At 40.3% G+C, this 144179-nt stretch overlaps 1 protein-coding gene across 2 annotated transcripts; it reads left to right on the top strand.

The window, feature by feature from the left end:
• Positions 1-61686: 61686 nt before the first annotated feature.
• LOC126183482 (probable H/ACA ribonucleoprotein complex subunit 1) lies at positions 61687-133811 on the top strand. Of its 2 annotated transcripts, none has more exons than XM_049925502.1 (5): positions 61687-61851; positions 61967-62081; positions 86406-86485; positions 120135-120350; positions 133238-133811. In XM_049925502.1, the coding sequence occupies exons 2-5, from the start codon at positions 62006-62008 to the stop codon at positions 133562-133564; spliced, it is 699 nt and encodes a 232-aa protein (XP_049781459.1). In that variant the 5' UTR covers positions 61687-61851; positions 61967-62005; the 3' UTR covers positions 133565-133811. The 2 variants fall into 2 exon arrangements, with proteins under 2 accessions (XP_049781459.1, XP_049781458.1); XM_049925501.1 differs by having other exon boundaries at positions 61687-61880.
• Positions 133812-144179: the final 10368 nt, after the last annotated feature.

Below are 144179 nucleotides of genomic sequence, written 5' to 3'. Positions count from 1 at the left end.
TCAGTGATTTTGTAACACTGAAATAAAAAATATCGCAAACATACAAAACTGTTAGGCAAGATAATACTACACAGAAAACCTAAATATTTGGAGCCCATAATGATTAAAAATTATTATATATTTAATGTTTTTCGTGTAAACATGTTAAAGTCTGTGAGTTATGTAATCCACGAAGGAACATGTGCAAGACAGTTACACCCTAATTCCCTTTGCTCAGAACACAATAAAAAATTAAACCAATATTTTTCTTGTCCAATAGCCTTGACACAGTGGTAACACCAGTTCCCATCAGATCACCAATGTTAAGAGCTGCTGGGCTGGGCTTGCACTTGGGTGGGTCACCATCCGGGTCTGCAAAGTGCTGTTGGCAAGTGAGGTGCACTCCGCCCTTGTGAGGCCTATTGAGAAGCTCCTTGACTGAGAAGTTGCGAGACTGGTCACGAAAGTTGACATCAACTGGAAGAGTGGTGTGCTGACTACATCCCCCTCTGTATCTCCACCTGGTGATGCCTAAGGGCTGAGGGTGACATGGCAGCCAGTCAGTACCATTGGGCCTTCGAGGGCTGTGCGGATGGTGTTTTTCTTTCTTTTTTTATTTTTTATTATTTTTTTTTAATATACTTTCTTGACAGTGCTGGAACCATGTTATAAATGAGTCTACATCCACTAACTATTATAGAAAAAGCCGGCCGGAGTGGCCGAGCGGTTAAAGGCGCTACAGTCTGGAACCGCAAGACTGCTACGGTCGCAGGTTAGAATCCTGCCTCGGGAATGGATGTGTGTGATGTCCTTAGGTTAGTTACGTTTAAGTAGTTCTAAGTTCTAGGGGACTTACGACCACAGCAGTTGAGTCCCATAGTGCTCAGAGCCATTTGAACCATTTTATTATAGAAAATGTTTGTTGACAGTTAATATTGGAACTGAGAATAGTTAATAGAAAATAACAATGACACAGCTGTATATTTGATACCCTTTAGAAGCAATCCTGACAATTTGTACTGATGCACAAATCCATGATGATATCACACTTAAAAGCATTGACTGTAACTGTAATTAATTTACTCAGGAAACTTGGATACATTTTATTATAAGGCACAGTTTCCATTTCATTTTGTTATAAGGCACAACTTCGATCCATATGAACCTGCTTATAGTAGTCACACCTAGGTGCACCTCTGTAATTTTTACCCCACCTACTTCTCTCCAGTACCAAATTGCTTGACAATTCCTTGATGCCTCGATATGTTCCCTAACAGTCAGTCCCATTTTTTAGTTGTGTCATTAATTTATTTCCTTACCAAATTTATTCAATACCACATATTTAGTTATCTGGTATACCCATATAATCTTCACCATTCTTCTGTAACACTAAATTTCAGAGACTATATTCTTATGCAAATTAATTTTCAGGTTGTGTAAACACCTACTTTATCTCCCTAAGTGAACACTGATGTAACAAGATTGAATAGGCATTTTGTTGTGATGACTGATCTGTAGTGTAACCAGAGGATTAGGGAAGGGTGGCTAGGTTACAGTTTGGTTGTGTGTGACCAAGCTGAATGCGGAAGTAGAGTGTTAAGAATAAACTATTGTCCAATACCTGTGCATATAGTATTCTATGAGTGGGTACAGTGGAGGTGGTGGGGGTTTAGTTGTGTGCGAGCACTATCTGTTAAGGGGGATTCAGTTCAATAGATAAGACCTACTCAAAATCAGAACTCCTAAGCTACAGTTAGCGAGCCTGCGAAACATCATACGTACAGCTGATCCCAGTATGACTAATAATATAACTGACTGGAGTGCCTAATAAAAAAATCACCCTATTAACAATTAATGCAACTGCTGATAGTGGACCAAGCACACTGCTCAGCACATTACTGCAGACTAAGATGGACACTCCTACATGTGTGCCAAGCTATTTGGAGCCAGATGTAACATACTGATTTGTAGAGTAGTATGATGTCTGTGTTCATGCTATATTTAGTGCACTTTTTGTTATGAACATGAACTGCAAGGTAAATTCAGAAAGCACATACGGGATAATAAACAAGTTTCTCATGAGTGCATGACATATATTGTTCATAATCTGCAAAAAAAATGCAGTGGGGGAATATCATACTGTCTTTTAATCACACACAATAAATAGTTCTAGTTTATTTCATGATAAATAATTGAGAAGATCTAACTGGTATTATTACATGACTTCAGTATATCACTGTTTGCTTACATTCCATGCAATGACTGAAATTTAAGTATTACTTTATTTGGTCATCTTTTCACATTTACTTTTACTGCTACAAATGCATAGACAAATCCATAAAAAAAGAAGAAATAATTACATTTCTTTCATAGGACAGTATTACAGATGTTCAATTATATTAGTAGATCATTGCAAACAACAAATACACAAAATTTAGATGAAAACGAAGTAGTCATTGTATGAGAGTTTACCACAACAAGAAAGGAACAGCAACTTTTTAATGGGAAGTTCTGAGCAAATTACTTTGCTGGGAGCTAGCTGCTGTTGTATGTATGCAATCTCCTTATAACAGAAGACTATGTACAAAGCTAAGACAATGATGTGCTACTGTCTAAGAATCCACCTTTATCCCTTTGTGGTGATGACTCGTGATTATTTTATATATAAATGTCAGGTCATTAAAAAATAAAATTGGTAATCTTAGTATTCTGTTAGGTGTAAACAAGAAGACTACATTGCGTGTTAATAAACACTGGCTCAGTGAAGATAAACTACAATTGTACATATCACAGGGGATGGTCCTGACATATTGTGGCAGATCAAACTGGCATCTATCACCTGTTCTAATTACACCCGAACTACTACCAATAATTTCTCTCTCTCTTTTCAGTTTCTGGGCATCTTTTGGTTCTGATTTTCAGTAATATTTGTATGTGATGTAGGCATAAATCTGACCACAAGTTATTTAGGTCAGATTTCATTGTTAAAGTTGTTGTCACAGTATCTAAAGGCAAAAATACAATTAGTTTTGCTTAAAACCAAGTTAATTAAAAGTTATGTCTGAGTAAAAATTTTAGTACAGTAAGTAGCAGTGAAAATATCTTGAGCTAATAAATAGATTTGGTAAGGATGATACCACTCATTGTAAAGACTAGCCTCAACAAACTCATTGCATTAGTATGTAGACCACTCCGTAATTTCATTGTAAGATGTGCATATTAACCCTTTGTTTTGGTATCCAACCACCATTTGTAATTTTAGTTTTTCTAAATTTGCCTGATGGAATTATAATTGACTTAACAGTAACTCTTACAGGCATATCTTGTATATGAAGAATAGAAATCTTTACAAAATTGGCTCATTCCTCATGTGATTTGTTTACTTTATGAAATAGAAACAAACTCTTCAAGTGTCAATGTTGCACTGTACAGTATAGCATTTAGTATTGCACTTTTGGACAACCTGTTTTTCCAGTTGGAAAGGAAGTTTCTTATAAAATGCTTTTTTTAATGTGCACTCCTCTCATACTTAGTTGTATGGGTAGCCACATTGTATGTTTAGTGCATCATTATGCAGCTTTTCGTCATCATTATGGATTCTACAGTTGCCCAGTGAAAAGCTAAGCACACTATGTAACATTACTGACATGATTATATTGCTGGTATTCTTTCACAATTCTAAACTTTTGAAGTGTCATTCTCTGAAATTAGTTGAAGATGTAATATAATATTCCAGTGATGGACACCACATCATTGATTTTAACTTAGATTACTTCACATTTCTTAGCCCCAAAAACATAATGATGCTTCTGCTATAACTATTTTTATAGCTCAAATAAGCCAAGTCAGCTACTACACATGAACTCTAACCAGTGGCACGTTCTTTCCATGGTGAAGTCGTCATCCAAGTGTACAAAAAAGTAAATCCTCAGAAAATAGCATTTGAAAGACCTCATTCACTGAAGCTTTAGTAACGTTTTTACACAGAGAAGTTATGTGGACAACTACAGAAAGATTATCCAAACAAGTTCATTAAATAATCACACTGAGTGACTGTAACAGTAAGATATACTGATATTAATGACTTTGACATTGAAATGTGGAATGGATGAGTGGACTCTGTGAATTTTTACATTGAGGTATTAAGATGAAAATAGCTATTCATGACTCTGCCATGGAGAAGTTACTGTAATGATTACTAGGACCTAAATTCCTATTGCTATATAAAGAGAACAATTTCGAAATTAGTGGCAATGACATTATGTGGAAGCAAGTAGTAATTTGGTTTATCTGTGAGATATATGATTGGGAAATAAAAAAAGTTGTGGGATTATTTTATTGATACCACATGCACTGCTGTGGGAATTTACTGAGCCTCTTGTAAATTTAATAGGATAGTAGTTTTCTTTATTTCTTGATTGTCAAATTACTCTGATAACCAAAGCTATTTTCTAGTTCAGAAAAACTACAGCAAGAAAATTATAGCTACAGCTATGGCTTTATAAACATACTTAAAGGTCCAAAACATAATATTATTTTCTGGGTGTTTTAACTTTAACTATGAATAACATTTTAGTTAATGACTTTTCACAAATAATAAAATGTTTACTGATAGAGTGAAATGAGGGATTTTTTTGTAACTGATCATATACTGCATTCACATTGCAAGTGGTCAGCTGAAGATAGAGACGCTACAGATTTACCGACAGTCATTATGTTGGTGAATGTTCAAGGAATTAAGCATTCTAATGGCACCTTCACATCACATACAGGGTGTTTCAAAAATGACCGGTATATTTGAAACGGCAATAAAAACTAAACGAGCAGCGATAGAAATACACCGTTTGTTGGAATATTCTTGGGACAACAGTACATTTTCAGGCAGACAAACTTTCGAAATTACAGTAGTTACAATTTTCAACAACAGATGGTGCTGCAAGTGATGTGAAAGATATAGAAGACAACGCAGTCTGTGGGTGCGCCATTCTGTACGTTGTCTTTCTGCTGTAAGCGTGTGCTGTTCACAACGTGCAAGTGTGCTGTAGACAACATGGTTTATTCCTTAGAACAGAGGATTTTTCTGGTGTTGGAATTCCACCGCCTAGAACACAGTGTTGTTGCAACAAGACGAAGTTTTCAACGGAGGTTTAATGTAACCAAAGGACCGACAAGCGATACAATAAAGGATCTGTTTGAAAAATTTCAACGGACTGGGAACGTGACGGATGAACGTGCTGGAAAGGTAGGGCGACCGCGTATGGCAACCACAGAGGGCAACGCGCAGCTAGTGCAGCAGGTGATCCGACAGCGGCCTCGGGTTTCCGTTCGCCGTGTTGCAGCTGCGGTCCAAATGACGCCAACGTCCACGTATCGTCTCATGCGCCAGAGTTTACACCTCTATCCATACAAAATTCAAACGCGGCAACCCCTCAGCACCACTACCATTGCTGCACGAGAGACATTCGCTAACGATATAGTGCACAGGATTGATGACGGCGATATGCATGTGGGCAGCATTTGGTTTACTGACGAAGCTTATTTTTACCTGGACGGCTTCGTCAATAAACAGAACTGGCGCATATGGGGAACCGAAAAGCCCTATGTTGCAGTCCCATCATCCCTGCATCCTCAAAAAGTACTGGTCTGGGCCGCCATTTCTTCCAAAGGAATCATTGGCCCATTTTTCAGATCCGAAACGATTACTGCATCACGCTATCTGGACATTCTTCGTGAATTTGTGGCGGTACAAACTGCCTTAGACGACAATGCGAACACCTCGTGGTTTATGCAAGATGGTGCCCAGCCACATCGCACGGCCGACGTCTTTAATTTCCTGAATGAATATTTCGATGATCGTGTGATTGCTTTGGGCTATCCGAAACATACAGGAGGCGGCGTGGATTGGCCTCCCTATTCGCCAGACATGAACCCCTGTGACTTCTTTCTGTGGGGACATGTGAAAGACCAGGTGTACCGCCAGAATCCAGAAACAATTGAACAGCTGAAGCAGTACATCTCATCTGCATGTGATGCCATTCCGCCAGACACGTTGTCAAAGGTTTCGGGTAATTTCATTCAAAGACTACGCCATATTATTGCTGCGCATGGTGGATATGTGGAAAATATCGTACTATAGAGTTTCCCAGACCGCAGCGCCATATGTTGTTGAAAATTGTAACTACTGTAATTTCGAAAGTTTGTCTGCCTGAAAATGTACTGTTGTCCCAAGCATATTGCAACAAACGGTGTATTTCTATCGCTGCTCGTTTAGTTTTTATTGCCGTTTCAAATATACCGGTCATTTTTGAAACACCCTGTACATTTACTAATGTGGTGTGACATAAATAAACAATCACATTTTCAAAAGAATAGTGATTTCTGCTACTCATTCATCATATTCTGTACAACCCACCAAGAAGGTGAACCTACAGGGCTAAGGAACAACTGAAGGTACACATTAACAAAAGACTACCAAACAGTGATTAAGCTGTACACTATATTAACAAGAAACTATTACAATACTGCTTCATACTAGTTAGTGTTCAGTAATTTTTGGATTGTTATTAGTTGGTATCGTGGGTATTGGTGTACCATCGTTGGTTAGGATACGTTTCTGATATTAGTCATGTGAGCATGTTTGGTTTGTTGTACTGAGAACTTTGGTTTAGATACAGTAAGTGAAAGTGTGGTATCTAGGGCTTTGCTGGAGCTATGTGGCTGAAGTGAAATTTTCAACACCATGTTTTAGAGTGGTTGGTTCCTGGTATCGAAGGCTTTGTTGGAGCTATGTAGGTCAAGTGAAAATTGTGTTGAGTTTTTGAGTTTTGTGGGTTACTGGTATTGGGGTCTTTATTTGAGATGTATAGATCATATGAAATTTACAACACCAATAGTTTTCGTTTTTAGGATTTCGTGTGCTTGATTTTTGGGCGAATATTTGTTTTGCAGTGATATCATTATTCTTGTGGTCATTTATTTAATTTGGCCTGTTTCTATCAAAATGGTGCAGATTTCATTGTTTTTAGATTGTCTTTTTTGTGTTTATGGCTACATACAGCGCTGGCTATTTACAGATTACCAGCCAGTTTAATGGCTGAAAAGTAATAATAATGAACATATTGGTCTCTGTCACTACTCATGTTACTGTTACAGAATGTTTACATCTACTTCTAACTAGCACCAGCAGTCATTGTAGTCTTTTATACCACACAATGTTTGTTAAATATCCATCTTTAGAGCAGAAGTTGCCAGAAGAAGCAATCTCAGTTCAGATTTAAATTTTTGTAAAGGTTTACAGCAGCCTTTGGTTTTATTCTTCAGTTTCTATTTACCATGATTGGTTTTAAATTTACAAGCAATTTATCATCAGATGGCACATATTTATTGCATATTTGCAGCATCCTTTTGGCTCATGTAGTTATGGCAAGTGAACAAAACATGTATGCACCAAATGTGGTGAGAAGTATGTACAGTTCATGCCTGGTCACAGCTACACAACTCCAACAATGTTGCAAACATGCAATAAATTTGTACTATCTGATGATAATGAATCAGAACTGGTCTTCGTAACTGAAGATTGAAAAATAATACAGAAGGTGGCTGATAGCAGTAATTTCTGGAAAGTTTTAAAATTTTTTGGCACCTGTTAGATTATATTAGTGGAAAAATAATAGAAAACTTTTGTGGCTATTGAACACTTTTGTGAACCTTTGGCAGACTTGGTTATAAACAATTATTATGTTTTCTTCTATATTTTGGTTAAAATAACCTCTTGGTTGACAGATAGCTATGGTGGCACAGGGTTGTTCATTATGTACATCATTTCACATACTTAGAATGAGCAAGAGTTTCACAAGCAATGCAAATAGAGCAAAACATACATTCAGATTACTTTTATTGTTGCCGTTGTCAGCAGCAGTGGGAAGTACATCAGTGGGGATAGTGGATAGGGCAACAGTTCGCTCTCCCCTTCCTGTGCATTGTACTGTACCTGAGAAAGCTGTGAGGTGCCTAAAAAATGAGTCATTGTAGCGGGCACATAGGTGTCAAGAAAGAACTGCAGTTGGCTGACTCCTAGCCACTGCCCCAATCACAGAGCTATTTTAGTCAAGGTGTAGTGTGTTTGTGAAAAATCATTTCAAGCTGAACTGTGATCCACACTATCAATACAAAACAGAAATATAACTTTTGTGTAAACTTTGCATCCTTACCTAGGATTTAACAAAGTTATGTACTATGGTATGAAGATATTTGAGAAACTTCCATCTAACATACAACAAGTAATTAGTTATCTCAGCTAATCCAAAGGAAAATTTAAAACATACCTCATTAGTGACTCCTTCCACTGATTATCTTACTGCAAGGATTTGATTCCTTCTTTAGATGGATGACAAGTAGTGTGTTGTAAACTGTGCTTTGTAATTTAGGTTACTGTTTTCTTTGAAGAAATACTTGATTTATGAAGTAAATATTAAGTTTCTGATAAGACAGCATGCAGCTACCTGTTATTTCTGAAGTAGCAGCAGATTTCTTTCTAATTCTCTAGTACACATTAACTGTCACAAAGAGAACTAGTATGAAGCAGTATTGTGACAGGTTTCTTGTTAATATAGTGTACAGCTAGGCAATATTTGATTTTCTTTTGTTAATGTGTACCTTCATTTGTTCCTTAGCCCTGTAGGTTCACCTTGTTGGTGGAATGTACAGAATATATCATTGAAATTTGAATGAGTATGTCAAGCCACATTAGTAAATTTATATAATGCGAAGAATGCTTAATGCCTTGAACATGCACCTACATAATGACTGTCTGTAAATCCGTAGCATCACTATCTTCAGCTACCCACTTGCTATGTGAATGCAATATATGAACAGATTAGCTGATTATATGTTTCATCACTTGACAACTTAATATGTGCTCAACTGTAAGGGTTTTTAATACTAGGGACTTCATTTGAGGTTGATTTGCACTCATTGGTGACATAGTGGTGTATTCTACATACAAAATTCATATTACTGATCAGTACATACATAATTGTTTTCTAATTTGGCATGTAGTGATGTTATTCTAATCTGACATTTAGTGATGTTATTCTACTTATGTTCGTTCTTTCCATTACTGCCAGGTTCTACCAAAAAATATTCAATAATTCGTTCAATATACCTTTGATTTGTTTTCAGAAGCACATTGCAAATCCAGTACCACAACAGAATGACTACAGGATTGCACAACAAAATGTTCTCTGCCACCACCCTATATTTTCTGGGATGGTTACTAGGGAAAGGCCACAGCCAATACCCAAGATCATTATTTTTATTTTCCCGTGTGTGCCAAATTAATTTGTCTGGTAATATATTAATGTTATATCACTGTCTATAGTAGTATCATAGATACACTTTAAGAAAATGAAATGGTTTACATTCCACTGTGAAGACCCAATGTCATAAAACATTAATTGAATTGGATGACACTTGTATCTCTTGTTTTGGAATTACTGCTGCAAATGAATGTAATTTTTTAGTGTGACATGTTAGAAACAACTGCAATAAAATTAATTTGTTTATTGCAAAAGGAATTATGTCTCTTACATGTGTTATATTGTCCCATTTTATATGTGTGTTGTTCACAATACCTGCTCCCATCCCCGCCCAGAGAAACTAATTACAGAATCATTGTATAATGTTACATTGTGTGTGTGTGTGTGTGTGTGTGTGTGTGTGTGTGTGTGTGTGTGTGTGTGTGTGTGTGCTTACATTTCTTCAAAAGTAAAACTGTGGGAAGTATGATATTAAAATATTTTGTGATTGGTTCTGCATGGAATGTTGAGTCTTTTGTTATAATATATTCAATTATTCAAATTTTTTTCACTTACTGTGAACATCAGCTGTATTAGGTATAAATGTAATACCTATTAGTGACATGTGAAAATTTATGCTGGACTGCAACTTGAACCTACATTTCTCTTGTGTTGTGAGGAAACATTTCATGAAGTTCTGGGTTTGCAGTCAGATGTTACTGGACCAGTCTTTTGACTACATAACTTCCAGCAATCTGAATGTGAATGGGATGAAATACTGAATATTCATCTGTCCTAGCAACCTCACGATAGATTCACTGTGTATATTTTTAGATTAAGGTATAATGAGCCACTTCTAACACATTCAGCCAATGATACACAGCTTCTTATTTGTCATGTAATCAGTTCTTTTTCCTTGATTCTTTCCACACAACACCTGTCCTGTGCTTGTAACTTCAGACTGATCAGTCTGTGAGAGTATGTAATGGGCTGTGAAAATGAACACTTATTTACAACAGTTTCTTTTAGATATGTTCAGTTTGGTTTGACATTTTGGGTGTGACATGATCTTGAAGAAGTAAAACAAGTAGAAGTAGCAACAGTTATGACCAACGCTTGATTTATAAAAAAGAAGTTGTACCAGTACTCTGACTTACCAGAGGTATCGGTATGGCATACCATCACAAATCGAGCACTGGTCATAACAACAAAAGCAGTTGTTTGGTTTAAAATAGTGATGCCAGTAACTGTACCTGGACTGCTTTGTCGTCTCACAACAATAAAAAGGAAGATTTATGTTTGACAGTGTCATGAAAAGGATAGTTGCTACTCACCATATACTGGAGTCACTGATTCATATATAAGCACAACAAACAGACTATCAAACACAGCTTTCAGCTGAACAGGTCTTCATTAGTTCATTAGATTTAGACAGCACACAACACACATATGCAATGCACACAGATGTGGCACAGTCTCTCGCTGCCAGGACAAGACTTTGAGCATCTTGCACTGCTGCTCAAATTCCGGCCTCGGCAGCCAGAGACCATGCTCAGGTATGTGTGTTTGAGTTGTGTTTACACACACATCTTTGGTGTGTGTGTGTGTGTGTGTGTGTGAGAGAGAGAGAGAGAGAGAGAGAGAGAGAGAGAGAGAGAGAGAGAGATTCTGATGAAAGGCTGTTTGGCTGAAAGCTTTAGTCTTTTTGTTGTATCTGTCTGTGACTTAGTATCTCCATTATGGATTTGTTATAATGTCCAGTTTTATATGTCCCTTGTCTGTTATGTCCTTGTTCCCCACTGTCATCCAAAGAAACTGATAAACGAAATTGGTCTTATAAATTTTTGTGCAGTGCAGGTGGGGGGAGGGGGGGGTTATCACTGAGTCAACATAGCAGAATTAAAAAGTAATTTGAAAGTGATGAATGAAATCAAAGTATTTTGTGATTGGCTCTGTATGGGATCTGAACCCTGTCACATTCATCTTTTTTTGTTGTCATATATTTGGTTACACTGATGTAAAACTTCAGAAAGGGTACACGAGACGCGAGCTCCATGGATAAGGGGCAGTCAAATGAAAACAAGACTGATGGAAAAAAGTAAGTAACTGTTTAGAATTTCAAAAATAATCACCATAGGTGTGAATACATTTATGCCACTGTGAGACAGGATGGTCAATCGCTTCATGGAAAAATGTTTGTGGTTGTCTACACCTGCACCTCTTGGTGTGAACCAAATGAATGGTCAAGAATGTTTCTTTAGGGCTCCAAAAATATGGAAATCACATGAGGTAAGATGGGGACTGTATGGAGGTTGTGTGAAGGCTTCCCAGACAAAACTCTGCAGCGTAGTTTAAGCATCCTGACAATAAATCACCTGCCAAGGTTGTATAGAGTATGCTCTAGCAGTTTCTCTGGGAAACACTTACATGTTTTCTGTAGAGTGCCAATCTCTCCCCATGTGATTTCCATATTTTTAGAGCCCCGAAGAAAGATATTCATGGCTGTCCCTTTGCTTCAGATAAAGAGGTGCGTGCCTAGCAACTGCAAATATTTTTCCACAAAGGCATTGACTGTTTTAACGTAATTATAGTGGAATAAATGTGTTAACAACTGTGGTAAGTACTTCTGTATTAATGAATAGTTTACTTACTTTTTTTCCACCTTTTTGTATTAATTTGACTACCCATGTATGCCACTCTCTCTTCAGTTTGCTTTTGTAGATCTGTGTACTATGTACACAAGTGCTCTATTATTATTTTACAGTATTTTATTTTATTTTTTTTTTTTTTTTTAATGCCATGTTCCCCTCAGAAACTTGCAGCTGCGTGCAGGGTTAAAGATATACCAAATTTTGTAGGTTTTCATATTCCAGCTGGATTATCTGCAGTGCTACAGCAATCAACAGTTACTTCATAAACACTGATTGGCATGCACCATTTTTTATTTGAGAACTGTAGATTCACTTTTTTGAGGTGGGGGCTGCAGAATACATGCTTCTAGTGTACAGATGAGAAACTGGAAACTTAGCAAGTTGGATTAACTCCATTTGCTATAAATCTACTCCTTACATAACTTCCTTATTTCTTTTTTATATTATGCTGCTGGTAGAGGTACCACATTTACATAAAGCACAAAAATTTGTATTTAGGTGATGTTTCAGTAAAATTCATTATTCATCAGTTTATCTGAGTTCTGCTAATGCCAATGGTACAGTTAATTTTTCACTCTACATGTTCTTTTAAGAGAAATCTGTAATTTGCTTTATTCAGAAGCCATATGCTCAGGAACATATTGTGAGCTAACAATTGTTTATTTCCAGAATGACATAAATTATTTTAAAGCCCTCATTTTATTCTATCAGTAAACATTTTATTATTTGTGAAAAGTCATTAACTTAAAATATCCACATGCTGAAAATAATATTATTATTTGGACCTTTTAATTTTCTTGCTGTAATTTTTTTGAACTAGAAAATAGCTTTGGTTATCAGAGTAATTTGACAATTAAGAAATGAAGAACTACTATCCTGTTAAATTTACAAGGCTCAGTAAATCCCATGGCAGTGCGCTTGGTATGAATAAAATAATCCCACAACATTTTTTTTTTTTTAATTTCCCAATCATCTATCATGTAGATAAACGAAATTATTCCTTGCTTCCCCATAATGTCATTGTCACTAATTTCAAAATTGTTCTCTTTATATAGCAATAGGAATTTAGGTCCTAGTAATTGCTACAGTAACTTCTCCATAGCAGAGTCATGATTAGTTATTTTCATCTTAATATCTCTTCCACATTTCGATGTCAAAGTCACTAATATGAGCAGATCTTACTGTTACTCTCACTCAGTGTGATTATTTATGAGCTTGTTTGGAAAATCTGTCTGTAGCCATCCACATAACTTCTCTGTGTTAAAGTGTTAGTAAAACTTCAGTGATAAAGTTCATTCAAATGCTATTTTCTGAAGATTTACTTTTTTGTAGACTTGGATGACAACTTCCCCATGGAAAGAATGTGCCACTGTTTAGAGTTAATCAAGTGTGGTAGCTGACTTTGTTTATTTGAACTACAAAAATAGTTATAGCAGAAGTTAATCTTCGTCATTGTGTGTTTTGGCGCTAAGAAATGTGAAATATTCTCAAGTTTAAATCAACGATGTCATGTCCATCACTGAAATATTAGATTACATCTTCAAACAATTTCAGAGAATGACACTTCAAAAGTTTAGCATTGTGAAAGAATGTTGTTGTTGTTGTTGTTGTTGTTGTGGTCTTCAGTCAAGAGACTGGTTTGATGCAGCTCTCCATTCTACTCTATCCTGTGCAAGCTTCTTCATCTCCCAGTACTTACTGCAACCTAAATTCTTCTGAATCTGCTTAGTTTATTCATCTCTTGGTCTCCCTCTACCATATTTACCCTCCACACTGCCCTCCAATGCTAAATTTGTGATCCCTTGATGCCTCAGAACATGTCCTACCAACTGGACCCTCCTTCTTGTCAAGTCGTGCCACAAACTCCTCTTCTCCCCAATTCTATTCAATACCTCCTCATTAATTACGTGATCTAACCATCTAATCTTCAGCATTCTTCTGTAGCACCACATTTCAAAATATTCTTTTCTCTTCTTGTCCAAACTGTTTATTGTCCATGTTTGACTTCCATACATGGCTACACTCCATAAAAATACTTTCAGAAACGACTTCCTGACACCTAAATCTATACTCAATGTTAACAAATTTCTCTTCTTCAGAAACACTTCCCTTGCCATTGCCAGTCTACATTTTATATCTTCTCTACTTTGACCATCATCAGTTATTTTGCTCCCCAAATAGCAAAACTCCTTTACTACTTTAAGTGTCTCATTTCCTAATCTAATTCCCTCAGTATCACCCGACTTAATTCGACTACATTCCATTATTCTCGTTTTGCTTTTGTTGATGTTCATCTTATATCCTCCTTTCAAGACACTGTCCATTCCATTCAACTGCTCTTCCAAGTCCTTTTCTGTCCCTGACAGAATTACAATATCATCGGTGAACCTCAAAGTTTTTATTTCTTCTCCATGGATTTTAATACCAGCTCTGAATTTTTCTTTTCTTTCCTTTACTGCTTGTTCAATATACAGATTGAATAACACGACTCTTATAACTGCCATCTGGTTTCTGTTCAAATTGTAAATAGCCTTTTCATCCCTGTATTTTACCCCTGCCACCTTTAGAATTTGAAAGAGAGTATTCCAGTCAACATTGTCAAAAGCTTTCTCTAAGTCTACAAATGCTAGAAACATAGGTTTGCCTTTCCTTAATCTTTTTCTAAGATAAGTTGTAGAGTCAGTATTGCCTCACGTGTCCCAATATTTCTATGGGATCCAAACTGATCTTCCCCGAGGTCATCTTCTACCAGTTTTTCCATTCGTCTGTAAAAAATTCATGTTAGTATTTTGCAGCTGTGACTTATTAAACTGATAGTTCAGTAATTTTCACATCTGTCAACACCTGCTTTCTTTGGGATTGCAATTATTATATTCTTCTTGAAGTCTGAGGGTATTCCGCCTGTCCCATATATCTTTCTCACCAGATGGTAGAGTTTTGTCAGGAATGGCTCTCCCAAGGCCGTCAGTAGTTCTAATGGAATGTTGTCTATTCCCGGGGCCTTGTTTCGACTCAGGTCTTTCAGTGCTCTGTCAAACTCTTCACGCAGTATTGTATCTCCCATATCATCTTCATCTACATCTACATACTATTCCATTTCCATAATATTGTCCTCAAGTACATAGCCCTTGTATAGATCCTCTATATACTCCTTCCATCTTTCTGCTTTCCCTTCTTTGCTTAGAACTGGGTTTCCATCTGAGCTCTTGATATTCATACAAGTAGCTCTCTTCTCTCCAAAGGTCTCTTTAATTTTCCTGTAGGCAGTATCTATCTTACCCGTAGTGAGATAAGCCTCTACATCCTTACATTTGTCCGCTATCCATCCGTGCTTAGCCATTTTGCACTTCCTGTCGATCTCATTTTTGAGACGTTTTTATTCCTTTTTGCCTGCTTCATTTACTGCATTTTTATATTTTCTCCTTTCTTGAATTAAATGCAATATTTCTTCTGTTACCCAAGGATTTCTACTAGACCTCATCTTTTTACCTACTTGATCCTCTGCTGCCTTCACTACTTCATCCCTCAGAGCTACCCATTCTTCTTCTACTGTATTTCTTTCCCCCATTCATGACAATTGTGACCTTATGCTCCCCCTGAAACTCTGTACAACCTCTGGTTTAGTCAGTTTATCCAGGTACCATCTCCTTAAATTCGCATCTTTTTGCAGTTTCTTCAGTTTTAATCTACAGTTCATAACCAATAGATTGTGGTCAGAGTCCACATCTGCCCCTGGAAATGTCTTACAATTTAAAACCTGGTTCCTAAATCTCTGTCTTATCATTATATAATCTATCTGATACCTTCTATTATCTCCAGGATTCTTCCATGTATACAACCTTCTTTTATGATTCTTGAACCAAGTGTTAGCTATGATTAAGTTATGCTATGTGCAAAATTCTACCAGACGGCTTCCTCTTTCATTTCTTACCCCCAATCCATATTCACCTACTATGTTTCCTTCTCTCCCTTTTCCTACTCTTGAATTCCAGTCAACCATGACAATTAAATTTTCGTCTCCCTTCACTATCTAAATAATTTCTTTTATCTCATCATACATTCCATCAATTACTTCATCATCTGCAGAGCTAGTTGGCTTATAAACTTGTACTACTGTAGTAGGCATGGGCTTCGTGTCTATCTTGGCTACAATAATGCATTCACTATGCTGTTTGTAGTCGCTTACCCGCACTCCTATTTTTTTTTATTCATTATTAAACCCACTCCTGCATTACCCCTATTTGATTTTGTATTTATAATCCGATATTCACCTGACCAAAAGTCTTGTTCCTCCTGCCACCAAACTTCACTAATTCCCACGGTATCTAACTTTAACCTATCCATTTCCCTTTTTAAATTTTCTAACCTACCTGCCTGATTAAGGGATCTGACATTCCACTCTCCAATCTGTAGTACGCCAGTTTTTTTTCTCCTGATAACGACGTCCTCTTTAGTAGTCCCCGCCCGGAGATCCGAATGGGGGACTATTTTACATCCAGAATATTTTACCCAAAGGACGCCATCACCATTTAACCATACAGTAAAGCTGCATGCCCTCAGGAAAAATTACAGCTGTAGTTTCCCCTTGCTTTTGCAGTACCAGCACAGCATGGACATTTAGTGTTACAAGGCCAGATCAGTCAATTATCCACACTGTTGCCCCTGCAACTACTGAAAAGGCTGCTGCCCCCCTTCATGAACCACACATTTGTCTGGCCTCTCAACAGATACCCCTCTGTTGTGGTTGCACCTACAGTACAACCATCAGTATTGCTGAGACACGCAATCCCCCCCACCAATGTCAAGGTCCATGGTTCATGAGGGGAGGGAGGGGGGGGGGGGGGGGGGGGGAGAACGAGACTTCAAAAGTTTAGCATTACCAGCAGTATAACCATGTCATTAATGTTACATAGTGTGTTTAACTTTTCACTGGGCAACTGTAGAATCCCTAATGATGATGAAAAGCTTAGTAATGATAATAATCGTAAAATGTAGCTACCCATACAACTAAGTATGAGATGAGTTCACATTAAAAAAAAGCATTTTGTAACGAGCTTCCTTTCCAACTGGAAAAACATTTTGCCCAACACTGCAATACTAAATAACATACTGTACAGTGCACACATTGACACTTGAAGAGTTTGTTTCTATTTCATAAAGTAAACAAATCATATGAGGAATGGGCCAATTTTGTAAAGATTTCTATTCTTCATATACAACATATGCCTGTAAGAGTTACTGTTAAGTCAATTATAATTTCATCAGGCAAATTTAGGAAAACTAAAATTACAAATGGGGGCTAGATACCTACACAAAGTGTTAATATGCACATCTTACAATGAAATTATGGAGTAGTCTATGCACTAATGCAATGAGTTTGTTGAGGTGACAAATCCATAAACAATAAACACATTACAAGTACAGGAAACTTTGCTAAACAGAGTTATAATGCTCAAGGCCAACTAGAACAAATAAAAAATTACATGAAACCTTTCACTGCATTTGCTTAACTTTCTGAATTAAAATCATCTTTGACAGATGAATACTATTGAATTCAGTTTGTGTTAGTCACCAAACTTTTAATTAATTCAGGAATAAGCATTATAGCTCTTAGATCAAACATAATTCACTCCTCTTGACAGAATGGTAGCATGTTCTAATAATAGTATTTCTTTGGGTTAGTACACAGTAACAGAACACTGTTGTTGTAAAAGGGAGCAGTAACACTTGCACCAGATCTACATCCACAAAGGTGCTATCCAGCATAAATATTTTGTGATATGTACCTCAGACAAGGAGCTGTAAAACAGGACTCTGGGTTAAGTAGGTGTAGTCTTGTGTAGGAAGGACCTGATGTTCGGACATGATACAAGAAAACATAAAAAAAGATATTTACTTTCACAGTTACTTTTTATTTTCCATGCACAATTAAGATTAATCAAATATGTGTAATAAGATACCTGATCACAATACCATTACAGTATACAAACAAAAGTTTATGAATAGACACAAGTGGTACAACAGCCTGCCAAGATATTTTAAGAGCAGTAACTGAAATTTATGCAGGTAGTGAATAAGCAACATGGACTGTGAACTTCTGAGTACTGTATGGCATAGTCCAAAATAAAAGAACTGTGATTTTGCAGTTGACAGATAGCAGAATCCAAAAACTGAATCTTACAATTCTGCAAGTGGCAACAACTGTATACCTATTGCAGTAAACTATACATTAAATCATGATTTCAGTTTCAGACATCACTATGAGTGACTGACACTTACAATGAAAAACAAATTATGTGCATTTTATGTACTGATGTAGAACTGACAAAAATTGTTTGTGTAAACATTATGAAATCCCACTTGTGAAATGTGTACAACAATATTTTAGAGTCACTGGCAAATCTGGGAAATGGAAAAAGGAAACTGAACAAGCTAGAGAGAGAGAGAGACAGACAGACAGAGAGAGAAAGATAGAGTGGGAGCATGCTGGGACATAGTAGAGACAGGATAGTGACCTGCTAGTTGCAGCATCTGCAGGCTATGCTGGGGCTGTGGAGGGTGGAGGCAGTGGAGTAAAGTTGATAAGGGAAAAGGATTCTGCGAATGCACTGGTGGGGTAGAAGGTTGAGTAGGACTGGAGTGGGAGCAGGGAAGGTTGACATCAGGGAGGTGGTGTGGGTGGAAAGAATCAAGTCAGTGAAGCAGTCATTGAATTCAAGCATATCATGTTGGTGTTATGCTCAGCAAATGGGTGATCCAGCTGTCTCTTGACCAGTTTGGCACTTGCCGTTCATGTGGACACACAACTTGGCAGTGGTCACGACCATGTGAATGACAGAAAGTGGTTGCAGATAACTTGGTAGATCACATGACTGCTGTCACATTTTTCCCTGCCTTTGATGGGATGGGAGATGCCTGGGACCACACTAGAACATGTAGTATGGGACAGGTTTTGCATCTATTACAGGATAAGCCCCATGGGACAATTGGTTCAGATCAGGGGTGGAATAGGGGCAGACAAGGATATCGTGTGAGTTGGGTGGGCAGCAGAATAACTCTGTGTGTGTGGGAGGGGAGTGGGGGAAGGGGGGGAGGGGAAGGGGGGGGAGATATTTTGATTTCAGGGCATGATGAACGATGTGAGGTAGTCGATACCCTGCCATTCCCTGAAGTATCATTAATGAAACCTGATGATGACAGAAAAATTGTTATGAACTATCATTAATGCAACACAAGTCATCCAAACTTAGCATTTTAAGAAAACTAAATTGTGTGGTTGCCTTAGTCTTAAATCAATATTTATGTCTCCAACAATAGATATCCTTTCCTTAGACTATTTTGCAAAAAATAAATCAATTTTCTCCAAGGACTGCCCAAATGCTTCAATATTAGTGTCTGGCATACAGTACAAAAATATAGTTATGATTTTTTATGTAGGCTGTAACAGTGTAACTGCTTCCATTGCATTTTCTGTGCTTGTATCATCCACTCTAAGGACACTGTATTGCACAAGTACTGTAAGCCCACCAACCTGATTTATGTAGTCCCTTCTATGATGCCTCTTTAGTAGTACATCAGTCTTAAGTCATAAAACTGAAAATTTTAATTCAGGATGGTGTTTCCTCAGAAATGTACACACCACCACGATCTTGGTTCCACTTTCTCATATACTGTCTTCAAGGCCCTATTGTTGGATGACGACCAATTTTGTAACTTCATATGAAAAAAAATTACTACTCAGGATAGACTATAATTATTAATAATAATTTGGTTAGTAAAAAGTGTAGTGATCCAGGACTTTGGAAAAGTATATGCAATCATTTTACACACCTGCATTGGAACTAATATTTTTATGGGCACAAGCACAATACTGAACATCATGGGAGATTATGCAATATTCATAACTAATGGCTCAATCAGTTAATGAAGTAAGCTACCTTGTGCATAAAAATTGGAGTAACAGAAGTACAGCAGTCAAAGATGAAATCTAATAAGCACAGAGTCAAAATATGCAATTTAAAATGTGTCTACTTCTGAAATTTAATGATAATTATCTTGTAAGTTAATTTTTTCCACAAAATTTTAACTATGGTAATGACTAGTTGGAATGCTAGTCTTTACAATGAGTGGTATCAACCTTACCAAATCTATTTATTAGCTCAAAATATTTTCACTGCTATTTACTGAAGTAAAATTTTTAAAACTTGGTTTTAAGCAAAACTAACTGTATTTTGCCATCAGATACTGATGCTACATCTGTAACAATGAAATCTGACCTAAATAACAAATGGTCAGATTTATGCCTACATCACATACAAATATTACTGAAAATCAGAACTAAAATATGCCCAGAGACAGAAAAGTGAGAAAAAAATTATTGGCAGTAGTTGGGGTGTAATTAGAGCAGGTGGCGGATGCCAGTTCAATCTGCCACAGTATGCCAGCACCATCCCCCATGATATGTACAGTCGTAGCTTATCTTCACTGAGACAGTGTTTATTGACACATAATGTAGTCTTCTTGTTTACACCTAACAGAATACTAAGATTACCAATTTTATTTTATAATGACCTGATATTGATATATAAGAATAATCATGAGTCATCACCACAAAGGGATAAAGATAGATTCTTAGACAGCAGCACATCATTGTCTTCACTTTATACATACTCTTCTGTTGGAGATTGTGTACACACAACAGCAGCTAGCTCCTTGATTGCATTGAATCCAGATGCTCCCAGCAAAATAATTTGCTCAGAACCTCCCATTAAAAAGTTGCTGTTCCTTTCTTGTTGTGGCAAACTCTCATACAATGACTTCTTTGATTTCAACTAAACTTTGTGTATTTGCTTTTTTCAGTGTTCTACTAATATAATTGAACATCTGTAACACTGTCCTATGAAAGAAATGTAATTGTTTCCTTTTTATGGATTTGTCTATGCATTTGTAGCAGTAAAAGTAAACATGAAAAGATGATCAAATAAAGTAATACTTAAATTTCAGTCATTGCATTGAATGTAAACAAACAGTGATATACTGAAGTCACGTAAATACCAGTTAGATCTTCTCAATTATTTATCATGAAATAAAGTAGAACTATGTGTTGTATGTGGTTAAAAAACAGTATGACATTCCCCCACTGCATTTTTTTGTGGATTACGAACAATATATGCCATGCACTCATGAGATAGTTGTTTATTATCCCATATGTGCTTTCTGAATTTGCTTGCGGTTTGTGTTTATAACAAAAAGTATAGACATCATGCTACTCTACAAATCAATATGTTACATCTGGCTCTAAATAGCTTGGCACCCACACAGCCCCAGGTGTGTCTACCTTTTTGTTATGAAGGAGTGACCATCTTAGTCTGCAGTAATCTGCTGAGCAGTGTGCTTGGTCCACTATCAGCAGTTGCATTAATTGTTAATAGGGTGACTTTCTTATTAGGCACTCCAGTCAGTTATATTATTAGTCATACTGGGATGAGCTGCCCGTATGATCTTTTGCAGACTCGCTAACTGTAGCTTAGGAGTTCTGCTTTTGAGTAGGCCTCATCTGTTGAACTGAATCCCCCCCCCCCCCCCCCCTACCAAATAGTGCTCCCACACAACGAAAGCCCCACCACTTCCACTGTACCCACCCATACAATACTATCTGCACAAGTATTGGAAAATACTTTACTCTTAACACTCTGCTTCCACATTCAGCTTGGCCACATGCAACCAAACTGTCACCTAACCACCCTAACCTAATCCTCTGGTTACACTACAGATCAGTCATCACAACAAAACGCCTATTCAATCTTGTTACAGAAGAATGGTGAAGATTATATGGGTACACCAGATAACTAAATAGGTGGTACTGAATAAATTTGGTAAGAAGATAAATTAATGGCATAACTAAAAAATGGGACTGACTGTTAGGGAACATCCTGAGGCATCAAGGAATCATCAAGTCAGTTTGGTACTGGAGGGAAGTGGGTGGGGTAAAAATTACAGAGGCTCATCTAGGTTTGACTACTGTAAGCTGGTTCAAATGGATGGAAGTTGTGCCTTATCACAAAATGTAATGGAAAGTGTGCCTTATAACAAAATGTATCCAAGTTTCGTGAGAAAATTAATGTCAGTTACAGCCAATGTTTTTAAGTATGATATCCCCATGCATTTGTGCATCAGTACAAATTCTCAGCATTGTTTCTGAAGGGTACCAAATATACGTCTGTATCGTTATTATTTTCATTTAACTATTCTCTGTTCCAATATTTACTATCTACAAACATTTGACATAATGGTTAGTGGATGTAGATTCATTTATAACATGGTTCCAGAATGTTCAAGAAAGTATAAAAAAACACTATTTCAACCGCCCTTGAAGGCCCAATGGTACTGACTGGCTGCCATGTCATCCTCAGCCCCTAGGCATCACCGGGTGTGGATACAGAGGGGCATGTGGCCTGCACACCACTCTCCCTGTCATTGTCAGCTTTCATGATCAGTGTCGCTACTTCTCAATCAAGCAGCTTCTCAATAGGCCTCACAAGGGCTCAGTGCACCTCACTTGCCAATAGTACTTGGTAGCCCCGGATGGTGACACATCCAAGTGCAAGCTGATCCCAATAGCTCCTAACATCGATGATCTGACGGGAACTGGTGCTACCACTGTGTCAAGGCTATTGGCCAAGAAAAATATTAGCTTCATTTTTTATTTTGTTCTGACCAAAGGAAACTAGAGCACAATTGTCTTGCACATGTTCCTTGGTGTATTACATAACTCACAGACTTCAACATGTTTACACAAAAAGCATTAAATACAAAACAATTTTTAATTCTTATGGGCTCCAAATATTTAGGTTTTCTGTGTAATATTATTACTCCTAGCTGATTTGTGTGTTTGCATATTTTTTTATTTCAGTGTTACAAAATCACTGATTAAAAAATTGGCTATTTAGAAATTGTTTTCCCATGAATAAAGAGTATTAGACATGTATTTCAACAAAGGAAGCAAGCTGTAAAGGATACTCCCTCAAGGCAAATTTCACATCCTTTGGCAGTATTTTTGGCAGTGGTGTTAGCAATGCAATATACCTTATGCCCTTGGTCCCTGCAAACCAAGTTGAACCTGGAATATTAGACAATGAATGCCAGAGTACCGTAATTTTTAATACAATTGCAATTCCACATTTTGTTGATCTTTACACTCAGTGTATTTCCTTTGCCACAATTGAATAGTAAATCTGTAAAAATGTAATTGTAAAGATCACAGTACAGAGTGTAGATATACTATCAATACTGTACAAATTACGGTGAGTACCTCAGATATCAGGACTCTAAAATTTCGAGCGGATCTCCCACTTTCCATGGGTGTGCCGTATTTGCGTCCCGTTAGCCACAATGGCGGGAAATAGTCTCTCTCTGTCTTGCACGTACGCCATCTCTCTCTTCTTCTACCTGTGAGGTCTCAGGCTCCTCCAGTAGCCCCTGTGGTCACAAGTGCCACAAAGCAGCCTCTGTGTGAAGCACCGGCCAGCTGCCGGCCACCTCGCTTGTTCGACCCTTGATATGTTGATACTACTATTGTTCTGTCAAATCTCTATCCACATGATATTTGTCATATATTATTTTCTGAATAAGTATCATGTAAGGTGCTAAAATCTGCCACCTTACCTAGTGGAATATGATGAGCGAATCATACGCCACGAACACTTCTCGCATAAAGCTTGTGCTTCAACGACAGGTAATAAGAACAATGAAATTAGGATTGTCATCCAGCACCAAGACGCTTTAGCTCTTCCAGGCAAGAATTTCATAAATCTGGATGGATCATTTAAGAAAAAGGATGGTAGTCATACAGTGGGATCAAAGCTTACATGTAATGCTTTGGCTTTCCTGTTCCAGGAAATACGATATGAACTTAATGGGGCAGAGATTGATCATAAATGTAATGCTCACACAGCATCAACACTCAAAACATATCTCTCATCACCACCCTCGGATTTGAATGATTTGGAAAATGCAGGATGGTTCATAAACGGGCCTGTGGGCAGAACAGCAGAAGAGTACCGCCGATTTACTGCATGCATACCTCTAAAAATGATTATGGGGTACTTTGAGGACATGCAGCGAATTATTATGAATGCTAAACAGGAGCATATTCAGGTACAGAGAGCAATGGATAGTAGCTCATACATTCAAGGAGCTCAAGAGCAGAATCAGATCATCACCAATAAAATTAGATGGAAAATACCACACATTACTGTGGCAGACTAGAAGCCTTTGAAGCTTTTAAAAGTTCTGAATATCGTTACATATCCGCCATTAGCTTTCCGCACATGGATGGGAGGTTTTTGCGTACCCGGTGCTACTGACCGAGAGCAGACAAATGTGGGCTATTAAAACCTCACTGTAGCTGGAAACACCGAGATTCATCATACTTGCATTTCAGACTAATAGAAGGGAGAACGTAGCAAACGATTCTACCATATTTGACAACTATTACTTAACTAATGCCAGAGTCTGCTTGAATTCCGAATTCTATCCGTAAGACAATTTACTGCTACAGTGGGATCAGAATGTATACAGTCCAGCATTTGACATGTATGCAAGGTTCCGTGCCTCTTACTATGAAGATGTTGAAGAGGAAGGATTCCTACTCAGTCCATGGAAATTCGAGGAGCTGGCACCAATTAGAAGAATGAGATAATTAAATCAGGACCAACAGATGTATGAATCGAATTTGAATCTTCATCATACTTTCCTGAACATACTGCAGCCTATGCTCTTGTTCTACATGACCATGTGATTAACTATTGCCCACTTACTAGTGTTGTGCAGTGTTCTGTATAAATGTCCAAGTGCTGTGGCATACCCAGAGCATTTCACAATGACAACTTGCAGTGTGAATGTCGTTGACGACGTTCAAGGTTTCTATGATAATGAGTACAGACTATTCATATTTAAGGATGTTGCACTCATAGCATATACAGAAGACTCTATTATAATAGAGACATTCTCAGAAAGAATTGCATTATCAAGGCCTTTCAAGGATGTGAGCTGTGCTAAAACATGGAGAAGTGCAAAGTGGCTAACACATTTCTTTCATAGACTTCACAGTGATGATCCTGATATACCTTGTAAAGAAATGATGAAGTCACTTCGAATATTCGATCACCCTGAGGCCACCAGTAGTAGGACAAAGTTTGTTTCAGTGCATTTTGTTAGTGCAGGTTGCCTGCATCAAGGGCAGGTATGCACTCAGGGGCAAATCAAGTGCTCTCCTTTGAGTGACAGGTCATTGACCTGTTGTTCTGCTAAGTGGATTAAGACCCCCTGGGGATACCCTTCCATTTAATTGACAGGTCCTCAACCTATTGTACCCCACCCCTCCCACTCATTCCCCCCATCCCTAAGGAAACCACTGACCCTCCCATCCTCCCTCGCAGCGGTACAACCATACCTTTGACATAAATTAGATTGGCTACTTAATTAAATTGATTAATTAATTAACCCCTTTCCCTCTGCTAACCAACTTCCCCTCCCCCCCACTCGGAAATTGGGGGGAAAAGACTCAGTTGATTAGTCATTTGGAGGGAATTTGATTGCATTGTATGTAATGTTGTTTAAACACTTTAGAGACTGAATGGAACATTATTTAATTATTTATGGCAGTGTATAGAATATACTTTATTTATTTATTTAAAGAATTTATCGGGAAAGCGACTGCTGTGTGCGGAATATTGTATAAACAATTTAGATAATGTGTGGATTTAAGCAATTTATGGGATTCAAGGCAGTGTATGGAATATAGTTTATTTATTTAAAGAAATTTTTAGGAAATCGATCCCGAGCCCCCAACCGCTCCTTCTACTCTATGGTACAGGTGCAGGTACACGTCCAGGTCTGAGTTATTTGAGCAGCCCCTCTCACTCTTATCAGTTTGATTGAATACTTAATTAAATTGCTTGAACAGTCCATGGGTGTACTGCAGGTCCATAGTGTCCAACAGTCACAATATTTTGGCGATCAGACATGTCGCCATCGTCAGGTGCGCTGACAAACTAAGCTCTTGAGGGCAGGCGGCCATATTAAATCCCCTTCCCTCACGGGGCATTCCCCCACGGTCCGCAGCCATGTGTCAGTGGTCTGACCTCTGTGGTGGCGTCGGTGTAATTGCCTCGTCCGCCCTAGTCACCCGTTCATTTCCTATGCTGAGCATCCTTTTAATTAGACTCAATGCCGGTTTCCATGCCCTGCTGATATTGTAGCCGAAATATCGTTTGATGAGTCTGTCCCTGGTACGAATTTCGATAGCCTCTCTAATGACGCTGTCCCAGTATTTAGATGTCTGTGCTAAGACCCTGGTATGTTGCTAGTACATTTCATGATTTTCGGACAAACAGTGCTCTGCGACCACCATCTTGTTGGGGTACCCAAATCGAGTGTGCCTCTGATGTTCTCGGGAAAGATCTACGATGGTGCGCACTGTCTGTCCAATATAAGTCTTCTCACATTGACATGGAATCTGGTATATGCCGGCCTTCAGAAAACCGAGATAGTTTTTGACACTTCCCAATAATGCTCGTGTTTTATTTTGTGGGCAAAAGACAGTTCCTACTCTGTGTTTCATCAATATTCGTCCTATTTTCCCCAATAGTGCGCCAGTATACGGTACATACCAGTGACTATCTCTTTCTCTGTGACTTATGCCATCTCCACACATTCTGCTGTAGAGGTGGGATGGAGAGCGCGTCTGATCTACCATTCCGAGTACCCGTTTTTCTGGAATATAGTTTTGAGGTGTTTCAGCTCTTGGGGCAGACTCTCTGCGTCATAGATGGTGCGCGCCCTGTGCACCAATGTTTTTAGCACCAAATTCCTCTGTGCAGGGTGGTGGCAGCTATCCACATGCAGATACAGGTCGGTGTTCGTTTTCTTCCTGTATATCCCGTGGTCCAGGGTGCCATCCGCTCTTCTTTTGACTATGACGTCCAGGAATAGTAATCTTCATTCTGCTTTGGTCTCCATAGTGAATTTGATGTTTGTATGTATTGAGTTCAGATGTGTAAAGAAGTCTAGGATCTTGTCCCTTCCATGGGGCCAGATCACGAACGTGTCATCCACATAATGTAGAAAAGAAGTAGGTTTCCATTTGAATGACACTAAAGCTGCCTCCTCGAAGTACTCCATATAGAAATTCGCGATCACAGGTGAGAGTGGGCTCCCCATTGCGACTACTGTTTGTTCATAGTATTCTCCATTAAAGAGAAAATACATGGAGGTCCGAACGTGCTTGAAAAGGTCGGTCGTCTTCTCGCCAAATGTCTGTGCAATAAGCTCAACTAACTCTCGAAGAAGCACCCTGGAGAATAATGAAACAACGTCAAAACTCACCAGGATATCTGAGTCTTTCAGCTTGATGTTGTCGAGACGTCTTATGAAATCCACAGAATTACGAACGTGATGAGGGCATTTACAGACATAAGGGCTTAGTAATTCTTCATGGTATTTGGCCAGCAAATATGTAGGTGCCCTGATGTTTCTGACAATTGGGCGTAGTGGCACCCCTTCTTTGTGGACTTTAGGAAGTCCATAAAGTCTTAGCGGTACAGGTCCTCGAGGTGTCAATTTGCTGGCGACACCCTCTGCTAAATCTGCGTCCTTGAGAAGAGCTCTAGTCTTGTTCTAAACCTTCTTTGTGGGGTCAACGATGATCTTCCTGCAAGATTCGTCATTAGAAGGCTCTGCGTCTTCTCAATGTAGTCCTTATGGAAAAGAACAACCGTGGCATTGCCTTTGTCAGCCAGTAAGACAACAATCTCAGGGCTCTGTCTCAGGTCTCGAATGGCTGCCCTCTCCCTGCTGGTAATATTCGACTTGATCGGTTTAGTTCTCATCAGAGTACGGCAGGTTTCCTAGCATACTTCTTCAGCTGTTTCAGGTGGTTGTCGCGCAGCAATCTGTTAACTGCAGTGAAAATGTCCGCTACCGGCGTGAACCTAGGTGTGGCAGCAAAATTAAGTCCCTTCTCCAGAACAGAAACTGCATCCCCAGTCTGCTCAATGTTCGTCAAATTGATGAACGTCTTGCGTGTGGCCTCCAGCGATGGTTTGTCAGAGAGACGAGAGAATTTAGATATCTGACGTCCCAAGGTCTTCTTAGGTGCAGAATCGGCGGTCACCCAGGTAACACCATCAATCCAGTCCCAGGACCCAGAGTTAAAATAATTGGCTAATTGTAGATGTAGCTTAAGTAGTTCCTGGGAGTTGTACTCAAGGTTGCCTCTGGTCTACCCTCTCACGGAGCAAGGAGAGGCTAGCACGCTTCATTATTCTCTTAGCTGCTGCAGAATCAATGTGATGCGTGACCTTAGCAAAGTTTGGCACAACCTGATTCGCACATCTCTTCAGAATAGCAAGAGCACTCAGCAAACGGCTCCTTCGGTGGCGCAGCTTGTCGAATTTCTTCATGCTGTGATACATCTCCTCCCCACAGAGGTATATGATGTGATTCTTCAATTTCTCCCGGCGTATATCTTGCTCAAACAGTACACGGGTGTATTGCCGGTCCATAGTGTCCAACAGTCACAATATTTCGGCGATCAGACATGTCGCCATCGTCAGGTGCACTGAATAACTGAGCTCTTGAGGGCGGGTGGCCGTATTAAATCCCCTTCCCTCTACAGTACAGATGTCGTGCCGATCAGGTTGTGCCAAACTTTGCTAAGGTTATGCATCACATCAATTCTGCAGCAGCTAAGAGAATAATGAAGTGTGCTAGCCTCGCGATGATGATGATGATGATGATGTTTGGTTTGTGGGGCACTCAACTGCGTGGTTATCAGCGCCCGTACAATTATCCAATCTTTGCTCAGTCCAATTTCGCCACTTTCCTGGATGATGATGAAATGATGAGGACAACACAAACACCCAGTCATCTCGAGGCAGGTGAAAATCTCTGACCTCGCCGGGAATCGAACCCGGGACCCCGTGCTCGGGGCTACCGCGAGACCACGAGTGGCGGACGCTAGCCTCGCCTTGGTTCGTGAGAAGGTACACTTTACCAGATGCAGCCTTGAGTACAACTTCCAGGAACTACTTAAACTACATCTACAACCAGCCAATCATATCAACTCCGGGACCTGGGACTGGATTGATTCTGCACATAAGAAGACCTCGGGACGTCATATATCTAAATTCTCTAGTCTCTCTGACAAACCATTGCTGGAGGCCACACGCAAGATGGTCATCAATCTCACGGACAATGAGCAGACTGGGGATGCAGTTTCTGTTCTGGAGAAGGTATAACCTCCCCCTCACTTATCGACCTTAATGACAGTGAAAAATTAAACCGGGTGTACCTAATGGAAATTTGGGAAAAGCAATTGTCACCGAAGTTAATCTGTCGGTAAAGAGGGAGGAAAGGGTTACATCTAAATGAAAGGAAAAATGCTAATGAAATTGGTGGAAATTAATTTTGAGAAGAGGGTAAAATTAATAAAGGAAGTAAATTTGCGGTCGTCACGTTAACAACTAATTGGCGTTAATTAGATATTTGAGATTTGGGGAAAATTATGGTCGCCAGTCCTATGGACAACTACTATAATAACTGAAAAAGAAAGGTTATTGCACATATAATTAGCACTAAAAGCGTGGCAACTGAAGGTTGACACATGTTGTGTGAAAACTGGAAGTTTGTCAGAAGTAATAAATTTCGCTACACTCTGACTTAATTTAGCGAAAGAATTAATAAAACCGGAAAATTGAAAGTTAATTTAGTAACTGAAATTAATAGTGAGATTTGTTTCTGAAGCACTACGAAATTTAGTAAAATAAGGTTAGCCTTGGACTACCTCAACAATCATTTCAAAAGCTACTTGAATCTATGCAATTTAGAAATAAGAGATTTAACTTTGAACTTGAATTAAATGATTCTGAACAATTAACAATAGTAACATTTAGTATGTACCAAGCTGAGCTGCAGTCACAGGTGAGCTAAAATATGCTAACAAAACTCGCACTCTTAATTTGTGCTTGTGTAATCTAAATATTGTAGCCAGCTATGAATACCTTAACTGAACTTTGAAATTAAAGCAGTGAAATGGAATGATATTACTTTAATGCTGGCGTCTGAATTTCAACGACACTCGGGTTCATTTCAGAAAAGGAAGGGACCCTGCTTGGTAATGCAATTGGGACAATGAGCAACAAAGGTTCATGCTAAGTTGCTGTAATTTTGTGATGCAACAATTTTAAAAGCTGAGGTCTGCCATACAGTTCTAAAACTTAACGTGCTTCCAGTCTTCCTTGTTGGCTGATTGAAGGTTTGAAGTCGTCGGTCGAGGGAGTGGGGACAGTCACTCATTGTCGGCCGTCGCTGTTGCAGAAGCTGGATGTTGGCGCGCCTTCTTCTCGACACTGTCACCAGGCGCAACGGGCTCTTGATGTGCGCCAGCTAATGCTTCCCGTCCGCGACACCGTGTCAGAAACTATCATAGCAAGTCGAGCGCAATTACATGCTGCCAAACCCAGAAAGCGCGGCAACTCGTGGGAGCGTCACACAACACACCTGCACCACCGCACTACTCCAGCCAGACTCTGCTCTGCCCGCGCTCCACGCAGCCCAGTTCACACTACCAAAGATCCTAAACTCTTTGGTTCTCCACATGACCTATCGATGTAATCGTTCGATAGCATACTTTTCCCTAGGCCAGACTCAGCGTAAAATTATAATTAATATTTACAAAACAAACCAATTATACATCGACATAAATGCATAAATAAATATATATATATAAACAAATAGTAAAACAATTACAATATATAAAGACACACAAATGTCATATCTTCAGGTAACAAAATAAGGAAAAAAATTTATAGTACAATAGATGGAAATAGGAGGATATGCATTTCCAGCGTTACAAAGCGACTTAATTTTGCTCCCTCACCTAGATTCACCCCGGTAGTGGACATTTTCACTGCAGTTGAACAAATTACTGTGCGACAACCACCTGAAGCAGCTGAAGAAGTATGCTAGGAAACCTGCCGTACTCTGATGAGAACGAAACCGATCAAGTCGAATATTACCAGCAGGGAGAGGGCAGCCATTCGAGACCTGAGACAGAGCCCTGAGATTGTTGTCTTACTGGCTGACAAAGGCAATGCCACGGTTGTTCTTTTCCATAAGGACTACATTGAGAAGACGCAGAGCCTTCTAATGACGAATCTTGCAGGAAGATCATCGTTGACCCCACAAAGAAGGTTTAGAACAAGACTAGAGCTCTTCTCAAGGACGCAGATTTAGCAGAGGGTGTCGCCAGCAAATTGACACCTCGAGGACCTGTACCGCTAAGACTTTATGGACTTCCTAAAGTCCACAAAGAAGGGGTGCCACTACGCCCAATTGTCAGAAACATCAGGGCACCTACATATTTGCTGGCCAAATACCATGAAGAATTACTAAGCCCTTATGTCTGTAAATGCCCTCATCACGTTCGTAATTCTGTGGATTTCATAAGACGTCTCGACAACATCAAGCTGAAAGACTCAGATATCCTGGTGAGTTTTGACGTTGTTTCATTATTCTCCAGGGTGCTTCTTCGAGAGTTAGTTGAGCTTATTGCACAGACATTTGGCGAGAAGACGACCGACCTTTTCAAGCACGTTCGGACCTCCATGTATTTTCTCTTTAATGGACAATACTATGAACAAATAGGGTTCATCCAAATGGAAACCTACTTGTTTTCTACATTATGTAGATGACATGTTCGTGACCTGGCCCCATGGAAGGGACAAGATCCTAGACTTCCTTACACACCTGAACTCCATACATACGAATATCAAATTCACTATGGAGACCGAAGCAGAAGGAAGATTACTATTCCTGGACGTCATAGTTAAAAGAAGAGCGGATGGCACCCTGGGCCACGGGATATACAGGAAGAAAACGAACACCGACCTGTATCTGCATGTGGATAGCTGTCACCACTCTGCGCATGGAATGGGGTGCTAAAAACACTGGTACACAGGGTGCGCACCATCTATGACGCAGAGAGTCTGCCCCAAGAGCTGAAACACCTCAAAACTGTATTCCAGAAAAACGAGTACTCAGAATGGCAGACCAGACGGGCTCTCCGTCCCACTTCTACAATAGAGCGTGTGGAGACGGCATAAGTCACGGAGAAAGAGATAGCCACTGCCTATATACCGTATACTGGTGAACTATCGAGGAAAATAGGACGAATAGTAAGGAAACACCGAGTAGGAACTGTCTTTTGCCCACAAAATAAAGCACGAGCATTATTGGGAAGTGTCAAAGACGATCTCAGTTTGCGGAAGGCTAGCATATAACAGATTCCGTTTCAATGTGAGAAGACTTATATTGGACAGACAGTGCGCACCACTGAAGATGGTTGTCGAGGACATCAGAGGCATAATCGATTTGGGTACCCCAACAAGTCGGCGGTCGCAGAGCACTTTTTGTCCTAAAATCACGAAATGGACTACCAACATACCAGGGTCTTGGCACAGACATCTAAATACTGGGACAGCGTCATTAGAGAGGCTATCGAAATTCGTACCAGGGACGGACTCATCAACCGAGTTTGTGGTTACAGCCACATCAGCACATCGGAAGCAGCATTGAGCTTCATTAAAAAGACGCTTAGCAAAGGCAGGGAATGGGCGACTAGGGCGGACGAGGCAATTACACCGACGCCACCACAGACGCCGACGCCAGCGTCTCAGCGATCGCAAATGCGCGGGCGCGGACCATGGAGAAAATGCCTTGCAAGGGGAGGGGATTTAATACGGCTGCCTGCCTTCAGGAGCTCAGTTCTTCAGCGCACCTGACGATGCGGCCATGTCTGATCTCCAAAATACTGTGCCCATTGGACGCTATGGACCAGCAGTACACCCGTGGACTGTTCGAGCAAGAAATACGCCAGGAGAAACTGAAGATTTTTATTAATTAAATTGATTAATTAAATAAATTGATTAATTAAATTGATCAATTAATTAACCCCTTCCCTCTAGTAACCCCCTCTCACCTGCCCCCTCCCCCTCTCCTACTCTACTTGGAAAGTGGCGACTCTGTGGTGCAGGGGAAGGATCTTATGACAGGGACGCAACGCCATAATGTTTATTTATAAAAAAAATTCAGTTTTCGGGTTTTAATTCCTCTTGCTCATCATTCTCTACTTTTTGGGAAGATGCAGGTTTTGTAAGAAGCAATTAAATCGATCGCTTTTATTTTCAGTCCAGTCGTGCAAGGAATACCATCATGAAACACCTATCACACAGTAAAAAATCTTTCAGTCACGAAGCCTGCATCATCCACTGCACTACACAGAATACTACCGCACATGCTGCCAGGATGCTGCCAGGAGTGAGGGTGTACCGCTGGCCCCCGCAAAGTGACGACATGGCTGTCAGCTGCCCAGCCATGCACAGGTGTCTGTTCTGGTCCCGCAAGCATGAGGTGGCAGCATCCCTTTCATGCTTGACACTTGTGAAATTCCTGTCGAAACAAGTGTTTATCTAGGCATCATTGCTGATGTATATGTTTGTACCTGTGGTCCATCGAGATGTCTGCATGGTGACTCACCCCCGCAGGCGCTTCTAAAGGCTTGTCAGTGTTATACTGACGTCACATGTCTATTTAAATAACAGCCAAGTCTCCCTCTGGATGCGCTATAGAAATATACTGCAATACTTTTAGAAACTGTTTACGATAATATCTCAGAATAACACAGGATGCGTTCTTCCTAGTGATCCTAATGGGATAGACTGACCATTAGATATCAACCCTTCCTGGAAATCGTAAAGTGCCACAGAAATAGTTAACAGTCCTTTTTGATGTTGTAGGACCTTTTGTGATGTCTCAGCTTGTCAGTATGCAAATTCTTGTCCTAACAGGAATTGTTTACGGAAACTCGCCCAGAATAACACCGAATGCATTCTTTCTGATTGTCCTAAGGAGGCACCCCGTCCATTGTGTGCTACCCTTCCCAGAAATTGTAACGTCCTGCTTTCAACATACGTCTCAGAAGTGGTAAATGTTATCACCGCTAAAAGCCTTCATCATGTCTGTGCATACTTGTAAAAACACCATTAATCATAAATGCGTTCTTGTTGTTTGGAGAGAGAGCATTGTCTAAGCGCAGACGGGAAAATCAGAACAATTACACAAACTGAATTGGAAGCATTGTCCTGCAGAAGAGTAAAATGGCTGGAATTTTCAGTATCCTACAGCTGCTGGACTGTAGATGTCCTAATGCAACAATGGCAGATGAGGCCATGAGGGACAGCATCCTGCCAGAGATGGATTGTCTGCTTCAACTTTGAACACTTGAACAAACAAGGCATCATGTCACTATCAAAACTTTCCGTAGATACATTGTCCCATCTTGTTCGAACCAGTCTGTAGAGTCTCCTATGTCCCAGCACAAAGGATATCTTGTGAATAAAAGGAGGTTTCTGATTGCCTCTTACATAAACTAACCGCCAAATTACTGACGCTGCTGGTGTGGGAGCACAGTCCGCCATTTTTTCTACAGGCGAGACATTCAGCAATAAAACTATTTTGCACAGATCGCCATAGTGCACTGACAGTTAAGCCCTGCAAAAGTGGTCTACAGATCGTCAAACACAGAGAGACATTTCTTCAATTACACTGCTCTGCCACTGACGACGGAAGATAGAATATTTCAGCATAAAACCGATCTCCAGCCTGCCTACATATCACCACATACTCTATCGATGTAGTAAACACAATTCGCATCCTGCATATAGCTATCGACCATCAGACTCTCGTACATATAGCGTGAAGACAGACAGCAGATGGACTGTATATAGTTCTTGCTGCACTAGATATTCCTCGTGAGCGTGGTAGATCATCGACCGCACCTGACAGACACAAGTCATCTGCTGCTGCACACACAGTGGCCTGATGCATGACCAGAGCGCCCTCAGCAGACCGAGGTCACCCTCTGTACTGTTGTACAAAGGCTGGGTCTGCTGCTACGGTCGCAGGTTCGAATCTTGCCTCGGGCATGGATGTGTGTGATGTCCTTGGGTTAGTTAGGTTTAAGTAGTTCTAAGTCTAGGGAACTGATGACATCAGATGCTAAGTCCCATAGTGCTTACAGCTATTTGAACCATTTTTTTGAAAGGCTGGGTCGGTTTCCTTCGGCACCAGGACGTCACTGTTTCTGGCGCCGACCTGCTTGCTTGTTTGTTTTCAGTACCCATCTCCAAACTCTGGGATTACAAGAACATATGTATTTTCACATGGTTTGCCAGAATATCTTACTGTTTATGCGATATTTCTCGATCTCCAACACATAGCAGTATGCTACCTATAGCTCGAGCAACATAGTACCAAAGATATAGGATGGAAATTATTTCTCTAGAAATATGAAACCTATGGAAGGTGGAGCGTGCTATAAACCATGGAGTAACTAGAAACTTATCCCGTCTGCGAAGACCCTTACGTGATAACTCGAAAAAAAAATAGAGGAAACTGATATTTCCACTCGCGAATACCGATGTCGGTAATGTAATAGATTCCAAATCATGCCCATAATTTACAAAGTCAACTAAGATGTTTCTCATGTCCAGAGAACCAGCAATCGTGTCTTCAGCCCGTCTTTCACCTGCTAGATGCACACACCACAATCGATGTTCTCTCAATCAAACAAAGATGGGAAATGTGTAGAAGCAGTCAACTGGGAAATTTACACGGGAGAGTTGGGTTGGGTTGTTTGTGTGAAGAGACCAAACTGCGAGGTCATCGGTCTCATCGGATCAGGGAAGGACGGGGAAGAAAGTCGGCCGTGCCCTTTCAGAGGAACCATCCCGGCATTTGCCTGGAGCGATTTAGGGAAATCACGGAAAACCTAAATCAGGATTGCTGGACGCGGGATTGGACCGTCGTCCTCCCGAATGCGAGTCCAGTGTGCTAATACACGGGAGGGAATAATGGTCCAGCGCAAACACACGTCCATATTGTATCTTCTCAAATTTTCACGGAGAACACATGCGATCATGAACGCTGTCCAACACTTTCTGAGTATTAGTTCGCTATTCAGCCGTCTAGAGGGCGAAACAGTTAGGTCAGCTACATTCCTGTACCCCAACCGGCCTTCCCATTAGGCTGGTCCTGCCGCAAGCTGGAAGCGTAAATCGTTCCCGCCACGGGCCACAGTCACTATGTACTCTTCGCACACAGGACAGAATCGTCCTAGGAAACTGGCCACATATATATTTGATTGCTGTACTTACAATTAATTATTACGATTGCGGTCTCAGTTGGACGACATTCAACAATGAGCGAAGTATCGGAAATACCCCCTACTGATGGCTGTGGCTCAGCAAATAGAAATATCTGTACCATTCTCATTACTTGACATAATTTTCCAAGTAAAAAAAAGTCTTTCATTCTCTTTGTGGCCATTGCAGTATTCCAACTCAAATCCACACCTTCCTTACGACTGGACAAAGTCATTTTCTTTGGACATCTTGGAACACACACACATACTTTATAAGCCTGATGCTCAGGGCGAACCTATCATGCATCCCCTACTAGTAAGTATAATACTTCGCCAATATCTGAATGTTGTCGACACGAGACAATACTGAGCAAAAATTGGCGATGGGTGGACATGTCTCACATGTTTTTCTTGCGAGTACTCCAACAGTATCTTAGAAATAGAGGCGTAATCGTCTTACAAGCCCCCAGATATTAAAAACACTATCGCAATTATCATGCTACTGCCACCAGCGGTCTTGGTTCTACAGGTGCTCGTAAATATCGTTAACTACACTCCTGGAAATTGAAATAAGAACACCGTGAATTCATTGTCCCAGGAAGGGGAAACTTTATTGACACATTCCTGGGGTCAGATACATCACATGATCACACTGACAGAACCACAGGCACATAGACACAGGCAACAGAGCATGCACAATGTCGGCACTAGTACAGTGTATATCCACCTTTCGCAGCAATGCAGGCTGCTATTCTCCCATGGAGACGATCGTAGAGATGCTGGATGTAGTCCTGTGGAACGGCTTGCCATGCCATTTCCACCTGGCGCCTCAGTTGGACCAGCGTTCGTGCTGGACGTGCAGACCGCGTGAGACGACGCTTCATCCAGTCCCAAACATGCTCAATGGGGGACAGATCCGGAGATCTTGCTGGCCAGGGTAGTTGACTTACACCTTCTAGAGCACGTTGGGTGGCACGGGATACATGCGGACGTGCATTGTCCTGTTGGAACAGCAAGTTCCCTTGCCGGTCTAGGAATGGTAGAACGATGGGTTCGATGACGGTTTGGATGTACCGTGCACTACTCAGTGTCCCCTCGACGATCACCAGTGGTGTACGGCCAGTTAGGAGATCGCTCCCCACGCCATGATGCCGGGTGTTGGCCCTGTGTGCCTCGGTCGTATGCAGTCCTGATTTTGGCGCTCACCTGCACGGCGCCAAACACGCATACGACCATCATTGGCACCAAGGCAGAAGCGACTCTCATCGCTGAAGACGACACGTCTCCATTCGTCCCTCCATTCACGCCTGTCGCGACACCACTGGAGGCGGGCTGCACGATGTTGGGGCGTGAGCGGAAGACGGCCTAACGGTGTGCGGGACCGTAGCCCAGCTTCATGGAGACGGTTGCGAATGGTCCTCGCCGATACCCCAGGAGCAACAGTGTCCCTAATTTGCTGGGAAGTGGCGGTGCGGTCCCCTACAGCACTGCGTAGGATCCTACGGTCTTGGCGTGCATCCGTGCGTCGCTGCGGTCCGTTCCCAGGTCGACGGGCACGTGCACCTTCCGCCGACCACTGGCGACAACATCGATGTACTGTGGAGACCACACGCCCCACGTGTTGAGCAATTCGGCGGTACGTCCACCCGGCCTCCCGCATGCCCACTATACGCCCTCGCTCAAAGTCCGTCAACTGCACATACGGTTCACGTCCACGCTGTCGCGGCATGCTACCAGTGTTAAAGACTGCGATGGAGATCCGTATGCCACGGCAAACTGGCTGACACTGACGGCGGCGGTGCACAAATGCTGCGCAGCTAGCGCCATTCGACGGCCAACACCGCGGTTCCTGGTGTGTCCGCTGTGCCGTGCGTGTGATCATTGCTTGTACAGCCCTCTCGCAGTGTCCGGAGCAAGTATGGTGGGTCTGACACACCGGTGTCAATGTGTTTTTTTTTTCCATTTCCAGGAGTGTATGTCCATGTTAAAAACCATACAAACCTTATAAATCGAGGTATGGCATTACCTCCGAATGAAGTGGTTTTTCCACACAAATACTGTAATACTAAATATAGCTTCTTAAGTCTTGGGAAAAATTTTATTTAAATTGTTTATATTTTCTTCAATGATTTGATTAATTAGCAATACCAGACACACAAGAGAAATATTTAAAAGATCATTTATGATCCTAGTCCTACAAAGGGATGTCCTCATCAGAGGACGTTAGATCTCGAAGTGTAACGGAGTTCTACAAATCATATTTCATTATAACATTATTTGTAGTTTTATCGATGCATTATTTATTTAAATTACTACAAAAATACATTTTATTGTTACAAAATTGTACGTGGGTATATATACCGAACAAAAGAAAGGTAGATTAGAAAAATTTCGGAATACAGATGGTCTATCATAACCATTTACTTCTGATGACAAATTTAATTCATTTAGTCTTCACAGTTAATGATAAAGCTGGAAGCAATTGTGTGTATCTTGCAGGTAGAGGAGAACTTTGCAGGTGGAACATTTTATGCATTCCTTATTAGCTGAACACCCTGGTAATCGACAGCGATTTTTGGTATCCAGTTCAGGAAATTCTGGTTGATTTAAAACATTTTTGGTTGGAAGGGCTTCAGGAGGGTGGTCAACTCTATATTTTGAATGCTTTGGTGCTGGACTTTCGAATTCAGAACCATCATCAGATATCACTTCAGGTTCTTGTGTGTGACACAGATATTCTTCATACTTTTCTCTGAACTGGAGACAGTCTAGAATGTCATTCTTCAATGTACCCAAGACAGCTTGCTCACGTCTGTATTCTAGCCATGAAAGAGAAATAGCGAAATCATAATTACTCTTACAGTTCACTGCTTAGTTCTGGCACTTATTCTATAATGGCTGATCAACCTATTGGGAAAGTCAACACCTCCCATATTTGAATTGTAGGTGCTTACAATTGTGGAATGGTTCACTTGAATGTACTTTTTTTCTTTCCTGCACCAGCAGGGACATTTATCAACTAGATTTACTCCTTCTCTACTGGATATGAAGAGAACAGGGCAATTGTCGAACCACTTCACTACACAAACTTGGCCGTCGCTTCTCACTGGCTGATCAGTGGATTCCAGATCCAATATCCTTGTCCAATGATAATTTGGGAGCTTTTGGAATTCTGGAGTTCTGTAATGTCCCAGTAGCTTGACACTCAACTTCACTGTGCAATTTGTCTAAAAGCGACTCAGATGTGAAGTAACAGTCCGTGTATATGGTCACTCCAGCAGAAAGAGTGGCTGTAGTTTTATAACAGCTTTTCGACCTACATCCAAATATTCATACTGAGTGTCTGTCACTACAGTATCACCTTTCCCTTGGTAAAAGAAGAAATCTAAATGAAGGTCATCAGTTGTAGCCATTACAAAATTCTGTAGTCCACAAGGGTTATGTTTCTATTTTATGACTTGTCTTGCTGGACAGTTATCCCAAAATGGAATCTTTTTTCATCAACAGAAGCGTTAGTGAGCCTGGTGTTCAATCTGCAACCATTCGATACACTTTCAAGAATAGCTTGTATTTTTCTAAATTTATTATTTTGTTTTACTTTGAGGGACACTTCATCATCATCAACAAGTTGCAGATGTTTCCTAATTGTAAAATATCTGACATGCCAAATTTTTTAGCAATATGTTACACTCTAGTCTTTTTGGCCCAATACATCCTAATCCTAGGATAGCACAAGTATGACATCATCACTGTTCCAGAGATAAACCTTTTCATTTCATCTACAATACATTTTAGCTCTCTCCCAGTTTTTTAAAGATACCTTCTGTTTGTATATTCAGTAAGGCTGTTAAAAATATTTCCTGGCAGATATTTACTCACATAGTCATGAGGTGGTAAATTCTAACTGACTGCCACTTGTTCTTCGTGTTCAGGTGGAGGTGGTAAGGGGGAAAATTCCGAAGATTCTTCCAAAATGTCCTGTCTGTGGTAGATGGACTAGAGCAGATTCTTTCTGATCTGCTATTGTTCCTGTCTTCAGCTTCGCCTTCATCTTCATTAGCTATATCTATTTACTGTTCCTTACTATCATGGTAATCTGGATCTGTACAGATATCATCATGATCACTATCATCACCATCGCCATCATCAGAGAGTTTCAATTCACTAACACCCCCAGCAAATAATTCAGTTACAAAATCTTCAAATGCCTTTCAGTCTGAAAATAAATTCGAAATTAGGCCTAAAAATTGCAAAATTGTTCACTTGTAGATTATAGTTTCCTGAAACATTCACCACAGACTATAAAATGAACAATTAAAATATTATTTTTCTAAAAAAAAAGAAATTAATTTTGTTGACAAATCTTTTTATACATAACACTAAGTCCTGACGTCCTCTAGAGGGTACACTCGAATTTCAGTACATTTTTCAAAGACAATTGTTAAGTTATTAAAATTAAAATTTGAAACAATTATTCTCTGACTATGCACTTGCATTATCCCATATAATTTAAATTGATTAAAAGAAAATAAAATAATATTAAAACACACACATCCAAAAAATTTTGCAACACTACAGTTCCCAGAACTCCTGAAAATAGACGTTGACTGTGGATATTGAATCACAGACGCAGTCCCTTTGAATGTTCAGAAATGTCACTAAACCCGCCCAAAGACGTAAACAACCACGTATGAGCAGCGTCCATTAGTCGGAAGGGGTCCAACAGCTGGTAAGTTCCAGTCATTCCACTAGGAAGGAGGCACATGGCTCCTGTTGCCTGTAGTTCAGTCATGCCAAGACAGTCAATACCGCGGTTCGACCGCGTCCGCATTGTTACTCTGTGCCAGGAAGGGCTCTCATCAATGGAAGTGTCAGGAGTCTCTGAGTGAACCAAAGCGATGTTGTTCGGACATGGATATACAGAGAGAGACAGTAACTGTCGATAACATGCCTCGCTCACGCCGCCCAAGGGCTACTACTGCAGTGGAAGAGCGCTACCTATGGCTCGGAGGAACCCTGACTGCAACACGACCATATTGAATAATGCTTTTCGTGCAACCACAGGATGTCGTGTTATGAGTCAAATTGTGCACAGTAGGCTGCTTGATGCGCAACTTCACTCCCGACGTCGATCTTTGCAACCACGACACCATACAGCGCGGTACAAATGGGCCTAAAAACATACCAAACAGACCGCTCAGGATTGGCATCACGTTCTCTTCACCGATGAGTGTCGCATATGCCTTCAACCAGAGAATCGTCCGAGATATGTTTAGAGGCAACCCTGTCAGGCTGAACTCCTTAGACGAACTGTCCAGCGAGTGCAGCAAGGTGGAGGTTCCACGATGATTTGTGGCGGCATTATGTGGGGCCGACGTACGCTGTTGGTGGTCATGGATGGCGCCGTAACGGCTGTACGATACGTGAATGCCATCCGCCGACCGATAGTGCAACCATGTCGGCAGTATATTAGCGAGGGATTCGTCTTTATGGACGTCAATTCGCACCCCCATCGTGCACATCTTGTGAATGACTTCCTTCAGGATAAGGACATCGCTCGACGAGAGTGGCCAGTATGTTCTCCAGACAAGAACCCTATCGCCAATACCTAGGATAGATTGATAAGGGCTGTTTATGGACGATGAGACTCTCCAACCACTCTGAGGGATCTACGCCGAATCGCCATTGAGGAGTGGGACAATCTGGACCAACAGTGCCTTGATGAACTTCTGGATAGTATGCCACGACAAGTATGTGTTTAAATCAATGCAAGAGGACGTGCTACTGGGTATTAGAGATACTGGTGTGTACACTAATCGGTACCACCACCTTTGGAGGTCTTGCTGTATGGTGGTACGACATGCAATGTGTGGTTTTCATGAGCAATAAAAAGGGATGGAAATTATGTTTATGTTGATCTGTATTCCAATTTTCTGTACAGGTTCCGGAACTCTTGGAACCGAGGTAATGGAAAACTTTTGTTGATGTGTGTACATACAAAGAGCCTCTCGTCTGAAAACACGATTTCTTCTGTCAGCTATTTTCTGTTGTGTCTGGTAATAATGTGATTCAACACAACGATGATGAACTGTCGTTGCGTGAAGTGCTGCCATCTCTGAACTTCCTTCAAAAACGCATTTCAGTGTTGCCAACATGGTATGAGCTCGGGAAAAAATTTCAAATAATAATATGCATTATGTCTCCCGTAGGGGACATCTGCACTGGGGAGGACAGACGGTGATCGCCAGAGTGTATATTAACAGACTGAAAGTATGGGTGCACGTCGCTGACAGTGTAAACTTTTAATAAAATCATAGAATTTAGGAAGTAATTCGTCTAAGGAATGTGGTAAGAACTCTCTCATGCCGCTGCTGTATATTTCTCCAGTATTTGTAATGCATTCTGTCTCGATGTCACGTCAGAAGTTCTGCGATATATCCACTAGGTTATAAGCGATGGTTGATTCAGAATGAACACGTACAGTAGATGGTGCGCTGACTGACGTTTTAAGAAATGTACACTAGCTTTTCAGATCTCTAGTGTTACATTTTCCGGTAGAAATCCTGTCAGTGATATGGACTCAAGTCTTTCCATCAACCACATACATGCATACATGCATGGGATCCTGTGGACAAGACCTTTAATGATTACAGCCACAAGTGTATAATATTCGTGGGACTCTCATATCTCGAAATGAATCACCTTTTTCGAATCAACAGTAAAACTTCAACGTGGTTTTAGATAATCCTCATGCATCTTATAACTGCTCCTCAGACCCTGCCCTGAAATCCCTACAGCTTTGTGCATGTGATCGTTCCAATTTAAGTATGAATTGAGCAGAAGTTAGAGAGAGCTATATCTACCACATTCCGCAACCTGCGTAGAAACAGGCTAAGCTGAGTTAATATGACAGAACCATGATTAGACCATTCGGTAAAAATTGGATCATGTTTTTGTAGCTCTGCCATCCATGTACGACGTGTAAGGTCAGCGCCAAAGGTGGTAGTAAAGACAGTATGAACAGTTATGGTGGTGTTTTTTAACGGTAAATTTAGGAAGACTCAACATCATGCAGGTAGCACAGTCCAAAGCAAATACATGTCCCTCAGGGTCCATTTATGTGTATCATCCCAACATTCTCTCATCATTATTCTGTACCATCCAACAGAGAAAGATGATGAACTATAAAAGCTCCGCTAACTTCACTGGATAGAGAACTCAATAACATCTTTACCGCATCCCTTTCTTCTTATACATCGAAAACATATACCATTTGCATGCCAGCATTGAGCACATGAGGCCATCCTATTACCCAGGTATTGATCCACTGAAGCAGGCGGCCAGTGATCGAAGTCGCTTGCACAGACCAGTGTCAACTTTCACTGCCCGTACTGTAGGAGAATGACCATATCCCACAGACCATACTATCAGTCGCAAGAGAGGCTCTCTCTGACCCAGTGTCGTTGTTTGAAACATTGTTCTTTTTTTCTGCTGTAACTTGTCCAAGGCAAAGTATGACATAGCTTTGTACACGGCCATACATTTCATACATTTTGTTGTTTATCGCCACGTCTTCGAGGTCTGTCAGGTTCTAAACTGATGTTAACACATTCTGACTCATTGCCTCTCACAGGAAACTAGACGTAAATCATGTTGTTGCTGCTGCTACCACTACACACACAAACGCACAGGATGATTTTAAATTAAAGACAGTAACAACATATGGAAACTGGCCTCTACGTTTAAACACATCCGTCACAGTGACGGGAAAGCTGATGGCTCTATGTTCTGTTTCGATTAATTCTTCATATTGCAGTCATGTACGTGATCACTGTTTCAGTGATAGCCATCACCAGAAGGTGTTGCCCCTCCATCTCAAACAATCGATCTCAGTCAATCATTATATGCTAATCAACAGTGTACCAGTGGACGGATTGGATGGAAAATACTCAGTCAACATACTGTAATAACAAGTATCAGTTCACAGTCCGAACAGATGTAGCAATTTTACAGTAATTTCAGCACCGACCAATGATGCAACAGCATGCTTCCCAATTTCAGTATCCTGTACTTTGCGAGTACCATTGTCAATGTACATAGATGACTGTGCAGTATGTCCATTCATTGTTAATTCTCGAACATATACATTATCAAAATATACCAGATAGCGATCTACGTATTCCTAGCACTTGTAGCATATTGCGTAATTAACGTTCTTTCTCTATGCGGATGGGTGTCACAGGGAATTCTCGCATTCTTAGGATAAAATTAGAGACTGAAAGATCCCCTCGCACCGTCTTTGACCAACAGACCCTGGAGCACTGTCAACAATTTAATCTGCAGCTGACCAGAAGTAGACAGCTACATTCCGCGTCTCTTGATCGAATGGAGCGTGCCGAGCCCTTAACTGCTGTTCTGCATCCATCCAAGTGCACAAGATTTCTCCAGATGCACGCATCTCGAGGTTAGCACCCCTTATCGGTGTATAGTAGAAGATGTGAAAGTGTGTGATGTAATAGCAGACGGTTAAGAAGAACATGAAACAGGTGGTTTTTATGCATGATGGAGCATTTTCCATAAATCAACTACGCTGTAAATTCTAAAGTATTGTTCTAGTGTCTGGGGTCAGTATCAGGAAGGTATAGGTAAGAGAGAACGTAAACGCACCCACTCCTAAGGCTACACAGATCTGTACTTAAAACAGGCTATAATGTTAGCAGTTTCCGACCTATTAGCCATGTGGAATGCAACGCTTTTAGTATTCCAATGTAAGAAATATATTTCTAGTACATGACATACATCCTTCTTGCTGATTTCTCTACAATACGCTATGGTGGTAAGCTGTAAAATGGAAAAAACCATTTCCTTAAAATATCGATTATGTGTGATACAAGCACAATATAGCTTTCCAGAGATGTATAACGTCCATTTTTCACATTCGATCACGGTTCAGAAACTATATTATGCATCATTCCTACAGAAAATGATCGTTAGTAACGGAGAATACCTTTACAAAAAACTGACTAACACACAGCAGCGGTGTTTGACATGTGAAATTACACGTCATGCCACCTCTAACTCTGTAAGCAGGACATCTATCAAGCAGATGTATCCATGGGGATTGCAGTGCCTCACAAACACCTGTCGCTAATTTAGAAGAATCTTAGCTATGAAACTTAAGGCTCGATTTTATACCCAAGATGCGCCAGAGGAATGGAGTATGTCGCATAAATCTTCGTTTCTTTACAGGAATGTGTCGAAACAGGATGGTCACGTTTCACCACATATGAGACTGAAGTCCTCTGATGACTGAGAGGTTTGCTGTTAACAAAATGGTTCAAATGGCTCTGAGGACTGCGGACTGAGGTCATCAGCCCCCTAGAACTTAGAACTACTTAAACCTAACTAACCTAAGGACATCACACACATCCATGCCCGAGGCAGAATTCGAACCTGCGACCGTAGCGGTCGCGTGGTTCCAGACTGAACCGCCTAGAACCACTCGGCCACACCGGCCGGCTTGCTGTTAACGATCGCAAGTAGACAGTGCTCTAAGTCACAGACAGAGCACGCGGTTGTATACGAGTCGAACGCAGGCTGTGTCACACAACTGATGCATCCTGACAGAACAGTGGAAAAGAATGGTCAAACGACCCCATAGCAACATCCCACTCTATCTCTAAAATGTATCGTCAGTCTATCATTAAATCGTGCTTCGTTACAACTCCATCTCAACCGTCACTGCATCCACTCTGTCTCATCCTTTGATGCAGCTGCAAGTACATTTAAAGGTAGATGGTTCTCTGTTTTTCCAGGAAAGCATCAAAGTCAGAAGACAACTCGTGTGTATCTCTGTTACCTCAATAGACATACACACAGTAGAATGCTGACTCAACGAAAAAAATTACTGTTCCCCTGGTTCAAGTGCTTCCATGTCAATGATTTTTCTTTTTCCTCTTGCTGTCGCAGACTATTTCCCATGTACAAGAATTGTTGTGCGCCAACCAGAAGACAAGCAAGTACTTCCTCTATTTCCCCGCATTTTGGTGTATTTACCCTCAGTTTATACGTATTTTCGGTCATTTACAGGTCAGACGGCATAATACAGCACTGTACTCGAATCCATCCAGTCACCTCACCCACATATTCTACAGTTGCAGTGCGTTTGCTCTGTTTTCTGTGTGTCTGTGTCTATGCATGTGTTGCGGATGGCCAGAGCCAATATTTCTCCATTTAATTCCTCTACTTCGTTTTCGGTCACCCATTGAAGCCCTCCAACAGCCAGTGGCTGCATCATAGCTTGCCTGTATAAGACATTCACATTCAAATATAGAATATAACATAAATCGAGGGATACGATCAACCCCGCACCCATACATGGATTATTTGCTTTGATGTTTCTATGTACACACTGGCAAAGTCCCCCACAGATCCCACGCTCAAAGAAAACAAGCATATCAGCATCAGTCAAAAGTTCGATGCTGCGCCTCGTTTTCTTCAACATTGTGTCCCAGGACATTCCAGGTGCCATATAATAAAAGGCGGGGCTCAAAGAATTCGTGGCCATGCATACACTCTGCAACTTTTAGAAAACGCTCGTAAGCAAGCGCATGTCGGTATAGTCAGTCTTGCGTATTCACCCAAATTTGGGACGTGAATTCCCGCCAGACATTCATGGCATGCTCATAATCTGCATTAGTTATGGCATCGCATGTGAAAGTAATGGTAAGTGCAAATATGACGGATATCCTGGTGTCGTCGAGTTTGCCTTACTATCCAGATGCTCAAAAAAGAAAACTCATTTTCTAGTCACAAACTGAAACTTTTTCTCATCGGGGTATGCAGATCGGGTGAGACGCACATCCTCCCAAGGTAGAGTTTCAACGAGTTTCTGGAGTGGCGCCTGCATTATCCATAGTGCGTCAAGGAAGGGAAGTTTAATTTTAGGCGTCATTCGTTTGGAGAATGAAATATACTTCTCAACAATCTCAGTGATGATACTGACCTGATTTTTCTCAAAGTCGAAATTAACAAATTGCTGAACTAGAATGTGAGCGTCACACCCACTTAAATTATGGAAGAAAACGGGTATGTGTCGTGGTAGCTGATACTTGAAATTGCAAGCATTGTGAGCAGCACCGTGGTACTTCCCTGTAAGATGACAGTGGTCCCTACGGGGAGTTCCAGTTTTTCTGTCTAATGGCGGCCCACAAATATGACAGTTAACAGCATCACTGCATAATTTTTTATCCTCCTCTGACTCAGTCATGGCCTATCAACATCCTATGAACGTTTTTCACGCTCAGTGGGTAACCAAACCGCAGGATTATCCCCGACATAAGATTCATAGCAGTTAAGACTTGAATCACATGAATATGCAATTTGATACGCTGCCACATATTGTATGTGCTTTTGCCAGAAGGTGGTATGTGAGGCTAAGGGTTTCCCTTCACAGTGGGTGATAGGGGCAGGGAAAAATTCGAAGTCTGCGTATACAGCAAATGGACATTTTTCCTGGTGGTGAGCATTCTTGAATTTAATGAACTTGTTTTGTTCTGTGGGCATAACAACGGTTCCTTGGATTCACAGTCCTCCAGATGCCTTTTTAAATACTTTTCTTCTGGTTACTTATTTAGACACCTGCAGCAAATGTGTGTTTTATGTTCATGGACTGTAAAGGAGGTGGGACATGTCTTTGATCCATACATAATGCTGACTGTCGCCGTCAGAGAAGAGCAGCATATTTACATGAAGATCACGTTCACCTGCATATTTTGAAAAATGGAGTGGTCAGTATGGCTTGCTTTTCTGATTCTTCTTCAGGCTAAAAACGTGAACCGATATTCCGGGATTATGCCCCTCAAATTTTGGTATGTCCTGAATCTTTATGGGGAACTCGATACCGTCTAATTTATAACGTCCACGAATGTTAAGACCTCTTCCGTATCAAGATGTGCACTTCAGATTTTTGTGTAATTTCTTTTGCAAGCCAAAATTGACCATGTAAAACAAGCGTTATCCTTTTCATTTTGAACGTTAACACAAGCCTGCTTGTTCTTAGTATCCTGAGGGAGTTTGATATAACTGGACCCTCCATTTAGTGGATCATAGACATGAATATTTATGTCGAAGTGTGGTATTTGGCTGAGTGCCTTAGCTGATCCTTTTGCTCCCTTCTCGGAAAACTGATCCAATATAACACCAAAAGTGGATTCACAATACCACTCGGCGATTTATGTACCCCGAGATACAATGCCATTATCACCCCAGATGTAGTGCAGGCTTTTCTCCTCAGCAGCACCCTGCTGTTTGGTAGGGGGGGGGGGAGGGGGGGAGGGGTCTCAGTAGAGTACTTCGCTACACTTAATGGCATTATATCTCACATCATCTAGGGCTTTCAGGAGCTCTGCCTCCAACACTGGGATATATGCTTCTGGAAACCTGACTGGCTTGCGAATTGTTGTCATTGTGGAGCCACCGATCCATCTCACGGACGTCGCCTACCACAGGATGTTTATTGTAAGAAACAAAAACAACAACAACAACTAATTTGTACTGAATTTGCCTACATATTGATTATACGTAACTACAAAAAAATATGAAGTTCATACCAGATGGGCGTGATGACTCCTGGTCATCATTCTTCATCCTCCTCTTGATCTATAGCAACATCTACAACAATGAATAATAGATGCCTTGTACAATTGTGTACGATGAAAAAAAGGTCTAATGGCAATATATTACAAATGTAATTACGTTTATGCTGCATCTTGGCCTCCAGCAGCAATTCAATGCCCATCAGCCGTTGCTCTAATGCTGTAAATTTTGTAAGCACATGTTACGATCTGAATACGTCAAGATCTGTTTTCTGAACATGTAAACTATCACACAGAATTTGGAGATGTACTTACATGATGATAGCACGAGATCTTAGGCTTGCTGACGACTTTCAGCTTCCAGCTGCTGCTGCTGCTCTAACAACAGCAGAAATGTTACAAACACTTGTTACGTTTTGAATACTTTAAGAGACTTTCTCTGAACATGTAAACTTTCACAAACAGAATTTTAAGATGTACTTACATGATGGTAGCACAACCTCTTCGGCTTGCTGGCGACTTTCAGTTTCCAGCTAGCATTCTAACTCAGCCAACACTTCCAGAATGAATGCTGCAGTACCAAGAAAATGGAACTTTTACTACCACTTGTTACGAAAATGTATCACAATTTCGAAAAATTTGAATACTTTGCTACGAAATTTTATAAATGTCGCAGTGTGAACTCATATATTTTTTTAGAAAGACTTACATGGAAATTACCCCAAGTTTTGCCATTTCCCACCACCAATACCGCTGGCATTACTGCTGGGTGACCATTTCATATTGCAGGAATCACACAGACAGAACTAGGCACTGTCATAAATTGATGATGAATGTGGTGGGTGTTAGGCGTTATATGCCTTCAGACGTCCCCCTCTATTTTGCAGAGGACCAACTGCAAATCAGAATGACTTGCAAGCAAGTTATAACTTGCCGTCTTTTTCTCTTCAAGCAGGCTTGGTGCAGGTGTCTGAGAAACAGCATATGGCTATGAAGGAGAAAAAATTCTAAGAAAAACATCCTTTGTTTGCTGTCAAGTGGCTGGAAAACCAAATAGATAGATAGTTTGGCATGCCCAGTGGCAGCTGCATCCCTCGAAATATATGTTCTTCTTTTCGTTAGGACACAGATGTGGGAGGAAAATGATAACCTTTGAAAATAAATCTATTGTTAGTGGTAGATGCCCAACAAAGCGCTCCTTGAGAATGGCTTTGTACATTACAACATTACAATGATCTGCTGATTTCCAACTGCTGGTTGCCGCACCCCTGTGGCATGCAAGCCAAGGGGCCCCGCACATGTGGGTGGTCACTGTGGAGATCGCTGGACACTGAGCCAGGCAGCGCATGTGGCGCAGGTTGTGTCATCTCAGGCCACCTGTGAGTTGCGAACGCACATTGCGTGCCATCCTTTCGTCTCAAGCAGGAGGCAGAACAGGAAGCAGCAGGTGGGTCCTGTTAGGACCTGTGAGGTGAGGCAGCTGTGGCAGTCATCATGAATGTGGTCCGGTGGGGAATGGGCGGAACCTTCCCCCCCCCCCCCCAACCACCGAGGTCACGTGAGGTGGCATGATGCAGAAGGTGGGGAAGGGATGAAACCTGGTACACCACTATTGCACTCACACCCAGCATCACACTGTGGAGCGTCTTAACAACTGCAATATACGAAGTGATTGGAAGTTAAACAAGGGTATCCCTGTCCTACGAAATGCAAATTATGTCCTTCTCAGAGCATAATTCAATGACTTCCCATCCTCTGAATTTTTTTCCTATTTCTACCACCTATTCCCATTTCATAAACAATTTCGGTGAATAGTTGCCGTTAATATTACATCCTCTGAATTCACAATTGAATTGTACAGCGAAAATTCGGAATTGCGGCCAAAATTCGAAATTCCCGCCAATAGGGTAGTGGGGGGGAGGAAGGGGGAGGGATGGGGGGGGGATAGGGTACGGGGACCCATGTGCAGGCTGAGGACAACACATCACGTCATCTAGTGATGGGGCTGGGCGTGGGGGTTATTTATTCGTTAATTTTCATATCAATTTGATATCAAAATTCCGCTTGTGCCGCCATCTACCGACTGCTGTAATAACTGTGAAAAAATATATTCTGTCTTTACGTATCTTTTAACGATTGTGATGTAGTTAAGATTACTTAGCATAACGAAACAGAGTTCATCTCACGTTGCCTGCAGTATAGGGACGAGGGCAGCTGACGTTCTCACGGACGTCGCGAAAACTGGCAAAGAAATATTATAACTTCAATATGTTTTGGATTCGCTCGCCTCTGATGTCCTAGGTATATTATCAAAAACTATTGACATCGTAATTAAGAACATTGTATTACCATCTAATGATGTTTTGTTATTTGTAACACCCTGCTGCTTTATGTGAATAATCTGTTAGTTCTTTCCTCCACACAGCAGTGATACTGTGTGCAATCAGTCGCCTTCCTTGATCCTATAATACACGAGCGATTTAGCACTTAATTTCAACCACTAGTTCGAACGTCACTGTTTCTGTAAGTATTGCCATGGAAAATAAACTACCATGTTTAGGAGCGGTGACATTGATCCAAGCATGTTTACAAACAATTGTAAATCATAATGATAAACGGAATGAAAATTATTGAATTTGTTATGTAACGCTTTTACAGGGAACTGTAGGCTATCTTACAGAATACATTACATTTTTCATTTTGTACATCTTTCCAATCTGTATTTCGCAAACCCATTTTGATGTCTGAAAGCCCCCAACGCCTTTTTGAACTCAACTGTGTTCGTAACTGATAGGACCTCAGTCAAAATATTCAGACAATATTTCTTTCATTACCCTAGCTTTTGACCCAAGAATGATTATTACGTCATTTGACTTCGATTTGACGGATATACACTGATGAGCCAAAACATTATGACCACCTGCTTAATAGTTTGTCTGTCCATCTTTGGAATGAAATACATTACTGATTCTGTGTATCGGGCATCTGACAGTTTGTTGTGAGGTATGTGGCACTAGATGTCTACTTTGATGTCTATTTTGATTTCTCTGTGAGCATTATAGTACGTTAAAAATATGTACACACTATTATAATTGTCTAATTTCCTTTCTACAGCAGTTTAATGTTAGCACTGAATTTCTTATTTGGAGGACGCTAGAGCTTTGGGGTTGCAATATTGAAGTATTTCACATGGCAGTGGAGCAGTAAGTAACATTACATATAACATTAAATTAAAGTCTGTGCATAAAAACACACTTCATTTTATCCATTTCTGTGATTTTATCGGCTTCTGTAAGTGTTTATTCCATGACTGTATTACTTTTGTTAAAATAAAGAACAACCGCTTTCAGTGACAATCGTGATTTTATTTCAATGCACGATGCATTTTGAGCCCTGGGGGCTCATCTTTATGTGTTTTGACAATCTATATCGATTATTTTTATAGATTTAGGTTAATTTGAGTCCTGGTGAGATTGTAATGGTATATATAAAGTGGGTACACAGCAAATGCGAGTTTATAAAACCAATAGAAATCAAAAAATAACTTAAATGTTTTCAGTGGTGAATACATGGTTTTTGTAAGCACAGAATGGGTAAACCTGTTTTGTATACACATTTTTCATGTTACAGTACATTTTGTAAACATGCTGCATTTCCACAAATACACAGATAGTGTATTTCAAGGGAGATACAAAGCTATTATATTATTAGTTATACAGTATATCATTTACAAAAAAATTACTTGTGTATACATCAAATACGGATTTTATTATCACATGGTTGCACTATTAAATATTTGTTTCTTTAGAAAAAAATCAACTTTCAAAATTACTGAAATAACTGTAGCTACTAAACACTGTTCAACATGTTTTCAGAAGATTTTACTTAGTATAACATTATTTCTAATTGTTACAGCAGATCAATTTTTTTACCATGGTTTCCTGTGTGGAATACAGTTAGGCTGTTGGTCTATAGCCTGTTGCTGCTAAGGTACATGTTGTAGGCTATTAAGGATTTGTCGAAGTGGTTAAGTCTGGAAGGATTGCACCCTACATCCCTCCCTCCCCCTTACATCGAAAATCTATTTATGCTCTTGTAAAACTATAACAACTGAAGCCTGCAATGCCACACAAATCTTTAAATACGCATGTATTCATGAACTTTCAAATGAAAAACATGCAATGTCAGAATTCAGTGTTTTGTTGTGATGCACTTTATTTTACTTCAAAACAATGTACAACAACCAGTTTTACCAAATTCTCCACTGACTTGGGGTTATTTCTGTGTGATGAGGTAGCAAAACCTGGATTTGGGAGACGAGGTGCTTTGAATCCACCTTCTGGCAACCTCAAAAATAATTTTCCATGGTTTCCCATTCTCAATTTAAGCAAACATCACAGTTGGTCTCTTACCACAGGCCGCAGTCAATACCTTCCAAATACTTCTCTTTCCTGACAGATTCCAGTTCCCTTACAGGTTCAACCCATCTGCTTAAATGAAAAAGAGCTGCATCGAGGGCATATGATAAGTAAATAACAATCTAAATTCTCCTATTTTAGGCTCATGCATTCATCTGCCAGGACATTCCTTAATGCATAACATGATCTTTCTTATGTTGCACAAAGTAACAGATGCATACTTAAATGATGAAATCAGGGAAAGTGTTAAGGCTGAATAATTCTAGATCCTTTGCAATTTCGCCACCAAAAATTGTTCTAGCTTCTGTCAATCACAGATCTCTCTATTCCAAGAGTCCTGTCGATAATGTTCATGTTAACTCCGAAATCACTGTTGAATAAAATGGTTTATCGTTCTTTACAGAAGTTTTCATAATAAATGAAAAACATGAGTTTTTAAAGTAATAATCAGAATCCCCTTTGACAAAATCCTGGCTATATCCTTGCCTTCGGGACTACAGAACAATTCAAGGTACACACCAATAGAAGACAGGCAAACATAACTTAAGCTGTACACTATATTAACAATGAACTATCACAATACTACTTAGGCCAGTATTATACCATCACATTTCTCTGTCAAAGTAGATTTGTCAAATATTTATGTCTAAGAAATTTGATGGTGTAATAGGGAACTTTGTCAAATCTCGCCTGTTGTCAAATAAATATGATCAAATCTAGTGCCTCGCCATAGATTTGACAATAAAAGTCGTTCGTCTTCTGTTCACTGCAATGTGAAATGTAAACGCTTGAAGCACTGGCGTCGCTACAGCTATCTGACGTCTCTGTAGTGTGTTGGTAAACATGGCTTCGAAGCTGATGTGTTCCACTGAGTTTTTTTAATAAACTTGCTTCAACTAGGGTGGGGAGGTGAGCGAGAGGTACAGTGCATGCTTTTAATTGTGTGTTGATGGGCAGATGGAACATGCTGAAGGCAACTTCATGTCCATATTCAAAGCTACAGCCATCTATCTCTACATCTGGAAACATCCAAGCAGCTTTTCAGCAAGCTGGAATAGAGGATATGGTCACATACTAAAATAAATTCTTTCTTAGCTTTCCATTCTTCTTTGTCTATTTTTGAACTCTAGATGCCACAAATAGAAAAGCGCTTCATCTGTTTCGTATTTTTTTATGAATTTTGTAATTGTTGGAACACTAATTCCATTAATTAAATTATTCAAAAATAAAAACAGTTCTAATTGCCTATACAGTGTGCTAAACATTTATTTACCTTCACATATTCCCCCTTCAGTACTTTATAAATCGCATCAGAAGTTTCTGGAATTATTTTGGTTAATGTGCAATGCGATATTCGACTGCTATGTTGCAATCTAGAGTACCTATCTCCTGTATCAAGAAATACACTCTCATCCATTCATAAGTAATTTATATATAAGACTTGACGTCCTTCACTTGCAGCTCTCTTAACAAATTTTACTGAATGCTTCTATGGTCTCGACATAATACCTATGACTTCATCCAAGTATGTTTCCTTTTCTACCAAATACACACACAATGCAATTGTGGTAGTAGCAACTGCAGTGCATGATAACAAGTTGTTGTCCGCCATTTTGAAAACTGACGAAAAATATGATGACAGCGCAATACCCCTTTCTACCGCCATGTCAAAAATCTTTGTCTAAGAAATCTGACAAACATTTGAACATATTTCTTTGTCAAAGAAATATGATCACGTAATACTAGCCTTAACACTGGTTCTGTTTATGCCAGTGACATGTTATTAATGAATTAGAAGGAGAGATGAAAATTGTCTTTTATTGGTAACTTAATATTTAGTTGATTAATTTGGTATTTTAAAAAGCTGTAATGTAAGTATGTAATTACAGAGGACAGTTTACAACACACTGCTTGTTATGCAGCTAAATGGAAATTTAAATCATTGCACAAAGATAATTAGTGGAAGGAGTTTCTAATGAGGTATTTTTTTAAATTTTCTTGTGAATTGGCAGAGATCAATTACTTGATTTATGTTAGATGTGAGCTCATCGAATAACTCTACACCACAGTACATAACTCGGCTGTAAATCAGAAACAAACATGTGAAGTTTGCACAAAAATAATATTTGTGTCTTGTATTAGGGTAGTGCAAATCACAGTTCAGCTTGAACTGATTTTTCGTAAGCAAACTAGGCACTGACTAAAACAAATCTGTAGTTGACTTTCTGGTGCATCAAGTGGCAGCAGCTTTGAACTCAGCCAACTGCAGTTCTTTCTTAGCACCCATGTGCCCACTATATTGACTAATTTTTAGGCACCACAGAGCTTTCCCAAGCAAAGCCTATTGTGCTCTCTCCATGTAGCTAAATGCTTGGGAGAAGGGGTGGGCGGCGGAGGAAGGGAGGAAGGCCAACTATTGCCTTAATGGTCACCCTCTCTAATGTACTTCCCGCTGCTGCTAAAGACAACTACAATCTGGAAGTACATTTTGCTCCATTTGCAGTGTGTGTGCACAGCTATTGCTCGCTGAAGTATGTGGAAAACTGTGGACAACCAACAATCCTGCCCCCACTATAGATGTAAGTCACAAAGTTATTTTAGTTGAGATTTAGAAGAAAACATAATAACCACTTATCACTAAGCCAACAGTTCAGAAACTGTTCAACAATAGCCACAAAAATTTTCTGCTGTCTGCCCATTAATAATGTGACAGGTAGCAACACAAAATTTAAATCTGAAATCAAATTGCTTCTTTGGGACAACAGCTCTCTATAGAAATATTTGACTAAAATCTTGTAGCATGAAAGACTAAAATGATTGCTTCTTTTATTAGGATGTAGATAAAATATTTCTTAACTGTGTCATGAAGAATGAGAGACACTAATATATTCATTATTACTTTTAAGCCACCAAGTTGATTGGTACCCTGTAAATGGCTTATATGTTCCCATAAAGACAAAAAAGACACATATACTGGAGTGTAAAACAAATGCAGTCTACATCATTTTGATAAAAATAGCCTAAAGATCCTTGAAACATGAATCTATTTGTAATCAATTAAATGACACACATTTAGGGGAGAGCTCTCAAAATCGTTTGAAATAAAGTCAGGTGTTCGACAGGGAGATGGTCTGTCACCTCTGCTTTTCAATTGTGTCTTGGAGAAGGTAGTTCGAGAATGGAGGAAGGCCATCAATACTAAAGGGATTCAACTAGGGAGAAATCCAAACAAGATCACTGTCGACTGTTTAGACTTCGCAGATGACATGGCATTGATTACAGATTCACTAGACAATGCCCAAGAACAAATAAGAGAACTACAAAAACAAGCAGCCAAAGTAAGACTACAAATATCCAATGAAAAAACAAAGTTTATGATAAACATCTGTGATGCTCCTCAAAATATTGCAGTTGACAACAACACAATACACAAAACAGATTCCTTTAAATACCTAGGAGAGTGGATTACATACAATGCCAAAGAAAAGATAGCTATAGAAACTAGAGTGCACAAAATGGAAAGAGTGTTTCATATGACCAAAAACGTTTATAATAAAAAATCCTTGTCCTGGAACACGAAATTAAGACACTACCAAACAGTGACCAGACCTGAAGCTCTCTATGCGGCAGAAACACTTAAACTAAGGAGAAATGGAGATCTTGAGAAACTAGAGAAGGTCGAAAGAAGAATTTTAAGGAAAATACTGGGAGCTAAAAGAAACGATAATGCTGAATACAGGTTAAGACCAAACAGAGAGCTATATCTGAAAACGGAGAAACTAACTGATGTAATGAGGAAGAGGAGACTACAGTTTTTTGGACATATATTCAGAATGGATAACAACAGACTAACCAAGCGGATATTCACATTACTCAATAGCTACAAATCCAAGCCAGCATGGTTCATAGAGACTGAAAAGGACATTGAAAATGCTGGAGTTACAATAGACACAACAGAAAACAGAACACATTTCAGAAAGGCAGTTCAAAAGGCAGAATTTCAGGAGAGAAAGAAAATAACTAGACGAAAGTGGACTCAAGAAGAAAGGGAACAACACTCTAAAAGGATGAAGGAAATTTGGAAACTGAAGAAATCTAATACAATGAAGAGTAGCCAAAGTTGATTCATCGTACCCTCCAAATGGGTTATTCGAAAGGAAAAAAAATGACACACAAAATATATCACACGAATAAAATCAGAGTAAAAGGGACTCAATGCTCAAGCTATTATAGAAAGTATATTGACAAAAGTTGTGATGGCTGCTGCCTGCTTTGACCAGTGATGTCATCAAGGTGGGGGGAGGGGGGAGGAGACACCTATTTCAAGTGCATAGAATATGGTGACCATGATATCACTAGTTACACCTGCTGACAAACATAAATAACATGTGAAATATTGAACTCCACCAACAGAATGAAACTAGAGGGCAACCACAGGAAGAAGGTTGTTTCAGGCTGAGAAACCCTATAACACCACCATGACCAAACAAAAGTAAAGCTTATAAAATTCTCAACATTTAACAAAACATTGGTATCACAGTGTTTGCTCGACCTATATAGTTCAAATGAAGACCACAATACCAATAACCCACACACTACTGTAAAACATGGTATTGCAAATTTAGCTTGACCTGCATAGCAGCAAAAATGAAACCCACAATACCGAAAACCAACACACCCAAATTGTCAAATCCACTATCCAAACCTTCACTTTATCTGAAATGAAGCCCACAGTGTAACAAAGCAAAACACAGTAACATAGTTAATATGAAACTGTAACCTAATCAAAGATGGTAAACCAGTACACAGGATACCTAATGGTAACAATCCAACACAATTTCCAAACACCGACAAGAAAAACTCCAGAATTTGTGAAATATTGCCACACCATGCGTGCTTGTAGTTCTTAATCCAGGTGTTAAAATACTAGTCATCCAGGATAACAAAATGAGGTGGCACCACCAAGCGAAAAAGTTACCCCAAAAGGTCAGTACTGAATGGTTTGTGCTTGAAAATCTTCCTCTCTGTATTAACCCATAAACATATCTGCTAGCACACTTTTATTCAATCTGTTCTACAGTGTGATATTTTTAAGCAATGCAGCTCAGGTCTAAAAACTATTTATTCTACAGAAGCATAATGTAAGAATATTTTATAAATCTGATAAATGAACACCTTGCAGAAGCCTCTTCAGGGACACATTCTTACATTTAATGTACCAATCTGTTTATTCCTTAATGTTAATTATGGTTATTAATAATGTGTGTCTTCAGTAGGTGCAGATTTGATGTATTAATTTTCTTAATGGCAACTGTTACATTAAAATAAACCCTCACCTTGTATTTCAGCTTCTTGTATTGCAATTGCAAATTTACACTAGTATCTCCATTTCTGTTGCTCGCCTCTTTTTGCATATCTTGTGTTCCACCATTAATCATTTCAGTGGCTGAAAATAAAGTTGAAAAGCTCCTTCAAAATTTTAAAATGATATATTTGAAAAAAAAAACATTCCAGTAATCATTATAGTAATACTAAGTTGCATGCAGTACAGCAGTGCAGCCTTTCACGTCACAGTTACATTCAAAGTAATCACTGATTTGCACACAGCTTTGAAATTAATTTGTGGTTTATAATATTCCTCAGTACAACACTGCACTAGCAGTTTAAATACATGTCACAGTATGGGTCACAGTTGTTGGAATGATTGTACCTTTGAGCTTTTACATATTATATGGTATTGTCACGAATTAAAAATTCCTTATACTACACATATAACCGTAACAAACGATCACACAACACAACACTACGTCGAGGGTCAAAAACAAGGAACTGGACGCTTCCCATGACCTCAATATCCATCGTCTCCATTCATTAAAAATGACGAGTCCATAAAATGAAGCTTAAATGAATCATGTGCAGTTATGTTCTAAAGAAGAACACTATATTCTAGGCACAATCATTTTAACTACTTTAAATGTAGATTTCCAGCAATTTTGCAATCATTTCCCCTACCGGTCTTTATCTCTTAGAATTTAGAATAGCTTGATGTCTTCTGCTGTGTTGCTACTACAGTTCGTTTCAACTGGCTGGAAAGGAAAGTTAATCCAACTGCTCAACAGCACAAGGTCGACAATATAAAAGTCAATTTGTAGTAAAAGTATTTCTGTTACTGAAAAGTCAGGTATATATACAGTATTAAACAATCATTTTCTGAGCATTGCTGGTGAATTAAATAAAAATTTAGTTTCTACAGGGAATCATATAACTTTCTTGGCTTTTCCGAGATTGATGTCTGAAATACTCCTCTGAGATACAGACAAGAGGGAGATTGAGTCAATAATTAAATCACTGAAGACTAAGGACTCTCATGGTTATGATGGAGTTCATAGCAGAATATTAAAATACTGTGCTGCACATGTTAGTCCTGTAGTTAGCCATATTTGTAATTTTCCCTTTTGGAATGGTCAGTTTCCTGAACGATTAAAGAACTCAGTAATAAAGCCACTTTATAAAAAGGGAGAAAGGGATAATGTAGATAATCTTCGACCTATTTCTATGCAATCAGTGTCTGCTAAAGTTATCGAAAAGGCTGTGTATGTAAGGATAATTGATCATTTTATATCACACGATTTGCTGTTAAATGTGCAGTTCGGCTTTAGAAGTCGTTTAACAACTGATAATGCTAGATTTATTTTCTCTGTGAGGTACTAGATGGATTAAACAACAGGTTTCAACTCTAGCCATATTTTTTATTTAACTAAGGCGTTTGATTGTGTTGATCACAAAATATTGCTCCAGAAGTTGGATTATTACGGAATACGGAGAGCAGCTCGCAACTGGTTCACCTCTTACTTTAGCAATAGACAGCTAAAGGTCATTATTCACTATGTTGAGAATGGCTGTGATGTGGGGTCTGAGTGGGGTACAGTCAAGGGAGGGTGCCCCAGGAATGAGTGTTGGGGCCACTCCTCTTTCTTATTTATATAAATGATATGCCCTCCAGTATTACAGGTGACTCTAAAATATGTCTATTTGCTGATGACACTAGCTTGGTAGTAAATGATGATGTGTACAACATTGGCTCGGTTTCAAATACTGCAGTTCACGACCTAAGTTTATGGCTTGTAGAAAATAAACTAATACTGAATCACAGTAAGATTCAGTTTTTAAAGTTTCTAAGACGCAATTCAACAAAACCCGACATTTTAATTTCACATAACGGACATATGATTAGTGAAATTGAACAGTTCAAATTTCTAGGTGTTCAGATAGATAGTGAACTGTTGTGGAAAACCTATATTCAGGACCTAGTTCAAAGACTTAATGCTGCCATTTTTACTATTCGAACGGTAACTGAAGTGAGTGATCGTTCGACACGAAAAATAGTCTACTTTGCTTATTTTCATTCGCTAATGTCGTATGGTATTATATTTTGGGGTAACTCTTCCCATTCTAAAAGGATATTTTTGGCTCAGAAACAGGCAGTAAGTGGTTATATATATATATATATATATATATATATATATATATATATATATATATATATATGTGTGTGTGTGTGTGTGTGTGTGTGTGTGTGTGTGTGTGTGTATGTATGTATTACAGACAAGTATGTATATTTATATATTGCTATTGTGATTTCTTGTAAACAATATTAGCTTATTCCGAAGAATAACCAGATTTCACTCAGTTAATACTCGGCAGAAATCAAAACTGCATTTTGATCGGACTTCCTTAACTCCTGTGAAAGGTGTGCAATATACTGCCGCATGCATTTTCAATAAGCTAACACTCGAGTTCACAAATCTTAGCAGTAATCCAAGCGCCTTCAAATCGAAATTTAATAGTTTTCTCATGAGTCACTCCTTCTATTCTGTCGAGAAGTTCACTGAAACATTAAGCTGATTCTTATTGTATTGTTGATTGCGATTACGTAAACTTATGGATTGACTTTTTCGGGTTCATAAACATTTATTTTTATCTGTTATTCCTTTTATGTTGTTATTTCATATACTAACACGTTCCATGACCTCGGAGATTTGCTCCTCAATTTGATCCTACGGAACTTGACGTGTAAATAAATAAATAAATGCCTCACATCTTGCATCCCACCACATATTTCGTCTTCAACGATAAAACGCAAAACATATTCCGTTGAATGTGCGAACTGCTGTGGATAACGTTTTGTGTCGGAATAGTCTTGTTCTCAGAACCAGAGCTCAGCATTAACTGTATCCATTGATATTACTATTAAACGCCTTCTGCCAGAATCCTAAAATGGATATTTAAATTAGCTTTAAGACATAACCCTAATATATTTTGGCAATTTTATGTAATAAATGTGTGTGTGTTTTCAAAAACAGTAGAGAAATCAGCGACCTATATAAACTGTTTATATACCTCATTGAGAGAAATCTAAAATAAAACCAAAGATGTTCAAACGCTCAGCAAATCGTTAGAATATTATATCTTTACTAATGGTTATGTTTGTGTTTGTTTGTGGAGTACGCGTGGTGCTGATTTGAATGGTGAATGTGCGTGTGTGAGCGAGTTGATGACAATATTATCGTCCCATAATTTTTTAAGTGGTGTTAATTTCGTGGAATGATTTGGTAAATTTTTTGTAGACGTGAACCAATACGTGTCAGCGTAAGTGTGAAAAACGTAACAAGTGCAAGGTATACGAATTGACCTCCTCATCACGAGGTAATTGGAAAAACGCTGATGTACGTGTGAGAAGATATGTTCCTTGTTTCATTTGCAGATTAACTATCGACGCGGATGTGAGTGTAGTGAAATAACAATGTCTTTCCGTGGAAGAGGCGGCGGTGGCGGTTATGGACGTGGTGGCGGCGGAGGTGGCTTCCGAGGGAGCAGAGGTATCGTATGCGCAGCTTATTTATAGAAATACGCGTGTGTTTCACGGAAATCTCCGAATTATTAGGAACGTTATGAGAGCAGCTTAGTTTCTTGCCCTCTCTGCCCTGATTAGTGAATACAATTATTCCGTTTTGAGTACGTCTTAGGTAGAGGTATGAAGTTGGAAATGAAATACAAAATAATGCAACATACTGGCACCAAAATAATTTACTTAATTTTGGAAATAAATAGTGTGAATGCTCTCCGTGGATAAGTATTACCAAGGGTTCATTCCATGTCAATTCAACCAGGGGCTTCAGCTCATAGACTCAGATTTGGCTGAAGTAAGCACAGCAATGCTACTATTTGCAGAACGTTCATGTACAAAGTATTAGTCTGCCCCGGGAATTTGTTCCAGAATTATAGTTCGCGAAAGAAGGTGGTACGCCCGGAAAAATGCAATGCGCGTTTGCCTATCAATCTTTAGAGCCGGCATAATAATTTTAGAAACTATTCCTTACGGTCCAGTGAAATTTTTACCACCTAATAACATCTGCTTGGCAACCACATGACAATGTAACGTGTTAAAAAAGATACATATTGTAGGTGCCCACCATGCCAAATATAATTCACTCAGGAAGGAGATAATTTTTTTTAGTAAGCTGTGGGATAAACAAACACACATCATGTCCACATCTTTCACTCATACTGAGTCACATGCACAAGAAATTACAAAAAAATGAAAAATCGCTGGAAAAATGTGGACTCTCAAAGTGTGGTGGCACAAAAGGGACAAGTGATATCTATATCCATACTCCGCAAGCCACCTGACGGTGTGTGGCAGAGGGTACTTTGTGTACCTCTATCGGTTCTCCTTTCTATCCTAGTCTCGTATTGTTCATGGAAAGAAAGATTGTCGGTATGCCTCTGTGTGGGCTCTGTTCTCTCTGATTTTATCCTCATGGTCTCTTGGCGAGATATGCGTAGGAGGGAGCAATATACTGCTTAACTCCTCGGTGAACTTAGACAAAAGCCCGTACCGAGCTACTGAGTGTCTCTCCTGCAAAGTCTTCCACTGGAGTTTATCTATCATATCCAAGTCAAAATTTAATACATTGCATAAGTATACCACAATGTAACTCTCAAAATTTCAAAGTTTTATTCCAAAGTATTAGTGTACAACAAAAGTTGACATGGATGTATTTGATGATGTAACAATTGTTGCAGAACACAATTTTGAAAAAAAAAGTATCATAAAAACTTGTGCTTCTTACCTCCCCCCCCCCCCCTCCCAATGGTTTAATTATCATCAACATATAGGTAGATTAACACAACATAACCTGTCATTAATGTACCTTAACTGCCAAAAATCAATCACTTGTCCTTAGATCAGAAGTTTTCCCAAGTTGTAGCTACTGTACTCTGCAACATATGTCTGTTAAATATGGTCAGGGAAACGATCTTGCTTGTAGAATGAAGTTCACTAATACGTGACCTCTTGCTTCGCAGCAGACTGCGACACATCCCAAGTTCCATTTTGTCATCATAAATAGCAGCAACCTGGATGTATGTTGCCACTTTTGCTTTTTGAATCCAGACACAGATACACTGTGAAGGCACATGGTGGGCATGAACCTATAATTATAACCACACAATATGCTCACCTGCACATTGTCAGAGTCCACCATAGAAGAGTGATGATGGCTCACCGTGCCTGGAATAATTCTAATGCCATGTGGGGTAGCAGAAGCAGTGAGCGGTCTGTGGGGCACCTTGTCACTGTTAACTGTTTACGAGCCCCCCCCCCCCCCCCCCCCCTCCATTGCAGGTTTGAGTCCTCCATCCGGCATGGGTGTGTGTTGTCCTTAGTGTAAGTTAGCTTAAGTAGTGTGTACTCCTAGGCAGTTTTCACATCATTTATAGAAACATAATTGATTGTATGCCAGAGATATTCTGTACCCAGGTAAATAATTGAAGAGGTGTTAGATTGTAGCCTTCTGTAGGCTGCTGCAGACTAGCTTGTGATGCCATGCACTTACGGTAGCTCCAATACCATCACATACATTTTTACCATGACTTGTTGCAAAAAATTCCACTCTCTGTGAATCTGAAAATCATGGTAATGCATGCATAAATTTTTTGGGGTTTAACGGAAACGTCCGATTCCATCCGCCTGCTTTGACCAATGACATCACCAATATGGCGGAAACAACCATTCACAACTACTCCCATATCGCGACTATGACATCATTACGTAGGCATGGCATCAAATACAAAAATAGATTGAAAAACCATCACACACATATTCCTCCAAAAATATAATTAAACTAACGGGACAAGTGGGGGAAATTGGCGATTTTTGGGTGGGGACAAAATAAAAATAAATACACACCACTAAATCAAATGACAAAAACGATAAAATAAAACGACCACAACCTTCCCAAAATCAGCTAAAGACAATATCCAGCGGAATCGAACACTTACCTTGACCTATATAAGTCAGCAGAAACTACAGATACCAAATCATAAAACCCAAAACTACCACCACGTCCAGAATCATCACTACCTCAAAAACCACAACAAATCAACAAAATTGGAATCGAACACTTCCCATGACCTATATAGGTCAGCAGCAACTACCGATACCACACTATAAAACTCAAACTTTTCACTTAAAAAAAAAAAAAAACAACACCTAGAATATCAAAATTGGAATCGAACTCTTCCCTTGACTTTTTATCCGTACATCTCCACATATAGCCCTCCCTGGCCCGAGACGCCGGAACTTTAGTAAGCCTCATTTCTCCATGACACACTGAACACTTTGTGACTTCATCCAAAAATCCAAATAGCTAAAGAAATTCTATTAGAGACAACGAAAGACAAAAAACGCAATTTACCAAAATTCACACACGATGAAAAGAAAAAAACCACATTAACGTCTATATAACAAAACCAAAATCGTTAACTCACTGAAAAATATTCTGCTGAAAGCACACTCACTACCAATACCACACACATGCAATGCTACTACGCAAATGAACCCTGTATGCCACATAACACGCTACCCATAAGCACACCACCAGAGAGAACCACCGACCGCAACAATACGGCACCTTTAAACATGCCACACACACAAACTAAACCAAAAACATCACCTAACACACAACACATAAACACACCGCCAGAGAGCGCCACCAATCACATCGAAACTACACCTACAAACACGCCACTCTCACAAACTAAATCCCGCACCGTCGTGACGTCACACGCCACAACAGCCTTACGTCACGGGACAAAGCAGACGGGTGGAATCGGACGCTTCCGTTGACCCAATTTTTGAGATTTTTTTTCAGTTCTTCTACTAGCTAGCTGCTCCATGCAGAATGTATGTGATGCAGCTTGTTTTCAACCTATGTTGTGGCAATGCGGGTGTGAACATGAACTGCAGTTGCACTGTGAATTAAGCAGTCTCTAAAAACACAAAAGTCCATGACAAACACACCACCTGATTCGTCTCTATAGTAAGTCACAAATGGTTGAAGAGTTGCTTGCAATTGCTCTAGTGATATCCTTGAGTATCATCTTGCGTTATAAATCTGTAATTTTCAGAAAAATCCAGTTGTACTAAAATTTCATCTCGTTTCAAATTATTCTTTTGAAACTGGAGATAGGAAGATGGCAGTGTTGCCATGAAGCTGTGTGTGGGCAGTTTGTCTGTTGTTGTCCCACTCCCTTCCCTCCCCCTCCACGCAACACAGTTCATCAAAATCTTGTGAACTGTGCTTTTTTTTTTTTTCAAGAGCTGTGTAAATCTGTCTGTCCATTGTTTATAAGTAATAATTTCGTCATCGTCCATAAGAAGCTCATCATTCAGTTCGTTATTCATGTGTTCTGCAAGTTTTGCCTAGCAGCTCCATTGCATCTTTGTAATCCACTCCAGAATGCTTTATAGCAGAAAATATCAGCATTTTGATGGATCTCACATACACATACATTGTGTGTGCTCCTTGCACATATGGCCACAACCCATTTTGCCCAAAGACTGAAAACAGACAATAAACTCACTTTCGCATTAGAATACTTTTCATGGAATTCTACATATTATTCAGAAATGTTACATAGCAAGAGTCTTTCTTGCATCTGCACACATGTTTCCCATTTTTATTATGACACATTCTTTCTTGCTAGGCATTATTCTGCTGCAGTCATCATTTTCATAAAACACTGAAACCAGCATCTTTATTTCTGAACTCCATTGTTTACCTTGAGCCTGTCGAAGTTCTGGAAGCACTCCTTGGGTTGCTTTAATTTCCCTGTCTTGCTTCAACATATATGTCCATTCACTGTCCCATCCATGACAAAGTTTTAAAGAAGATTAACAGCATACTTAAGAAACTTCTGATACTCTAATTTAAAGGGAAGGTAAAAAACTGTGATCATCAATAAATCTTTAATTTATTTCTGTTTATGATTTTTGTTATATTAAATTCTGACTGTTGGAAAATGTAGTGCAACTCTCCCTCCTGTGACAATGGAATCCCTTTTAGTTTCCATTGTTTTTAAATGTTATTTTGATATAGAATTAAATTTTTCGTTAATGATTTTCCTTAGTTTGAAGTGACAGTTTCCAGTCACACTGATATCCATACAATGAGCAGTTCTATTTAATGTGTCGGCTCTTTAGTTTCATAATGTCACCGCTTGCATGTGACGTTTGCGGGTCTAAAAACTGTCACAACATGTTTATCATCCCAAACAACTTAATCTGCTATCTAACTCCAACATGAGCCTCACAAATTTAGCATACGCATCTGGATGATGATCTCAAAACCTGTCATTGCACTGCACAAAATATGTGATAGGAAGTGTTTATAATTGGTCTTTGACTATTAAAATGTGGTGAATTCGTCAGACATAGCTCTGTGTTAATTACGAATTACTTTTTTCTTCTCATGTTTTGTCGACACACACTCACCTCTACCTTATGGCCATCTAATTTGTTGCATTGGACAAATGTTACTTTTAATTGTATCAAAAAGAGAATTCACTCATGAAAACTATAAGGTTACAGGGAAGTAGAATGACTGGCAAGTAGGCCTACTTGCTCTTAGTGGGCATAATTGTGAGAACTGCCTTGTTACAATTGTGAACGTAACTGTAATTAAACTTAAACATGCCATAATTACAGATTTTGCAGATAAATTTATAAAATTTTTATTGTGATTTCATTTGCAGCGATTGCTGAATACCCCAAAATAAGTACAGTTGAATCAAATGTTTTAGTCTGCTACACATTGTGTGTCAGTGCCCCAAAACAAATGTGCAAATTTGTGAGACTTTGACAAATGTTGCAGTACTGGGTAAACTCTTGAGAAATTCTGGATACGCTGTCAAAATTGCGATTTTGAATTTCTGTGCAGTACGCAATAGTGTACTGTAATCTGTGTTCCATGTGCATCTCATTTCACTATTCTTACTAAGACTACATGCATTAGCTGCACTAATCTGTAAGATCTGAGGCAGCCTGTGGAAAAATCCTCATTGACCAATCCTGCTGAAAACAAAGTGGATATTTGGATTTTGTAGCTAGATATATTCTCAGAACTGAGAGTGTAGTAAAATTATTGCAGATAATCGAAACAGTGTTGTTGAAAAGAATTTTTAATATTGAGTAGACTACATCCTGAACTGTGATTCTGGAAAACGCCTTGGAAAGGGTAAGGTTGATCACACTGCATTAATTCTCTTGGTAATTAATTTCCATCTGATTTAAAATGAATGTTTGCTTTCCTCATGTTGGTAAAACATTAATGTAGCCTACTTAACTGTTCTGCTACCAAGATTATTTTAAACTTTCAGGTTACCAAGACGGCTGACCTAATTGCTCCTGGTAAATATTGTAAAAAATTGTCAGTTATGGTCATACAAAAAATCCATTATGACAATTATAACATACAGAATTTAGAATCCATGGCATGTAGTAATTTTGCTGTCAGATTTGAAAATTAAAATTTTAAATAACAAATAAATTTAGCCTCGTTAGATAGCTTCTCCTAACGTTGTAAACATTTTACAACAACTATGACTCTACTGTAGTTTTTGGCACACTGATTGTTTGCACTTTATGCATGAGTCTTGCAACTTCTGTATGTAGTTCCATTTTATTTCTTGCTCATTATTCCTTTGCTAATTCTGTGAAAAGTTCCTGAAGGAAATGCTTCCGTTTTGTTGAATCTTTTTGCCTGGCTTGATATTTTTGTGGCCACAGTGTGTGTGTGTGTGTGTGTATATATATTTTGAGAGCAGTGACGTCCATCAACTCCGTCATCATTCAGTACGGTCAACAATTTGTTGTATGTATACACTTTTATTGTTTTGCCATCATATCACTCGTGCCTACTGTCCATGTAATCTTATTATAATGGGCAATTATGTCTTTCTGCTTCAACAGTGTCATTGTGGTGTTGTGTTGAAAGCAGAATAACACACTTCTTTTTCTTTGGAACATATGAGATGTCATCTTTTGTGAATTCAAGTAATGAAGATTTTTCCTTTTTTGTTGCATTTGGCAAAACCCTTGAGATATTTCTCTTTTACTGGGTCTTAGAGTACCAACTAATGTAAAGTTCCACTCCCACAATTTTTCGCACAGCAGTGTGGAAACAAACAAATTATCTGTTTTGACCCACTACTAGGCTGAAAATATGGTTCAACCATATCTGGCACTACATGTTGCCCAGACATACTTCTCTCTGGTTGTCCTTCATGTCAGTATATATTTGAAGATCGCAAGAGTATTCATTTGTAGCAAATGTACATACCCATATTTTTATTCTGCACTTCCCTGGTTTTGATTTCATGCATACATGTATACTCAAACTGAGCAGTTTCCACAGAAAGTTATCAGTCTCATTAACAGTTTGGCATTAGGGCTGTGATTTTTTAATGCATATATTCACAAAGATGTAACTTCTTGAAGTTTTTCATTTGCTTCAGCATTTCTGATGTAAGTTCTTGTGTTGTGGAAGAGACCAATATCTCTATACAGCCTATAAAGGGCATTTTACTTATCTTACCATTACATTCTATTGACGAATGTGATTGTTTCAAGTATGTGTTTCCAAAGTGTATTGAAGTTGAGGAACATGAAACATTTGTAGATGTAAATATTTCAATTTTTCTCGTTATTAATTTTTATGCTGATTATTCAACATAATTGAAATAAAAATTCTAGGGTGATTTCTTGTTCCAATTAATTGCACTTCACGTAATGTTCCACTCATTATCTCAAAAATGACTGAAACAAAATTCATGAGGTTTTGTGGAATCGTTTCTTGTTGCCTGCGCTATGCATATATAACTAAATATAGGTTTGATCAATTTCACCCCAAAACAAGTATGAGGCTCATTGTTTATGTATCCATGGATCAACTTACAATGATATGGGATTTGTCACCAGAATACAATGAAAATAAATAACTCAAAAATACACATACACACAGAATATGTAAGTGTGCTGTTATGAAGTTTGGGCAGGTGGTTAGTCGTGGCCTTTACAAATCAGTTGATCTCTCACCTTTCACCCCAAAACAAATATGAGATCACTCATGTTTTATTTCTTTTCTGGTCCTCTGATAAGAAGTAAGAGCATAGCAACCCATTTTCTTATGCCTTTACTTTTCATCTATGCTCTCCGTATGCTAATTTTTGATTGCCTATGACTGAGCATCATTATTGAACGGAAGAAAAAATCTTCAAGGAAAAGGAAAAAAATCACTTTCCCTATTCCATGCTACCAGTCTACAGCTATTATAGCCTCTTCATTTGACTTGTAATGTTTTCCAAACAGAAGTTTTCTTTGATGTGTGAATAACTTCGAGTCAGGATGTCAAATATAGTGGATGTATGAATAGTTTAGGTTATTAAAATGTATGTTTCTGAAAGCCTATTACTGTTTTACGAGTGGTTAAGGATGTGCTCACAGTACAGGGTGTTTCAAAAAGGACTTTAAAACTTTGAAAATTCATATAAATGAATTTATAGTACCTACAGCGGTGATTGTAGTGTCAATTTGTAGGGAAATACATCAAGTTTTGACTCATGTAGTTTGCTAGTGCCGCATTGCACGGTAAGGAGCACTAGCAGCAGTTGCATTAAAGATGGTTGCCTTCACTGGACCCGAGCATGCTAGCTGTGTGTTTTGGTATGAAGAACCGAAGTCGGCGACAACAGTTCAGCATAATTTCGATACCAAGTACGCTAAAGATCCTCCTGGTAGGCCTACAATTTATGAGTGGCATAAATGTTTTGTAGAAACAGGGTGCTTGATAAGACATGGGAAACTGTCAGCTCGTCCAAGCACATTTGATGATGTCATTGAGCAAGTGAGACAGTTTTGTCAACAGTTCTACGAAATCAACCCGACATGCATCTCACGAACTGCAAATCCCACATATGACTGTTTGGTGTGTGTTGAGAAACCGTTTGCATTGGAAAGCGTACAGATTGACGATGGTACAAGCAATAAAGAACACTGGTAAAATACCTCACAAGAACGTTTTTGTGGATATGTTAAATCAATTACATGAGGATGAACATTTCTTGAACAAAATCATCTTTTCTGACGAGTCGACTTTTCAGTTAAGTGGCAAGGTTAACACACAACTGTAGGATTTGGAGCAGTGAAAATCCACATTGAACATTGCAACATGTTCGTTATAGCCCTAAACTGAACGATTTTTGTGCATCGAGCTAAAACAAAGCTCCCCATTTTTCCATGAGAGAACCATCAATGGAATAGTGTACCTGAATATGTTACAACAATTATTGATATCGTAGATCGAAGAGGATGACAAAGAATGAAATGTTTACTTCATGCAAGATGGTGCACCACCCCACTACTTGACTGACATCTGAAATTTTCTCAGTGACTTCTTTCCAGATCAATGGATTGGCCATGATGCACCAATTGCACGCCCCCCCCCCCCCCCCCCTCGCATTCCCCAGGCCTGACAGCATTTGATTTTTTTTTTTTTTTTTTTTTTTTTATCTGGATTCATCAAGGATATTGTGTTTGTACCTTCTGTGGCTCCCCGTGTGGGTTAGAATAGGGAGGTGACTAAAAGGAGTCTGCCACTTTTCGGCCCTGTAAGTTCAGGTCCTATTTTATGGTTTGACCTTCCACTTTCAAAATTCACAGAAGTGCGGGCCATTTGGGGAAGGATGCCTTACATGGTGCACCAGTTATCCACAGTGCCATTAGATTCGATTGCCTGCATCTGTTCTTGTCATAGCTTTGCATCTCCACCTGCGGTTCAATTATTTTTGTGAGGACAGCTTCTGGGGTATGTCATCTTCTTCTGCTGTCTACTGTCCTCTTTCGCCCCCATGAAAATATCGAATTTCTCTGCACCCGATATCCAGCACGGTAGCTAGTCAGTTGTGGTGGGGCCGCCATGTACCCATTTGGTGGTAACCCCCTGGCAACACAGGGATTGCACTGCTGATGCCTGCGCTGTTAACTCGTCGTGTATGCCAAGGAGTAGATGCCCATCTATTTGGGACATCAGGACTCCCAGCAATGGCCATCCTGCCAGGTGGCCTTTGTTGTGGCTGGGTGGTGCCCGTGGAGAGAGCCCCTGTTCAGTGGGAGGCATCAGGGCCGGATGACCCGCAATGAAGCGGATCAAGCCGTCTCTTGCTGGTGACTGAATGGCACGAGCAGTCTCTAAGAAGAGGAAGATCAAATACAATGCTGACAGGTATGACCCTAAATCATTTCCCTCACTTGCTACATCGTGGGTAGAACATAAGGCTACAGAAAGAAGAGAGCCATATTCACCTCAGTGTTAAGTCTGTAGCAGAACAGATAGGGACCCCTTTCTAGGTATGAAGCCTCAGTTGTTTGTTGAATATCTCAAGGATAAGTCTGGGGAAGTGAAAGTGCTGTCCAAAATAAGAAATAGTTCAGTTTTGATTCAGACAGCATCCCCAACCCAGTCCTGGGCGTTACTCACCTGTGACCAGCTGGGTAATATTCATCCTGTTTTCGTCACTCCCTGTAAACACCTCAACACAGTCCAGGGGATTATATTCCATCGCGACCTCCTCTTGCAGTCTGATGATGAGCTCCTCGCCAATTTAGTATGGCAGGGTGTTCATTTCATCCGGCGCATCTACAGGGGATCCAAAGACAATAGGGTTGCTATTGGTGCCTTCATCTTGGCCTTTGATGGTGATTCATTGCTTGAAAAAGGTCAAGGTGATGGTTTACCACTGCGATGTCAAACCATATATCCCTCCCCCTATGTGGAGCTTTAAGTGCTGAAAATTTGGACACGTCTTCCCGCTACAATTTCAGCGCCACACATCAAGACTGCGGACACCCACTACATCCAAATACTCCATGTGTGTCTCCTCCCACGTGTGTCATCTGTGGAGAGCACCACTCGCCCTGCTCGCAAGACTGCACAGTACTCCTAAAGGAACAGATAATTATGGAGTACAAGACCCTGGACTGGCTGACTTACCAAAGGCTAAATGCAAATTTGAATTATTGCACCCTATTTGGTTGATATCCACATATGCTGCAGCTAAGTCAACATTACCCTCTCAAGCGAAAGTAGTTCTACAATCTCTGCCATATACAGCGGGTCCTCTGGGCCACCAGAATACATCCACCCCCATGTTAGTAGGGGACTCATCTTCTTCTGTTGCTCCCAAAGTACCTGCTTCAAGAGCAGTACCCTCCTAAACATCGGGGACGTTGATCCTCTACCATCAACCGGAAAAACAACAGCCTCCTCTGCCTCCTCTCATGCGGCAGGGGCCCCTCGGTGGTCTCACTTCCGAGGTATCCACTAATGCCACAGCGGACACTCGCCAGTGGCTAAAGAAGCCACAAGCTGTTGGACGAAGAGCTTCAGTCTTCCTCTGTGCCTGAAGCTACTTCAGAGAGATCCTCCCAGCAGGTCCCTAAAGAGAGGCGAGAGGGCAATCAAACCAAGAAGTAATCTGCTAAGAAACAGGACCCTCTGGTGGCCCCAGCACCACCACTTTGTACCGGTTCTGCGTCTGAAGATGAGGTGCAGATTTTTGCGTCCCCTGAGGTCCTATTCCAGAAAGCGTGTGGAACTGTGGTGGGTTTTTGTCCCACTTGGCTGAGTTACGGCAACTCCTAAGTGTTACTCATGCTTTTTGCATTCTTCTTCAGGAAATGTAGATTCCCACAATGCGGACACTCGCTCACTGTGGTTATTGGGGTACTACAAAAACCATACTGCCTGTGACAGACCATCAGGCGGAGTTGGTATCTTTGTCCTTACCTCTGTCTGTAGTGAACTTGTGCCCCTTCAAACACCTTTAGAAGCTGTGGCTGTCAGGGTGAGGACAACGCAGGAAATTACCATCTGTAACATTTACCTCCCTCCAGATAATGCAGTGACGCCCCATATATTGGCTGCACTAATTTCCCAACTGCCCCCATCTTTTCTACTTCTGTATGATCTTAATGCCAATAATCCTTTGTGGGGTGGAACCAAGGTTACTGGCCATGGTAAAGATGTCGAGGACCTATTAACTGCCCCCTGCAGGTTCAGGGGTAACAATAGGCCCGCAGTATTCCTGCCTGTCGTAAGAGGCGACTAAAAGGAGTCTCAAATGTTTCGGTCCTTATGTTATGGTCCCCTCTTAGGGTTGACCACCATGTTTCAAAATTATTCCAAAAAGTGAGCCAATTGGGGAAGGGTGCCTTACTTGGTGCGTTGTGTCCATCGTGCATTGAGACCTTTAGCCAGCTTATTCATCATTGCATTGCAGTCCCGTTCGCTCTCCATCTCTTGGGCGAGAATACTTTCCTGGGTGCGATTTCCGCCATGCACTCTGCAGTATCGCTTTCTGCGCTGACGACCACCATGGACCACTTGTCACCTAATATCCAGCACGGTAGCCAGTCCGTTGTGGTGGGGCCGCCATGTACCCTGTTGGTTGCAGCCCCCTGACAACACGGTGGTCACCGATGCCTGCGCTGTTAACTCCCCACATATGCCATGGAGTAGACGCCTATCTCCCTGGGGCATCGGGACTCTCAGCAATGGCCATCCTGCCAGGTGGCACCCGTGGGGAGGGCCCTAGGTCGGAGTAGGTGGCATCAAGGTGGATGATACGCAATGAAGCGTGACACATCTTCTCTTGCCGGTGCCCAACCACCAGCTGTCTCTAAGTGTTCAAGGGCTCACTTTAATGCAAACATGTATGACCCCAAATCGTTCCCCCCTCTGGCCACACCATGGGAGGAACGAAAGGCTATGAATGACAGAGAGACGTATTCACCCTGATATCTAGTCTGTACGAGAGCTGATGGGGAATCCATTCTGTCCATGAAGCCTCAGTTCTTTGTAGAGCACCTAGAGGACAAGTTCAGAGAGGTGGAGGGCTTGTCAAAAATGCAGTCCAGATCAGTCTTGATAAAAACAGCATCCTCTGCCCAGTCACAGGCATTACTCGCTTGTAAGAAGCTGGGGGATGTTTCTGTTACTATCACACCATAAAACCTTAAATATGGTCCAGGGATCTTCCACAGGGACCTTCTTTCACAGTACGATGATGAGCTGCGCGCCAACTTAGGGCGACGAAGTGTCCCTTTAGTCCGGCGCGTCCACCAGGGTCCGAGGGATAATCAGGTTGCCACCAGTGCCTTGGTCTTCGAGGGTGACACATTACCCAAGAAGGTGAAGGTGATTGTCTACCGCTGTGACGTCAAGCCATATATTCCTCCTCCGATGCGGTGCTTCAAGTGCTGGAAGTTCGGCCATGTGTCTTCCTGCTGTGCTTCCAGCCTCATGTCGCGATTGTGATCATCCATCCCATCCCGATACTCCATGTGCCCTGCCTCCCATCTGTGTCAACTGCGGAGACCACCATCCCCCTTGCTCGCCGGACTGTAAGATTGTACAGAAGAAACAGAAAATAATGGAATACAAGACCCTGGACCGAGTGACCTACACTAAGGCTAAACGGAAATTTGAACAGCTTCATCCCGTGCACATAACGTCATCTTATGCCACCACTGTCACTCCTGTTACAGTTCCATCCGTTGCACCACATACAGTCAGCTCTCAGAGCCAAAGGACCACACCTGCCCCCTTGATGGTGGGGGGCACTTGCCTCCCTGTTGCTCCCGCACCACCTACCTCGGGAGCAGCACCCCTCCCCACTTCTAAGCCAGAGCAGCGTAAGTCTTCTTTGGCTTCTCTCGCTAGGAAGGGTAGCTTTGGGTCACTCCCTTCCCAGGTTCCTACCAGTGGCAAACCAGACACCCCCCAGCGGCTGAAGAAGCCCCAGGTAGCTGGCCGTAGACTAAGGAAATTGCGGTGGCACCCACTCCACCGCTACCTACAAGCTCTGCATCTTAGGATGCGGTGGAGATTCTGGCATCTGCTGAGGACTTAGATCTCGTCGGCCCCTCAGACATGATGGATGTCGCTCCCGTTGGTACTCAGTCGGTGGCAGCAGGTGACCCAGCGGTGTAATCTGCCTCCTCAGTCCCTTCACGCTTTTCTCGGCCATGGACAATGTCATCCTCCAGTGGAATTGCAGTGGTTTTTTCCACCATCTTGCTGAGCTCTGACAACTTCTCAGCCTTGACCCTTTCCAATGCATTTCTCTTCGACTTGTGCGGTAGTGACCACTTTCCGATCTTTCTGTCACTGCCAGAGCGTCACTCTTCTGGGCGCTTCAGCAGATGGGCTATGAATAAAGCTGACTGGGACTTGTTCACCTCCATTGCCACTATTGAGCCTATTTCCAGTGACGCCATTGATGCGGTGGTTCACTCGGTCACCACCGGCATTGTTACTGCCGCAGAATTTGCCATTCCCTGTTCTTCTGGGTCCCCTCGGTGGAGGACTGTGCCTTGGCGATTGCCCAAGCTCGCAGAGGCGATTAAAGATCACAGGCGGGCACTCCAGCGTCACAAGTGGCATCTTTCATTGCCCCACCTCATTGCCTTTAAACGGCTCCATGCATGAGCCTGCCACCTCATTCACAAATGCAAGTAGGAGTGCTGGGAAAGGTATGTCTCCACCATTGGCCTCCGTACCTCTCCATCACAGGTTTGGGCCAAGATTAGGCGACTCTAAGGCTATCGGACCCCAGTCAGCGTACCTGTGCTTTCACTGAATGGAGCAGTCTGTGCTGACTCTGACACAATTGCAAACTGCTTAGTGGAGCATTTTGCTCAGAGTTCTGCTTCTGAGAATTACCCACTGGCCTTCCGCTCCCTGAAAGAGCAGTTGGAATGTCGGAGCCTTTCATTTCGCACGCGCAACCCTGAATCGTACAATGCTCCATTCAGTGAGTGGGAATTCCATAGTGCCCTAGCCACTTGTTCTGATACGGCTTCCGGGCCAAATTGCATCCACTGTCAGGTGCTCAAATACCTCTCGGTGGACTGCCAGCAATGGCTCCTAGACCTTTTCAACCGCATCTGGGTTGAGGGTGAGTTCCCATCGCAATGGCGGGAAAGTATCGTAATCCCCATGTTGAAACCTGGCAAGAACCCACTGGAGGTGGACAGCTACCGCCCCATTAGCCTCACCAACGTTCTTTGGATGTTGCTCGAACGCATGGTGAGCCGGAGGTTGAGTTGGCTACTTGAGTCTCGGGGCCTTCTGACTCCATCTCGGGGTGGGTTCCATAAGGCCGCTCTGCCGCCGATAATCTGGTGTGCCTGGAGTCTGCCATCCGTATGGCCTTTGCCTGCCATCAGCATCTGGTCGCTGTCGTTTTTGACATGCGGAAGGCATACGGTACGACATGACGCCATCACATCCTCTCTACACTGCTGAACGGCAGCTGCAGGGTGCTATCTGCGAGGTGCAGTCTTGGGCTGTTGCATATGGCTTCCAGTTTTTGGCTGCCAAGACCTGCGTTACGCATTTCTGCCAGCGATGCACTGTTCACCGTGAGCCACAGCTTTATCATGATGGCGAACCTCTTGCTGTGGTGGAGACACATCGGTTTTTGGGATTGGTTTTTGATACCTGGTTGACTTGGCTCCTCACATTCGGCAGCTTAAACAGATGTGCTGGCGGTATCTTAACGCTCTTCATTGCTTGAGTCACACCAGCTAGGGTGCCGATCGGTCTACCTTTCTACAGCTGTACCAGCCGTTTATTCGGTCCTGTCTAGATTATAGGAGCCTGGCTTACAGTTCAGCATCCCCTTCCGCATTGTGGTTGCTGGACCCCATCCTTCACAGCGGGATCCAGCTTGCCACTGGAGCTTTCCAGACAACCCCTGTCAACAGCTTACTTGTGGAGGCAGGTGTCCCTCCGTTGCAGTTCCGGTGCCAATGATTACTGGCCGCTTATGCTACACACGTTTGTAGCTTGCCCAGCCATCCCAATTATCGTCTCCTGTTCCCTCAGTCGGTCGTCCATCCTCTGGAACAGTGGCTCCGGTCAGGGTGTACGATCGCAGTTCACGTCAGAGTTATTCTCTCTGGGCTTGAGGTTTTCCCAATTCCACCTCTTTTCCGGGACCCTCTGCATATACCCCAATGGTGTGTGCCCCGCCCATGCCTTCGGCTATATTTGGCACATGGCCAAAAGGACTCAGTCCCTCCTGAGGACCTTCGCCGCTGCTTTCTTTCAATCCTTGCTGCGTTTCAAGGCTCTGACGTTGTCTATACTGACAGTTCGATGCTTGCTGGTCATGTCAGTTATGCTCTTACTGTAGTGGATCATTATGAACAACACTAATTGCCAGCTGGCTGCAGTGCTTTCACTGCTGAGCTGGTTGCCATCTCTCGCGCCCTAGAGTATATCCACTCCTGCTCAGGTGAGTCCTTCATTATCTGTAGTGACTCCCTGAGCGGTTCACGAGCTATCGACCAGTGTTTCTCTCGCTCTCGTCTGGTGATGCCTATCCAGGAGTCTTGCCTGTTGCGGCCATTCTGTGGTCTTTGTGTGGACCCCGGGTCATGTCGGCATCTCGGGAAATGAACGTGTTGACACACTGACCAAACAAGCTGTCGGTGCACCAACCTTGGAGGTTGGCCTTCCAGAGAGTGACCTCAGGTCAGTTTTGCGGCAGAAGGTACTTCTCACCTCGGGTGAAGAATGGCGCACCCTTCCTTCACCCAACAAACTTCGGGCCATCAAGGAGGCTACTGGTGTGTGGCACTCCTCCTTGCGGGTCTCTCATAAGGACTCTGTTTTCCTCTGCTGGCTGTGCATTGGCCACACCTGGATGACACACAACTATTTATTGCGCCACGAGGACCCACATTTATGTCACTGCAGGTCAGCTTTGACAGTGCTCCACATCTTGTTGGACTGCCCGCTTTTAACTCCGCTTAGGCAGACATTTGTGCTGCCTGATACGCTTCCTGCACTTTTATCAGATGACATTGCGATGGGAGATTTAATTTTGAGTTTTACCCGTGCAAGGGGTTTTTATCACTTGATCTAAGTGTTTGTCCTTTTTTTGTGTTGAGTGTGGCCTTTGGCCTACAATTTTAGACTGGGGTTTTTAGTGCGTTTCTTGGTGGTTGGCTTTTCCTTTTTTGTTTCTATGGTTGGCCAACCTTTCGGTGTGATTTTAATGCCTTTTTTCTGGTCTCTGTCTGTGACTTTCTTGTCCTGTGTTCTCTCTTGTCATCTCCATTGTTTGTTTTTATTCTTTGTGGGTGTTTCAAGTTCATGGAAAAAAGGACCGATGGCCCTAGTAGTCTGGTCCCTTCAATCCCACAAACCAACCTATTAACTCAACTCGACCTTTGCCTCCAAAATACAGGTGCCCCCACCCGTCATTTCAGTGTGATGCATGGCACATACTCGGCCATTGATCTCTTGGTTTGCAGTCCTGGCCTTCTTCCGTCTATCCACTGGAGAGCTTGACGATTACTTGTGTGGTAGTGACCACCTTCCCCTCTTCCTCTCCCTACCCCACAGTTCTTCATCTTGACACTTGGCCAGGGGGACTCTTCCCAAGGCTGACTGGGACACTTTCACCTCCACTACCACCATTGAATCTCTGTTGCATGCCACTATCGATGAAGTGATCCACACCATCACTCGTTCCATTATTGCCACTGCTGAATTAGCAATCCCTTGTTCCTCTGGTTGCCCCCCAGGCGGAAGTCAGCGCCTTGGTGGTCAACGGAAATTGCTGCGGCGATTAGAGACCATAGGTGGGCCCTCCAACATCATTATCACCACCCTTCCCTGGAGAACCTCTGTGCCCAGGTCCACCTACTGATCAAACAACGAAAGCAGGAGTGTTGGGAACGCTTTGTCTTCACGACTGGAACACAAACCTCTCCTTCCCAGGTTTGGTCCAAGCTCCGGTGACTTTACTGCTATCAGACCCATGCAGGTGTACCTGGAATTTCCACAAGTGGAGTTGTATCTGCTGATCCCAATGTAATTGCAAAGTGTCTTCCTGAGCATTATGCTTGCACCTCTGCATCTGAGAATTACCGTCCCACCTTTCGTCTCCTTGAACGGTGGGTGGAATGACAACACCTCTCCTTTGCTCCACGCCACCCTGAGCCATATAATGCTCCCTTCACTGGGTGGGAATTTCTCAGTGCCCTTGCTGATTGTCCTGACACATCTCCTGGCCCAGACCGCATCCATTTTCAAATGCTGAAACATCTGTCAGTGGATTCCCAGCACCACCACCTTGCCATCTTCAACCACATCTGGAGCAATGGCGAATTCCCATTACAGTGGCAGGAAAGTATCATTGTTCCAGTGCTAAAGCCTGGTAGGATCCCACTAGATGTTGATAGCTATTGTCCTATCAGCCTCACCAATGTTCTGTGCAAGCTCCTCGAACGTATTGGGAGCCGGCGGTTATGTTGGCTCCTTGAGACTGGGGGCCTTCTGGTTCCGTCTCAGGGCGGTTTTCACCAAGGACGCTCCTCCATCGACAACTTGGAGCATCTGAAGTCTGCCATTCGATTGGACTTTTCCCAGCGACAGCACCTTATTGCCGTCTTTTTCAACCTGACGGAGGCCTACATTACCACTTGGCGACACCACGTCCTAGCTACTCAGCATGAGTGTGGTCTCCGGGGCCCACTCCTGATTTTTATACAGAACTTTTTGTGGCTCCACACTTTGAGAGTTAGCATTGGTGTTTCCCACAGTGCAACCATAAACAAGAGAATGTGGTCCTGCAGGGCTCTGTCCTGGAGTGTCCCACTCATTTTAATTGCTGTCATTGGTCTCGCATTTGCACTGGGTCGTCAGTATCTCCCCTCCTATATGGTGACGATTTTTGTATTTTCTTCTGCTCCTCTTCTGTTGTTGTGGCTGAACGTTGGCTGCAGGGAGCTATAAGGAAGCCGCAGTCATGGGCCCTCACTCACAGCTTTCAGTTTTTGGCCTCCAAGACTTGTCATGCACTTCTGTCATCATCATACTGTCCATCCCTATCCCGAACTTTACCTCAATGACCAACTACTAGATGTAGTTTGGACTTACCGCTTTTTGGGACTGGTATTCGACGCCCGCTTTACTTGGCTTCCCCATCTTTTTCAGCTTAAGGACAGGTGCTGGTGGCACCTTAATATTATTTGATACCTGAGCCACACTGACAGGGGTGCTGATCATCCTACACTGCTGCAGCTATACAAAGCCCTTATACCTTCCCATACTGACTATGGGAGCCTGGTGTATGGTTCAGCATCGCTCTCCGCACTGTGTGTGCTGGACCCTATGCACCACTGTGGAGTTCGGCTCGTGACAGGAGCCTTCTGAATGAGCCCCATGAACAGCCTCTTTGTGGAAGCTGCTGTTCCTCCATTGCTACTCTGGCGGCAACTACTGCTTGAAAATTACACTGTCCACATTCATGGTTCGCCTCACACAGCAGTCCATCTCCTGCAATGGTGGCCCAGAAGCGGGAATACCCTCACTGACTGTGTCTGGTCACTTCTTAATGAACTCGACACTTCCCCCCTACCACATTTCCTGCGGGTCCACGTACGTACACCTCCGTGGCCCATACCTCAGCCATGGCTTCGGCTGGACCTATTGCGAGGCCCCAAAGGCTCCACTGGCAATTTATCTCTCTCCTCAGCAAGTTCAAGGACTTAGAAATAGTCTACACAGATGGTTCAATGGTTGACAGTATTGTCGGCTTTGCTTACTCTCAAGTTGACCATACTGATCAGCGCCCTTTGTCGGATGGTTGCAGTGTTTTCAGTGCAGAGTTGGTAGCCATCTATCTCACCCTTGAGCATATCCGCTTCTGCTCCATTGAGTCCTTCATCATCTGTAGTGACTCCTTAAGCAGCCTACAAGCTCTTGATCAGTGCTTCCCTTGACATCCTTCGGTAATAACTATCCAGGAGTCTCTTTATGCCCTCAGGAACAGTGGATGTTCAGTGACTTTAATTTGGACCCCAGGACCAGGATACCGGGCGATGAACTTGCTGACAGCCTGGCCAAACAGGCTTCCGGTAAACAAACTCTGCGGATTGGACTGCTGGTGACCAATCTTCGATTGATCTTCTGCCACAAAGTTTTCGCATTCTGGGATACTGAATCGCGCACGCGAAGTACCCCAAACTAACTCCGCATTATCAAGGAGACAACGAATGTGTGGCAGTCATCCATGCGACCCACTCAGAGGGACTCTGTTGTCCTCTGCGGGTCCGCATTGGCCATACTTAGCTAACACATCGTCATGTCCTCTGTCGCGAGGACCCACATTGGTGTCACTGTGTCTCCTGTGTAACTGTTGTCCAATTCTTCTTGGACTGTCCAATTTTAGGTGCTCTATGGCGGACTTTTAACCTTCCCAGCACCCTACGTATGGTGTTGGGTGACAAAGGCTCAATGGCCGATTTAGTTTTACGTTTAATTTGTGAGGGATGTTTTTATCGTACCATTTGAGAGTGATGTTTTTATCGTACCATCTGAGATTGGGTTTCTTGCCTTCTCTCCCAGGCATCCACCCTCCCTCCCTGTTACCTCATTGTCACTCTTGCTTTGAATTTTGTTTGCCTTGTTGTTCATGTTTTCCTCTATGTGTGTTCTTCTCACCTTGTATTTTAGCCTGGTGGTTTTAGTATGTTACAGAGTGGCTGGATCATCCTTTTTTATCCTTGTGATCAGCCAGCACAAGCCTTCTGCTACCCTGTTGGTTTTACTACCTTTACTTCCCTCAACTCCTTTGTTTTTAATTGTTTTACCTTGAGACTTGTTTTCTTGAGAAAAAAGGGACTGATGACCCTGTAGTTTGGCCCCTCTATACCCCAAACCAACCAACCAACCTTCTGTGCCAGCTTCTGTACCTGAACTTAGAACAAGAATTTACGCCACCACTGAGCAAGTTACACCTGGAATGCTACAGCAAGTTCGGGAAGAAATTGACTTCTGTTGGGATGTGTGCAGGATAACCAACAGAAGCCACATACAACACCTTTAGTCTAAGGTAAAAAAACTTGATGTGTTTCCCTACGAAATAACACTAAAAACAGCTCTGTATCTTCTTTCAATAAATTTGTATGAATTTTTAAAGTTGTAAAGCCCTTTTTGAAACACCCTGTATATAGATTGTTCCTCTATTTTGTATGATCTGGCAGGATACCAGTTCTTTTACTAAGCATTAATCTCATCTAGGATGTGGTCCAATGTACGCAGGATTTGGCAGTTTAATATTATGTAACTATGTGGCTAGATGCCTATCATGTCACTGCAGCCATCAGTTACCCAACGGAGGGAAGTCGAATGTGTTGCCTGACTGTGGTACATGTAAACTTTGTTCTGTGTGTGATTGTATTTTAACTGTTTGGGAATCGTACATTCTGGGAGATAAATCCAGCGTTTGCCATAACTTGTGTGGGAAACCATCTAAAAACCACGTTCTGACTGACCAGTGCACCAGCTGTGGACAGTAATCTCGATTCTGATCTTGCTCATGTTCCTCTCATGCAAGCTGCTTTGCAGCACATTATGCTATATGAGGAGGTTCTCTGGCTGCATACTGCTGTTTCTCTAAAAAAAGTTCATCTGTTTATGGTCCTGGAATCAGTTATCCAGGCACGACAGGGGCATAGCAGCGTGTCTGATTCTGGAGTCATCAATGAAGGTGTGTAATGTGTCCAGTGATAATGTAGAGAGATACAAAGAAACAGTGCAAAACAATTTTTTATATTGTAGGTTATCTTATACAAATTGTGTATGAACAAAACGCATTTTACAGTAGGTGCCAACTGAATGAGGAAGTGCAGTTTTTAAGATATTCAGGAAGATGGACTTAGTTCTGTCCAGTCATTCTGATTAAGGTATTCTCTGGTTTTCCTAAATGATTCCTTCAACAAGGCCATGGTCAACCACTTGCCCGATGCTTGTTAACAACATATATTTTGTGCGTCTGTATATTTGAGCTTTTTAGTTTCATTATATTGTGACAACAAATCCTATATCATTATCAGATTATCCCTGGACAAATACACAAATAAATAAAGCCACAAGTCTCATGCAAAAGTAGATCTTGTGCACTGTCAGTGTAAGAGTCCCCAGCTCTAAAGACCTTTATCGATGTCACTCACTTGTTCCTAGCTCTATACTTTTATGGACATAAGGCACTTGCTACTTTGTCAAAAACTGACATTCTGAGGCTGTGGCTGTGTACAAAATCCTGGTGCCACCACTCCAAGAAAATTTCATCATTTGGGAAAACAAAAAGTGAAAGCTAATGTAAAATGTATCTTAACGTGAACGACCTGTCAGAAGATGAACCTGTCGGTTCGAAACTGGTAATAGTGCTATTTCAATAAATAAATAGCATGATGAAAATTGGCTGAGTGCTGTTATCTCCTCTGTAAGAGTCAACTGATATAAGTCACTTGAGCTAAAACTACTGTTTCTACTTGAACTGAGTTGCCCTAAAATTTAAATTTGTTATGTGAGACATTAACACGCAGACTAAGTATACAGTAGCAGTCTCTTCTGTTGTTTTTGATTTTATCATCTTCCCAGAAGGTTCTTGTTCATGGTGGGATCAACAGGACATGGTATTGGGATTAGTTTGTGGATGAATCTATTGAATCTATTGCATAGATCAGCTGTTCTCAAATGTTTTTGGTGATGGAACCCTATTGAAATACTCAGTATTTTACGGAACCCTAAAATAAGGACAACCTGAGTTTACATTCATACTCTAATTATAATCATTAAATGAAAATCATACAAAAATAGGTACATTGTGCTCTACTGACTTCAACAATATCCAAAACAACGCAAAGTTTAATAAGTCACAGCTGCAAAATACTAACACAATTTCCTTACAGGCGAATGGAAAAACTGGCAGAAGCCGACCTCAGGGAAGATCAGTTTGGATTCCATAGAAATATTGGAACATGTGAGGCAATACTGACCTTACGACTTATCTTAGAAGAAAGATTAAGGAAAGGCACACCTATGTTTCTGGCATTTGTAGACTTAGAGAAAGCTTTTGACAATGTTGACTGGAATACTCTCTTTTAGATTCTAAAAGTGGCAGGGGTAAAATACAGGGAGCGAAAGGCTATTTACAATTTGTACACAAAGCAGATGGCAGTCATACGAGTCGAGCGGCATGAAAGGGAAGCAGCGGTTGGGAAGGGAGTGAGACAGGGTTGTAGCCTCTCCCCAATGTTATTCAATCTGTATATTGAACAAGCAATAAAGGAAACAAAAGAAAAATTCGGAGTAGGTATTAAAATCCATGGAGAAGAAATAAAAATCTTGAGGTTCGCCGATGACATTGTAATTCTGTCAGAGACAGTAAAGGACTTGGAAGAGCAGTTGAACGGAATGGACGATGTCTTGAAAGAAGACTATAAGATGAACATTAACAAAAGCAAAACGAGGATAATGGAATGTAGTCGAATTAAGTCGGGCGATGCTGAGGGAATTAGATTAGGAAATGAGACACTTAAAGTAGTAAAGGAGTTCTGCTATTTGGGGAGCAAAATAACTGATGATGGTCGAAGTAGAGAGGATATAAAATGTAGACTGGCAATGGCAAAGAAAGCTTTTCTGAAGAAGAGAAATTTGTTAACATCGAGTATAGATTTAAGTGTCAGGAAGTCGTTTCTGAAAGTATTTGTATGGAGTGTAGCCATGTATGTAAGTGAAACACGGACGATAAATAGTTTGGACAAGAAGAGAATATAAGCTTTCGAAATGTGGTGCTACAGAAGAATGCTGAAGATTAGATGGGTAGATCACATAACTAATGAGGAAGTATTGAATAGGATTGGGGAGAAGAGAGTTTGTGGCACAACTTGACAAGAAGAAGGGACTGGTTGGTAGGACATGTTCTGAGGCCTCAAGGGATCACAAATTTAGCATTGGGGGGCAGCATGGAGGGTAAAAATCGTAGAGGGAGACCAAGAGATGAATACACTAAGCAGATTTAGAAGGCTGTAGGATGCCGTAAGTACTGGGAGATGAAGAAGCTTGCAAAGGATAGAGTAGCATAGAGAGCTGCATCAAACTAGTCTCAGGACTGAAGAAGAAGACGACGACGACGACAACAACAACAACAACAACAACAACAACATGTGTTATACATTACACTATTACACTATTATGAAGTAGGCCATGTTGTTCCTATGCATTCAAAACATATTACTAGATTTTAAATGATTTTCTTCTTTTATGCATTTGTAATCCCTCAGAAGCACACATAGATATAATAGTTACTGAACATGCTTATATCCAAACATTTGACAACAACAGGAGGCAATCATCTTAATCCACTTATTTGAACTTCTCAAACTTTCTGTTCTACCTGAGTAATTTGGAGTCTCAAAATGAAATGATGTCAGAGCTCCAGCTCCAGAAAATCTACTTTGTAACCAGCACTACCACGCACCCAAGTGGTGGCTGCATATGCCTATATCCATCCTTCTCAAACGACAGACCCTTCTTTGGGAGTACCATGTACACAGTCACTAGCCTAACCACAAAAACTTGTGTGTACGATGGTCGTGCGTGGGCCTTTATGAGATGGTATTTTACAGAACAAAGGAATTGTGGACCTGCATAGAAATAAAAGTATACTAATTGTGGGTCATCACCTATGAGTCTCCTTTAATTTCCTTGTTTGATTATTGCAATGCCACTCAGTCTCCTGCAACATTTATGTGTATTTTAATCTTAGTTGACTAGCTGCTACATTTATGTGTATTTTAATCTTAGTTGACTAGCTGTGTAATGTAGTATTTTTTGTGCTTAAGGGATATTGCAAGACATATGTTGATTGCAGAAAAGCAATTAGTGGAAGTTTGTAATGGAAAAAAAAATTTAATACAATACATCTATAAATTCCAGGTGGAGGTTTTCGAGGTGGTGCCGGTGGTGGAAATTTTGGTGGTAGACAGAGCTTCCATGATCAAGGCCCCCCTGAGCAGGTAAGGCAGCTCAGTTCAAGAAAAAAGATTCAGAAATTTTGATTGGTACTTCAGCTAAAATGTTTAGTAAATACTGTAAAACCAAAAAAGATAACATACAAGCAAAATACCTTTAGTCACCCTCAAAGTAATCTCCATTTGCCACAGTACCATTTTGTACTATTTCTAAAGCTGCCAGGGAGCTGTGAGGGAAGGCTTTCTTTGTCATTTTGAATAAAGTCATTCCACTTATAGGCTGTTAACATATTATTTATTGTGACTGAAATCTCAACATGTGGTCATTGTCATGCATTCTGAAAGCAGTCGGTCACCAAATAAAATACACATAGTTATGAAATTGACAAACATTGAAAAATGAAAATTTCAAAGTTACTCAGTAACATAAAACTGCCACACGTTGGAACATAGTTCCTAGTTGTGTGAAAGCAAATGCATGTGGTGTGAGCAAAGATGCTAATACACAGAGTTCATGTGCTTATCAAACATATGCACAGAAAGGAGGAAAGTGACAAATATTTGTTAAATAAAAGCAGTATCAAGATCTTATACTGAGAATGAGAATTAAATTAGGTAACAAGATGAAGTGACTATCAAGTCACAATAATACAATACTCATAAAATTCAAGTATATAAGAGGGTCTTAAATCTCAGATATGGACGAAAGCAGTGGTCCACACATGCAAAATGAGCAAAGTGATAAAATGCAAGTAATATACAAATGTGGGAAAGAAGCAGGTGCTACTTAGTAGTAAGTGTAGCATGGTCTAGAATATTTGCCAGGATTAACACCGCTAAAGTAAACCATATTGAAAAATTCTAGATTATAAGATGTTCCTGAAGTAGTATAGGAATCTCATATTTTTAAGCTCAGTCTTATCATTCAAATTCAAAATGTATTCTGGCTGGTCTCTAAATGCCGTATAAATTTCAATCTGTTCTAAGTAATCAAGCTCTTCCTTTTCCAATTCTATGGAGAATTTCTAAAGAGTTTTCAGTGTTATATAACTTGTGTTTAGTCATTTGAATATGATTCACATATGTAAATCTAAAATTGCTAGGTTTACTGTGCTCTCTAGAACAAATATTACAAATTCAACCATTTTTTTTCCTGCATAAAAGTTATTGCATTCTGCAGAGTTAATTTTATAAACCCCAGACAGCATGTAAGGTTTATTGTGTTCAGTACTATGACATACAGTCAGACTTAATGTGTAGTCAATTATACCACCATATGCATTTGCTTTTACACTGTGAGGAACTTTGTTTCTACATGTGACAACTTTATTTTGTTGAGTGGGCTGCAACAATCCCGCATTAGTGGTTTTGAAATTTTCATTTTTCAACATTTGTCAATTTTTTAACCATGTGTATTTTATTTGGTGACTGCTTTCAGAATGCTTGACGATGACCATGTGTCGAAATTGCTATCACAATAAATAATATTTTAACGGCTTAAAGCAGAATGACGTCATTAAAAACTTTCATGTAGACTGTGGACCAAGTCATCATCAAAATTCTGGCTTTTTTGTAATCAGGTGAAACATTGACATGCCATGTCCTCAGTTGTCTGTTGAAATGTAGTGCAGTTGTCTGTACACAAGGACTGATAAATGTCTGCTTTTCTCCGGAGCAAACTGATACCATCAGGGTATGAGTCCTGATGTTTTGCAGAAAAGACCAACCTTGATCACTTGTCAGTGCCTTCTCCACTTGGTTCTATATATGTATTGTCTTGTACTCATTGGTCAGTTGGTGCAGCATGAATTGAAAGTAAATGAAAGTGGACAAATTCATGCACACTGTCCTGGTCAATCCTGAACTTCTCTAATGGCAGTCTCATGCACAGTTTCTCATTATGTGCTGTTATCTTTCGTACTAACTTGTTGTTGTTGCTGTTGTTACACACCAATCTATCAGAAGTTCCATTTCCATTTTGAATGTGTTTGAACCAGTTATTAAATACAGCTTTCAATCCATGCATCTGCGCTGTTACCAAATTTGCTGGCATGACAGTGTTTCAAAGTCTGAAAGAGAGTTCGCCATTTACAAGTCCACATCCATAGCTGAATTGTCAGTGTGTCTGACTGCTGTGTGGAGGATCTGGGATCAAATTTCAGTATTGCCAGCAGAGTTTCCTTGGTTTGAGAATTTGAACAGAGTCCACGCAGCCTCATGATGTCAAATGAGTAGCTAATTGATGGCTTCAAGGTTTCTATAGCCAACAACAACTGGGTCAATCCACATGAAGTGGTCCAGTGATGGCTGCGTGACCATTTTTAAATATTTTAATTTTTTGTATGTGATTGCCCTATATTTGAGACGTTCAAAACAGTTTTTTTTTTTTTTTAATAATTTATCTTGCATCTTTACTGGATGGTGGTCATTTTTATTTGTAGGCACGCAACGATTTTTCATTCTGGAGACATTAGCGAAAATTTTAATATCTCTGCACTGGGTTAAGTTACAACGTTGCAGTTGACATGATTGTTTTTAAAAAAAGTGTCCTCTACAACATTGTCTATTACACAAAATACCCTAAATTCAAAAATAACCAGTCAAAATGACCTCCAAAGTTTGGTATCCAAATTTTCAAAAATCCCCTTTTTAGGCTCAACAATAACAAACAAGGAGTGATTTATGAGAGTCTATTTTTTTCCTATAGTTAACCATACACACGAATTTTTGAAATTTGAAAATTTTTATTATTTGTTAAGTTTGGGGTTTGTTATCTCAGGTGGGACTGAATATAAAAATATGATTTTTGCACAGTTTGTACACCTATATGATAGCAATGTACTTTAAAAATTTCAACATAGATATCTGACTGTGAACAAAGCTATGAATTTTTTAAGATGAGGAAATTACAACTGATCTTTTGGCTGTTGCCTATTTAAATGGTATATTGTTTCATTGTAATAAAATTTAATTGTGACATATGTGTAGTTAACACATTGACCCAATATTCATTTAGTTTATTTATTTTTAATGATGCAATATTAAAGAATAGGAGCTTTCGCTTTTGTTATGTGCTAATAAAAATGCCCATTTACGTTTAGGTTTATTGTCAATAAAGAAGTACATTATGGCTGGGTGTGGCAATGTAGAAGTACATTATTGTTGGGTGTGGCATTGTTGTAGTCAGTCTGTTCTGAAACCTCTGTTAGAGTGGATGTACATACTTCATCAAGAGTGTAGAATGTGTTATGTGCTTTGTTCTGTGTGTAATTTGTAATTAATTTTGAGAGATTAACTGGAATGCTTTAACATGGATGAACAGTGCTCTGTTGGACAGATAGCAAGTGAAGTGTGTCACAAAACAGTTTACAGTTCAGTTTCAAGAAACTTGAAAAATGTCAATGACTTTGAAGATGTTAGACAAACTTTGTTTATATTTTGAGTAAGTTCTTCTGTCACATCAGTGTGTGAGTATCATGAGAAGACATATGTTCGGAAGTGCAACCACATTTTTGGAAGAAAGTGCTGTGATCCACTTCAAGTTCATAAAAAGCCAATTACTAAAGGTTTGAGGAAGTTACTAAAAAATATTTGTTGTGAATCCAGAACCAGAATCGTGTAACCTCCTTAATGACATTTATATTCCTAATGAGGAAGCTGTTAGCATATTGGATTTTGCTTGTTCTAAGTTAAATATATCTCCTGCTTCGAAAATAATAAAATTAAGTAGCCGAAAAAGAAAAGCAGCTATTGAAAATAAGGTACAACAAATTTCAGACAAAATTAGAAAATACTTGGAATCGTGTTTTAATAATACAGATACCAACATTATTTATAAAGAAGAAGAAAACCTACCACCAGCATCATCTGACACTGAATATTTGAGCTTAATAGAGGGAATAAAAATTAAATGTTCAGTGACATCTAAAGAGGATTAAGTTAAAACTTTAAGTTTGCTCCCTGACTCATGGTCAAGAGAAAAAAATAGTTCTTTAATTAAATGTTTCTCATCCTTTGGTTAAACTAATCCGAAAATTAGTGAAAGAGCAAGGCTTTCTTCCACTTTTAGGAAAGAAGAAAGGAGTAGGTGTAGGTGAAGAAACAATTAAAAAGATCCAGCAGTTTTTTGAAGATGATGAAAACAGTAGAATGTGCCCAGGTTGCAAAGATAGCAAAAGAGTTGTTATAAATGGAGTTAAAGTAACAAAGCAGAAATGACTAGTGCTGTCAAATTTAAATGAACTTTATGTAGCTTTGAAAAATTCTCATCATGAATGCAAAATTGGAAGGTCAAAATATTCTGACCTCCGCCTTAAGTGGTGTATTTTGGTTGGATTCTCAGGGACACACTCCGTGTGTGTTTGTTTATATTATCAAAATGTCAGACTGATGATTGTGGGTGCCAAACTCAGTGATCTTAATTACAAAGAGTTACTAGATTTAATGGTCTGTGACACTTAACAGTTATGACTACATGATGAGTTTGTGTAATAAATGCCCTGGTAAGGAAACCATTATTGAATTGTTTCACAAATATGATGAGGAAATGCCAGACAGTACTACCTTCAAACAGTGTGTCACAGCTGCCAGGGCAGAAATGATAATAGTGGTTAAATATCGGGAAGAGTACCCGTGAATTGATAACTTACAAAAACTCAAAAGTCACCACTATGTTTCTAAAATCCAAAGTAAGTTTTTGAAGGACAAAAAAAGCAGAACTTCACGAAACTGACTGCATAGTGCTAGCTGATTTTGCAGAAAATTTTACATTTTTGATTCAGGATGCAATACAAGGGTACCACTGGGTCAATGACCAGGCAACAGTGCATCCATTTATTTTCTACTTTAAAAATGAGAACGATGAAGTTTGCAGTTCTTCAATATGCATTCTGAGTGACTACTTGGAGCACAACACTTCGGCTGTACATGTGTTTCAAAAGTATGTAATAAATTACATAAAAGAAAATTTTCCCAAGGTTGAGAAGCTGATACACTTTTCAGATGGAAGTGGTTGTCAGTATGAGAACAGAAAGAATGTTTCAAATCTGTGCAACCATAAAGTAGACTTTGGGTTGGAGACTGAATGGCACTTTTTTGCATCTTGCCATGGTAAAAATGCATGTGATGCGGTAGGAGCTACAACAAAATGTGAAGTAAGTATAGGCAGCCTACAAAGACCAACCACAGACCAAATTCTCACAGCACAGGACATGTATGTCTTTTGCAAGGGTAATATTAAAGGCATTACCTATTTTCTGGTCAAGAAAGAAGTGGTTCTGCATATGAAAACAACACTTCAAACCAGATTTGAAAACTGTATAGCAATAAAAGGAACAAGGCATTTCCACAAATTCCTTGGCATTGCTGAAACCTTAGTTCGATGCTATGTAACATCAGAAACTGAAATTTATGGGTATCATTGTGTCAGTAAAATTATGTCTCTGTCTTGAAAGTTGAATGACATAGTGGCATATGTGTATGTTGGGCAGTGGTGGCTTGCAGAGGTTGAAAGAATAATTTTGGAAACCAATGATGTTTTTTAGAATTTGTACCACCCTGCTGGCCTAAGAACATCATTCAAGAAATCTACTAGTGACAAAGTTTGGATACCAATGAAAAATGTTTTAAGGAAACTTTCAGTGCTTGAACTTACCACAGCAACTGGGAGGTCTTATTCTGTATCACAGGAGCTGCCTGAAAAAATAAGTGTTCTTAACATTCACCACCAGGTTTAGAAGTCGCATCGCGAAGGATGTTAATTGAAAATATTTATTTTAAGTATGTCAAAATAATATAAATGTTAATTTCAGTTATGTTTCCACTTTTTGTATATAATTCAGTACCTTACTTCAATAATAATTGATTATATCCTGCCAATATCACACATAAATAGGCAACAACCATAAGATTAGTTGTAGAGTAATGTGAATTATTTCCTCATTTTCAAAAATTTATAGCTTTGTTCAATCAGATATCAGTGTTGAAATTTTTACAGTATGTTGCTATCATATAGGTGTACAAACTGTGTAAAAATCATATTTTTATATTCAGTCCTACCTGAGATAACTAACAAAAAACGAAAATTTTCAAATTTCAAAAATTCATAAAAAATTAAGGAAATATTTGTAAGTGTTCTTGCTCTATATGTGGCTAGCAGTGTATGATATCTAACTATAGGAAAAAAATAGACTCTCATAAATCACTCCTTGTTTGTTATTGTTGAGCCAAAAAGTGGATATTTGAAAATTTGGATACCAAACTTTGGAGGTCATTTTGACTGGTTATTTTTGAATTTAGGGTATTTTGTATAATAGACAATGTTGTAGAGGACACTTTCAAAAACAATCATGTCAATTGCAATGTTGTAACTTAACCCAGTGCAGAGATATTCATATCTTTGCTAACATCTCTAAACTGAAACATCGTCACGCACTTACCTGTGCCCTTTTCCAATCCTTTGGAACGCTACGCTCTTCTAGAGACCTACGGTACACCGCTGCAAGAAGGGGGGCAAGTTCCTTCGCGTACTCTGTGTAAAATTGAACTGGTATCCCATCAGGTCCAGAGGCCTTTCCTCTTTTGAGCAATTTTAATAGGTTAAAGTAGTCAGCTGGGGTTCAAAAGAAGTGAGATTCAAATTCACAAACCAGTTGCGACCAGTTTTGGGGTGGTGCAGTTGAAAAGGACATGCCAAATTTCCTTCTTCACCATTGTCTTATTAGAGCTTGCACTCTATTGACTTCAACTTCCATTTTGTTAAATGTGTATAATAAATAAAAACTCTAGTTAGCTATCTGTCAAAGCTCTGCGTTCAGTAGATTTACTTAACATTTTGGTATTCATCTTGGGTATGCCTTCCCCCGCCCCCCTCCCCCCTCTCCTCCTGCTAAATACAATGACTAGTGTCACTTTAATGGACATTAATGTCAGACAGTTATCGTCTCCTAATCCATTCCATTTTGAATTTAGTATGGTATAATACAGTATACTATGTAAAAGGTGATCAAAAAGTTTAGAGTCGAAGACCGTACAGCCTGGAATCAGTATGACAGTCAGGCATGAGCACTGAGTTAATCATCCCACCAGTGCACCAGGTTGAAGATACCTGATTGTACTATAATAATTTGTTCATCCAAGGATCACTTTGCAACGATGAGGGCATATCATCCAAATAACAGGAAAAACATTTCAAAATGGGTGTGTAGATCTACAGTGTGAAGAAAAACCTACACAATTTGACTGAACAGTGATTCCTTTCCTACTAATGGTACATAATCGTATATAACAAAATTTTGGCCGAGTAGGAAACTGACTTCAGAGATTGGTAGTGTGACAGACTAGAATCACATGTGTGACAAATATCTTCTTTTATTACAATGTAACAGTGCTACTCAGTTAGCACAGTGTTTACAGTTTTGCATTAGAATACTAGAAATGGAGGGAGAGTTAGTCTGTGTCTAGGTGTTACATTGTTTTTATTTGATTATTTTGTTCTTATCAGTATTGACTCTTACACACCCTAACAACTTAAGAATTTTTTAACAGAGAATATAAAAACCATTATTCAGTTATTTCAGAAATATTCATGAAGAGCAATAGTCAGTTAAACAAAATTTGAGAGTCATAGGACAGAAATAACTACAAAACTTACATCTGTGCAAATAGTAATGATACCTAATATATTTGGCATGAGAGGCTAGGTGTAAAACATCTGCAACTTGTTGCTGTTGGTTGGTTTTTTTCCCCTCTTCAGTCATCAAGTACCTGCACATTGGTAGCCCCCTTACCAGACAGGGATCACACTGTATCTTAGCTGGAAATTCCCTATGCTAGCTGAGGGGTGTGTGTCCATCATGCCTGGGGCAGGGGTGTGTGTCCATCATGCCTGGGGCAGGGGTGTGTGTCCATCATGCCTGGGGCACAGGGACTCCAGCCAATGGCTTACTGGCCTGGTAACTGTTGCTGTGGCAACTTTAGGGGGAGCCCTTGTTTGGATTGGATGGTACTGTGGCAGAAAATTTGCACATAAATCAATTTAAACTTTCGTATGCTGGTGGCCGCATGGCCCCAGCAGTGTTTCCTGAAGCTAAGACATACACAGTGTGACCAAAAGTATCCGAACACCCCAAAAAACATAAGATTTTCATAGTAGGTACATTGTGCTGCCAAGTACTCCATATCAACGACCTCAGTAATGATTGGACATCGTGAGAGAGCAGAATGGGGCGCTCCGCGGAACTCACGGAGTTCGAACATGGTCAGGTGATTGGGTGTCACTTGTGTCTTTACATGAGATTTCCACACTCCTAAACGTCCCTAGGTCCACTGTTTCCGATGTGACAGTGAAGTGGAAACTTGAAGGGACAAGTACAGCACAAAAGCATACAGGCTGACCTCGTCTGTTGTCTGACAGTTGAAGAGGGTCATACTGTGTAATAGGCAGACATCTATCCAGACCATCATACAGGAATTCCAAACTGCATTAGGATCCTCTGCAAGTACTATGACAGTTAGGCGGGAGGTGAGAAAACTTGGATTCCATGGTCGAGCAGCTGCTCGTAAGCCATACATCACGCCGTTAAATGCCAAATGAAGCCTCACTTGGTGTAAGGAGCGTAAACACCTTCTTGCTTCCCACTGTGGAAGGGCAATTTGGGGATGGTGATTGCATCTTTCAACACGATCGAGCACCTGTTCATAATGCACAGCCGGAGGTGGAGTGGTTACATGACAATAACATTCCTGTAATGGACTGGCCTGCATGGAGTCCTGACCTGAATCCTATAGAACACCTTTGGGATTTTTTGGAACGCTGACTTCATGCCAGGGATCTCCTCAGTGCAGCACTCCATGAAGAATGGGCTGCCATTCCCCAAAAAACCTTCCGGCAACTGATTGAACATATGCCTGCTAGAGTGGAAGCTGTCATAAAGGCTGTGGGTGGGCCAACACCATGTTGAATTACAGCATTACCGATGGAGGGCACAATGAACTTGTAAGTCATTTTCAGCCAGGTGTCTGTATACTTTTGATCACATAGTGTATTACATTGTGGAGAGGTATGACCCCAAAATGTTCCCTTCCTTGGTTACGCCATTGGAGGAACATAGGGCTCAGAGACAAAGTGAAAGAGAACACCCACCAAATACTTGATTGGTTCTTCGTAGAACATCTTGAGGACAGGTTTGAGGAACTGGCAGCGATTTCAGAAATGAAAAGTGGCTCGGCACTGCCTAAGACAGCCTCCCCACTCAGTCATGGGTGCTTCTCACATGCAACAAGCTGGGTCATATTCCCATTGATATAACCTCCCATAAGTCCAAATATGGTACAGGGTAGCATTTTCCACTTAGATCTACTTATACAGACTGATGACAAGTTGCATGCAAATTTGGAACGATGTGATGTGCATTTTGTCCATTGTGTCCCATGGGGACCAAAAGACATCAGAATGGATACTGACATCTTCATGTTGGCCTTTGAAGGTGACTCATTGCATGAGAAGGTAAGGTTGGTGTTGTCAAGCTGTATATTCCTCCTTCCATGTGGTGCTACAAATGCATGTGATGTGGACACATGTCTTCGCATTGCAACATCAGTCCAATCTGTGCCTGATTGTTGCCATGATTACACACACATGCCCCCCTGCGGGTCCGGGCGTTAGAATAGGCCTGAGGTATCTCTGCCTGTCGTAAGAAGCGACTAAAAGGAGTCTCACACATTTCGGCCTTTGTGATGGTCACCTGTAGGTTTTGACCTCCATTTTTCAAAATTTTCCTGAAGAGTGAGCCAATTGTGGAAGGGCATCTTACATGGTGCATCATGTCCATCGTGCATTGAGATCTTTAGCCCACTTTCTGGTCATTGCATTTCAGTCCCTACCATTCTCCATCTTTTGGGCGAGTACACCTTCCTGGGTGCGTTTTCCACCATGCACTATGCAGTGTTGCTTTCTGCGTCGACGGTGACCATGGACTTCTTTGCACCTGATATCCAGCACGATAGCCAGTCCGTTGTGGTGGGGCCGCCATGTACATTTACATCTACATCTACATCTACATGATTACTCTGCAATTCACATTTAAGAGCTTGGCAGAGGGTTCATCGAACCACAATCATACTATCTCTCTACCATTCCACTCCCGAACAGCGCGCAGGAAAAACGAACGCCTAAACCTTTCTGTTCGAGCTCTGATTTCTCTTATTTTATTTTGATGATCATTCCTACGTATGTAGGTTGGGCTCCACAAAATATTTTCGCATTCGGAAGAGAAAGTTGGTGACTGAAATTTCGTAAATAGATATTGCCACGACGAAAAACGTCTTTGCTCTAATGACTTCCATCCCAACTTGCGTATCATATCTGCCACACTCTCTCCCCTATTACGTGATAATACAAAATGAGCTGCCCTTTTCTTGCACCCTTTCGATGTCCTCCGTCAATCCCACCTGGTAAGGATCCCACACCGCGTAGCAATATTTGAACAGAGGACGAACGAGTGTAGTGTAAGCTGTCTCTTTAGTGGACTTGTTGCATCTTCAAAGTGTCCTGCCAGTGAAACGCAACCTTTGGCTCGCCGTCCCCACAATATTATCTATGTGGTCTTTCCAACTGAAGTTGTTTGTAATTTTAACACCCAGGTACTTAGTTGAATTGACAGCCTTGAGAATTTCTTTTGGAACTCATGTGGATCACCTCACACGTTTTGTTATTTAGCGTCAACTGCCACCTGCCACACCATACAGCAATCTATTCTAAATCGCTTTGCAACTGATACTGGTCTTCGGATGACCTTACTAGACAGTAAATTACAGCATCATCTGCGAACAACCTAAGAGAACTGCTCAGATTGTCACCCAGGTCATTTATATAGATCAGGAACAGCAGAGGTCCCAGGACGCTTCCCTGGGGAACACCTGATATCACTTCAGTTTTACTCGACGATTTGGTGTCTATTACTATGAACTGCGACCTTCCTGACAGGAAATCACGAATCCAGTCGCACAACTGACACGATACCCCATAGGCCCACAGCTTGATTAGAAGTCGCTTGTGAGGAACGGTGTCAAAAGCTTTCCGGAAATCTAGAAATACGGAATCAACTTGAGATCCCCTGTCGATAGCGGCCATTACTTTGTGCGAATAAAGCTACGTTGCACAAGAACGATGTTTTCTGAAACCATGCTGATTACGTATCAATAGATCGTTCCCTTCAACGTGATTCATAATGTTTGAATACAGTATATGCACCAAAACCCTACTGCAAACCGACGTCAATGATATAGGTCTGTAGTTCTATGGATTACTCCTACTACCCTTCTTAAACACTGGTGCGACCTGCGCAATTTTCCAATCTGTAGGCTCAGATCTATCGGTGAGTGAGCGGTTATATTATTGCTAAGTAGGGAGCTATTGTATCAGAGTAATCTAAAAGGAACCTAATCACTATACCATCTGGATCTGAAGACTTGCCCATATCAAGCGATCTGAGTTGCTTCGCAACCCCTAAGGTGTCTACTTCTAAGAAACTCGTGCTAGCAGCTGTTTGTGTTTCAAATTCTGGAATATTCCATTCATCTTCCCTGGTGAAGGAATTTCAGAAAACTGCGTTCAATAACTCCACTTTAGTGGCACAGTCGTCAGTAACAGTACCATCAGCAGCGAAGGTATTGACTGCGTCTTGCCGCCTGTGTACTTTATATACGACCAGAATTTCTTCAGATTTTCTACCAAATTTCGAGACAATGTTTCGTTGTGGAACCTATTAAAGCCATCTCGCATTGAAGTCCATGCCAAATTTCGCGCGTCTGTAAATTTTAGCCACTCTTCGGGATTTCGTGTTCTTCTGAACTTCGCATGCTTTTTCCGTTGCCTCTGCAACAGTATTCGGACCTGTTTTGTGTACCATGGGGGATCAGTTCCATCTCTTACCAATTTATGAGGTATGAATCTCTCAATTGCTGTTGCTACTATATCTTTGAATTTGAGCCATATCTCGTCTACATTTGCATAGTCAGTTCGGAAGGAATGGAGATTGTCTCTTAGGAAGGCTTCTAGTGACACTTTATCCGCTTTTTTAAATAAAATTATTTTGCGTTTGTTTCTGGTGGATTTGGAAGAAATGGTATTGAGCCTAGCTACAACAACCTTGTGATCACTAATCCCTATATCAGTCATGATGCTCTCTATTAGCTCTGGATTGTTTGTGGCTAAGAGGTCAAGTGTGTTTTCGCAACCATTTACAATTCGCGTGGGTTCGTGGACTAACTGCTCGAAATAATTTTCGGAGAAAGCATTTAGGACAATCTCGGAAGATGTTTTCTGCCTACCACCGGCTATGAACAAGTATTTTTGCCAACATATCGAGGGAAGGTTGAAGTCCCCTTCTGATATTCACATGAGAAAGACATGGCAAAATCATAATTTGATTCTGGTATTCACATAAGAAAGACATGGCAAAATCAATCTGCAAAATGTGAATACCACTGGTTTTTAGTTTATCAATCTCAAATGCTGCAAACTGTATTGGTTTGATACTTATATGGCCTTTAAAGCTTGGCAGGTCTTGTAGTGTGGCTTCAAATTGGTCTACAACCTGCCCTTCCTGGGTAGAAAGTTTTAATCCTTGATCTGTTTTTTCCCAGCCTTTCCAAAAAACTTCATCATCGCTGTTTTCTGGCACAAGCAAAAGTTTGCCATTACAGCAGGCTTCACGCCTGTTTTGCCAGCAAGCAGAATTGATTTTCATATCACACAGTATTTTTTTTCCCAGAAAGAGTTTGAATAGCTGTATTGAAAGGCTTTAAGTTGGAAACGAAAGTTCTCGTGTACTCTGCACTTGCACTTATTGGATGGAGTACTTTTCAGAAGTGGAACAGTCTTTGGTTGAAAGATGCAAAATTTGCAGAAACCAATAACAAGATCTGGATTTTCGTCTTTTAAAAACTGAGAACACTTCTTTCAAGAAAATTGTTATGTAGTGTTTGTGTAACTTTTTCTTGATTCCATTCTCCGAGATAGTGATAGTCCTTAATTACCGGGCATGTATATACAATATTGGCCTGAAGTAGAAATCTCTCACTTTTTAATAATCAACTTTGGATTTTGTATGAGAATGATGCACTTCTGTGGTTGGTGGTGACAAACCAGCAAGTTCTGTTAAGCATTCAAAACTGCCTTTTTCTTCCTTGATGATTTGGGCAATGCTCATGTTGTTCTCTGTATGGCCTTTCCCAGTGACTGCTGACATCAGTATGGACCCACAGAGCCTTGTGAGAACGTGCCTTGCTTCTCTATCTTCCTTAATTGCGAGATCCAGTTGTTTTCCTGTTTTTGAAAATCTGGGTTTTCATGTTTTAGTCTTTCACGCATCTTTTGCATCTGCCCTGCACTTGTACTAGCTGTCTTTGTTATTGTATATCCCTATAAAGAGAGTAAATATTGTAGCCTTAAATAATAATATGATGATCCAGATGTCATTTTCAAGAAAGTGTCAGCTTCTTTAAAGACAAAGCCATCAAAACAAAAATAGACTAAAATAATAACTGTAAAAAAATTAAATAACAAATGCGTAAACACACATAAAGATCTGTACAAAAAAGGGTAACATAAAAAAATCCAGTTATCACATATGGAACACACTTTAATACCTAATGTAACCTATGATAGAAATGTGGTAAAACCATTAAAATTATGGGAGTTTCAGATCATACAACTAGCTTATAATATAAATAAAAGAAATTAAATTATTGAAGGATATGCACAAGAGTCAAAAAATATTTTCCATCACGAGTGAGACAAATAAATTCTTAACTAGTTATGGCATAATTACTGTTCATAATTGTAAAAATCACAGATCCTTACTGTCTGCTGACGAAGCCTGCAAAATTGGTCACGTTTTGCTTGTTTCAGAAAATTCTACGGTTAGTCATCTTGATTCAGTACTACCAACTCAAAACTGCAAATTTCACCAAAATTACGTTCAATATGTTGAATTTAAAGTTTAACGACACAGTATTGGCACTTTTTTTAAAAGGAAAATGGCCTGTTTTCTATGGAATGCTTCATTATCAGCCTGCATTTCACGTCCTCAAACAGCAGATACAGCGACTTCCTTTATCACTTACTACACGTCACCTGGAACCTTATAACCCTCCATTCAGTGAGTGGGAACTCCTCTGTGCCGTAGCCCTTTGCCGTGACACGGCTCCAGGCCCAAACTGCATCAACAGCCAAATGCTCAAACACTTATCAGTGGATTGCCAACATCACATTCTTGCTGTTTTCAACTGTTTCTGGAGTAAGGGTGAGTTCGCATCACAGTGGCAATAAAGCTTAATCATTGTAGTACTGAAACAGTGTAAGCATCCCATTGAGATGGGCAGCTATTGCTCAATTAGCCTCGCTAATGTTCTCTGCAAGTTGTTTGTAGATGTGTTGAACCAACGACTTTGTTGGTAAGTTGAGTTTGGGGGTATTTTGGCTCCATCCCAGGATGGTTTTCACCAAGGCCAATCTGCTGACAATTTAGTCTGCCTGGAGTCTGCTATTTGCTAAGGTTTTCTTTGACTTGCATAAGGCTTAGCACCGCATGGCATCATGACATTCTTGCTACCCTCCATGAGTGGGGTCTCTGGGGTGAACTCCTGCCTTTTATCCAGAACTTCTTGTCTTACCATACTTTCCAGGTTTAAGTTGGTTCTTCCCACAGTACACCCCAAGTATGAGAGATCAGGGTTCCACAGGGCTCTGTATTGAGTGTGCCCCTTTTTCTAGTGGCTATCAATTGTCTAACTGCAACTGTAGGATCTACAGTGTGGGCGTTGCGGAACACCGACTGCAGAGTGCTTCCAGTTTTCTGCTGCCAAGACATGTGTCATGCATTTCCGTTGCCAGCGTACTGTCCAGCATCAACCAAAACTCTACCTTGAGGACAAAATGCTCAATGTGGTGGAGTCTTATCACTTTTTGGGATTGGCCTATGATGTCCGATTGACGTGACTCCCCTGTCTTCACCAACTTAAGCAGACATGCTGGTCACACCTAAACTCTTTGCTGTCTCAGTAACACCAGATGAGGTGCAGACTGCTCTACGCTTTTGTGGGTCTACAAAGCTCTGATTCTGTCGCATCTTGATATGGGAGCCTGGTGTATGGCTCAGCACCACCTTTAGCATTGTGGATGCTGGGCCTGATACATCATTGTGGGAGCTGACTTGAGACAACTGTCTTTCGGACCAGCCCTGTGAACAGCGTATTCGCAGAGCACATTCACTGCTCCCCTAAGCATCTGAACTACCATGTCCTTTTTCCTGGTAGGGATATCTACTTCCTACAACAGAGGATAAAGTTTGGCATCATGCTCACAATTCGCATACAGAGTCTCTGCTCTGAATGCCACCTTTCCTCGCTGTCACCTGTTGTCAGGAAGAAATTGCGTGTACACCATCCTCGGAACTGCATCGACCACTCCCTTGGACCAAAAGACTCGATACTCTGTATGGTTTTTCGCCGCATGTTTCTGAATGTCCTTGATGCATTTCCAGGCTTAGACATGGTATGCACTGATGGCTCTTCAGTCGACGGACAAACCAGTTTTGCCTACACACGCGCAGGATGCAGTGAACTATGGCTTCCTGCTGAATGGATGCATTGTATTCACTGCAGAATTGGTGGCCACTGTTTGAGCCCTATGTCACCATTGTTCTAACACTGGCAAGTTGATCTTAATCGGCAGTCTTCATGGTGTTGACCAGTGCTGCTCTCGACACCTGTTGATTGTGACTATCCAGGATCTCCTTTGTGTCCATCCTTCACACTGGATGGTGGACAGTCGATCGTCTTTGTATAAACGCGTGATCACTTTCAGATCCCAAGGAATGAACACACTGACTAGTTGGCCATATTGGCTACCAGGAGATGGGGGTACTGGAACCGGACCTCCAGTTGACTACACTGGCAATTGTTGCAGGCTTGGAATGCGAATTGTTGTGGTGTGCTTTCTCCAAAGAAACTGTTAACCGTAAAGGAGACCATAACCATGTGTCAGTCTTTGATTCATGCATCTTGCAGAGAATCTTCTGCCCTCTGTCCTCATCACATTGTCCACACTTGGCTGACACATGGCCACATCCTCTGTTATGAAAGTGCATCCCACTGCCAGTGTCGTGCTCATCTCACAGTGGCTTACATTCTGCTTGACTGGTGTAATTTGGCTATCTTACAGCAAAGCCTTAAACTTGCTGACACGCTACCTCTGGTGCTAGCAGACATTGCCAAAGTGGCTGATTTGGTTTTCTGTGAAAGTGGTTTTTACTTCTCGCTTTGACATAGGGCACATTTGCCTCATCAGCTGCTCTGACCTGAGGGGCCCGTGGCTGCCCTTACTCAGTGATCCAGCTTGGCTCCTGCCCTTCCCATCTTTTTAATTTTTATTATTTGTTTTCATCTGTCACTGATTGACAGATTCCTTGTCATTGTTCTCTTTTCCGGAGATTTCATCTTGTATGTATAACTAGTTTTCTTCTGGTAATTTAAGGTTTGGAAGCACATATCAAATGTAGAGGCTGTGTCTCAGGTCGCATATTGTGTCCCAGGGCTCTCCAGCTGCTTTCTGGATGGGACAACTCTAGCACCTTCTCCTTTTCCCCTCTCTCACTTCTACTTGCTTCTGTCTCTTTGGCTGTCTTGATTCTCAGATACAGTAGAGTCAGTTGGAATTTTCTTTTGTGCATGTCCTCTCTGGTGACTGTTTCCGGCTTGACATACAAAGGATTAAGGGACTGATGACCTCATAGTTCGATCCCCCTAACCCCATCAATCCATTCATCTATTTCCAGTCTCTTGGCTTCACTGTATTGGTCACTAAATGACAATCTCTGTGTGACAATGACCTATTTCTGGTGATCCTATCGCTTCCTTGCCATCACCAGGCTTCGAAGAGCCAACTGGCAATTGTATGCCTCTGCTGTTACCTTTGCCCGTGCCACCAGAATTGCTACTCCCCTTTCTACAGGTCTCCTCCACCACATGCTGGTGCTGTGATGGACCAAAGACATTACAGTAGTTGTTCAGGATTGCCGAAGAGTTCTGCTACATTTCAAGCAACATCAATTGCAGACCAACCTAATCACTTTGAAGCAGCTTGGTGCTAGGCCTCACTATCTGATTGAATGCAGGAACCTGTACGTCTCTTCCCTGGGAACACATGCCTCTTCATGCCAGGTATGGGTCGACCTCAGTAGTTTTCTGGGCTGTCAATGATCATGTTGTTCCTGAAACTGGTCTTTGTACCGATGTGTCGGTTCTTGCTGAACAGCGGCTGTCTTTCTACTGCAGAAACGACAGGCTGAAGACATCATCCTACATTTCACTTCAGCAGAGCCGAATCATGTAATAGATCTTTCACTGACTGAGAAGTGCTTCGGGCTCTTGCCTCATTTCACAATACAGCCTCAGGCCCAGAATCAATTTAAAATCAGCTGATGCAACACCTTAATGCTACTCAAAGGCTACGTCTACTCAGGATCTACAATCGTATTTGGCTTAAAGGTGAGAAAGTATAGTCTGCATCTACATTTATACTCCGCAAGCCACCCAACGATGTGTGGCGGAGGGCACTTTATGTACCACTGTCATTACCTCCCTTTCCTGTTCCAGTCGCGTATGGTTTGTGGGAAGGACTACTGCCAGAAAGCCTCCGTGTACGTTCGAATCTCTCTAATTTTACATTCGTGATCTCCTCGGGGGGTATAAGTAGGGGGAAGCAATATATTCAATACCTCATCCAGAAATGCACCCTCTCGAAACCTGGACAGCAAGCTACACCACGATGTAGAGCACCTCTCAGAGTCTGCCACTAGAGTTTGCTAAACATCTCCGTCACGCTATCACGCTTACCATATAACCCTGTGACGAAACACGCCGCTCTTCTATGGTTCTTCTCTATCTCCTCTGTCAACTCGACCTGGTACGGATCCCACACTGATTAGCAATACTCAAGTATAGGTCGAACGAGTGTTTTGTAAGCCACCTCCTTTGTTGATGGACTACATTTTCTACGGACTCTCCCAATGAATCTCAACCTGGCACCCGCCTTACCAACAATTAATTTTATATGATCATTCCACTTCAAATCGTTCCGTACGCATACTCCCAGATATTTTACAGAAGTAGCTGCTAGCAGTGTTTGTTCTGCTATCATATAATCATACAATAAAGGATCCTTCTTTCTATGTATTCGCAACACATTACATTTGTCTATGTTAAGGGTCAGCTGCCACTCCCTGCACCAAGTGCCTATCTGCTGCAGATCTTCCTGCATTTCGCTAGAATTTTGTAATTCTGCAACTTCAATGTATACTACAGCATCATCCGCGAAAAGCCGCATGGAACTTCCGACACTATCTACTAGGTCATTTATATATATTGTGAAAAGCAATGGTCCCATAACACTCCCCTGTGGCACGCCAGAGGTTACTTTAACGTCTGTAGATGTCTCGCCATTGATAACAACATGCTGTGTTCTGTTTGCTAAAAATTCTTCAATCAAGCCACACAGCTGGTCTGATATTTCTAGGCTCTTACTTTGTTTATCAGGCAACTGTGCGGAACTGTATCGAACGCCTTCCGGAAGTCAAGGAAAATAGTATCTACCTCGGAGCCTGTATCTAATATTTTCTGGGTCTGATGAACAAATAAAGCGAGTTGGGTCTCACACGATCGCTGTTTCCAGAATCCTTGTTGATTCCTGGGTTTCCAAAAACGACATGATACGCGAGCAAAAAACATGTTCTAAAATTCTACAACAGATCGACATCAGAGATATAGGTCTATAGTTTTGCGCATCTGCTCGACGACCCTTCTTGAAGACTGGGACTACCTGTGCTCTTTTCCAATCATTTGGAACCTTCCGTTTCTCTAGAGACTTGCGGTACACGGCTGTTAGAAGGGGGGGCAAGTTCTTTTGCGTACTCTGTAGAATTGAATTGGTATCCCGTCAGGTCCAGTGGGCTTTCCTCTGTTGAGTGATTACAGTTGCTATTCTATTCATTGGACACTTATTTCGATGTCGGCCATTTTTTCATTCGTGCAAGGATTTAGAGAAGCAACTGCAGTGCAGTCTTCCTCTGTGAAACAGCTTTGGAAAAAGGTGTTTAGTATTTCAGCTTTATGCGTGTCATCCTCTGTTTCAATGCCATTATCATCCCAGAGTGTCTGGATATGCTGTTTTGATCCACTTGCTGATTTAATGTAAGACCAGAACTTCCTATGATTTTCTGTCAAGTCGGTACATAGAATTTTACTTTTGAATTCACTGAACGCTTCACGCATAGCCCTTCTTACACTAACATTGACATAGCTTAGCTTCTGTTTGTCTGAGAGGTTTTGGCTGCGTTTAAATTTGCAGTGAAGCTCTCTTTGCTTTCGCAGTAGTTTCCTAACTTGGTTGTTGAACCACGGTGGGTTTTATCCGTCCCTCACAGTTTTACTCGCCTCGTACCTGTTTAAAACACATTTTACGATTGCCTTGAACTTTCTCCATAAACACTCAACATTGTCAGTATCGGAACAGAAATTTTCGTTTTGATCTGTTAGATAGTCTGAAATCTGCCTTCTATTATTCTTGCTAAACAGATAAACCTTCCTCCCTTTTTTTATATTCCAATTTACTTCCATATTCAGGGATGCTGCAACGGCCTTATGATCACTGCTTCCCTGTTTTGGACATACAGAGTCAAAAAGTTCGGATATGTTTGTTATCAGTAGGTCCAAGACGTTATCTCCACAGTCCTTAAGCCAAGCAAAAACCCAACAACTCTTTGACAGTTACTCGCCAATTAGCTTCACCAGCATTCTCTGCAAACTGCTTGAAAGTATGTTTACCTACAGATTATGCTGAGTTCTCGAGTCTGAGGGCATTTCGTTCCCATATCAGTATGGTTTCTAGGAGGGACATCTACAAACAACCATTTGGTCTAGTTGGAATAAGCAATGTGACAGGCATTTTCCTAAATGCCAACACCTTATTGTAGTCTTTTTTGACCTACGTAAGGCATACAGTACCACTTGGCGCAATCTTATTTTACTTATCCTCCATTACTGGGGCTTTCAAGGCTCCCTACCGATTTATGTTCATCGGTTTTTATCCCATCAATTGTTCTGTGTGCGAGTTTGTACTACACTGAGCTCTTGATGAGTTCAAGAGAACAACGCCCGGTAAAGCTCTGTCCTGAGTGTCCCATTCTTCATCGCCATCTATGGTTTAGTGATCTTCGTTAGACCACTAGTTGTCCCTGTGCTGTATGTCAATGACTTTTGCATTTGCCACAGCTCCCATTCAGTAGACTTGGTTGAACCCCATCTCCGAGGCACCATTTAATGGGCTTCTGTGTGAATGGTTTCCTGTGGTTTCCAGTTCTCTCGTGTGGTCCGTGCATTTCTGTCGTTGCACCACACTCCATCCTGACCTAGAACTCGGCCTGAGTAACCATCACTTGGAAGCTGTTACACACTCATTTTTTGGGCCTTTTTGATAAAAAGCTGATTTGGCTGCCCCATATTCATCAAGTAAAGGCTAGTAGAATGTGGAAGCTTAACATTGTCTGCTTCCTTGCCCACACCTCTTGGGGTGGAGTGTTGCCAACTCGTATCCATGGAAAGATGCTAAATGAAAGATAAAAAGAAGCCGAAAAGTAACTAATTAGTAGCTCAAAATAGTTAAATTAAAAGCTCAACATTATATACACACTCACTCACCTATAAGTTTTCAAAATATGTTTTTTCTTCATCCTCCTCCATATTAATTTCCAGTGAGGAAGTAGAAGTAGCTGCTATTCAGTAATTAGTGTGCATGCGGGTCATTTGAAGTGCATTTCTGGGAGCTTATACAATTAGCAGCAATCTAGATATAATTTTTCCATGGCTATGACTGAAGTACTGTGTAACTACTGTTAGAAGTTTAACCATTGTGATGTCAGTTGATTAACCTGTTGTTATACACTCCTGGAAATGGAAAAAAGAACACATTGACACCGGTGTGTCAGACCCACCATACTTGCTCCGGACACTGCGAGAGGGCTGTACAAGCAATGATCACACGCACGGCACAGCGGACACACCAGGAACCGCGGTGTTGGCCGTCGAATGGCGCTAGCTGCGCAGCATTTGTGCACCGCCGCCGTCAGTGTCAGCCAGTTTGCCGTGGCATACGGAGCTCCATCGCAGTCTTTAACACTGGTAGCATGCCGCGACAGCGTGGACGTGAACCGTATGTGCAGTTGACGGACTTTGAGCGAGGGCGTATAGTGGGCATGCGGGAGGCCGGGTGGACGTACCGCCGAATTGCTCAACACGTGGGGCGTGAGGTCTCCACAGTACATCGATGTTGTCGCCAGTGGTCGGCGGAAGGTGCACGTGCCCGTCGACCTGGGACCGGACCGCAGCGACGCACGGATGCACGCCAAGACCGTAGGATCCTACGCAGTGCCGTAGGGGACCACACTGCCACTTCCCAGCAAATTAGGGACACTGTTGCTCCTGGGGTATCGGCGAAGACCATTCGCAACCGTCTCCATGAAACTGGGCTACGGTCCCGCACACCGTTAGGCCGTCTTCCGCTCACGCCCCAACATCGTGCAGCCCGCCTCCAGTGGTGTCGCGACAGACGTGAATGGAGGGACGAATGGAGATGTGTCGTCTTCAGCGATGAGAGTCGCTTCTGCCTTGGTGCCAGTGATGGTCGTATGCGTGTTTGGCGCCGTGCAGGTGAGCGCCACAATCAGGACTGCATACGACCGAGGCACACAGGGCCAACACCCGGCATCATGGTGTGGAGAGCGATTTCCTACACTGGCCGTACACCACTGGTGATCGTCGAGGGGACACTGAATAGTGCACGGTACATCCAAACCGTCATCGAACCCATCGTTCTACCATTCCTAGACCGGCAAGGGAACTTGCTGTTCCAACAGGACAATGCACGTCCGCATGTATCCCGTGCCACCCAACGTGCTCTAGAAGGTGTAAGTCAACTACCCTGGCCAGCAAGATCTCCGGATCTGTCCCCCATTGAGCATGTTTGGGACTGGATGAAGCATCGTCTCACGCGGTCTGCACGTCCAGCACGAACGCTGGTCCAACTGAGGCGCCAGGTGGAAATGGCATGGCAAGCCGTTCCACAGGACTACATCCAGCATCTCTACGATCGTCTCCATGGGGGAATAGCGGCCTGCATTGCTGCGAAAGGTGGATATACACTGTACTAGTGCCGACATTGTGCATGCTCTGTTGCCTGTGTCTATGTGCCTGTGGTTCTGTCAGTGTGATCATGTGATGTATCTGACCACAGGAATGTGTCAATAAAGTTTCCCCTTCCTGGGACAATGAATTCACGGTGTTCTTATTTCAATTTCCAGGAGTGTACTAAATGTTTGATAACTAATATCTTTAACTAGCTCATGGAGGAAGTAAGTGCTAGCACTTCTTTTCCTTAATTGTTTTAGCACACTTGGAACAATGTAAGTGAATACCAGAATGTTTACTTTCTGTGAAAGCACTTTTATAGAGTTCAGATGAATGGTACACGATAGTAGGGCACAGTGTTTAGCTTTCGTTTCATGTATTCCTAATGAAGTGAATGCAGAAATGAAAACTATTACTGTCTGACATTTACTAAAAAAGAAATGCACAAATTTTTTATGTTTATTTCTTTTAGTGTGAGCTTTACAGTCACTAACTTTGGAATTAATTTCACATTTGCAATATTTGCAAGATACTCATGTTTTGTTATCAGCAACTGGCTGAAGCCAACCCATAAAACTGCATGAACTTTCAGCAACTGAAAGCATCAAGGCAACTATATGTCCAGTGATCTGATCATGACAAACAAGAACAGTCTTACTGAATTACCAAGAAAAGAATTCTAGTTTAGATACACTATACTGTTAGAGCAAGACACGGTGATCAGTTCCGTGTGTAGAGCAAGGGACTTTCCCTAGAGTTTTGATCTTGACACGTGACATTATAGCAGCTTGGGCACTGAGGCTCGAAGGTGACTAATCTGTGGGTATTATGAAATAGCAAGTGATTATGTGGTGTCCTATAAATGTTTTCTTTCTTTCTAACAACTCTATAAACTGTAATTAAATATTTGAGTCTATCATTGCAGTGTACCTATTATTCATTATACTGTTTAAAAGCTAAACTCTAAATTTTCATAGTAAAAAATGTAGGTAAAAGCTAAAACCAAAATTTTGTAGCATTCAATCTTTTAAAAATGTTAGATTTAGCTACAGAGCCTGTCCATCATTGTCGACATTGTTTGGCCTTAGGCACCCTCCGGACTAGGTTTGTAGACGGTTTTGTTGCCGAAGTGGGTATCTTCCCTCTTCAAATTCCAATGGTACCAATTCTTGGTCTCCTATATAATCACCCTGATCATCCAGTGTATCCCATTCTTTTTGGATACTAGGGCTATCAACTTCCTAATTTCCATCCTTGGGTGTGATTACCAGCTGGAATGTCCCCCACAGCCCGCTGCCATGATCTCTGGCTCTCCCCCCTGGAAGGTGCTCCCCATGTTTTCTCACGCACCTCCCCTTCGGTGGAGCCCAAGCCACAAATTTGGACCAATCTGTTCCAAGGTCCTTAAGTCTGTTGCCCCTCAGCGCCTTTCGGCATCTGTTACGTTCAGTTCTTCAGTAGTTCTGGATGCTACCCTCTTCTACCCTGACAGCTCTAAAACTGTGGATAAGACTGGATATGCTTTTATATCTCCTGGTGATCCGGCACACCATTTGTTGGCAGGAATATGTAGGATTTTTGCAGCAGAGCTGATAACCATTAACAGGACCTTCCATGTTATTAAATGGGCTTCCCTTGACCACAGTTTAATACGTAGTGACTAAATGAGAAGTCTTCAGGCCATTGACCCATGATACTCTTTTGTCACCCTGTGGTGTGTGCTATTCATGACCTTTCCGCTGAACTTAGTCATACTGACTGCACAGTTGTCTTTCTCAGAGTCCCAAGTAATGTAGGTAACCCAGGGAATGAACTGACTCACTCTTTGGCTAGAGGAGCAGTTACTTGACCCCCATTCACCTTGCCGGCCCCAGGTGCAGGTTTGTGAGTGCAAATAAGGCCTCTCCCCACTCGGAGATGGAATGAAATCTGGTTGGCTACTGCCCCCTCTAATGAACTCTGCATTATCAGGGAGACTACCGCCGCATGCCACTCTTCATTCCATTCCTCCCAGAAGAAATCCACCATTCTCTGTAGCCTCTGAATTGGTCATACCAGACTAACCCGTAGTTTTGTTTTCATAATGAGCCACCCTCACATTGTTCATGTGGAACCTTACGGACAGTAGTTCATATCATGGAGGAATGGCCCCTTCTCCTGGCCCTCCGTGCTAAGCATGGCCTTTCAAATTCTCTGCCTCCGATACTGGTAGACGATTCACAGACAGTTGAAATGGGTATCAGTTTTCTCGGTGATTGGGGTGTCTCCTGTGGAATGCTGTGTCCAGGGGACCTTTGACCCTACCTCTTTGACCAACTCACTCTTTCACTCCTCTCTTACTGTGTTTTAATTTCTTTTAGATGTGGTTTGTCTCCTTTTCTGCCACACCCTATTTTGTATTTTAGAGGCAGCACTCTGGTGAATAGTGGGTGCTCTTTAATGCCTTGACTACACCAGGACAGGAGGGGGACGGCTATGGGTTGAACGACTCTCCCGCATGTCGAACCCCAGGGTGCCCATCTGCTGCCGCACCTACTGGTATTTGTCTCCTCTTGTTTTTGCTATTGATGGTCCAGCTGATGTTGATTATATTTTTAGCCATCTCGCTTTTACTGTTCTGGTTCTACCAACTAGAAGATATTGTTTCTCTGTAACTATCTTTGCCCTTTATCGGGCTGTCAGATGTTGGATGCGCTCTGAGGCTTTTCTCATCATATGATGAGCCCTGGGAGACCCCTCATCTGCTCAGACCTACTTATCAGCCCAATACATACACTTCTTCATAAATTCTTTCTCAACTCTGGCATCAGCATTGGCTTCAATGCCTCGATCTTACTACTCCTCTGTACCTTCATCAGTACATGTACTTTGCAGGCATCTCTAATTTTGGATGAACTACTACTGGATCAAAGGACATTTGAACTTGCTTTTTATCCCCTTAACCCTCAACCAACCAACCAACCAACAAATCATAAACTACATTCCTTCACCTTTGTTTTAATTTTGCTGATATTCTTCTTATCTTTTTAAGATGCTATCAAATCCGTTCAACTGATTTTCCAATTTCTTTGTCATCTCTGACACAGTTGCAAATTCATTGGCAAACCTCAGCATTTTTATTTCATCTCCTTCTTTCTGAACTTCTTGTTGGTTTGCCTCACTGCTCACTCAGCATACAGATTGAATAACAGCAGGGACAGGCTATAACCCTGTCTCAATCCTTCCTCAACTACTGCTTCCCTTTCATGTCTGTTGACACTTCAGACTGCAGTCTATTTCTGTACAAGTTGTAGATAACATTTTGCTCTCCCATTTTCTCACTGCTACATTCAGAACTTGGAAGAGTGTATTCCAGTAAACACTGCCAAGACCTTTATTTACATCTACAAATAGTATAAACATATGTTTGCTTTCTTCACCCTGTCTTCTAATTTATGTCATAGGTTCAGTATTGCCTACATTTCTTCAGAAACCAAAGGATCTTTCCCAATATTCATGTTGTTATATCATCTTGGATTTCTTTGGTTAAATTCAGTATCTCGTGTTATCCAAGGATATCTACTGGGCCTTGTCTTATTGCCTATTTGATCCTCTGCTGCCTTCTATGTTTCATCTCGTGAATTTGTCCATTTGTTTTCTGTTGTATCTGTTGCCCATGTTTCAGTCAAATTTTGCCTGTTTGCCTAATGCTCCCTTTGAAACTCAACAACCTATGGTTCTGACAATTTATCTAGGTTCTTAATTTGTTACCTTTCTGCAATTTCTTCAGTTTTAATGTATAATTGATAACTAATGAATTATGATCTGAATCTACATCTGCCCCATGATTGTTTAGCAGTATAGCAACCTACTAAAATATGATAGAGATGAGTGGCGAACGTGATTTACTGAAGTTGTTGAGGTGTAGGGCATCTTCGGAACTGATTTTTGTTCCCTGTGTGAAACTGGGTCACATATGAATGTTGATCATAGTGTGTTGTACCCTAAAAATTGAAATGATACTTTTTTAAACTAATAATCAGTGAATTATACAGTATGTATGTACATAAATACATACATACATACATAGTGCATGACTTGTGAAATTTTAAAAAACTTACAAAGAAATATTCAACAAATGAGGATCACTCAAGAAGATCCACCACAAAAGTTTTTTCCAGTTATTTAGTAATTAACTTTTGAGAACATTTTCTGTATGATTCCTCAAATAGCAAATGGTTTTTTCCTTTTTTTTATATGTTGAGTTTTAAACCTTTTACTGCAGAAATAGTTTATGATGAGAAAGCAATGATTTGTCAAATAAAAGCTAGTAAGAGCCATCTGACAATGGATTTTTTAAAAATCTGTAATTGGTGATGGCTAAATGTACATAAACTGTTTATGCCCTGGTTGGTTCCCATGTTTAAGCTATAATACCTATAATTCTACTACACCCACATTTCTCAAGATGTCTGTTTTCGGCCAGATAATGACTGTCTCCTCATATTCTCACCCATATATTGATGTTAAAGTGGACCTGATATTCATGGTCATGGGAGATATGATGTGGTGGGTGTTGGGCATATTGAAGATACCCTCACATGTGGATACGGCTTCATCGGAGCATCTAAAAATGTTTATGAAGTTGTCATTGGCTTCCTGTTGTTCTTCGAGATATTTACGAAACTGCAACTGCAGTGGTCTTCAGGACATTGGTTTAGAATTAACAAACAATAATGGGGCTACAGCTATCCCGGGGATAACGTCTGTTCAGTTTTAGTTGCAGAGAACCTCTGTCAGAAGTGAATTTGAAACAATGAACACTTTTTTTCTGCAGTATATTGGCCAGATTACGTAGGTGCATATTCAGAAGCAGTAACTCCAGTCCTTTTATCAGATCTATCACAGTCCAAATGCCTGTTGACCTATTCAATATTTCTGTATACCATACAACTGATTAGACTGTTTCATGAGAAACACAAGGTGGAAGTACAGCACAAGAAGTACTTTGCTCAGAACTAATCCCCATCTGTTAAACAGCATGTGCAAATACTACTTTTGCCCAAGTGGGCTGTTCTCCCTAACATGCATCAATGCCCTTCTATACTGATATTCCTACATACAGAGTTACATATATAAATTTTGAGTTTTTAAATTGAAATTCGTGTAACAACCCACTCCTTGATAAACATCATGAGATAAAATTTTTCAGAACACTTTCAGAAAAAGATTCCAGTTACACTGTTTCCATAGCAGAAAGACTTTTTTTTTCAGATTTCCAGATGTTTAACTTCAACAACGGTAATGAGGGTATGACAGAAATTGGGTTTGAATGTAGTAAATGAAGCATCATGAAACAGTAACTTAAATAGTGTGATTTACGGGATTAAAGGAAAGTACCTAGGATAATTCAATAGCTGAGGATAAGAAAATCTGGGATGACAGTGAGCAGTGCTTGTTGTAGCTACCCTCATATAACTGTATACTTTACCTACATCAACAATTGTAAGCCTGTAATGAATTCCCATAATCTGGTAAAATGTATTTGTGAAAAGTGCCAGACAAACTCCATCTAACAATATCTTCATGTGGCTGAAGGACAGAGTTAAAGATATTATTGTGTTGATATAAATATTAGTTATTTTACATTATGCCTTTCATACATTGGATTCCATAGACTAACATTGCACATTAGGTAGTAAACATTCATATGTACAAGGAAGTGCTGGAAAGTAATGCGTCAGAATTTTTAGTGTGCAAAGTCTTAAAGCTATTTAAATAAAACAAGTGTTGTTAACATTCTTCATCTTTGTTTTTCGTGTGTACACATTTATTTCTCAAAATAGTCACCCTGACTAAAAACACATTTCTCCCGACAAGAGATCAGTTTGCCAGTATCATTACAGTAGAATGTTTGCTTTTGTTGTTGGAGCCACAGCTTCACCTCTGCTTGCACGCTTCACCATTACCAAAGTGAAATTCTCGAAGGTGTTCTTTAAGTTTTGGATACATTTGAAAATCCGGTGGGGCCAAGTTGGGACTGTATAGATGATGATTGATGTTAGTGAACTCAAGGCACTGGGTTGTTGCCGATGTCACAGCACTCGTGTGGGGTCTGGCATTGTCATGCTAAAAGAGAGGCTGCTCCATGTATGGACAAACTCTTAAAATAAGAACCCCAATTACAGCACGCTGTTACACGTACAGGCATAATTGTGTTATGCACTACAATGCTACACGCTTCAATTCGGAGCCCTCTAGCACAAGCAGGCTGCAAAATATGTAGACATGAAGAGTAAAGATGTAGAATGGTAGTAACATTAGTTTTATTTAAAAAGCTGTAAGGGTTTTCACATAAAAAATTCAGAGGTGTTACTTTTCGGCACGCCCTAATACTTAGTTGTAAGAACATTGGTTAAGCCAAGGGGCATGCCTGGAACAGTTTTTCGAGTTTAGACCCACTATTGTTGGGTTTCTAAGCAAAAACGGAAAGCAAGAACAAAAATTAGAACATCCAGAGTGGATTGCAGATCTCTCACTTTCAGTGGGCTGGCTGCACTATTTTGTGTGCAGTAGGAAGTGATCAATTTGTAATGTAGTTCGCATTTTAAAGACTTAATTCTTTTACATTAAAACTATCCAAGAGTTCTACATTGTTTTCCTTGAGAAGAGTTTCCACGTCTCCATAATGAGGTTGACAAACATGATACGATGTTTCAATCAACATGTGTGTGCGAGAGGCTTTTTTGGATTGTGGAACTAATTCGGCCATGAATACATGACAATGCAAGTGACAAAAACCTACGAAATTGTCTATGTCTTCGTGTATGCCAACAGTTTGTACCAGATATAAATATTATTATGTCTTCAGTGCTCCAAAAATAATTAAATAATACAGAAAACTGTTTTGTTTATGATTTTTGTTGTTATGAAGTACAAAACTGAGCTGCCTACAAGACATTTAGTGTTCCTTGCATTATTGCATTGCCATCTAAAAGTGTTGCATTCAGTTTACTCCTCTGCCCCCCTCAGAGAGCATGGCTGTGATAGTGGGAGAAGTGTGCAGTCAGGTGACAGAACTCCACAAGTTAGTGAGAGCATTGCACATGTGACTGTCCCTGATGTAACCTAGCATCCAGCACCATTTTCAGTCATTTCAATGCTTTGCTGTTGATGCTCTCATTGTGTGGCACCTGTTCTTGTAGCAATTCCAAGAACATTAATATTTTCACTTGTACTGTCAAACATTTTTGGCAGAATCAATATTTTTTATGAGATTGTTGCTGTGTTCTTACAATATTTGCAAAAAATTAATGTTACTCATTTGCAAGATAGCAAGCAAATGAGCTCCATAGCAGTAGCTAGCATTGTCTCCACTAGCCATTGGGCCGACACTACCTGCTCCAAAAACTTATTGCTCAGATGCTGCTGCCAAGGGCTGCTCGAAGGTCAAAATGAAACTAATTGAATATGAAGTTCTGTACGCTTTAACTGCAATCCCTTCTCGGAAATGTATTTGCAATCCCAAATCTTCCTTCGCCCTTTCTGGTCACACCTCTAATGAAAATGTTAATAAATAAAATACATAGTGCAGTATTTTGATTTATTTGCAGTGCAGGCAATGTAAAAACTTAAAATGGGGGGAAAGTTTCTGTGTAAGGACTCAACCCCATGACCCATGGATTACTGTTCTGTACTCTCTCCACTGCACCAACCACTGCCTGAAAGCTACACCAACATAAACAGCTTGTGCCTCGCACAACATGTGCCAAAAATGACACATTTTCTAAATGCTTGGCCATCTGGAGCTGACACTTCTGTCACTTTTGTTTCTGACGAAGCCTTGCATGTGCCATAAATATGGATGAAATGAGTGGTGATTAGTAACAGTGGTCTCCTTGAAAGTAATATTTAGTTATGTAGTATGCATATGATGTAAAGGGTAGATTTTGACTGCCTTTTTAAATAAATGTATTTTAGTTGTCTTTCTCATCTCATTGGGAAAACATTATGCAATTTTAATCTCTGGTAGAAAAGCTTTTTTTCCACAAATGATAGCGGTATGGGCTCATTTGGTGCAGTGATACTATCCATATTCTTAAATATTGCCTTACATTCGGCCATGACTTTTACTTATTGATTTTATGACCCTCTTTTGTAGGTTGAAAACAGTGTCCACATTTTGTGCATTCAGTCTCCAGAAAAGGATCTCATAGCTAAGAATTGTGTGTTCAGAGGAATAATACAAGGTGATTATAATTAAACTTTCAAACTGCTGTAGAAATAACACCACTGATGGGGTCAAATTGCAACAGAATATTATCGGAGAAGGGGGAAAAGTATGGCAGCAGAAAAATAAATAGTTGCAAAATGTAGCAATAGATTGTGCTGTAAGCATCATAATTTAATAGTGGTGGACTACAAATGACAAATGAATCGTACAACAATGCCTACGGTGTACGTTTGACATTAAACAAGCTGTACTACTCAGTGTGCATGGGTGTACAGATGTGATACTGTTAGTTATGTAAGCCCATCCACCACGGTAAGGTCATATCACATCAGATGGGGAAGATTGGTTTTTAATTATCCTGAGGCCAAAAACCGCATAAAAAGCTTCATTCAGAATCGAATCGGATTAATAATTTCATTGTGACTGGTGCAAAACATGTTCAGTATGCTGTCCAGCATTTTCTGCAACAAGCTGAAATCGAGAAACAGCATGTTCCACAACTCTGAAGTGTTTCTGGGGTCATGTTCAGAACATGTTGCTCAATGTGTGCCTTCATTGCAGCTAAGTTTGGTGTTGGAACACTTTACACATCATCTTTCAGATAGCCCCACAGCCAGTCACATGGATTAAGATCAGATGATCAGGACAGCCAGGCCGTAGGGAAATGGCAGCTGATAATTCTAGCATTTCCGAAATGGCGCTTCAGCAGTTGCTTAACTGGATTTACAGTGTGCGGAGGTGCGCCATCTTGCATAAAAATGATCACATCCATGCTGTTGGAGAGCTGGAATGACCTGGTTGCGCAAAAGATACTCATAGCGTTTACCAGTAACAGTACAGGTAACAGGACCGGAAGCACCTGTCTCTTCGAAAACATATGGCCCTATCATAAATGATGCTGTAAACCTGCACCACACAGTGATGTTTTCAGGGTGAAGTGGTACAGGTTGATTTGCGTGTGGGTTTTCCGTTGCCCATATTCGACAATTCTGTGTATTGACATATCCTGTGCGATGGAAGTGGACTTTGTCTGTCCACAAAATCTTCCACAGCCACACTTCTATGCGAGCAAGAAATTCTAAAGCAAAGGTCTGTCTTCCTGACAGATCAACAGGAAGCAAGTTGTGCACATGGGTGATTTTGAATAGATGCCAAAGGAAGTTGTTTCGTAGAATTTTATGCACTGTGCTCATGGGTATGCACTACACTTTTGCACACCACCATTTGTCCCCTCCTCCATTGCTGTGGCCACTGCTCCCACTGACGTCGAGTCAATTTGTTTCCTCCCTCTACCAGGTTGCACTCCAAAAGAACTGTTTTTTTTTTTTTTTAATTTCCGAATCATTTTCTTCAGACCCATGGCAGTCATTGGACCAACGCCTTTTTTCAAACCCTTCATTGTCCGGAACATCTGCAGAGTGATGTATGCACAGTCATCATTCTTGTAATACAGCTTTACAAGCAGAGCGTGATCGTGCATTGAGAGAGTCATGACAAATATCGCAGACATGCAAAGGAGGAAAAGCCATGTACCCAGCATGTTTATACCAACTTCAGTGGGTTGTGCACATGACAGGCGTTTTCATTTATATATTCTGACACATACAGCATCATCTATTGATCAAGTTTCACACTGTTTTTTTTTTTTTTCTTCTGCAATATGTTTCCTCCCTTCTCCGATAATATTCAATTGCAATTTGACGGAATTCTGTCCAGTGGTATTCTTTCTGCAGCGGTTTGAAAGTTTAACTTTAATTATAATCACCCTATCTGTCACCACAAGACACTGGCTATGGCACAACGATAGTAGAATGCTGAGGACTAACATGCTGATAATACTGTTTTTGTCGGTAACTTCATGTGTACATTCCATATCAGTTGACAACCTTTTTGTGTGTGTTGCACAGTCCATATAGATTTGTCATTTATGTTTAATATGATAGCTGTTATCCCTCATCAACCTGAAATTCATGCCATTTGTTTTCTTTAAATTCAGTGTTAATTACAAGCCGCTCAGTTATAAACATTCTTCAGGGTTTCAATTGATACCTCAACTAGGAGAGCAGTCACCAGTAGTGTTTTCTCCATATCTTAGATTGTCTGGAAAGCCTTAGATATATATTAAGAACATAATTGGCTCCAATATACTCCCCTGAGGAGTACCTGTATTAATGTTTCTGGTGTGGTAATTGTTTCACTGCCGATCGATGACAAAGGCTGGAATTGTTTCACTGCCCATTGACGACAAAGGCTGGAATTTGCATGGCAGTACTGTAACTGGATGTCCACTGAGTTGTGACAGGTGGCATGTTCAAATGATCTCATTTTATCTTCTAGCTAGCAGATGGTTGCTGGTGTATATGGCGTGAAACATCTGAAAGAAAGCACCCTGCAACAATTATTGGAAGGATCCAGGCCAGAGGAGGAAGTGCTGAGGTCTGGGAAAGGTTTTTTTGTGGCATTCCCTGGGTGATCTCGTCAGTCTCAAATGAACAATATATCAACACAAGTATGCATCTATCCTTTGGGACCATGTCTGCCCCTTTTTGCTGTTTGTTTTTGCTTGGCATGATGGCATCTACCAGCAAGACAACACAATGTTTTGCACAGCTCACTGTGTGTGTGTGTGTGTGTGTGTGTGTGTGTGTGTGTGTGTGTGTGTGTGATTTCAAAGAGACCAGGATGCGTGTGTACTGTACTCCCTAGCCAGCAAAATCTCTGGATTTAAACCCAATCAAGAATCTGTGGGTCATCTTGATTGGGATGTTTGTGTCATGGATCCTCAGTTGAGAAACTTCATGCATCTGACCACGTCAGCATGGCTCCACATCCTTGTCAGTACCTTTCAGAATCTCTCTTCCTGCAAGTCTTGCAGCTGCCCGTACTGGAAAAGGTAGTTATTCAGGCTTTTGACAGGTGGTCACATTAATGTGAGTGAGTGGGCAGGGTAGCTAATAGCAGAACCAGATGTGGACCTTGGAAATGTAAACCAAGTTGTACCTGCCTTCTCACTGTCACTTATATCTTCTACAATATCCTTGTAATAGAAACTATGATGTTATAATGATGGAAAGTACAAGAATCCAGCTGTATCCTATAGTCCTCTTGCTTTGTCAGTATGATGTAAATCAAACATTGATAAGTTGTGTGTTAAGCTAATATTCATACTATCCTTAAATGAGAATGTCTTCACTCTTGCTATTTTTAAATGTTTTTGACAATATCACAAATCTTTTTCAGGTTATTCCACTTGGGGACCTTGCCCACACTTGCCAAGATGACATAGTTTGCAAATCAGAGATTGAAGATGTACCATATTTTAATGCACCAATATATTTGGAGAACAAGGAGCAAATTGGTAAAATTGATGAAATATTTGGCAGTATTCGTGATTATTATGTATCCATAAAAGTTACAGAAGGGATTAATGCTCACTCCTTCAAGAAAGGTCATAAGGTAAGGAGAGCAGATTTCTTGGTTTTGTTTGCACTATTCTCTCTCTCTCTCTCTCTCTCTCTCACACACACACACACACACACTCACACACACACACACACACACACACCTTATTCCTTATAATGATGTTGCTTTGGCATATTACCGTAATCAAAGATGTTACTTACTAATCAAAAAATAATTAAGTTCGTATTCTTAATAGTTCAGATTCTATCGTGATTTTATAAAGTTTTATATTTAATGTAAAACTGCATGACAATTTTTTCATGACACTTTGAAAAATATGTGGCATTAAAAGGATAAAGAGTGGCTTTGAGTTATGGTGGGAGAAATAAGCATGGTGGCACTAATGTCATGAACTGATAAGGAAGTGCAAAGTAGTTATTATGCAACCCTTCACCAAAGCTTTTTGAGTGTTGAGGCACATGTAGCAGAATTGTTAACTGAGCAGAAACCACTCCCTAATTGGCAAAAATACGTTAATGTTATGTCTTACTGCCTCTAATAGGCAGTATGTTCCTCAGTCAAAAACATTTAAAAAATGTAGCAATTACCATTTAACATCAGATGTTTTTTTGGAGTGAATATTGTAAACAACTTGCAAATTTTTGCCAATAGTTGTGGGTGCTCCTGTGCAAAATAATTCTGTCACCTACACAGTAGTTTGCTGAACAAGGAGCCACTGGTGTCAGCTCTCATGTTTCCCAAAAATACCTGATGATGTTTGAACATTAACTGAAACAAAACTTGATAGTGGCATGTTCAGTTTTCGTACGGGGATGGAGCCCACGAACAGTAAACATTTATGCCTCCCTCGAAGTGAACTCAAACTGAAGAAAATTTCACCCTGACAACTTCTTGTTCACAGTATCCATTTTGATTAAGAAAGAATGCTGCTACTAAATCCTGTAAAAGTAATGATATGAAATTATGTGGCATACTAGTGTACATTTACAGTGTGTGTGTGTGTGAGGTTGAGTACCTTTGTATGCTACCTTGTTTGTTGATTATCATTTGATAATGAGGCAGTAAGTTCTAATTGCATGCATTTTTACTGTCATGATTTTTTTTTTTTTGTAAATTATTAGAATGATTCTAATTTGGCTTTTTATGTTCCATTTGTTTTTACCATAAAACTAGGGTTGTTTCCTATCCTACTGCCGTTCTTGAAAATAGAACAAACTTTTTCTACATACAAGATACGCAGGAAATGAGATGAAATATCAGTTTTGCGTACACCTGTTTTCTGGGGAGGGTTTTACAAAATTGAAAAAAAGTAGAAACCTGTTTAAGTGCATTCCATGATCTGGCTTCCATGAGAAAAGGGTTCATCACCAGCAAACTCACTTGCCAATTTTCTAGGCACTGAATGAAATAGCCATGATTCCTGTTTTTCCCAAACTGCCTATGTGGCATTTAGATTATGAGTACATGGCGATAGACGTTTAGTGTGCTGTCAAGGCATGACTGAAGGAGCTTAAAGTAAAGTTCTTTTATAAAGGTAATCAATCCTGAATGTTCTGATGGGGTGATGTCATAATAATAATAATAATAATAATAATAGTTATAAACATTCAGCATACAAATTTACTTCATTTAGGACACCCAATTAATGACAAAGGAAATGAGAAGACATTTTCCATGACTGTTTCAATGAGTTGATTCGTGAGAGCAGATTTTTCTTTCAACAAACATAATTTTGTGTTTATTTGTTATGCTGTGCTCAGAATATAGTGATTCATCTAAAGCACAATTGTTTAGTGAGTCATCTAAACCACATTTTTTTTTAATGTGCAATCAGTGTTCTACACATTTGGAAACTGTATAGGTTAATCGATTCTGTGGCTTTTGCACTGACATGGAGTGTCAAAAATTCCAATGACCCTGAAGGTAAGATTGTTCTTAAATGAGTGCAGCATCTATTTTTGTCTTTGTGCGTGGTTGGAAAATACTTCTTACGCCTTGTCTGCTACCTGTTTAGCTAGCTGTGGCCCTGTGAGAAACAGGGAGTGTAATAGAAGAAACATCTCAAAATCCAAATGGTCCTTATCAGAAATTGTTGTAGCTTTGTGTATGAGCATATTTAAAACCTCCATTTTGTGACCTGGTTGGGGAAAGTTTTACACACTGAGAAATAAGTCAGTGTATGTTGCCTTGAGGTATACAGAATGGGCAGCTGCGCATCTGATGTATGGTTTACTAAAACATCCAAAAATGGCAACTTTCCTTCTGTTTCCAACTCGACAGTGAATCGAGTGTTAATGTGCATGCTGCTAATATGAATGAAATACTGCTGAAGAACTTTAATGTGTTACCAGATCATAAATATGTCATCGATATAATGATAAAATGAAGATGAATAAAAGTGTGTCAGAATCAGCCTTTTAAAGGGCAAAACTTTTTTTTTTTTTAAAAAGGGAGTGCATTGAAACATAATTTGTTAGATTATTTATCATATGCGCACAAAAAATATTTAAGATTTGAAAAATATTGTAGTACTATTACTATTAGTTTTTATGTTCAGCAAAATATCAACCACAGTCCATTCTGTGGAAGTGCTGCATTTGTGGTTCATGATTTAGGCACTTTGTGATAAGGATTTTTATTAAAATAGCAGTAAATAGAAGAAACCAAATCTTTGTTTTCATCTTTTGCTATTGCATACACGTACATAAAATGCATACAAAATATACATACATAAAATCATATATCGTATTTGTTCTGTTGTGTAGTTCTGCTGGTGGAAGGGCTCAAAGCATTGTCTGCACAAAACTACATTGCAAGTAATGCATGCTAACTTTCTACATGTAGGTTCGCTTCATGTGCTGCAAATACACACCACTTTGATGTACCGGCTGTAGACGTACACTCAGTCACATTACTGAACTGCATCCCATGGAATCCTGTAATTCATTTATGAAATTTTGATCTACTAGTTACTATTTTTGGGCTGGATGTTGGCCCCTTTTTGATTTTGAGCAGAAATTTCTAGTTAGTTCATTGGCTAGAATATTTCTAAATTTTATACATGCAAAGGTGTAGTATTCCCAGCGAGAAAGTTAATGTCTTTATAAAGTGTACATACATTTGCTGTTGCTGCCACAGTGAAGTAATTGGAAATTTTCATCCATCCGCTCCTAGACATGCAAGAGAAAATGGTGAATGCTGCTGGTCAAATTTATCCACCCCTCCCATGTAGCTGCTGTATTCTGCAATTGATGTAGGACAAGAAACACATTCCTTTTTTCCACTTTCTTGTTTTGTCTGCTTACAAACATTGTTTCCTCTGGATTATGCATATTACTACAAAGTATAACACATTTCTTTCCTGTCTCTCCACTTGGAAAGAGAAATGTCACTTGCCATAGCAAATCTAACTCCCCAAGTTTCAAATTTTTATCTGCTGTTGCTATTTCTTTTGGAAAAAAATTTTTTTGAGTAAAATGGTTCCACATCCCATTCTCAGCAGTTTGACAAAAGTGGTAAATTAGCAAAAAACTATCAAAAAACAAACAGTATCCTCCATTGTGAAAAGACATAGAGAATGTGAAAGAATAACATTTTTTCCAAGTGGTACACTATCAGCTTTAGTTTTTCTTTAATAAATTTGAGTGTTAACATATAACATATAAAAACACTCCATATTATAAACATTATGAAACCCCATTTTATAGGTTTAAGCGGCATGTATGGCTTCATAGAACTTCATCCCTTGGAAGCCACCATACTTTTGTCAGTTGATAAATATCTGCTGGGATTGAAGAATTACCGTGAAAACTTTATTCAAATGCAATAGCAGAAGTCTTACATTGTATAATCTGACATAGTTAGATTCATTTCTTTTTGGCGTGTTATTGTTGCCATTTAAATGAACGTGCCTCAGGATTTTCAATAACCTTCTCAGAGTCATCACATAAGCAATTCTAGAAATGTGGAAGTTGGTTTCTGATGACCAGTAAAGACTACTACTAGCTAGGCTATGAAAATCCATTACTGCTAGCATCTCTAATAAAGCTTTCAGCACTGTTTTTAGGTTTAGTGAAGTTCCACCCTATGATGCCCATTCATGTGATTCTAAAACCATCATATCAAGAAATTCCTCTGCAAAAAATTGCAAGAAAGTGTCTAGAGGGTAATGCAAATTCACAGGAACTCCTGGACTGAATGCTAGGAAAAAGTTTTGAGTGTTATATTGATATGGATTCATTCCCTGCTTAGAAAACTTCATACGATACAGCAAAACTACAGCCATATATTAGAAATTTCAAAATCTGATTCTGAACTAGAAATATGTACCAATACTTCATTGTTTGACTGAACTTTGTCAAAACTCAGTTGTGTTTGGTGGTCACTGGTGTGCCTCTGGAAGATCCCAGTAGAGCATCCTCCATATATGAATTTCCTCGTTGCTCAGACTTGGAACTGATGTCATGGAACACATCTTCCAAGAGAAGCTGTTCTATCTCAGAAGGGCTAAGACCTGTTTTTCCCCACGACATTAATACCTAAATAGTAAACAAATATTATTTATACACTGAGGTGACAAAAGTCATGGGATACCTCCTGATATCATGTCGGACCTTCTTTTGCTGGCGTAGTGCAGCAACTCAGCATAGCGTGCAGAAATACTGAGCCAGACTGTCTCTTTAGCCATCCACAGTTGTGAAAGTGTTGCCAGCGCAGAATTTTGTGCACAAACTTACCTCTAGATTATGTCCCATAACTGTTTTATGGGATTCGTGTCGGGTGACAGAGGTGGTCAAGTCATTCGCTTGAATTGTCCAGAAAGTTCTAACAAATCGTGAACAGTTGTGGCCTAGTAACAATTCCATCATAGTTTGGGAACGTGAAGTCATGAATGGTTGCAAATGGTTTCCAAGTAGCCGAACATAACCATTTACAGTCAGTGATAGTTTCAGTTGGACCAGATAACCCAATCCGTTCTGTGTAAACATACTCACACCATTGTGGAACCACCACCAGCTTACACAGTGTCTTGTTGACAGCCTGGGTCCTTGGCTTCATGGGGTCTGTACCACACTCAAATCTTACCGTCAGGTTTTACCAACTGAAATTGGAACTCATCTGACCAGACGATCCCATATGGTCAGGGGCCCAGAAGAGGCACTGCAGGTTATGCCTTGCTGTTATGCAAGGCACTTTGCAGAACTGTCCTAAAACATATATTCATCATATCTCCCACATTGATTTCTGCAGTTATTTCACACAGTGTTGCTTGTCTGTTTGCAGTGACAACCCTATGCAAACACTACTGCTCTCGGTCATTGAGTGAAAGCCATTGGCCACTGTGTTGTCCATGGTGAGAAATAATAGCTGAAATTTGGTATTCTCTGCATGCTTTTGACACTGTGGATCTCGGAATATTGAAATCCCTAACAATTTCCGAAATGGAATGCCCCATGCTTCTAGCTTCAACAATCATTCCATGTTCAAAGTCTGCTAATTGTTGTCATGTGGCCATAATCACATCAGAAACCTTGTCCGATGACTCACCTGAGTACAAATGACAGCTCCGCCAATGCACTGCCCTTCTATATCCTGTGTATGCGATACTAGCGCCATCTGTGTATGTGCATATTGCTGTCCTATGACTTTGGTCACCTCAGTGCATCACAACGTTGCAATGGTTATACAAGCATGTAAAAATATGATACAGAAGCAAGAATGGCGATTAAAACTATTTACTGAATTCAATAATAAAATTTTGAAACTATTTGCTAGTAGTGTCAAGTAAATACTGAAGTGCCATACCTCATTTCACAGTGATTAACAGTAAATACAGTTAAACTGGAGGCAGATTATTGTTAATTATCTATACTTCATTACAATATAATAAAGTGATTTAATTTTGTAAATATAAAGACCTACAAGCAAAATTGGGACACAATCAGTGAACTGAAAACTGAGACTGCTTTGAAGCTACTTTATCGGGCGCATAGTACAAGTGATAGTATCTGTTGGCAAAACATTGTAAGCTCATTAAGGTTGCTTTGTTGGCCACAGGCTGTTCCCGTGCAGGAATTTATTAAAAGTTTTCCAGATGATGCCAGAATGACATGTTAACTGATAATAGACTGATTGTTGCGCATTGTGTGAGGCCATCACAGCAGCAGTTATGTTAATCAGTTGCTGATGATGAAGACAGTCGAGATTATCGTCAAAAGCTGGAGTTCTTACTTTGACACTGCAAGATGAACAAAACCTATTTTATAGAAATATGTTGTCATGAAACACTTTTGTTTCCATTTTTCTTCTTGGTCCAGATCAGGATTCCTGAATCATTGAAATAAGTCTGTAGACTCTTTGCATGGACAGTTTTTCATACTTTTCAATTAATTTTAGTTTGTAATAATTATATCAGCACAAGTGTACGTGAAATACTGTTGTGTTGCAGTGTTGTGTAATGTTCTATTAGTTTAAAGGAATTTCATTCCTGTAATGGGATGGCATATTTTTAAAGCATTCCCACAGGGAATAGGAGTTTACCAGGAGGAATTCCTTCAGCCAGGTTTTAAAATGTAGTTTTCTCATTAACTAAATTCAATTCTTGTAAGTACTTACTGAAAATGTACATAACAGGCTGCTGCACAGTCCGCCGCTCGTGGTCTCGCGGTAGCGTTCTCGCTTCCCGAGCACGGGGTCCCGGGTTCGATTCCCGGCGGGGTCGGGGATTTTCACCTGCCTCGAGATGACTGGGTGTTTGTGTTGTCCTCATCATTTCATCATCATCCAGGAAAGTGGCGAAATTGGACTGAGCAAAGATTGGGTAATTGTACGGGCGCTGATAACCACGCAGTTGAGCGCCCCACAAACCAAACATCATCATCATCATCATCAGGCTGCTGCACACTTTCAACAGCTGATTTTAAGGGACCAATGACTGAACTGCAGCCAGCCATGCATTTTGTAGCCTTGAATTTAAACTTGTGTGCTAACCTAACCACAACCTCATGATGTGCAATGTATCCGAAAAACGGTGATCAGCATTTTGCGGCAGAACTAAAATCACAATCACTTTGTTTATGACGTTAAGGGCTAACCTGTATGAGCTAACTCAAGATAGAAATATTTCAGTTACAGCACTAAAAGTAAACTGTAATTTCTCACTGTTACTGGCTACACAGGCTGCTGTGTTATCAACTGATGAGCAGTCCTGGTTGTCTCTTGGTTGCAGATTATAGGTGACACAACCAGATTCCACACAAAAAATGAATGATAGGAAGAAAGTCAGAACAAATAGAAAGGTCAATACGGTGATGAAAATAATATGGCAGAGTATTGCTAGTAAAAAAATTACAATTAATTGAATAAAAATAATAGTGTGTTCTGATTACATTTACAGAAATAAAAAAAAAATTCTTTGCATTTAATGAGATTCAAATGTATGACCTTCCACATGTCAGCTTTATCGCTAACCACTGCACTACGCCATTATACTGTGGGGGGTTGTTGCATTTGTGATTATGGTGCCAGTCACAATGATTAATTCCAGCCTTCAAAAATTTGGCTTCATACTATGTGCTGTGAAGCCTGTAAAATGTAGTTGCTCTCTGTGATTATAATTACTTTATATGTGACCGTGGATCATGTCTTATGCAGAAGAATTAAGTAGTGGTTGGTTACTGTTGTGTATGAAACATCAGCATCTGTGTGTGTGGAGGGGATAATCTTGTGTGATGAAATACGAAATAATAGGGCCAGACCCAGGATTCGGAATCCAGACGCGTCAAGAAAGAAAGATGTACAAGGAATTGGAAGTGAACTGACTAATTGTGGCAATTTGGCAACAGCGAATGGTTCGGGCGCGATGTTTAGTGCTCTGATAGGAGGAAACCAGCTACAATGCGTGGAATGTCAGCTATCAGACTATAATAAGCATTTCCTTTATTCGTGTATACCCTGGATAGATGCTATTGTCTCTCATAAACAGATTCATGTTATGCTGCTGTTTCTCAAACAGATTCATGTTGTCAACCGCAGTTATCATAAGCTAGTGTATGTTCTGGGATGTCAATGTAAGAATCCAGAGCTTACTAAATAGAGATCCAGGTGAATTTTATGAGTTAATTCTGTGCATGATTCAGTTGTCTCCCAGCTTCGTTCAGTGTCGCAAATCTGTGTTTACCTTAACTAAGCGTACCCCCATTGCAGGAGAGTGGAATATCATTACAGATTTTATTGCAATTATGCCACTAAACAGTAGCCATAAGCCACGAGTCGTTTCTCTGGAGAACATTGGTTTGCTGTATAATTTGGTTCCTAACCTGAATATGTAACATTTTCACTTGGATTAGTCATTAACTAAACAGCATCTGGTTATCTACTACAGTTTAAATCAAGACAGGAATGGTCATGTGACAATTTTGAAACCCAAATAAACTTTGCACATGATTGGGATTACATAATTATACATGATCTCTGACTGTGATAGTTCAGTATTGTATGAATCCTCCACATTGTAAAATAGAGCTTCAACCTTTCTTGGCTTGGGACTGGGATATGTTTTTGAAAAATTTCCTTCCAATCAGTTTGATGAAACTGGGGGTTAATGAGGAACAAGTTCCTGACATTCAAAATGTAATTAATGACTGAAGTAAAAGTTACAACTCATTGTGTAGTTGAGACACTGGCTGGTTGATAGGCATGCAATCAGGGACCAAAACATTGCTAAGCTTTTGCACAATGTTCTCAAGCAGAGTTGACTACACATATAAGGGCAATAAAAAGTTTTCATTTGAGAGTACTGCTGCAGCATATAAGAACATAGTGCAACTCCAATGCGGGTATATAAGCTCCAACATGTAGGCAAGGGATTAGTGTGGTGTTCATGTCTTTCCAACTTGCAAGCAGTAAATATGGAATCGTGAACTGTGGGAACGTTACTACCAAAGTGTTAAAGCAGGACGAACGTGCTGTTAGTCTTTTCTTGGCTGCCAAAGGACAAAAACTGATAGACACCCATCGGAGGATGACGATTGTGTATCAGGCATCATGTATGTTTTAAACCACTGTTGTGGGTGGGGTTCGGCTGCTTCATGATTACGCACGTCCCCATATTGTAGATGTTGTAATACAGAAGTTACACTACCTGAAGTGGGTGACAACATGAGCATGCGCCTTATAGTTCTCATTTCTCCCCATGCAATTATCATGTATTCAGTTCTTTAAAAAAGGTGTTGAAAGGTCGACAGTTCCTGTCGGTTGAGGATGTGCAGCAAGCAGTTATGGACTTCTTCACACAGCCGGACACATTGTTTTATCATACCTGTATCTTCAACCTTGTTTTTCGATGTGATGATCGCCTTAATGCTCTCGGTGATTTTGGCTTATTGGCATCCTGATTCTGGACTCAGATTTGAATTGAAACTATTTATTGCCCCTTATATAACCTGTCACCACCTCCCCAACCCACTTCTAACATGTGACACATGCGTACAGTTTTAATAATAATAACAATAAAATATATACAATGCTTTAATATAATAGCAATAAATTGTTTAAATTTCATAAAAATCCAAAATATTTCAATGTATTGTTATTAATTTGCTTGCTGCAATAAACAGTAAATTGCTGTAACATAGTGTCCAAGAAATTGCAATTCAGAAAAATACAGTCTATGAAAAGGATACATATGAAAATTTGAGATGTACTTGTGTCACACAATTAATTTAAAAATTACAGTAGCAACTCACTCAGAACTTTGATATCATAATTTATGCAATATAAAATCAAAGTGTGTATTCACGGCTATAATTATTTCAGTAAGCACTTCACTTTCACATTTTCTTATGTGGGTACCTCACCACTTGATATTTAAGTCTGTGAGAACAGCTAAATGGTTGATAAGGTTTAAGAGAAACCATGAGAGGCAAATTTTTAGAAATTGTTTTACAATTTATGGTAAAGTGATAAGTATCACATTCATAATAATGACCCACTACTTATAATTCAGTATGTGAACACACAGTGCTGTTGCCACATTCACTTGTACAGACCACGGGAGTCTATACTCACATGTGCATTTCAGCTATGTAGGTGCTTAGTGGAGATGAACCGTGTTTGGGTACTAGTCAATTATTACCGAGAACACTGGTATTCCATCACAAATTGCGCTTCTTGATTTTCACTGAGAAGCTGTTTGAGAGTTAACAAATGCAGAAAGGTAATTGTAGCAGAAATAAGTGTTGTATCATATATGAATACTGTAAACAGTGCTTTCCCTGGAAATCAAAATCTGGCAGCAGCATATGAAGTGTCAGAAAGTTCAGACAATCCAGGCAAAGGACTGAAGAGCAAATGGTTGCAAGGAGTACCTATTTCTTGGAACAGTGCAGCCTATGGTAAAACGACTATGTAATAGTTTCTGATTTCCATCTGTTTTTGTTGCAATCTCCAGTCTGAAGACTGGTTTTATTCAACTATCCATGCTATCCTATCCTGCATAAGCATCTGTCTTCATCTCTGCATAACTTTCACAACCTACATCCATTTAACCTGCTTACTGCAGTGTAATGTTGGGTCTCCATCCACAATTTTTACCTCATAGAGTTCCCTCCATTAACAAATCGACAATTTGTTTGTCACTTAGGATTTCCTAAGTACCTTGCATTTGATGGTAGCACATTTCACTTTCATAAATGCTTTTCTTCATACTGCCAGTCAGCATTTTATATCCTCTCTACTTTGTGACCATTTTCAGTCTTTTGCTGCCAAAATAGCAGAACTCATTTACTGCTTTCAGTGTGTAAATTTTTTGCTCTATTTCCCTCATCATTGGCTGATAGAACTTGACTACACAGCATTACCCTTGTTTTACTATTATCCATGTTCACTTTACACTGAGATTTCAAAAGTCATGGGATAGTGATATGCACCTATACAGATGGCGGTAATAATGTGTTCACAGGATATAAAAGGGCAGTGCATTGGGGAGCTGTCACATGTAAACAGGTGATCCATGTGAAGAGGTTTCCAATGTGATTATGACTGCACAATGGGAATTAACAGACGCCGAATGCAGAATGGTAGTTGTAGCTAGATGCATGGAACACTCCATTTTGGAAATCGCCACATATCCATTAGTACATTGTAGCGAAATTTGACACTAATGGGTTGTGACAGCAGACCCCCGATGCAAATGCCTTTGGTAACAGCGCAATATCGCCTGCAGTGCCTCTCCTAGGTTCATGACCATATCGGTTGGACCTTAGATGACCAGAAAACCATGATCTGGTTGGATGCGTCCTGATTTTGCTGATTACAGCAAACAACGATGGAATTTTTATGGGTGACAGTGTGCCATGTCAGTGGGCCACAATTGTTCATGATTAGTTTCAAGAACATTCTGGATTATTCAAGTGAATGATTTGATCACCCAGGTTACTCCTCATGAATCTCATTGAACATTTATAGGACATAGTCGAGAGGTCAGTTCATGCAAAAAAATCCTGCACAGGCAATAATTTTGCTATTATGGAAGGCTATAGAGCCAGCATGGCTCAATATTTCTCCTGGTGGCTTCAAACAACTTGTTGAGTCCATGTCGAGTTGCTGCACTACACCAGGCAGGAGGTGGTCCGACACGATATTAATAGGTATTCTGTGACTTTCGTCATCTCAGTGTATAACATCTTTTCAAGAAACTTCATTACACTTAGTTGATCTTCCAAGTAATTTGCTGTCTGTGACAGAGCTACAATTTCATTTATAAACAAAAAGTTTTAATTTTTTCTTCTTAAATGTTAATTTCCTTTCCGAGTTTCTCTTTGATTTTCTGTACTTCTTGCTCATTGTGTAGATTAAATAACATTGGAGATAGACTACAACCCTTTCCAACTCCTGCTTCCCTTATGTCCCCTTAAATGCTAAAAAGTCCTTCATTTGCTGCATTTTTGTATTTTCTTCTTCTGTCACCTAAATTCGATATCACGTGTGTTACGCAAGGATTTCAACTGGACCTTGTAAGTTTTGCTTATTTGATCCTCTGCGGCATTCACCACATCTCTCAAAGCTACGAAGTTTTTGTACAGAAAACTCTGTATGCATCTGACCAGAAGTCTATTCTTCCTGTCATTACACTTACTGGATCTCACAATATCTAACGTGTATTTCTCTTTTGAAGTTCTCTAACCTACCTACACAATTAAGGAAATAACATTCCATGTTCCATTCAGTAGAATGCGAGCTTTGTTTCTCTTGATGACGTCCAATTGATTAGACCTGCTTGGAGGTGTGAATGGGGGACTATTTTACCTTCAAATTATATTACTCAAGAGGATGTTATCATTAAGCTATACAGTAGAGCTGTAGGTCCTCAATACATTCAGCAGCTCTAGTTTCCCTTTGCTTTCAGCCAATTGCAGCACCAAAAAGCACAGCCATGTCGGCCAATGTTAAAAGGCCAGTTCAGTCAATCATCCAGTCTGTTGCCTCTGAAGGTACTGAAAATGCTACTGCTCCTCTTCAGGAACCACATATTAGTCTCGCCTCTTGACAGATATCTCTTTGATGCTCTTGTACCTACCATAAGATAGAAATTGCTGAAGCAGTCAGGTCATTCTGCAAGCTTCAAGAGTTTCACAGATTTCTATTTATTAAATAATAAAAATCCTGCGTAATATGGAGAATATCTTTCCATTCAAAACTACTCTCCACACTAAGTTAATAATTCCAGTAAATTGGTTTGCAAAATTGTTTATCCTTAATGTAAATATTTTGTCATCTTGTCTCTTGAATCTTTCATTCGGTTTTGTCAAAGTATTGCAGTGGATGCAACTTCCGTTGAAAATGATGGGCATTATTTTTCACTTCTCCAGTGAAAAGTATTGGACTTTGCATAAAATTTTGTTTTCTGTGTTTGTCTACAGTTCTACATTGACCCGGCAAAGCTGCTTCCTTTGCGAAGATTCCTGCCACAACCTCCAGGTGCTCCTAATCCTAGGGGAGGTAGAGGTGGCAGCAGAGGAGGCCGAGGTGGAAGAGGAAGTGGACGTGGTGGTTTTGGAGGTCGTGGTGGTTTTGGAGGACGTGGTGGAGGTCGTGGGGGTGGAGGTGGTGGTGGTCGTGGTTGGGGTGGAGGTGGTGGACGTGGAGGGGGTGGATGGGGTGGAGGTGGTGGACGTGGAGGGGGTGGTTGGGGTGGAGGTGGTGGTCGTGGTGGTGGTGGTCGTGGGGGAGGTGGTTGGGGTCGGTAAGATTCTGTGTCTTTGACAAAGGAAAACACCCTTTTACAAATGTGATTAACTGGAGACCATAAAGAATTCTCATATAAAATGGACTTATAAATCATCTTTCCATTGACCATCAAAATGTAGACTTTACTGACCCATATCTTCAAAAAAAGAAAAGGTAATCAGTTGTGGAACTGAAGATATTCTACAATGAAACGCTGCTTATTGTGAAAACTGATAATTAAATATTTTAATTACATGTTAAACAATGTGTACTTTTTTTCTGTGGCCATTTTGTGTTACCTTTCATGCAAGGTACCTTTGTGATAAGAGCAAATACTTATTGCTAGGAAACTTTTATATTCTTTATTTATATCATCTGTGTCTGTATCCCAAAGGTTAATAAGAGAAATAGGTCTCTATAAGATAAGAGGATTTCACTGTTGCAAAAATCTAACTTGCACACTGGATTCCACACGTCATCAGAGAAGTATTTGTGCCACGAAAGTTCAGTCGATAAATACTGAGAACAAAAACATAGGTGTCTGTCAGACAAAAGGAAACAGATGTTGATAAATTAACATAAACAGTCATGTTGTTACTTAGCAGTGGTTAAGTGTAACTCAGTCCCTGAAGTGAAAAGCTAGAAGTGGTGAAAACTAATAAGCAGCTGTTGTATTATTGTAAATTGTTTGGATGAAATTTCAGCTTACTGTGTAGGATACAGCATAACAATAGACATGCCCTGGATTGTGATGCCTAGTGAAGTGTTGAGAACATTGAACTAACACCCTTCAAACTCTGTTTTCTAGTATATGTATGAGAATGGCCAGTGATTTTCTTTTGTTAACTGATCCAGTTGTGAAATGAATTTACTCATTCTAATCACTTTTACCTCATAACTTGCATTGAAACTTACTGTATGTTAGTATGTGTTCTGCTGTAAGTTTTATGACATATTATGGAGATGTTGAGGCACAGACAGCCACAACAAAAAGACTGCTAAACAAGTAGCTTTTGGCCAAAAGGCCTTCTTCTAAAGTAGGCAAAACAGACACAAATTCATACAAGCACAACTCTCATACATGTGACTACAATCTCTGGCCACCGAGGCTGGACTTGGCAGTGAGAGACAATGGTCGTTTGTGTGAGACTTATTCATATTGTAATTTTCCCCTTGTACTGTAACATTTTTGAGACACCAGTATACCTGTTAACTATATGGTGTTGTCAGTGCATATGTTGTTGTTATAACAAATCTACTGTGTCTAAAGTCACTGTGTCTAGGGGTATGACAGCACACAAGTTTGTGGGAAACTGGTATCTACTAAGCAAAATACTGAAAGTATAGCTAAATTCAGTGATAGAAATGAGGGAGAGTGAGAAGTACAGCCTTGTGGAATCTGCTGCATAACTGTTTATCATTTATGGTAAGAGATAATACTCAGAAGCCTTCACTAGACAAGTATGAATCTGTTGGCGATAAATCATACAAAAAAGAACTTTCGTGAAAGTATGGCATTTCATTTTTTCAATTTGAGGGAAACACAACATGACAGCTTTAAAAAACCGCATAAACAAATTGACACTTAGTGTAACTTTGTTGTACAACATGAAAAAGCATAGTAGAAATGAAAATCTGTTGATATAGTTGTACTATGCTGAGAACATTTCACCTTGCCCTTGCGTACACTAATAATTTTATGGGTAAGCCTTTGTGTGACGTGTTTCTCCTGTAGTGTCTCTCTCTCTAGGTATTGCTCACCTTTCATCATACACTCTTATTGACTTTCGGGATGATATTAAAGAACCCTTTACTCGTAAATCACACTTAAAACAATAACAGCCTAAAAAGAATCGTATCAGTTTTCCTAATAGTGCTCAGCGACATGTTTCAAATTCTTATCCGTAGTAATATAAGCTTCATTCTGAAACTGAAAATCTGTCTCTAACAAGATCCTGTAAAGCCCCAATACCTGGTACAGTTGGATGTACCCTCTGCCACGCACTTCACCATGGTTTGTAGAGTATAGATGTAGATGTACATTGAAGCAAAGAATAATTTATTTTGTTTTATGATGGAAAGTTTTGTTAATTTTTGGGGGTGGTTGTCAGTGACATACTTTCAACAAAGTCACCAAAGAACAGTCTTGGTTCATTTACAATCCATCCATCTGGCTATTGTCTTGCCCACCTCTATTTTAGCTTAGTTACTTTTTTAACTATACCTTACACTCCAGTCCGTTCCCTGATCCATTTGCTCGTTCTCCTGTGTACTAATTCCCTGCAATGCTTGTCTGTTGCTCGCCGATCAACCCAGTTATTGGATAGTTTCTACATAAAAACAAAAAAGTCTGGCAATGCCAGTTGTCCATTTATACATTTAGCCAATGGTGGGCATAAAAGAACTGTCTTCCTTGTGAACATTCAGTACCCAGTTGTTCAACATTTGATCTCCCCCCCCCCCCTTCTCTCTCTCTCTCTCTCTCTCTCTCTCTCTCTCTCTCTCTCTCTCTTGTGTGTGTGTGTGTGTGTGTGTGTGTGTGTGTGTGTGTGTGTGTGTGTGTGTGCGTGTGTGTGTGCGTGCGTGCGTGTGTGTGTGCGCGTGTGGTGGTGGGGGGGGGGGGGGGGGGGGTTCACGTGACTGATGCTGGCACAGTGCTTACCAATGCAATGTATAACTTCCTACTCTCTCTGATGCTGTACCTCCTTCCATTTTTGCCTCCTCTCATACTCACAGCAGGTGGGTCCCTCTCAATCTGGGGTTTGAGAGACCTGCTGCCCCCCCCCCCCCCTTCCCCCTTTTTTTCCCCCGCTAAGCTATCCCTCTTTACTCCCTAAGGAAGGAACTATTACTTTTACATACGTCTTTCAGCAGCACTGGAATTTTGCCTTCTGAAGGTAAGCACAGATCAGGAATTATGTTTCTTAACATTGTTTGGAAAGGTACAATTTCATAAGTAATAGGCCATCCCCTTGGATCTGAAACCATTCCCCGAATATTCTCGGTCAACTGTTCTGATAATTCTTTCACCTGGGACAGAGTAACAACATAATAAATACAGTCTAGACTGTCTATAGGGTTGCAGATGTAGACTCACCACACTGTCTATAGTGCATGTGGGTGAGCAGCTGAGCTATACTTGTTCCCTATAAAGCAATCCATCATTGACAGTGTTACCTTTTTGGTGCTGACAGCTGTGTCACTTGAATATCTGGATCAAACATTGAAATCCACATTCACTGGTCCCCTTACCCTGACTAACATGTAATGAAGCCACCAGCCCCCTCCAATGTTCGTAATAGAGATCTTCTGAATCCATGCAGAGTATTATGGAATGGTGAGGGGAATATGAAGTCATTTCATGTAGTATTACTATAAATCATATCAGTTCTCAATTTTTTCAAGAAGGGAAAGAACTGTAGAAGCTCAATATTCTGTTTCCAAGACAAATTCAGTTTACTGCAAACTGGGCTGCTCAACAGCCAACTGCAAAGCTACAGCCCAATCAGTGCAGTGACATGTTTGTATCATGTGACTGTGGCATAATAAACAATTGCATGCAACTTGAACACTGAGATGGAGTACTGCTCATTAGCTGCACTTTACATGTGATAGTTGAGAAATTCTCAGTACACTTAACCCTTTCCAATTCAGCTTTCCTACTCACTGCATTCTCACCAACTCTTATTTATTTTACATGAAGGGAAATGTGTCAGCCATAGTCCAACAGTGGATCTGAGAGGGTTAAGGCTTCATGCCATAGCTTTTGATCCCTACTGACAGAAGTGAATATTCATTGCAGCAGAAATTCATGGGAAGCACCGTTTAGCCTTTGTTGTTTCTCCCCAATTGTTGTATTACTGTTACTGAAACACAGTGGAAGACTGGTGCACTTTCTTTTCTATACTGGCAACAATCAAACTTTAAATCTTCTCCTTTTTGATAAAGAAACCAATAATTTTTGTTCCGTGTAGCTTGTTGGCTGAGTGGTTAAGTACCAGACTACAGGTCTGAAGGTTGGGGGTTGATGCCTGGTCAGTCCTAGGATAGCTTCTTTCACCTCTGGAAATGTTTGTTTACATAAAAAATACTGAGTTGCATTGCAGTTCAGAGTCCACGTTAAAACTATAGGTTCCCCTATAAGTGGCTGTATAATTCAGTTCAAAGGTCGGAAGGAGGTAGGGGTATACCACTTCCAAGTAAAGCACTATAGTGTTCAAACCAGATTTAGGATTGATGACAGAGTTACCTTAATTTTAGTCCAAAAGATTAAAAAAAAAGGGGGGGGAGAGAGGCATTGATATTTTTAGGAGACACCCTGGAATCCTACCATAGTGACTCAGAAATAATGTTTAACAGTTCCAGCAGTGAAAGTTCGCTTTGTACAATAGTAGTGTGTTGGTACAACTTCAACATGAAAACAGCTTCAGTTCACTGACACAAATTTTACTAGTCCTTGGTATGATACATAAACAGAATTTGGTATCTACACACAGATCTTGCAGTTTGTGTGGAACCAGTTCACCAATTGTTATTACTCATACTGCTCGAGCTGGTGTGCTCTAAAATACTCGTACCTTCCCAAGCATTGTGCTCAGCTCTTAGTTGTGTCACAGATGACTTATCTACTCTACTATACAGAGAAGGCAACTGTTAGGTTTACAATCGTGAACAAGATGTGGACGTAGAGTAACTTGTAATTATTAATTATTAGTCAACTACTAATACGGCATGCTATGAGCTGTTTGTATTATATCACTCACAGATGTCATGCAGCCATAATCTTTGTCACAAGTAACTCACATGAGCCAGCTTTGCTCATTGTTTGTACACCAAATTGAATGAATGCTTTCTGTATATGCTTAACACCAGTGCCAAATTACCTATGTAGCAAAAGTTAGGAAATGCTGCAGTCCCCTGGGTGCAAAAAAATCTATAAAGTTAGGTATGAATGGTATTCTATGTGCCATCCAGTGGAAAGATGGTGGTGTCCAAACCTACCATGAGTAGTAACAATTTTAGCTCATTTCTAAAAGTAAACCCCGGGGCACACCATACATTATCTGTCGTAAGTTGTCAACACCACAAAACTTGCAAGAAAATTCCCTAATGTTGTATGAACTTGTCAACCCAGTCAATTAGAATAGGATTATGTTGATTACCAGTAAGACAGTAATTAATGGAAACCATTTATTTTTGGAAGTGTACTATTACACCTGTTAATTCCCTTTGTAGTGTATTTACTATTCACACAGTACTTTTGGTATGAGCTGTCTAGAGTGGAAGCTGCTTTCTTGTTGGTCGACTATTGTATAACATGTTGTAGTTTCACAGTTCTTGCGTGTCTTTTGTGTTGTCCTTTGCCTATCACTGTGGGTTAATAGGGTGCAATACTGCTGTTCAACAACAGCAAAAGATATTGAGAGAGTGCTGCAAAATTTGCTGACAGGAAAATGAGCAGCACTGAAGAATAAGGTAAGCTTATTTGTTTTGTTTTTATATACACAAAATTTTGTTGTATATACAATGTATATAGCAATGTAGGTATAATTATCAGTGTTTGATCTGATGATAAAATGTTAACATTATAATTCATTTACTGTCACACACAAAAGACTTCTTTGCTACTCAGACACCAGGGGTGGGATTGAGTTTTTTAAACCACTCGGAGAGAGGTGTAGGGCTGGGTGCCAGGTTTCACCCCTTTTGTGAAAATGTGGTGAAAATAATTTCTCATGAGAGACTAAACCATTAGAAATAACAAGAGTTTAACCACTAGCTCTGTAGTATAATGGCTAAGGCTGTAGGTGCGTAAGCTAAATGTAATATGCTCAATATTTGCAGAACAGTTTCTTTTAATCCTTATCAAAATGATTGTGGTCTTTATTTTTCTTCATTTAATTTGGTTGTAAATGTCAAATTTTCGATCTTTGAATGCCTCATTCCAGTAATTGTAGGAAGTTTATTGTTTTGTTCAAACTTGATGAAGTGAATTCGTATAAAAAAAAAATGTGGTTGCAGTAAGGTAGCATTTTTCGTGTGGTGCAAAAAGAATTCTGTTTTAAATGTTTGTCTTACAGTAACCACCCAAGAAAATGTACATATTGTTTCAGGACTATTGCATTGCAGATATACAGTCTATAAAACTTTCAGTGAGCCTAGCCACCGTAGTTCAGCTTGGTAGGCGTTGGAAGAATTCGATAGATGGTGTGTCACTTTTCACTGCTGTTGGTCATTGCGGAGTTGAATTGTAAACATTTCTTCAATTTTGTTTAATATTTGTTACTGCACTTGTATGAACTTGAGCATCTTTATAATGAGCTTTCACCAAACTTTGCACTTCTATAACATTTCTAACATAGCAGATGATCATCGTAGAACATATGATATCAGCCCTGGTGCAACTACTTCCTCCCTGCTGCAGCCATCACCCCACGGAAGCTTATGTACTCCTCCTCCTTTCCCTGCATATCACTCTGGGCAAGGCTTACTAAAAATTTGTACAGACTGTAAACAGAAATTTTCATCAGTAGATGTAATTTTTAAAAATTTTAAATATTATGGTAGAGTAATAAAAACACTGTTGTTGTAATGACATAAGCCAAAGATTTCAAACAAAGAATAAAAGGAAGAAAAATTATCCATATGATGATTAAAATGATGATGAGGGCAGTGATACAAAAGGAAATAAAAAATTATTATATTTAAAACCAAATTATACAGATAAAAATAAACACCACAGTCATTTCCATTACAATTGTTGAAACAAATTAGCACACTAGTGGAATTCCAGTTGGAACCTAAGTCCAACTGTTTATGATCCTAGTGCATTGGACACATTGTGATGTGAAACATCTTGGGAATGTGTAAAATTTGAAGGTTTTGACATTCTGCGACACTTGTGTTAGATGTGAGGTGGCTCATGTAACTGCCAAACTGAAAAATCATGGTTCTGTGCGAACTGCACAAGATAAATATATGCTGTCATAGACTGTTGTACAGATCTTTTTGCTATCTGCAATTTAATATATAATTTAGTCACAAAGGGAACACAGTGAAAAAGTCGTCAATGTAAACAAATGAATTCTGAGAAAGTTTTGCTGACTGTGTACAGTTTTACACTATGCTGGCTAAACCATAACAGTCACATCAAAATGATGTAATACTGCGATGTAGGTCTCAAAATACGCAGATAAAACACCGTGATGACCCATGTTTGTCTTATACAGTTCACCCACAATCACCAGCTTAGTATCTTGTATTTGATGCACACATAAATGAAAATAAACAAACAAATTAAGTTTTGAAATATTTGCTTTTTGATTTTTAAAAAATTATTGAGACTTGACTTAAAGTGCTTTGTTCTCCTGTCGAGAACTTTGTTGATATTTGTACCTGTTAGTGACTGGGTATATCTGCTTTCTTTGCAAGGAAATTTTTCAACAAATTTAATTTTCTGGTAGTTTTGACACAGTACATTGTCAGTTCACAATAAAAGAGTGCAGATGTCTGTGCATCTGTCACTGTATCCATGTTTGACTGGGTCTGGCCATTGTCCTCTCCTGCTGGCAGTGCATTCAAATTGTTCAGTAACGTTACTGCTTGTGTAAAGTGAAAGTGTGGCAGTACCCATGCAATTAATAATATTTCTTTAGGTCTGCTGTACCACACAAAATTGTTTTTCGTACGTTTTTCACAAATGAGGTCCCACCCGGGTGAACTGCTGAAGGCTGTGAAACCTGGGACTCAGCCTTACTCCATAGTGCAGGTAGTTTCAGAAAGTTGATTTCATTGCTTTATTCCTCCCTTGTGAGAATTTATCGGCTCTTACACCTGATGGAGCCAACCAGCACTGGCTTCAGTACAAAATGGTTGTAAATTATAATTCTCATTTTTAATGCTATACGATGAACTAGTAGAATTCCATTTTATTTTGTAATTTATTTTCCCTTCTTTGGTTCTGTGCAGATCAAGGTAGCCACCATGAGCAGCAGGCCTACAGATAAAAACAAGCCCTATGCACCTAGAAGTGCAAAGAATAAAGCAAAATATTAAATGGAAAAAAAACTATTACATCAAAAAACGTGAGCCCTTTGTGTTATGAATGATGTTACTGATTCTAAAGCAATTGAAGCAGAAAATATAGAAGTTATGCCTCATTGTATAGATGATGGCAGTAGACCCATTATAACATACAGCATTTATAAGGATCTGCAACTCTTCCCAATGTTGCCAAATTTTCTAAAAATGATTCTGTAACTCATACAGACAGCAAGTCTTCCCATCCCAGCCATGTTACGTCCAATCAAAGAGAAGTTTAAAAGCATGGCAAGCTGTCTAGCCCCTGAAACATCTTCAGGCCAAAGAGAGATGGAAAGTATCATGTGTCTGAGGATATTACATATTCTATAAGTCAAAAGCAAAACAACAATAACTGTTGAATGGCCATGCAGCTTTGATTGTGATTATTGGACTGCAAATGGAAATAGTGAAGTGTAACATATTAACAGTAATCCTTTGTGTTCAATGAAAATGTACAATAATTTCGCCAAAAGTCATTTTCCACACATAGGCATAAACTAACCAAGAAAATGCACGTGAGAGATTGTGTTATTCAGAATCTGAAGGGGACATTTGTTTCATTTGCGAAGTTAAGATTCAGATGGTTTGTCAGGTTTTATGAAACATGGATTAGGTGACTGAAAGAAAATATTTTGTTGGAAAAGCACGAAGAAAGCACTTTACAAAAAAAAAAATGATAATTTTGTTGTTAGTTCGCAAAAACAAGGATGTACATGTCTATTCTCAACCTGTGAGTCAAACTGAGACTCAACAGAATGGGGTTTAGCATTTTGGTATAAAATTGTTGGATCACCTTATAGTGAAAATTATTTAGCTTTAATGGAATTAAAAGCCAAATATGATGTTTTTCTTGACAAAAATATACATGGAAATGAAAGCGAAGGAACATACTTCATATTTGTTAAAAACAATATGCAAGGAATTTATCCATGTAATTGCATCAAGCATGTGGGATCATATTACTTGTGGAATTATGAGATGCAGATACGATTCTGTATCAGTGTATTTCACTCCAGATATATCGCACACAGACTTGCTAACTCTGATGGTGTGCTCTGTCCTGTCATCGGAGCCAGTCGAAAGATTTGTAAGGTTCTTGGGCGTCGAAGGCCATACTGCTGAGCAACTCACCCAAAGCTTACTTTATTTTTAAAATGAAAATGACATTGATATCAAAGATTGTTATGGGCAAAGCTACGACAATACCACTAACATGAGTGGGAAATATAGTGGCGTAGATGCACGAATTAAGAAGGTAAATAAATACACAGAACACATTCCATGCTTTGCACATCCATTAAATTTTGTTGGCATGTGCACTGCAGAATGCTGTACAGAAACATTCTTTTTCTTAGATTTTGTTGAAAGCCTCTGCACATCTTATCCACCTCTATCAGTCAGTGGGGGTCTTCTTTTGAAAACATTGAAATAAACTAACTCAAAAATTTCTAATTTGAAAAGGTTGTCGGTAATGAGGTGGTTGGTCTGAGCAGATGCTATGAAGTTCCTTTTGGGTGACATCTAATAACATGGATCAAAAGGTAGTGTGTCATAATCAGGCTTACAGACTAGTTTCAAGGCTAGAGAATTTAGAAGTGTGAATAATGACTGTTGCTTGGAATGAAATCCTAGAACGCTTGCAAGCACTTTGCTGCAGTTGTCTGATCCAGATGTTAATATGGGATACACTCTTCATAAATCGTTACATAGGTATGTCCAGGCAATGTGGTCCGCATTTTCAGATATTTAAGCTGACCAGTTATGAAGAATGTAGGTACAGGCTGGAAGACAGCATAACTGAAATACGAAGTACGGCCATTTCAGTGGCTGTGCTGCACTTGAAGTTGGAGAAAATCAAACGCCTGGTCAACATTTTCAAATTCAGGTGTTTATGGTCAAAATTGATAGTGTGCCATGGGCATTAGCTAAACACATGGAAGTGTATAATCATGTGGCTAGTGTATTTGGAATACTTCAGGATTTTACATCTTTTAGCAGCAGAAGAGATCTTAAAAGGAATTCCAATTATCATCAGTGCTTACCCAGATTATTTCGAAGAAATTCTAGGTGACAGACTGGTGCAGTTTGCTGAGCTGCACAAAACAATTGTGGCTGCTGCTAATAACAGCAAAAAGCATGAGCCCTTGGGACTGCAGTTCTATGAACTTTTAATGGAAAATTGATCATAATCACGTTTCCCAACTGTAGAAATAGTCTTACATATTTACTGATCACCAGCTGAACTGGAGAACATTCTTTTTCAATGTTAAAGTACATTAAAAATGAGTGAAGGAGTACCATGGGAAACGAATGTCTTAATGACCTTACCATAGTGAACATACACTCCTGGAAATTGAAATAAGAACACCGTGAATTCATTGTCCCAGGAAGGGGAAACTTTATTGACACATTCCTGGGGTCAGATACATCACATGATCACACTGACAGAACCACAGGCACATAGACACAGGCAACAGAGCATGCACAATGTCGGCACTAGTACAGTGTATATCCACCTTTCGCAGCAATGCAGGCTGCTATTCTCCCATGGAG

Source organism: Schistocerca cancellata, chromosome 4 (assembly GCF_023864275.1).
Source record: "Schistocerca cancellata isolate TAMUIC-IGC-003103 chromosome 4, iqSchCanc2.1, whole genome shotgun sequence".
NCBI lineage: Eukaryota > Metazoa > Arthropoda > Insecta > Orthoptera > Acrididae > Schistocerca > Schistocerca cancellata.
This window is presented reverse-complemented; position numbering and strand designations above follow the sequence as displayed.

Excerpts from the sequence above, each read along its gene's own strand:
- LOC126183482 (XM_049925502.1), top strand. The coding sequence starts at position 62,006 with ATGTCTTTCCGTGGAAGAGGCGGCGGTGGCGGTTATGGACGTGGTGGC. Across the intron at positions 62,082-86,405 it reads TGGCTTCCGAGGGAGCAGAG|GTGGAGGTTTTCGAGGTGGT; the intron begins GTATCGTATGCG and ends TATAAATTCCAG. Across the intron at positions 86,486-120,134 it reads ATCAAGGCCCCCCTGAGCAG|GTTATTCCACTTGGGGACCT; the intron begins GTAAGGCAGCTC and ends AATCTTTTTCAG.